The 113686-nt window shown below is 36.4% G+C and overlaps 4 protein-coding genes across 6 annotated transcripts; 1 reads left to right on the forward strand and 3 right to left on the reverse strand.

Annotated features, from left to right (window-relative positions):
• Positions 1 to 10480: 10480 nt before the first annotated feature.
• Positions 10481 to 21924, reverse strand: LOC138691888 (putative neugrin-like protein DDB_G0288135). The gene is made up of 4 exons (XM_069814476.1): positions 21596 to 21924; positions 19553 to 19745; positions 15229 to 15403; positions 10481 to 11045 (listed from the first exon to the last, which is right to left on the reverse strand). The coding sequence occupies exons 1-4, from the start codon at positions 21856 to 21858 to the stop codon at positions 10501 to 10503; spliced, it is 1176 nt and encodes a 391-aa protein (XP_069670577.1). The 5' UTR covers positions 21859 to 21924; the 3' UTR covers positions 10481 to 10500.
• A 4104-nt stretch (positions 21925 to 26028) lies between these two features.
• Positions 26029 to 52474, reverse strand: LOC138691897 (mitochondrial import inner membrane translocase subunit TIM50-C-like). Its single transcript, XM_069814488.1, has 9 exons — positions 52292 to 52474; positions 50714 to 50923; positions 48045 to 48157; positions 46863 to 46982; positions 45081 to 45188; positions 44865 to 44996; positions 41133 to 41256; positions 29794 to 29897; positions 26029 to 26375 (listed from the first exon to the last, which is right to left on the reverse strand). Exons 1-9 carry the CDS (start codon positions 52443 to 52445, stop codon positions 26280 to 26282), a joined length of 1161 nt encoding a protein of 386 aa, XP_069670589.1. The 5' UTR covers positions 52446 to 52474; the 3' UTR covers positions 26029 to 26279.
• A 109-nt stretch (positions 52475 to 52583) lies between these two features.
• Positions 52584 to 69093, forward strand: LOC138691903 (uncharacterized). Of its 3 annotated transcripts, none has more exons than XM_069814511.1 (5): positions 52584 to 52762; positions 53881 to 54066; positions 57465 to 57657; positions 62522 to 62722; positions 68877 to 69093. In XM_069814511.1, the coding sequence occupies exons 2-5, from the start codon at positions 53904 to 53906 to the stop codon at positions 69043 to 69045; spliced, it is 726 nt and encodes a 241-aa protein (XP_069670612.1). In that variant the 5' UTR covers positions 52584 to 52762; positions 53881 to 53903; the 3' UTR covers positions 69046 to 69093. The 3 variants fall into 3 exon arrangements, with proteins under 3 accessions (XP_069670612.1, XP_069670618.1, XP_069670602.1); XM_069814517.1 differs by lacking the exon at positions 52584 to 52762 and adding an exon at positions 52936 to 53008; XM_069814501.1 differs by lacking the exon at positions 52584 to 52762 and adding an exon at positions 53381 to 53460.
• An 8885-nt stretch (positions 69094 to 77978) lies between these two features.
• On the reverse strand, positions 77979 to 107698 carry LOC138691912 (histone H4 transcription factor-like). The gene is made up of 9 exons (XM_069814532.1): positions 107361 to 107698; positions 106666 to 107187; positions 99784 to 99923; positions 96244 to 96430; positions 92837 to 92989; positions 89432 to 89630; positions 87908 to 88037; positions 85909 to 86042; positions 77979 to 78821 (listed from the first exon to the last, which is right to left on the reverse strand). The coding sequence occupies exons 1-9, from the start codon at positions 107533 to 107535 to the stop codon at positions 78449 to 78451; spliced, it is 2013 nt and encodes a 670-aa protein (XP_069670633.1). The 5' UTR covers positions 107536 to 107698; the 3' UTR covers positions 77979 to 78448.
• Positions 107699 to 113686: the final 5988 nt, after the last annotated feature.

Genomic DNA, 113686 nt, shown 5'->3' on the forward strand with positions numbered 1-113686 from the left:
GCCTTTTCAAAATTCAATTTCTTCGCCCTCGCACACTTGAACTATTCGTAAACGAAATCATTCACATTACTAAACACAGATTCTCTCTTCTTTTTTGGCTACCATTCTGTTAATATTTCATATTAATTATACCGTGTATTTGTGTCCTTCCACATTTGAATATTTCTGCAATTTTTCTCGCAGATGTTCCCTTCTCACTTCCTTCAATCAATTTTCGTCTTACCTCTAAACTTAATACCACTCTAGATTTATTGTTAGACATGATTTCTCTCTCAAACTAACGTCACAGTTCCTCCGAATCAACTGAATAAAAAGAAGAAAAATTCGTAAAAGCTGGTCCAAATAGAAAAAGATGGAAAGAGGAAAAAATTGAAAAAAATTCGAATGGTTAACTACTGACCTAAAACATACTGTGACATTTTCGATAGAAAACGCCCGTGTTTCAATCCTTTAAAAACGAGTAAGAATTTATAGCTGTGCAGGGTCGGAGTGGAAAGTGACAAAAGAGTCATAAAACAGTAACCAACTAACCCCAAGATATGGAGGGTGTACTGTTGTACACTTAGCTATTGTCCTCGTGATATTGCTCTCTGTCCTCTAACCATCGAAAAAATAGGTCAGACAGTATCCGTGAAAAGATTTTTTGTTGGACAGTGACTGTTATAGTCAGGTTCCAATCCAAACATACCCCGGCCGCTGGCCGAAGCATGAGGTGGCCGCTAAATAAAGAGACAATTTGTATTGATCTTATGGCAAATCCAATTGGTTCCAGAGAAAATTGGCCTTTTGGCCAGGTGGCCGTTTAAATGAAGTGACCGCAAAGGCAGGTTTCACTGTACCCAATTGTACAGAGACCTCAACATCAGTTTATTTAGTGACTGCGTTCGAACATTACGGAAAAATTATCTGGAAAAGCTACATTGTCACATCAACCCTCTCATGTAAGAATTAACTCAGTGATCACCCTCCACTTGCTACACTCAGCTCACCTATCTCCATCACTGATGAAGATAAAAGGAAGATAAAACGTCAATGTAATATAAGCATATTTCTCTACACGACTGCGAAGGCAAGGGTCCATAAGAGACCTGGAACTTATTTAAATAGGCATATTAAGTGCCACCAATTAAAAAAAATAAATAAATAAAACACCTTCGAGCATTAAAGTAAATAGAGAGCGCGTTCAATACTACTCTACTGGATGAACGTGGCACCAAAATAACAGCTCTCTCAGATCAGCTGATCTCGGGCAAAACATTACTCCAACCATGGGGAAAAATGGCTCGGAAGGGCCACTGCAATCAAAGCCTCCTTATCTCACTCCACCGACCATCTCCTCCGCCTGATGCTTCGTACAGACACGCTTCATTCAGTGGCGGGTATGGCTTCGATCTCGGGACGTCAGTTTCAGAAAGAGTGACAGAAAGAATTTTTTGTTACTTACAAAAAAAAAGTCTGCTGCTTAATATGTGGGTTTAAAATTGCGCATATAAAACGCTTCAATATTAAACGCCACTTTGATCGGAAGCATAAAGCGGACTTCGATGAACTTACAAGTATTTATTTATTTATAATTTTAAAAGATATTTTCGTAATATTTGTGAAAAAATACAAAACAAGATATGTTTATGGTATTTTCGGGGTTTAATTACTTATTATTTTATTAAGTATCTGGAACTGAACTTGCTTATTTAAAACTTTGAGTGCATATTAGGCCTACTTAATGCGTCCTCCTTCAAAGAAAGATTTTCAGAAGTAACTGCAATGGACAAGGAGATGTGTCTGTTCAATAATTCATTTGTATTTCATGTTACTCAAGCATCATTGCCACTATAGAGCTGCAAACGAGCACGCCAGTAAAGTGTTTAGGAAAAAATGGATTGGATCTTTTTAAATACCTAAATTCCCCAATCTGCGCACATTTGCAATGCGTATTGTATATATGTTTGGCTCAACTTACTATTGTTTGCATTTTTTCCCCCAAAGTGAATATGACCAAAAGTATCTCCAGGTCTAGGATCACAGACATACATTTTAGTTTCAGCATTACTGTTGAGTTGTTCTACTTTATAGCCAAATATATCCTTTTTAGTTAATAACAAAAAAACTCCGAGAGCCATCAACAACAATAAAAATGAAATTTAGCAGTATAGGTATACAGTAGTATTTCGTTTCATTCATATCTCATATATTTTGTTTAATATGTTTTAAAGTTAAATGACAATGGAGCTTAGTTACTTTTTTATTGGTTTAAAAAACAATTTATTATATTGATCATTATATTTTTTAACATATTGTACAGTTAAATGACGATGGACCTTTGTTTTTTTCTGTATTATTTATTTAATATGTTTTCAAGTTAAATGACAATGGAGCTTAGTTACATTTTATTGGTTGGTTAAAAAAAATTATTATATTGATCATTATATTTTTTAATATATTGTACAGTTAAATGACGATGGACCTTTGTTTTTTTCTGTATTATTTATTTAATATGTTTTCAAGTTAAATGACAATGGAGCTTAGTTACATTTTATTGGTTGGTTAAAACAATTTATTATATTGATCATTATATTTTATAATACACTGTACAGTTAAATGACGATGGAGCTTTGTTTTTTTCTGTATTGTTTTTAAAAAGACACAATTTATTATGTCGATCACAAGGCAGTTCAAGAATTTTTCGTGCACATGTAAAGGAATGGTTATACAATTGAAGAATATATAATTTGCCTAATGACAGTAGGTGGCTATAATAATTATTGTATAGCACATGTACTTCATATAAACAAAAGACTATAAGGATTTTGAAACAAGAAATAACTGCGGAGAAATTATGCGCAAAGTGTGTCGAACCCACCACTGCACTTGACATAGCAAAACAACTGCCTTACCCCTCGCCTGCCAATCAAACGAATGTGGGGTGGGTAGGAAATGTTCCCTCCCTACTTTCCTTATAGTCCCCATAGCTGCATTACACAGTATGCTATACGTATATGCAGTTCATCACAATGATTGTGGATATGACAGCATATCCTAGAATGTATTAAGATAAAAAAATGTTTCGGTAGATCCTAATTGAATAAGTGTCTTGTTTTAATGGCTTGTTTTATAATAAAACATGAAATAACTTAAAGATAAGCCTGCTATAAATGTCTTATGAATATATAGGATACTTTTACTGTCGACGATTTAGTAAGGAAATTGAAGTTAGAAGTTACTGAAAATGTATTAAGTAAGATTGAAACGAAGGAGTTGACAAAAGAAAGGACACTATTGTTTTTAAAAAAATGTAATCATGGCAATTTCTTTACGTCACTTGACAGTACTTTGCATTTCTTAGTCTGACAAGTACCCTTCATTTGGGGGGAGTGAAAACATAGGTTATGTAACTTTTATTGATCTGAAAACTGTAATAGTGTGAGAAAGTTGTGTCTTACAGAAATATTAAATATATTAGCTTTGATTTTGTGATTAACATCTTGACGGCTCTACCGAGCCTTATACTCTAGAAATTATTCGTAATTTCGGCAAGTTTATTTACCAGTAAAACTGGAATTAGGCCTACCGTGTCTTTATATAATACTTTAATTCGCAGATTAATTAAAAATATAATTATTTAATCGCATGTAAAGGAATAGGTCACAAACTGGCAGCTACTTATACAAAGAGTAATGGAAAAGAACATGATTTTTCGCTCTTTAGCATAAAATGAATGTTTCAAAAAATGTAACGAAACATGTTAACCCATTATGTTTCAGAGTTTTAAAATTCCCTTGGTAATTATACGTAGGTAACAATGAAACTGGATGTCTTGTAAATTATAATTAAATCCTCACAATAGACCTTATAACTGAATATAAAATAATAATAATAATTAATAATAATAATAGTAATAATAATAATAATAATAATAATAATAATAATAATAATAATAATAATAGGCTAGGTAGTGTTAAAATGAAAGCTTACAAATGAAATCATGACGCAATAATTATTTATATAAAAACTAGAGGAAAATAATTTTTCTACGTTATGTCACATAAATTGGCTATTTATACTGGAATAAAAACAATTTAAATAACAGTGTAGGCCTAACATTTTTTTATTTTTATATAATAATATTCTGGTTTTGTATCAAACCTGTATAAAACTGCTCTTGAATAAATTCGATGCCATTTTCTTGACATAGTTTTGAAAATTGGTGGTGTTGTAATTCAATTTTCGGCTAAACTAGCACTGAGGTAGTTCCCTTTGTACTCAGTTTATGCACCTTGCATATTCATTTTTAAATCTCCCATGTGTAGCCCTTTTAATGTCCCCTTCATCTAGAAAAAGCTCATTTTTTCCCAGCTTTACATTTTAAAACATGAAAAATATTGCATGCATCACAATTTTACACCTATTTGTATGTGTATCCTTTGATTTGTTACCTTTAAGTGTAAGAATGAATTTTATGGCAGCTCCATTGGTTAACACAAAAAAAATATATATACAGCATATAAAACATTATTGTCAATATACGGAGTGTCCACCATGAACCTGACACATTTGAAATTGCTGTATAATTCATACTGCTAGGGGTAAAAAGAAAAGAATGCATGCAATATCAAGAGTAACTCACCAAGTTTTATTAAAAAATCAGTACACCTCAACATGAGATCCTCTCGTTGCACGAAGAACATCTAGCCTGAATTCCATTTCCTGCCAGGTCTTCTGAAGCATCTCGGGCATAACGGAATTGACGGCATCTCTTATGCGGCCACGTAGCTGTTGAAGATCACGAATTTTGTGGCCTGTATACATTTTGTTCTTGACATATCCCCACAAGAAAAAGTCTAGAGGGGTAATATCCGGTGATCGAGGTGGCCATCTTGTCGGTCCATCACGCCCAATCCAGCGACCGGGAAATTGTGTGTCGAGAAATTCTCGAACGATCAGGCTCCAATGTGGTGGACTTCGTTCATACGCCTGTCTCACTGCTGCTACACGCTCCTCTGATACGCGCACATTACCGCCACCATGCAATTTCACCACACTTCCCGTTGCCAAAAAGTGCTGTTTCCATGTCTTAATGGTGTTCCGTGATGGTGGGTCCTTCTGGAACACGCGCCGAAAGTTGTGTTGCACTTGAATCACTGAATTTGTTTCAGCATACCACCAGATCGCTTGTGCTCGCTCTTGCGCTGTCGCCATTTTGACTTAAACTACCGCAGCGCCACGTACATCCTCTCGCGCGGGTTTTTAAAAATAGCCAACGAAATTTCCACAGTTTCTCTACATATTGCAATGCATGTTACAAACTTATTTCCATTCATTGATTTTTGGCAGCCAAATGAAATGTATCAGGTACATGGTGGACACACTGTATATTTTGATTATAAACAAACAATTTCTCCATGCTTAATATATCAGCATGGAACAAATAACTTTTTTTCTCTCTAATGGTGAGTACTTGATTGTTCGTCATTCACCCATATGAAGACAGTTGTGTAGACAGGTGGTGTGCTGTACATAGAAGACAAGGGAAGCATTGCTTATCCTGTTCATAAAGTGAAAAAGAAGAAATTTATTGCAGAAATTATATTTTAATCGTGAGAGCTAAAAGTCACAATTTTTTTTCCCTGAATGCCTGTCCTGGTAGAGGCGGATTCGTTATTCATAATCTATAGAGAAGAAATTGCTCGAAACATTCATAGTAATGAGGACTTCTATGCCCAGATCATCGATGATTTTACTGCTACAAAAGGAGAATTATCGCTTTGGTCTTCTGAATATATTTACTGTAGGTGAGTTGGCTGCTATCAGTTTTGTACTATACATACAAAAATTTGTATTATTGCTTCCCTCACATAAAATTACACCATATGCCACTTAGACCAAAGACATTGCTCAAGGTGCGCCATAGGAGGCTGGTCCACGCTACACCCGCAATGAGATGAAATAATGGAGATTTGTTAGGGTGCCACAGGGGAACCAGAGCTCCGAGAGACAATCCCTATGTTACCTGGACCATGGGCTTGCCCAACACAAGTTATAAAATGGGGGTACACCAGGAATCAAATCCGGGTCCACAGGATTACAAGTCCAATGCTTCAGATCCCTTGTGGCATTCCAACAAATCATCTCATCTCATTGTGAGTGTAACGTACACCAGCCTCGTATGACGCACCCGGGATGACTCTGTTAGTAAATTGGTCTACACAACTGGCTTCATATGGGTGAAAGATGAAAACAGATATACCCAACATTAGTATAAACAAAAACTTTTATGCTCGACCATGCCAAAATGTAGTAATTATACACCTGGTAGCAGACCTTTAATGGACCCTATTAAAGTACACCTATTGATTAAAGTTCAATTCTTCAACCAATCAGAAAACGCCATTCTAGCATTATGAAAGTGCAAGTATCGATTATTCTCGGATATGCAATCGAAAGACAATTAGCGAAACGTCACGGAGGCTGGAAATCCAATACTGTCGCAGAAGGTTATGTTCTGTTACTATAATAATTAGCGTTAATTGTAAGTAATATTCAAAGAAATTCAATTTGTCATCTCGTTTTTCAATGTTTAAATCAATTTCAATGTTATATCAAGATTAATGTTCATTTTACTCTCTAGATTATATCAAGGTCAATGACATTTGTTCCTTGGAAAATATCAATACTTTCGCGTCTGCGCACATCTCACAATTTACGAGATTGCACAAGGTCAGTCACATAAGAATAACATGAATACTTATGAACAGGGAACGGATTTATATGGACTAAAAATATATGAAATATGTAAATATATATGTAGTTATTTTTACCAAAATATGGAATTAAATATGGATTTTTACCAAAATATGGAATTAAATATGGACTTAAAATTATAAAAAAATGACTATGTACGTTAAATATTGGTACATTTTAATCAAACTAAACAAAAAATATAATGGACGTACCTTATCTTCCAATGTAGTTTCAACAAAACACAATTTTTATTGTCTGTTACCATAACAATAGGTTACAAACATTTCTTTCAAGTGCTGAAAAGTGAATCTTCTTCTATTGTCTCTGAGGATAGATTTATACTGACTAAAAGAGCGTTCGACGTCACAAGAAGTAACTGGTACATAATTCAATTTCACAATGTCTGCTGGGGATAAGTCCAAGTTAATCTTCACTGTTGATTCACCACTCATCACAGCAACAACCTTTTGTAGTTCTTCATATCCAGGGTTTTTTGAAAGTACAGTGTCCACCTTAGCTCTTACTGCATCTGCAACTTTACCTCTACCACGATTCAGTTGTTCCACAGTACTATTTATAATTTCAAAACTTTCAGATAGTGAAAGGTGCCTATTTTGGAGACTTTTGAGCGTTTTTATGATGCATGAAAATGTATGCTGAATGTGAGCTAAGTCATTCTTCACACTTATGTCACAGGTAACTGTTTTCGCAGTATCAATTGAGACTGCATCTTCAGAGTCCAATGCAAGGAGAACATTGTTAATAGAGTCTATATGTTCGGCATAATATTCAACTGCTTCTAGCCATGTACCCCATCTAGTTAAAATTGGCTTTGGTGGCAATGGAATTTCAGGGTACATTTCTTTCAACACGTTAACTCTACTGGGAGCTTTGAGAAATACTTTTTTCACTGATGAAATCAACAAATCTACTTTAGGGAAATTGTCTCTGACCACTTCTACCACACGATGAAATGCATGCGCCACACAAGTAAAATGAGTCAATTTAGGATATACAACAGATAATGCTTGTCCAGCTTTGACCATATAAGGGGCAGCATCGCTAATAAAGAATAACACATTATCGTACATAATACCCTTTGGCCACAGGATACCCATAGCTTCGTTGAACAGTTTAACTATAGTTTTGTTATTGCACTTTTCTAGAACATCACAATGTAAAAGAATTCGTTCAGAATATTGTTCACTTAACAAACCGATAACTACATTACCAACAAGTCTACCTTCTTTGTCGGGAGTCTCATCAATGGAAACCCAAATTGAACTATCTTTAATTTCATCTCTTATCTTCTGTATTGTCTCATCGTAGATGGATGGAGCATACGTCTTCCTAAGTGTTGACTCATCCGGGATTGTATGTTGAGTATATTTTTCAAGGAATTCCCTGAAGACCTTATTCTTTAGTTTGTAGAGAGGAATATCAGCAGAGATGAGAGAACGGCACAGGTCGATGTTAAACTCAGATCTTACATTCGATGTTGTTGGTTGTGTTAAAAACAATTGTCTCTGCTTGGAATTTAGTTGTTTGTTGGCCTGATGTTTACTAGTTGTAATGTGTTGTTGCACCAGGAACTTTTGTGTAGATGATACTGCACACTGACACAAATTACAAAATAATATTTTATTGTCAGTTGATAAACCATCTTCTTTAAATTCTGAAATGTAACTTGTTAGTTTTGATTTTAAATTGACTGAATGACGTACTTTTGGCATATTTACCGTCTTTATAGTATGATTTACAAAACTGAACCTATGTGTACTCTGACTGGCATTTAACTGTTGAGCTGCACAACTGAAGTCTGTTAAAAATTTTAAATTAAATTAATACAGTTTTGTAACTTACTTTCCCATTGTTGATAGGACTGCTAATTTTCAAATAACTCTGATGTTAAAGGGATTACTGAACATGTGTTTAAATCTCTATTGTTGAAATGTATTTTTAAAAGTTAATGGAATTTTGTTTTGTTTTATTGTTAAACCTAATATAATATGGACTGTTTTATATGAAATATGGAAAATATATGGAAATTAACGAAAATATGTACTAAACTCTAAAATATGGAAAAATATGGAAAATAAAAGTAGGATTTTTCAACCCTACACATTGTGAAACATAAAGATAATGCAAAATATAAATTATATTAGCTTTATAAGTAAATATGTATTTACATATAAATCCTTTCCCTGCTTATGAATAATTTCAAGTTAGAAATATGGTCGAGCATAAAAAGTCGTATGAAACTTACCTATAATGGTAATTAAGACACTCGTATGAAAATTATGAAACTCGCTTGCGCTCGTTTCATAAACATACTCGCGTCTTAATTACTACCATTATAGTCTCGTTGAATAATGTACTATTAATGGTGTCTACTTGCTCATGAAATGAATGTAATAACTATATTTATTTCATTTTCTTTATGCATAATTCATTAAAGAACTAAGGAAGAGACTAGTGAAGTGCTTTGTGTGGCTCTGTTTGAGGCAGAAACATGGGCATTACAAGGAAGTGAAGAGAAGTGACTAGAAGCATTTGAAATGTGGATATGGAGAAGAATGGAACGTGTGAAATGGACAGATAGAATAAGAAACGAAGCTGTCTTCAAAAGAGTGGGTTAAGAAAGAATGATGCTGAAACTGATCAGGAAGAGGAAAATAAATTGGCTGGGTCACTGGCTGAGAAGAAACTGTCTACTGAAGGATGCACTGGAAGGAATGGTGAACGGGAAAAGAGTTCGGGGCAGAAGAAGATATTAGATGATAGATGACATTAACCCTTTCTTACCTATAGATACTATATGGCAATAATTAACTTTATAGCATTTATATACTTGTGTGTTACATATGAAGGTAAATTTTGCTGGATAACTTCTATTTCAATACATTTTCATCAATACAGTTTTGTTTCAAATGTTGCCACTCCCGTAACTTGGTCACTGAATTGGTCCTAATACAGTTATTTGTTTCAACATGGATTGCTTGTAAATTTAATTTGGGTTAGAAAGGGTTAAGATATATGGGTCATATGTGGAGACTAAGAGGAAGGCAGAAAATAGGAGACTGGAGAATGCTGGGTTTGCCCTGGGGCAGAACACATATGTATGTACGTATATATGCATGTATGTATGTATTATGCATGCATGCATGTGTACATGTACGCATAATTTGTTAAACTTTACATAACTTAAGAGAAATTTGTAAAAAAAATTGCTACCTTTACAAATAGGCCTAAAATTTACACATTTGTAAAATTATTTCTTTGTTGGAAGGGGAAGAAAAGAAAGAATCAAGGGAACAGTTATAAAATATGCAAAATATTGTTTGTAAAATTGAGCTTCACAAACTCAGATCATGGTAGAGAAGTTTACAATTTAAAACAAAATTTACAATTTACTGTAGGTAGAATTGAGGACCGTTTTTGCAAAACTTGGTAACTGCAAAATTTGCAAAATTGAGTTTTTGACAGATTTGTTAACATAAGGCAGGCCTCTACATGATGTTCAAAGCGTCTTAGTAAAATTGGGTTATTTCTCTTCATTCTAGTGTCAAAGTGAGATCGTTTTTTCAAAACTTGCTTTCTGCTATAAGTGAGAGATACAGCAAAACTTGCTTACAATACCTAGTGTTTTGTCTCTCCTGTAAAATTTAGTTTTTCCAGTTAGCAAGTTTTGCAAAAACGGTCCTCAATTGTAAACATTATGAAACAAGCGTCTGGTAGCATGTAACTAAACAAATTTAAAATTTATTTCATTCCTGGTACTCTGTACAAGAAAAATCCATCATCATCATAATAACAGTCTTCGACTTTGAAAGTTCCACCTCTCCGCCATTTGTTTTTTGGGATTACAATTCTTCCTGGTGGACCAAGTCTTTCACTCTTCACTTCAGTCACTGATTTGTCATGTTTATGGAGATTAAGATGGTGTGTTGTCATGTCGACAACCGACTCTTCATCATCTTCTTCATTCTTTTTCTGACTCTTCAACATCAGCTGGGTACCTACACTTGCGTTTTTACCCCTCTCCAGAGCACTTGCCACTCTTTCTCTGTACTTTTCAAGTGTGACACGACCACGTTGAACATACGATTCTTCGCTCTGCAGAACGTATGAGTCACCTTTTGGTACTGCTGCTCTATCAACAGTTGTCTGCAATATTTCTGATTTCTTTTCCGTGTCCTTAGGTTCATTTTTGTTCTTTACTGACTTGTAGCTTTCTATTATGTTGGCAAACTCTGATCGTTTTGGTTTCGGAATTCTGTTTGTATTGCTGAACAACTCTGCAATATCTAGAGGGGGGAAAAAAAAAATTTTATTAAAAGACACAATAAAACAATGATGTATGCACGTGAAATATGATCTTATCACAATCTGATATACCATGACTGAATATCTATAAAAAAAAAAATATATATATATATGGTCCTATACAGAGTTGGAACTTTACGCGTAAAAAAAAGGTTATTTACATTACAGTAAAATACGCGTAAATCATGCGTAATTAACATAATAAATGTAAAATACGTAAAAAAACCTCCAACATTTATTTTCAATCTCCCTTTGTTCAGTTTGTGATGAAAATTTACCGTTTGAACTGCCAACAAACCTAGCATGTAACTCGAGGATACCAATTGAGCCATTCAGAGCATAAGTGGTGTAAGTCAAAATTCGGTGATGAGGTTTAAAGTAAACATTCTGTAAAATACGGCGCAAAGTAGCAATTAATATTCATTTTATTTAAACTATTATTAGTCAGTGGATAGCACCAAGGACATATTAATTGCTACTTTGCACTGTATTTTACAGAATTTTTACTTTAAACGTCATCACCCAATTTTGACTTACACCACTTCTGCTCTGAACGGCTCAATTAATGTTAAAAAAAATGGTGACCTTAAGAAGATTTTGAAATTCATACAGGATGAAGTGAAAGGTTTCTACACAGAACTGTACACATGGCCTATGACCAACAAAGATAGTATTGACAGTGGAAGCGAAGATTGAAAAAATAAGTTTATTAATTATAAATGTTATGATATGCTTCCAAACTCTTTGATGATTAGTCATTTACTACATACAGTTCAGTGGCGGCTCCTGCATATTTCTTAAGAGGAGGAAAGAAGTAAACAGCTCAAAATGACACTTTCTTGAGAGAAACATGCTACAAATTAGCCTACATGCGTACATGTAAGACCAGGTAGTGTTAGGGTTGGCCTTCCCTTTTGTACAGCAACAATCTGTTTTTGTAAACTGAGTTTCCTAAATTGTCCAAAATATAATATGTTTTCACTTCCATTCATTGTTGAATAATTGCACAAATTAACAATTACAAGAAAATTCACAACTTCGCAGCATTTTTCATGCACACTACAGCATCAATGTGTTGGAAGAGACCAGCTACTAGCACGTAACCAGAACCGTTTTACGGAAATGGGAATGAGAAATAATCTGATAGGAAAGTGAGAACACTGCACCCACCCACGTGGTCTGTGTTGCCACATGTACATTTTACAAGTTCAGTACCGGTATCACATGCTTTTGAAGAATGTCAGTTCTTGTAAAGTCATACTACTATTATTGTTCAAAGCTGCCGGTGGCCGATTAATTTTTTTATGTTAAAATAATGTAGTTTGCAGTACTTTCAATTTCAAATATATTTGTAAAAAAACTGACAACTTGGCTGTTGTCCTGTCTAGTAGACAATGAATAGAAGTGAAATTCAGGAGCCAAAAAGATCTGCGATACTAACGTAGAACTACTTCCTCTTTGTTTTATATAAATCCAACTTCAACTTTCAGATATCCTCGAAAGTTTCAAACCATGAATAGTAGCTTATATAAAGTGCAATGAATAATATATTTTGATTTATAATTTTAAGAAAGTTCATATAGTGTCTTTCATAGCTTTGCGCTGAAACTGTTTTTATTGTGTCTCCTCCTAGATGTGTTATAGTCTGGTTGAATGCAGCATCGTTAGATGGCAGCGGTAGCGAGCTTGCTGCTAGACCAGTCGGTTTCTATTTCCCACCCATGCGCTGATTCAGAGGAGGATCTCCTCCCTATCCCTTCATTTACTTACTTTAAAACTCTGCTTCTTTCTCTGGCCTCTAGCGCGCTGTTTTCTATGTGTGTTAACTGCAGTAAAGGAGGAATGGATTGTCTTTCCTAAACACAGACAATCTCGCATCCTTCTCACAGTTTTCTAGTAGCACATGAGTGCGCGTCATTTAAAACTCGATCAACCGAGGTTTTCTTATAGCTGTGAACTTAAAAATTATCGAATCTTCCTCGAATTTCAAGGCATATATTTCATTTGGTATTTACTTTCAAAAGAAGAAAAATGTGAGAAGGACGTTCCTCCCTTCCCTCCCCCGAGGAACCGCCACTGACACAGTTTGAAAAATTATTACATTTAATGAGTTACTGTGTTCAAATCATAATGTTTACTTTAAACTGTTGTACTATAAAAAGGCCTTTATCACTAGAATAGTTTATTTTTAAAACACCACAAGTGAAAAAAAAACAAAACTTTCGGGAAATCAATAAAAACTGTTTAGTTTAATTAATTTTATTTTAATTGTCAAAATGTATTTAACAAGTGATATTAGTTGCTAAATGTTAGGTTTATTCATTATTGTTTATGTTTTATAATATAATATATAAATTTCCCCAAAAAAATTAATTAGTTAGGATGTTATGGGGTTTTTCCAGCAAATTGAAAGTAAGCAAAGCATTGCTATTTTTCTAAGTACAAGAGTGAATGAAAGTAAATATGAACAAATGTTATAATCTATGTAAAAACTACAGTATAAAATCACAAAAAAAAAATTCTGCTGCAACAGACATTTTTCTTATCAGGACTTAAAAGGAATGAAGTAATCGATGTTTAGATCGTCAAAATCAATAAATGTTAGTTTATTACTCCGTCTATAAAACAGTTTTCTAAATTACGTATTTTACATGTAAATTACACGTCAAATACGTACAGGTAATTTACTCGCCCAATCCTGGTCCTATACCAGAGACGAGCAAATCAGAGATTCAATTTGCCCATGACTGCTAGCCATAGTTTTTGGGTTAATGCAAAGCAATGCGCCACACTCAGTCTTAACGAAGAATATGCAGCTCACAAGAGCAATCCTCACATTGACCCAACGAAACTGTAACTCTGACATTGCTAGTCTGTTCGCTCTATAAAGAGGGCAGAGACGTGCCCCAACACTTCTAGGCCTCATGAATACCTCGATGAGATTCAGATTGTTCAGATATTAATGTAATACAATTTACGAAATTAGAATAATATTTGAACTCTTTTTATACAGGGTGTTTCCGAATTGGTGTTACAAACTTTCAGGGATGATGGCGAAGGACACATGTATCAATTCGAGATAAGGAACCATGGTCCGGAAATGACTGAGTCGAAAGTTATAAGCAAAAATAGTTGTGTGGAAATGGAATTGTAATTTGGCACCACGTGCCCTCCTCCCCTTAACTTTTGGAACAGTTGTGGAAAAATGGTATGGGCCGGATGTCTCCTACATGAGTACTTGTCCCGATACAATCTGTGAGCTTGTCTATTGTTCCCATTGGCTCATCCGTATTCGAAAATCAAGTCTGCTTATTCCGCTCTCATGTACTCCTGCATTGCACTAGGACTGAACGACTGTACAAGTTGCAGTGTCCAATCGATCAGTCCTAGTGAAATGGAGGAGTACACGATACAAATTGATACATGTACCCTTCGCCATCATCCCTGAAAGTTTGTAACACCAATTCGGAAACACCCTGTATAACAGCAACTAAGCTCCATTTTATAACTTTCTTTTATTTAAAGAAAAATAATAAAACTATGAGAATGACAAATCTATATGAACATAAAATTATGGAAATGCTTTTATTTAAACTTTTAAAAATTAATATTATATAAAATAGTTTTTTATCAGCATTTTTGAAAGGCATTTGGTTCAAGTTATTTACTCGAATCTAATGTGCCATCGGATTTAATGCGAACCTCAATTTTCAAGAACCTGAAATTTAAAAACATGTTTACAGCTGCAAAGCTGGTGAGAAATTTAATTTTACTTTACCCATCTACATATCTACACTTCTCTTGATGAGCTGTAGCCATCTCATTAGCTTTATTCTAATTGTGTCATTACGTCATTAGTCACAAGGAGCCCATTTTCTCCTCCATTCCTGTATGAATTTCAAAACCTCTACCTCAGGATGCCTTCCTGTGCCAGTGAACATCTTCCTCATCGCTTTTATGGGTTGGGCCATATATATATATATATATAAAAAGAAAACTCTGGTGACAGAAACGCAAAATTTTTGCCATAACGAATTATGAACATTGGTACAATCAGCAGAGATGAACTTCTTGACGACTTTAATAATGACTTAATGGAAGTGCAATGCCATCAATAATTTAAGAGATATGTACATTATTACTATATCAGTATTGGAAAATTACCACTTTTTTGAGAGACTGGCATAGTCCTATCTGTAAACTGTTCCAGATGTTCCTTCAGCTGTGGATCCACCTCCAATTTGCCACTTCTTAGTAATTCCCAATTCTTCCTGACTGCTTCATCATGCTTCAACACTCTCTCAGCATTCAACGGACGCCATTTGGATTTTAAGATTTTCTGAAATTACACACATTTCTATATGACAATCTTCATCATCATCTATATATATAATTTGAACTAGTAATGAAAATTACGGGAAAACGGCTGAACGGATTTTAATAAATGACTCCTCATTTTGAAGCTTGCAACCCAAAGTTTTTCAGAAAAATTGTAGTTTTCAGTGAAATGTCAATTTTCCTACATCATTTCCCTATTTTCCAAAATCCATATGTCGTCAGTTTTGAGAAATAATGGTTTTAGAATAAAACAAAACACACACTACAATAAACAATATTACATGAAGGCCATGACCTGCAGAATTGCTGACATATTTAGAGTTCAGATGGCGTATAAAAAATAATTTACAGGTCTGATTCTCTGGTCTGTAGTTTTCCGAGTACAGCTGTGTATTGGATATTAAGAACTACAAAACTTAAGAATGTTTGATGAGATTATTACCATTAAAAATGAAATATTATTATAGTTAATACAATTATGTGAGTATACCTACTTGCCACTAATTACACACATTAATGCTATATTGATGATATGAAAGTGAAACCTTTTGAGGTTTTATGTAGGCCTAAGTAGATGCAGAGAAAGAATATTTTTAATTAGATCTTCATTTCTATAATTTATTGAGTAACAGCTATATATAATGTTACTGAAAACTATAAAACTTACGTATGGTAACAATATTTTTATTAAAAATGAAATATTTTATAGTTATTAGTCAAGTGATGTGGGACTTTTTCATATACTGTACATAGTATTTAATGGCAGTGTGATGTACATATTTATATGTGTGATTCTCTAATTTTCCTAGGTAGTAATGTTTCCTATTTTAGCTGCGTCTTGAAACTAAATCAAAATTAATTTCATATTTCTTTGGTTTAATCGAACCTGAAATTTTCTTAACTCTCACCTATAATCCGCAATGGCCTGAAATAGCTATTGCATTACTCCCACATGAAAAATTCCCTGATCGTCCTAACATTGTTACTTGCGTTTTCGCATTGAAACTCAAGAACTGAAGATGGATAGGTTCCAGGAAAAGTATTTGGCATAAAAAGCATTCAGAGGGAGTATGTTTCACTATTATGGAAGCAAATAACTTCCAAAATGTCTGGTATTCTCATTGGAAATAAATTTGAAAAATTGTAATTTGAACTTGCAATGAACTCAGTTTGAGCATTCATTTATTTTCATTTATTTATGGAGCTACAACTAATGCTCGTATAGTAAAACCTGCCTAAAGCGGAACCTGAATAAACCAGAAACCTATCTTAAACATAATTTTTCTCTCGTCCCTAAAGCATTTTATACAATTTAAAATGGAAACCTTAAACTTTGAAATTTCAAATGGCACCCCTATATTTTTATACCTAAATATGAAAAAGCATTCAATTGCTTATGCACCTCATTCATTTATTTCACTTCTTTTGTTTTATATCATTGCCTGGCAACCTCGATTTTTGTTACTGTTGATTAGAGCTGAAGCTATAAATACATTGAACATTTCTTGTAATAGTTGTGTTCGTGTAGTAAATTATTGTAAAATGGTGTATACCCTCCAAGAGAGAACAGAAATCATATTTATTTATGGAGCTGAAAACCGTTGTGCTCGTAGAACTGCTAGAACTTTCAACGAGAGGCATTCTGAGAAAAACGTAAGACACCAATATGTTATAGATCTAATATGAAAATTTAAAGAAGCTGGTTCTGTGTGCAATAAAGCAAATGGCCAACCCAGAAAACTCGATGAAACTTCGCAGATTGAAATACTAGGTCATTTCATTAATGAACCAAACACCTCCGTTCCAAAAGTAGCTGCTGTAGCAAACATTTCGGTTGATTGCATACATAAAGTGCTGAAAATGAATAAACTTTTCCCCTACTTTTCATCCTGGGAAACGAGAATGCGGATGCTTTAGCAAAGGAGGGCAGCACTGCTACTTACAGACCTGTTACTAAATCTACGTATTACTCTGTGAAGAGATTTATTAAATCTACATACTTAGACTTCAACAAACAAAATTTGATAACACAAGCTCAAGGGAAAAAATGGAACTCTCTGCATCATAATCCACAGTTAATTCCCGATTTACCACGAAAATCTTCTGTAGCTGCATTTAGATTGGCAACAGGCCATGATTGTTTGGCCAAACACCTGCATAGAATTGGAATATATCAGTCCCCTAACTGCCCATTGTGCAACTCAAACCAAGAAATGGATTCGAAACACCTCAAAATCTGCGCTTCAGTGGCTGGCCACGATAATATCTTTGAAAAATATTGGAGTGCAAGAGGTCAAATGATTTTACTGTCAAACGCCTGGCATTAGAAAACAACAACAACTTTTCCCCTACAAAATACAAAATCACCAACAGCTCAGTGAAGACGATTTGATAGAAAAGTAGAATTTTGTGAACAGATGTCTCAGAGAATTGAAGATGATCCAAATTTGACACAAAATATTTGCTTTAGTGATGAAGCTACTTTTTCCTTTAATGGGTTTGTCAACAAACACAATTGTAAGTACTGGGACATTGAAAATCCTCATGTGTTTCGTGAAGATAATACCAGTTTCCTCAGAAGATCAATGTGTGGGATGAAATTTTTGGGGATGATATTGTTGGACCGATTTTCATTGAAGAAAACCTGACTGGAGAATTGTATCTGAACATATTAGAAAATGTAACTGATCCACTTATCACACGTCGCTAGAGAACCAAGTCAATGAAGAAAATCTGGTGTTGGACGAACAAAATTTGCATTTTCAACCAGACGGAACTCCCCCACACTATGCAGTACCTGTGCGACAATGGTTGGATAGAAGATTTCCTGGAAAATGGATTGGTAGGAGAGGTGCTGTAAAATGGCCGGCGAGATTTCCAGACCTGACGCCATTTGACTTCTTCCTATGGAGGTCATTTGTAATCAGTTGTTTATACTCCTCTGCCTGAGAATATTCAAGAACTGAAAAATAGAATAACCGAAGAATGTAATTGAATTAGTAAGGAAACACACCAAAACGTTTGCGAGGAGTTTCAAATTAGACTGTATTACTGTTTAACTAACAACGGAGCACATTTTGAACACTTGATTTAACTTAGTGCAAAATAAACTGTTTGTCAGGTTGCCAGACAAAAGATGTGAAATAAATGAATGAGGTGTATAAACAATTGAATGCTCTTTCATATTTAAGTATAAAAATATAATAATAATAATAATTACCCAGCCAGACTCTAATTATAATAGAATACAATTGGTTACATAGTTATTACATAAATATTTAGACCATAAAACAACATGAAAGTAAATAATGAAAATTGGATAAGTAATGTTAGTGTGACAATAATAAACATTGGTAAGAAATAGTGATAATAATAATAATAATAATAATAATAATAATAATAATAATAATGAGATAATTTAAATATTTATTCTGTGATATATATATATATATATATATATATATATATATATATATAAAACCATTAAACATTGAGAAACCTGAAAGAGATATTATTGTTAACAAGAATTGTCGGTGGAAGGGAATGGATAATATTGAGGAGTGTTGCAATCGTGTGTCTAGGTTATGATGGGTGGATGGGTGGATAGGGCTGCCATTTAAAATTTCAAAATGGGGGAGGCTGGGGGTGGGGGGTGAAATCTGAAATGCAATTGAGCCTGGTTTCAGACGTCCCCTTCAGTATCTAAATTGATGTGTTTTTTGTTTAAACTGAATTCAATTTAAATAATTAGTTATTTAGACTGGGAAGTTTTGCAATGAAAGCCCTGTATGTATGTATGTATGTATGTATGTATGTATGTATGTATGTATGTATGTATGTACAAGGGATAAGTAACCATTGCCTCAACATATCTTCTAACCTTGACATTGAACTTGGAACTACGTCAAGTCAAGTCAAGCTAAGCCAAGAAAATCTAATTGTCTGCACAAGGGATAAGATTTAACTGCTGTGTGTGCAACTGCAGTCAGTGCGTGCAATAACGATTCAAGTCATTAATCTACCCGAAATGGCACTCCCAGAGTGTGTTCACAGCTACAAACCAAGTCACATTTTTCTGATCTTTCCAATAATAGTATTTTTGGTGCGCCATATTAGAGACCATGCAGTTGGATAATTACCCTCAACATACCTGTACTGTGTTTTCTGAAGCTGGAAAACATTGTGCCAGTTTCTGCACTGTCCATTTTTCTTCATCACTCTCATGCAAATAATGGATCTGCTCTTTTTCTGACCACGTCAGTAAGCTCGGTTCCTTCTTTTCTTTGAAATACTTGTTCTCAACAATTTTTAGTTGCTGCATATGTTTCATTTCTAGTCCTTCACTGAAAAAGTACAATTATATAAAATCCAATCACTACCATAACAAGAACAATATATAAATGATATATTATAACTAGAGAGCGGAATTTAGGCAAAAACCTATTTTTTTCCTTGATACATACAGGCTTCAGATTTAATATTTACATTTTTCATGGGTATATAGTATAAATAAAGGGGTTTTATAGTGCCTAAAAATTCCTATTTCAACGTTAGTGCCTATTTTTAAGTTTTTTTTAATTTTTGCATAATTTTTCGTAACTATTTACTGTTTTTCTTAACATCCTGTAACGTTTACATTCCAAGATGGATAACAACAACTCTTTCTTAGCAGTGAACAGCACAATAGAGAAGTACCCCTTCTCATTCTTACAATCTTTCAATCCTAAAATTCCAACTTTCAGTTGGACTGGGTAGCGTAGTCGATATAGTGCTGGCCTTCTATGCTCGAGGTTGCGGGTTCGATCCCGATCCCAGCCGAGGTCAATGGCATTTAAGTGTGCTCAAATGCTACAGACTCATGTCAATAGATTTACTGGCATGTAAAAGAACTCCTGCGGGACAAATTATTATTATTATTATTATTATTATATCTTCCTCTGTCTGTTAGCAATTTAACACAAACTCGCTGGGTTGTACCCGAATAAGCATTCTCTTACATTCCAAGACAGATAACAATCCCTTCATTTTTTCTCACCATTTGTAAGTACAGCAGTGAGCGACACAATAGCCACAATAGGTGCTGATCATCTACTGCGAAGCAAACTATCGAAATGTGAATGAAAAACACTCATATTAGTGACATTCTTTAACAAAAAAAAATCTATCTTTTATTTTATAGAGCTTAAATAAAGGACTTTAAGAGCCTATTTTATGCGCCTAAAATGGCATTTTTAGGGCCTAAAATTCCGCTCTCTAATTATAACTTATATTTCAAAATTGTTTAAATTCATAATTACATTATAACTAGTAACAGAAAGAGCACTAATTAGGTACCTTTAATCTTTGCGTAATTGTCTAATTTACACATACAGCATATAATTCAATTTTTTTATAGGTAGGCCTACTTGCACAGAAAGATGTTGTTTCCTGTGGATGGCTGTCTGAAGTTTCTCATCAGTTTCTCATAGGCGATTACCATTCAGGTCTATAATCATGTATAAGCTACTGTATGTCGTAATAAGATCTCTGTGCACAGTGTTGTCCCTTCTTTTGGATAGAGTCCTGGCGAAATAATGCCTCGACCTTCATGTATTCGATTTAAGGGAAACATCCGTCATCGCAAAACAATACTGTGGGAAGAAAACTGGTGTACGAGTATACATAAACTAGACATTTACCATTCTTTGTATTTACGACTAAATTTTATTGAACTTCCCATCTCATTATGCACCACACACGAGGCTAACGTCTGATTTTCATTGTGTTATTTCATCATGAAATGAAAGAGATGATATCGACAGGCCAGTTCAAAAGGAAAACAACTCAAAATACAAATTTTTTAGATGTAAGTGCATTTTAAAGTTTCATGTTGCTGTGAAATATCCGGGATCATTAAAATCACTTCAAAGTCTGTTTATAATGTTTCTTACATACCGTACTATGAATTCCAATTAGTTATTATGTTAATTGGCTTTTTCCTTCAATCTTCCCGCGGAAATTATCTAAATTTTAGCTATGTAGCGAAGTTGAAAATATGAAAAATTGCATAGTAATGTTCAATAACCTCACAGTACGTCTGTCGTAATGTGCTAAGTACAGGTAATCTAAATAATTACCATTGTAGGTTACTAACCTCAAGAAACAATTAACTTAGTTGTGTTATTCGTTGTTAATAACTACAGACGTCACTTACCTGTCATGTAAATCATGCATCTTATTTACATCCATAAAATCATATTCATTGTCTTCAATTTCACCGACATCTTCAACATTTCGTTCGTCAATATTTAACAAACCTATTCTCTTTTCAATTCCGGGATTACTGTGTTTCGGTTTTCTGGTGTCCTTTCGCTTAATTCTTGATGACGTAACACGGTATCTTACCAATTCTATAACAGGTCTATAAATACCTTTCCGAGCAATCATAATCATCGATATTCCAAAATTTACAGACATAACTGATGATTTCACACACACATTGATCTACTCAAACATCCGTACAGCCGACATATTGTACAACAGTGTCGCCAACTCAGTGTTGTCAGACTTTCAACCTAGGTTCCCTCCGAAGTGCGAAATAAGTCCCATTCTGGCATAAAAAATTTCCCGCTCTTCTACTTTCTTAAATGTTGGCCAGACCAGCGTACAGGGAATTTGCTGGGCAGACTACATTTTAAATTGTATTGAATATTGTCAAATCTTTGAGAAATAATGCAACAATGAAACAAATAAAGAGATATTTATATTTTATTTTATTTTTCTCTTACATTACAATGAAAACAAAATAGGTGTGAAGAGAGAGCATCAATCTTCGGCAGGCTTCCCTTTTGCATACTTTTCGTTGTGAATCAAAGGTCAGCACAAACATTGTAACACCACCTTTAACGTATTATTTCGATTTCCGTCTCTCACAGTGAACTTATGGAATGTCTAATTGCTAATTCACAAAAATGTTCCTTCCTTGTAGAGCCAACCGTCTTTAAATGGGCGAACCTGTTTCCTGGCAGTCTTTGTATTATATTTTCTTAATTATGATTTTATTTTCTAGAAAAGCATTTATTGGTTCTATGAAAGAAATAAATGAAGCTGCTTGTAGTTAACAATTAGCCTTAAGGGGATACTCCACTAAAAATGACAACTTTTTTTCCTAATCAACTTTTTTTCAACAATTACAGAACAGCATGTAATGTAAAGGACTAACAAAATTCAGATTTTGAACTACCAAATATTTTTAGCTTTTGATTTTTTAATTCTTTTTATAAATATTTTCAAATACAAATTTTTAATAGATCTCAATTTTTAAGCTTAGTTTTTTTAGTTACATTCACAAGACATAAAGAAACATTTCTATGCATTCATTTCATTTATACACTTTCAAAAAATTTTTGAATATTAAAAATGTTATTTTTCCTATAATTCATAAAAAAAAAATAAATATTCTAGCAGCATTTCTCACAAATTTAAATTCAAACTTCAGTTACAGGTGATTCTAGAAATTCAAACAAATAATACTTCAAAATGGAAATATGCAATCCATCGCATCACCACATGAACCAGCAATAGCCATAAAAGCTCGAATTCTACCATCGATAACGATTCACGGTTTGAATATCTGAAGCTCGTAACAGCAAAAGTCAAAGATAATGAGAGAAGAATTAAATATAAGATGTTCCAGCAAGCAAACTACATCGACATCGTCCAACTCCATGTCGGTTGTTATCAATCTCATATGGTCTGTCAGAGTCTGGGTCCAACTTTTTCTTGGTCTACCCAGGTTTTGACGTTCTAGGCATGACATATTCAAAATATATTGAAATAAATTAATTAATTTATAAATCTTCTCACCATTCGTGAGCTGCCACAAGGGACAAAGAGTACTTAACCATATATTGAACCATTGATTTTGTTTTAACAATGAAACTCCTACAAGTACATAGCTGCAAATACATTTTGAGATTAGTGGAAATGTACCTAGTTTTAGAGAGTTAAGTGTTACAAAAAAGTAAAGAATGCTAATGAACTTATTTTGATTTCGAATATAGGTGATTCTTCAGGAGAGCAATTGATCCTTTCAATGCAGCTAAGGTTACAATCTGAATAATAGCTGTAGGTATTCCAAGCCTCTTAAACACATCTTTCATGAAGAGAGTAGCAGTACCTCTTGTTCCCACCAGAAGTCCGATTACTTCAAGCTCTTTTAGCTGGTACTTTTGGAGGTAATAGGGAATGGTAGGATTGTAGATATTCTTTTTTTCATTATCCACTTCTGCTGGCTGTTCCTCATCCATTAAAATTCTACGCTGTCTGTTCTTTACAGATACGTTGCTTATTCTGAATGAAACAAAACAAATTAATTTGTAGGATTGGGTATAATTTGTTTAAGAAAACGATGTTATAGGAACTACAAGAAAAAATGACTCGATAAAACATTATCCAAGACTGGAATAAATGCTGGAAAGGAGAAAGAAAATAAATAATTAACATAACAGATTAACAGCACATGTTTAATAAAAAAATTATCACACGAAGACTAAAATTTGAAGAGTCCACTGCAAGAATGATGGATGTCACTTTCTTGTCGAAAATGAACCAAGACTGTCAATGCATAGCTTAAGACATATAGAATATACACAGAGAGTTATATGGCATTAACACTGATAGTCATTGTCCAGTAATGATCGGAAAATCACAGTTAAGCTTTGAGCGCTAAGCATTTCAAACTTTCAATTGCTTCTCCTGCAAAATGCATTCCAAATGACATCCATCATTCTTGAGGTGGACTCTTCATTTGTAACATTCACGTGATGATGTTAGTGAGCGTTATACTCACAGCTTATTCTACCTACGAAACCATTAAATACCTCCCACATGTCTTGACTGTTATTTGGGCTGCCTAAGCAAAAATGAACTATTTAAGTCAGACACCCTGTACATGTCTGGCTAGCCTTAATTTCCTCTTCAAAATCAAAAGCTTTCAAAAATCGAATCCATCACACTAATAATTTATGGACTAAGGCTACTCCTTCAAGATTCATGGCATTACTCGTACCCCTACGTTATGTTTTCCTCATATTGCTTTACAAGGCAAATTTTGAAATTCGCTTTTCTTCCTGCACATATATTATGGCAGTTGTAATACGCAAGGTATATTAAATATGAGAGGTCTTGTTTTAGTTTTTTTATTGTTAAATACAATAGGTTATGTCATGGATAAATAAATACATATCGGTAATGCTTCATGGTCACGCTGAATTTGCATGTTCAGTCCAAACAAAAAGTTAAAATTTGTTGCTCAGTGTAATCTTTCCAATTTTTGAAAGCAGAATGAACTTTGTTTGCAACATTCTGATTAATATTCAGACTGAAATTTGATTAAGGTAATATTCAAGTTCAGAAATATACCATGTTTCATTTCACTGCTAATAGAAGAAGAGTTTTGGGCTTAATTTTATTCTGAATTCCCTATATCATGCCTTTTGCTTCGTGATCAACATTTGAAGAGTCCACTGCAAGAATGATGGATGTCACTTTTTTGTCGAAAATGAACCAAGACTGTCAATGCATAGCTTAAGACATATAGAATGTACATAGAGAATTATATGGCATTAACACTGATAGTCATTGTCCAGTAATGATCGGAAAATCACAGTCAAGCTTTGAGCGCTAAGCATTTCAAACTTTCAATTGCTTCTCCTGCAAAATGTATTCCAAATGACATCCATCATTCTTGCAGTGGACTCTTCATTTTCGTAATGCAGTATGTATGTGTGGATATCACTGGGAAATTGTTTCGATCTTATCCAGATGCCTCAAATCAATATTGCGAAGCAATGATATTTACTTTGTGTCGTCCTGCTAATCGTCCATGCATAAATCTTTCAACCAACGTGATACCGTGGAAACCAAAGGATGAAGCTGTAAAATATCTTGGAGTGCACTTAGATCGCCATCTGTCATGGAAACATCACATCAACAACAAACTTAAATTGGCCTACTCTAGACTCACTAAATTATATCCGCTCCTCAACTAGAAATCATCTCTGAAGCTACAAAATTGCATGCTACTTTACACATCTCTATTACGACCTCTACTGCTTTATGCCTGTCCTGTCTGGGGAGGAGCTGCAATAAGTGAAATTAAACACATCCAGTCATTTCAAAATAAAGTCCTACGAATTTCACTCAATTCTCCTTGGTTTGTCCGTAACAGCAACTACACAGAGAAACTGGTATTGACACAATCAAACAGTTTATTCATTCACAAGCTAAGAAGTTCTATGACAACCTAGAAAATGTTCCAGGCACCGTCCATTACTCTCTCTGAAAGAAGTCCACATTTGCCACCAGAATCAAGAGCCGACTTCCAATGGACCTCATATTATAATCAAAATTCATCATCACACCAACCTATGTAAACAATTACTTATTAACAATTATTTTTGTTCATTGAGGAGCCCAATCTAGGCTGCCCTCAATTCAGCATCATATATTGTATTTATAATTTTTAGAAATGATCAGTATAGCCCTAAATGCGCTGATTGATCAATAAATTGTTAAAAAAAAAAATCAATATTACGTGTGTGCCAGTAATACTCCAGGAAACTCTTACATTTGGTTAGCTGAGGATGGGCTCCAATTAGTTTCATTTTTATTTACAACAGTTATACAGTACAGAGGTTATAGTCTTGAGTTCAATGTGTGATTCTGGTAAATGAATTCATTCAAGCATACACACATACAAAGTTTGTATAAACCCATTCACAACTGAAAGCCTATTCGTTAAAGTTACCACATTCGATTAAAAGTTGGTAATTTCGTAAACAATCACCAGACTGTAGCACTCAAGATACAGTGATACACTAAACACGAGACCTCTTCTAGCGAGGTTTTAGAAAATTTGGTGTCCATCGATTTGCTAGCGATGCTCCAGGTGGGTTGTCCTTAAGCTGTTTCTCCTTTGCCTCCATTTGATCCTGCAAACAGAGCAAATTTGTGTTTGTACATACTGACAGCCAGGGGGATGTCTCAAGAAGCAGGGGCAGTAACAGAGACCTGTATTCCCCACAACACCCGAGCAGCACGTCAGGTGAGTTGTCTTCCTCTTTAATTGCTGTCTAACAGTCAGTTGCTATATTTTCTTATTACCGCTGGGGTTTGTAATTGTTAATTTATAGAGGATACATTCATTCAAAAGGGTATCTGTCGGATACAGGGGGGAGAGCCATTAATCCTTCCCATTGAAGGCTTTAAGGAACCAACCTGGACAAATACCCATTGTCCCATCCCTACCTTCCCGTGGTGCAGCTGTTTTTATTTTTCAGTAGGTTATTTTACGACGCTTTATCAACAGCTTAGGTTATTTAGCGTCTGAATGAGATGAAGATGATAATGCCGGTGAAATGAGTCCGGGGTCCAGCACCGAAAGTTACCCAGCATTGGCTCATATTGGGTTGAGGGAAAACCCCGGAAAAAACCTCAACCAGGTAACTTGCCCCGACCGGGAATCGAACCCGGGCCACCTGGTTTCGCGGCCAGACGTGCTAACCGTTACTCCACAGGTGTGGACTGCAGCTGTTAGTAAGCAGAATTTTACGAGCTGAACTAAAGGGAGGGGCTACTCATCAATTAGCACTGGTCAGCTTGATGAGTTAATGACTGAATTTGGTATAATTTTCCTCTAACCAATACCTAATTCCCTCTTTACCCTTTCTTATCCAGTCCTCTGACTGAACTCTTACTTTCTTCGACCCCGACGGCATTAGAGCATTCGAGGCCTAGGGGTTCATTTCACTTTCCTTCCTCCTCTTTCTACTTTTCTGTTCCTAGTGCTGACCTGCTATGCCACTAAAATCGTCCTCCAGTGGCTTTAGGAGGGAAAGCTGGTGATCAACAAGATCTCCCAACTAGGTCCAGTGGACCCGTCGACCAACAGCAGGTGTGGTCCTCCAGACATTCTGGGGGTTGTGTGTGAATGAAGTAGCCACCAAAACATTAAAAAATATGGTGTTCACTTAAATTGGCTACAACTTGCCATTTTCACTCCAATATGAATCCACAGTTAATTCCCGATTTACCACGAAAATCGTCTGTAGCTGCATTTAGATTGGCAACAGGCCATGATTGTTTGGCCAAACACCTGCATAGAATTGGAATATATCAGTCCCCTAACTGCCCACTGTGCAACTCAAACCAAGAAATGGATTCGGAACACCTCAAAATCTGTGCTTCAGTGGCTGGCCATGATAATATCTTTGAAAAATATTGGAGTGCAAGAGGTCAAATGACTTTATTGTCAAATGCCTGGCATTAGAAAACAACAACAACACATACTGACATATCAATAGTCTCTAAACACACACCTTCATCTCAAACAGCAGAAATAACTAAAATGCTCTCTCGATTAATATCACTCAATAAAAGAATTGTATTCCAATGGATACTATCCCATTGTGGAATCCTGGGAAACGAGAATGCGGATGCTTTAGCAAAGAAGGGCAGCACTGCTACTTACAGACCTGTTACTAAATCTACGTATTACTCTGTGAAAAGATTTATTAAATCTACATACTTAGACTTCAACAAACAAAATTTGATAACACAATCTCGAAGGAAAAAATGGAACTCTCTGCATCATAATTCACAGTTAATTCCCGATTTACCACGAAAATCGTCTGTAGCTGCATTTAGATTGGCAACAGGCCATGATTGTTTGGCCAAACACCTGCATAGAATTGGAATATATCAGTCCCCTAACTGTCCATTGTGCAACTCAAACCAAGAAATGGATTCGGAACACCTCAAAATCTGTGCTTCAGTGGCTGGCCATGATAATATCTTTGAAAAATATTGGAGTGCAAGAGGTCAAATGACTTTATTGTCAAACGCCTGGCATTAGAAAACAACAACAACATACTGACCACAGAAAAATAAATATAATACTATGTAATAATGCCAGCATTAATGTTTAGGCTATTGCAAGTATGAAGTATCATATTTACTAGCGTAAATTTTCTCCTCACACAGATCCTACCCATCCTGTCTTTATGGGTTTTCAGAGTTTTTTTACGTCTGTATTTATCCAACCATAAACTTTTTCTTTACCCTTAAATGATCATAGCCCATGTTCTTTTTCTTTAACTTAACACTAAGAAACAAGTGACTACCATCATTAACAAGACTTGTGGTCAGTAGTCACCTATCAGCCTGGGTCAGAGACTCAGAAAATTTTAGACTTGTAAACTTGTAAAAACCTATGTGAAAAAGTAAAGAAAATCTGTTGCTATAGTGTGAAAAGTTGGTTTTCAGACTTTTAACTGGTAAGTGAAGTATATATGTCCACAGAGTGTTCTAATAAAACGTATATAATGATGCACCTGAAGTAGAATTTCATGCTTCTGTTTGTATATATGAATTTTGCTGGGACCTCAGAAAAAAATTATTAAGTATGAAAAACTTGTAGGTGCAAAATGTATAATAGTAATATACGTTACAAGAGCGGTATGTTGACGTTTTCATGGTCGAGGAAAAGATTGAAAAAGCGAAACGTAGTTGAGCTTTTTTAATTTCCGAGAACATGAAAACAAACATGCCGCTCGTGTATCGTACATTATTTTGTGCGAAGATCGTTTATTACATACCTGAAAGACGAATTTCTAATTAGTTGCAATGAAATCTCCATCTTGGTTTCTGTTTAATGACGCCAACTTTTAAAAACTAAAATATCTATCTTCAACATTGTTGCTATAAAATGTTTTCTGTGTTTACTATATTCCAGCAGGCAGTGATATACGTCTGTCTTTTTTTCCCCCCAGTCTATAAATGCGAACTTAAAACAAAGGGTAAGGTTATGTAATGATTTATTTTTCATTTTAATATTTTAACAATGTTATTTATATAACATATTGCAGTAATAACATCGGCATCTGGAATCTTGTTGATTTTTTCTCGGCTTCCTTAATGTTACTTGCATTACAAATGCAGTAACTTTTGTGGTGTTGTAGAGTTTACTTAATTTTTGCAAATATTTAAAAACAATCATTAACAGTGCAATTTAGGTGAAATTGCAGTGATAAGTTTCCAATTTATAATTATTACTATGTTAAACGTCTCTAAAAATAATATGTTAAAAGCCTAAATCAGTAAAATGAATGTCGCGCTTAAGCGGTAAGAAGAGGGAAATTGTTATGTGTGTTACATTGGGAATACTGAATGTGGTATTTCACACTTACCGCGTATTGGTTCTGTGTGGAAAACAAGCAAATATGCACGATCTCGCACAAAAGAATTTTTACTGCAGTAAACAGTATAGAAAATAATACACTTTTACTAACTAAACATTTGTGCCACCCAACGTCATATTAAGCAATTTACAGAAATTTGAGCAATACTTACCAGTAGTTTTCTCTGGTTCTCGCGGAAAGCTTCAACTGGGTTATCAAACTGATGGTAGTAATCTAATACATTTCTCACATCATCCACCTTTTCTGACGCAATAGCTGGAAAATATAATCTTAGTCACAACATATTTCAAAATGAAGATAATATTAACATCAAAGCTAGGAACCGTGCCATTTAAATGGTTAATTTACAATGCATTTAAATAATACAGCTTAATAACAATAAATCAGAACCTCTGATGATCCCAGACTTTTAACTTTAAGTTTGCAACAAAGCAAACAATTCAGCCAATATTATAAGACAGGAAAGTTTTCTTTTCTCAGTCGTACTATCAGGGACTGGAATGCTTTACCTGCAGACTTACTAAAGGCTTTACCAACAACCAAAAATGTATTTAAAAATAGGCTTAAGGACTTTACTAATAGACGATAATTATACACAGTATTTAAATGATGTAACTGATATTTTGTTATTGAAGTGTTCTATCAGTGAAGAATTATATTGTGTCAGTGAAGTGTGTCGAGTAAGTGAAACGTGTTCCTGTCAGTGAAGCTTTATAGTTTATAGTGGCAGTGCAAAGTATTTGAACGGTGAAATGTTTTTGAAGTGTTAGTGAAATCAGGATAGAATCAGTGAAATGTGTCGTAGTTCCAGTGCAGTGAGTGAGTTGACAGCGAAATGAGTGTAGTGTTGAATGGTACTTGTGCAGATATGAACATATCATACTCGTGGGTTTTAGTTCGAACATAGGTTTAAGGTACAAATTAGATTTACTTTAAATGTTATTTTAACTGATTGTGCTTCATTTAATTTAGGATGTTCCCTGTTATTATTATTATTATTATTATTATTATTAATTATTAGTATTATTATTAATTTATTTTTTTATTGTGTTTATTATTGTCATTATTGAGTGTAATTAGTTACCACTGCCACCGGGTATATACCCATTGCATTATGAATAAATACACAGGACCATCGTGGTAACAGAAGTTATAGAATCAAATAGAAGCACAGACTAGGGACATGCATAAGCGTTGTAGTTAAGGAGTAATACTACAAGCTGGAAGGTCGCAGGTTCGATTCCCAATGGGGTCAGGGATTTTTCCATTGATCCAATCCTTCCAACCGCACTATGGCCCTGGGGTTTACTCAGTCTCTAACAGAAATGAGGGTAAAGGCGTCGGGCACATAGGACTGACATCCCTACTGCCATTAAATGCTGATTGTCTGTAAAGATGGAAGTCCAGTTGTAGAAACACTGATCAAATATGATTAACAATCAGGGAGGATTTGTTTGGATATCAGTTCTATTTCTGTTGCAGAAAGAACAATCAGCATTTGATCGGAGATTAGTCGTCCATCAGATTTGATCAACAGATTTTTGCTGGTTCCGGTTGCAGAAACACCGATCAAAATATGACTGGCGACCAAGGAGGGTTTGATTGGCCATCAGTTCTATTTCTGTTGCAGAAAGAACAATCAGCATTTGATCGGAGATCAGTCTTCCATCAGATTTGATAACAGATTTTTGCTGGTTCCGGTTGCAGAAACACCTATCAAAATATGATTGGCGACCAAGGAGGGTTTGAATGGCCATCAGTTCTATTTCTGTTGCAGAAAGGACAATCAGTATTTGATTGGAGATCAGTCTTCCATCAGATTTGATCAACAGATTTTTGCTGGTTCCGGTTGCAGAAACACCGATCAAAATATGATTGGCGACCAAGGAGGGTTTGATTGCCCATCAGTTCTATTTCTGTTGCAGAAAGGACAATCAGTATTTGATCGGAGATCAGTCTTCCATCAGATTTGATCAACAGATTTTTGCTGGTTCCGGTTGCAGAAACACCGATCAAAATATGATTGGCGACCAAGGAGGGTTTGATTGGCCATCAGTTCTATTTCTGTTTCAGAAAGGACAATCAGTATTTGATCGGAGATCAGTCTTCCATCAGATTTGATCAACAGATTTTTGCTGGTTCCGGTTGCAGAAACACCGATCAAAATATGATTGGCGACCAAGGAGGGTATGATTGGCCATCAGTTCTATTTCTGTTGCAGAAAGGACAATCAGTATTTGATCGGAGATCAGTCTTCCATCAGATTTGATCAACAGATTTTTGCTGGTTCCGGTTGCAGAAACACCGATCAAAATATGATTGGCGACCAAGGAGGGTTTGATTGGCCATCAGTTCTATTTCTGTTGCAGAAAGGACAATCAGTATTTGATCGGAGATCAGTCTTCCATCAGATTTGATCAACAGATTTTTGCTGGTTCCGGTTGCAGAAACACCGATCAAAATATGATTGGCGACCAAGGAGGGTATGATTGGCCATCAGTTCTATTTCTGTTGCAGAAAGGACAATCAGTATTTGATCAGAGATCAATCTTCCATCAGATTTGATCAACAGATTTTTGCTGGTTCCGGTTGCAGAAACACCGATCAAAATATGATTGGCGACCAAGGAGGGTTTGATTGGCCATCAGTTCTATTTCTGTTGCAGAAAGGACAATCAGTATTTGATCGGAGATCAGTCTTCCATCAGATTTGATCAACAGATTTTTGCTGGTTCCGGTTGCAGAAACACCGATCAAAATATGATTGGCGACCAAGAAGGGTATGATTGGCCATCAGTTCTATTTCTGTTGCAGAAAGAACAATCAGCATTTGATCGGAGATCAGTCTTCCATCAGATTTGATCAACAGATTTTTGCTGGTTCCGGTTGCAGAAACACCTATCAAAATATGATTGGCGACCAAGGAGGGTTTGAATGGCCATCAGTTCTATTTCTGTTGCAGAAAGGACAATCAGTATTTGATTGGAGATCAGTCTTCCATCAGATTTGATCAACAGATTTTTGCTGGTTCCGGTTGCAGAAACACCGATCAAAATATGATTGGCGACCAAGGAGGGTTTGATTGGCCATCAGTTCTATTTCTGTTGCAGAAAGGACAATCAGTATTTGATCGGAGATCAGTCTTCCATCAGATTTGATCAACAGATTTTTGCTGGTTCCGGTTGCAGAAACACCGATCAAAATATGATTGGCGACCAAGGAGGGTTTGATTGGCCATCAGTTCTATTTCTGTTGCAGAAAGGACAATCAGTATTTGATCGGAGATCAGTCTTCCATCAGATTTGATCAACAGATTTTTGCTGGTTCCGGTTGCAGAAACACCGATCAAAATATGATTGGCGACCAAGGAGGGTATGATTGGCCATCAGTTCTATTTCTGTTGCAGAAAGGACAATCAGTATTTGATCGGAGATCAGTCTTCCATCAGATTTGATCAACAGATTTTTGCTGGTTCCGGTTGCAGAAACACCGATCAAAATATGATTGGCGACCAAGGAGGGTTTGATTGGCCATCAGTTCTATTTCTGTTGCAGAAAGGACAATCAGTATTTGATCGGAGATCAGTCTTCCATCAGATTTGATCAACAGATTTTTGCTGGTTCCGGTTGCAGAAACACCGATCAAAATATGATTGGCGACCAAGAAGGGTATGATTGGCCATCAGTTCTATTTCTGTTGCAGAAAGAACAATCAGCATTTGATCGGAGATCAGTCTTCCATCAGATTTGATCAACAGATTTTTGCTGGTTCCGGTTGCAGAAACACCTATCAAAATATGATTGGCGACCAAGGAGGGTTTGAATGGCCATCAGTTCTATTTCTGTTGCAGAAAGGACAATCAGTATTTGATTGGAGATCAGTCTTCCATCAGATTTGATCAACAGATTTTTGCTGGTTCCGGTTGCAGAAACACCGATCAAAATATGATTGGCGACCAAGGAGGGTATGATTGGCCATCAGTTCTATTTCTGTTGCAGAAAGGACAATCAGTATTTGATCGGAGATCAGTCTTCCATCAGATTTGATCAACAGATTTTTGCTGGTTCCGGTTGCAGAAACACCGATCAAAATATGATTGGCGACCAAGGAGGGTTTGATTGGCCATCAGTTCTATTTCTGTTGCAGAAAGGACAATCAGTATTTGATCGGAGATCAGTCTTCCATCAGATTTGATCAACAGATTTTTGCTGGTTCCGGTTGCAGAAACACCGATCAAAATATGATTGGCGACCAAGGAGGGTATGATTGGCCATCAGTTCTATTTCTGTTGCAGAAAGGACAATCAGTATTTGATCGGAGATCAGTCTTCCATCAGATTTGATCAACAGATTTTTGCTGGTTCCGGTTGCAGAAACACCGATCAAAATATGATTGGCGACCAAGGAGGGTTTGATTGGCCATCAGTTCTATTTCTGTTGCAGAAAGGACAATCAGTATTTGATCGGAGATCAGTCTTCCATCAGATTTGATCAACAGATTTTTGCTGGTTAAGTGACTGATCATTGATCAAGTATTTATGTTATTCTCTTTATAGTGCAGTTACTGCAATTTATATAGTAAATAGTTATAGCGTTACAATATTGTTTTCGACAAAATGGATTTTTCTGATGAAGAAATTTTAGAATGGAAAAAAATATTATTAAGAAGAAGGCATTTCCGTCACAGACATGAATTGTTTTTATGTATAATGAAAGAGAATTTGACCAAAGATTTAGGTTAAGTTAGGATTCGTGTGTTTTGTTACTTTCAAAAATTGAAACAAATATATACAGATAGACAAATCGAAACCTTCCACTTTCTTCTATGAACCAAGTTCTAATAGCGGTGACATTTTATGCTGTTGGAATTTTTCGGGCAGTCTTGGGTTATCTTGTTGGGGTCCACAAATCAAATGTTTGCTGAGTAGTTAGGAATGTTACGTATGAAAATGCTTTGTTATCGCAGGATCTCGTAAAGTCCTCAAACTCAGACAGGAAACGATTTGAAATCCAGAGAGAATTTTCAGCCATGTCAGGATTTCCAAGAGTAATTGGTTCTATAGACTGCTCACATCCCCATCCAATCACTTGGTTGAAATGACGCCGAACTTATCGAAATAGAAAAGGTTTCTTTTCTGTGAATGTACAGGAAATATGTAGCCTACACCATCATTGGAAGTCTGGAATGTTGTAGCCCGTTGGCAGGGTTCTACATATGACAACACAATATTTTTAATGAGTAGGTTACGAGCTCCATTTGTTAAGAGAGAGATGGGAAATAGAATTATTTTGGGTTATGGAGGCTATGCATATTCAAATTTCTTGTCGACTCCCCTAGCAAATCCCACAACAGAAGCCCCCTCACGTTTTTTTTTTTTTTTTGTTTGTTTCATCCCCCCCCCCCCCCCAATATATTGTAGTCTATAAAAATAGAATCTGCCTGTTTCCTTTCTACAAAAAGCAACAAAACAGCAAAACATTCACTTGTTTTCCTAGTCACCGCCCACTTGATGCATTCGTTTCGCGACTTTTAAAGAGCATCAAATCAGCTGTGGTTGCTAAATAGCGCTGTTGTCAAATGCATTTCTTTCTCAAATCAGCAATTAATAAATCGGAACAAGTTGATGGGAGTTTCACGTTTGTGCAACACAATGAACAATCAAATAAATCAGACATCAACTGATTGGCGATCAGGGACTGATTTGATTTAAGTTTCTGCAACCAAGTGACTGATCACTGATCAAGTATTTATGTTGTTCTCTTTATAGTGAAGTACTGTAATTTATATAGTAAATAATTATAGCGTAATAATATTGTTTTCGACATGGGCCTAATGGATTCTTCTGATGAAGAAATTTTGGAATGAAGAAGCTATTTCCGTGATAGACATGAATTGTTTTTATGTATAATGACAGAGAATTTCAGCAAAGATTTAGGTTAAGTAAGGATGTGTATGTTTTGTTGCTTTCAAAAATTGAAATAAATATATGCAGTCACAATCTTTAATTGCTGAGGTGTTCTTGCTACCTCATATGTAGCTTCATTAAATTCTGAAGCAATTTTCTTCCAGGCCTCCTCTTTCCGCTTCTCCCAAACACTATTCGTCTTTTTATTTTCAATTATATGCATAAAGTTCTCTATGATGTTTAATAAGAGTGCTCTATCATTATCAGAAAAATTTGACCCCCTCACGTTTTTTGTTTGCTTCATTTCTTTTACTATATTGTAGTCTAGATACAAATCTGTGGCCGGGAGGAAAAAGGTCTTGAGATGAAAGAGTACGATGAAAGAGTAATGGAACGGAGAAAAATTCTCTCCGGCGCCGGGATTTGAACCCGGGTTTTCAGCTCTACGTGCTGATGCTTTATCCACTAAGCCACACTGGATACCACACCGGCGTCGGACAGAATTGTCTCTGATTAAGTTCCAACTCGTGGGTTCCCTCTAGTGGCCACCCTCTGCACTACGTCATAGATGTCTATGAACATAGGACCGAAGTCCACACATGTGCTGAGGTGCACTCGTTGTGAGTGACTAGTTGGCCGGGATCCGACGGAATATGTGCCGTCTTAAATCATGAAGTGATTTACGCATATCATATATATTACTTTAACATACCGAAGTACATATGATGTTTCCATGCAGATATTCTGCATCATCATACGATGAAAGAGTCTTAAGTAAAAATTATATACTTTTTAGGAGAGCAGTAAAAAGATTGAAATTGAGTCAATTAGATAGTTTTTTTAATTAAGAGGTTTTTCCTGGAGATTATTTGTTTATATTTCTTCTAAAATAGGTAATGTTGCTCATTTAACAATTTTCTTGATTATTTCCAAAAATAGCTGCACTTAAATCCTTTTAAGACTAGAACCCAAACTGAGTAGAAGGGACTATGCCAACATAAGACCTTTTTCATGTCAAATAAATGAGAAATGTAAATTATTAAGAATGCAAAATGGGTCTTAAACAATTATAGGACTGTTTACCCTGGTGCTTAAAGTTTCAAAAGGAAAGGGCATCAGTATGTGATAAAATGGCTAAAATACAAGTTAGACCTTTTTAATGGGGAAAGTAAACATGTGATGTTTGTAAGGAATAAAGTATTAAATATTCTTAAGTCCTTTATTCTGTGTGTGCTCGAGTCAAAAAGTACTTAGGACATTTGGTAATGCTCTATAAATCTAGTCAGGAGTCTTATTTGACTTTAATCGTTTTATCAGATTGTAGATAATTGTTTCCGCTTTCAGAATATATAAAAATCTCATTTTCACATAAAATTGACGTAAGACCTTTTTCCTCCTGGCCACAGAAATAGAATCTGCCTGTTTCCTTTCTACAAAAAACAGCAAAGCATTCACTTGTTTTCCTAATCACTGCCCACTTGATGCATTCATTTTGCGACTATTAAAGAGTATCAAATTGGCTGTGGTTGCTAAATAGCGCTGTTGTCAAATGTACTTCTTTCTCAAATCAGCAATTAGTAATTCACATTCGTGCAACGCAATAAACAATCAAATAAATCACACATCAAGTGACTGGCGATCAGGGACTGATTTGATTTGCGTTTCTGCAACCGGTTCAATCTCTCGCCATCCTCTGCACCGATTTGGCCTGTCATGGGGTTAACTTTTAGAAGCACAGGCTAATCCTACACATAACTTTACACTCTGTGCCTTACAGTGGAATAGTAGAACAATATGTCTAAACATCTCACTGTTCAAATAAAGTCATAATGTGTGAAAACTCCCTCTACATACTACATACACTTGCACAGACAGCCTACTGAGATATATTTTTAAAATGGAAAATTATTATGATACCGTCAACAAACAAGAGTGAAGAAATTCACACTGTAGTACAATCAGAGGATACACAAGGATGACGTAATTTTTATAACTTTTGACTGCGAAAAATAGTCTAGATGTTCTAGGCATTTGACTAATGGCGAAGTGTATCAACATCGGTTAAAAACGCAGTAATCGTAGATTATGAAACGACGGTTAAACAGTAACAGTGGTTAAAATGTAATTTGTGTGCACAATTCATAATCACAGATTACTTAAACATGGCTAGCTGACACCTCATTTAACCAGAGTAAAGTCTATGCTGGTGTACTGTTTCTACAAACTGACTAAAGGAAAGCATCCATACTGCTGTAAAGATAATAGTCAACGTCTAAAAATTACTGCGCTCACTCCATTCTACATCGAAATGAACGTGTCCTACATTTTCGCTTTGCATTTGTTTGCCTTTGGGCGCTGTTATATTTGCGAGTTGCATTTCTTTGCTTTTCAGTGCTGTTAGGTTAAAATCGTACAAAATAGAAAATTGAATGCAAAAATGATTATATCCCAATGTGTGGTTGAAGTGTCGCTAGACTTAATTACTAGAATTTAAATATATTATATAAAAAGATGGAATATCTATAAAGGAAAAGGATGCAGAAGATTAATAGGAATGTGTATACGATCAAGACCTCATTTACACGAGGGAACTGTTCATTATCCTAAGATCCATAAATAACCTCTCTTTGTTCAGCCAGTGACATAGAGAAAGAGATATTCGAGTAAGTTATTCCCTCTTAAAATACAGAAAATATCAGTTACATAGAATCGTAATACAAGCAGCCGAACCATAGGAGAAATATGACTTTTTGTGTTATTTCAAGTGATCCATTTGTAGATTTTGATAAACGAAATCCCTCCTGAAATTTTCTGTCACCTAATTCCTCGTAAGAATTCTCTCTTTCCACTATAGAAACTTCACGCTCACGACCCATTCAAGTAATTCAAGTACTGTATTATAATAATAATCGTCTTCGAAATAAACATCTGTGGCTCTGGCCGCCATTTTGTTTTACTTGCTCTACTAATCACTGGTTATCTCTTTTAACCGCTCGAATATGGCCAGTTAGAGATTACTGTGGTTAACCTCCTATTTAAGTCATAACCGAGGTCGATCCACTGTAAAAATGCTTAACCATAGGTTAGGTGACAATTTTAACCGGTGGTTACACTAACTGACGTTGATGCACGTGGGCATTAGAGTGCATTTCCACTAATTATTGTTAAATAAAATACACAGCCTTAAATAAAAGCGTCCTACATCAAATTTAAGGTTTACTTGGATCAAAATATGATGCCCCAACCTGTGCCTGTACACTTCCACAAAATTTTGCACAGTACGATAACTAAGAACTTCAACATGTGAAAAATTCTCTGAAAAGCTTGGTGCTTGTTGGGCAGGGTTTGTTAGTACAGTAAAACCTCGCTAAAACGTACCCTCTATAAAAAGGAAACCTGCACAAACGAAAAATAAATTTTGGAACAGAATGATTTCCTATGTAAAATAATACTTTAAAACGGAAAACTGCCTAACGCGAAAACGGAATCATTTTTGGGCACCATTTAGGTAAAAAAAAAAAAACTGACTAAAACGGATAATTTTAAGCGTAACTGTTGCTAAATTCTTTCAAACCATTTTTAATTTTGCGATAATACTGTACAAAGCATGACGTAATTTTTTTGTGTGACTGTACATGCAATGATCTGGAAGACTTTCGCTATTCTATGTCAAGCGTTGGGAGTAAAGCTTCTCTAACCATGTCACTATTCTATGCTTATTGTCAAGGACCCGGGCAGGTTACTGACCTCCTGTACTGTTACTTCTTCCAACCCTCTTGCATTTTCTTTCATTTATTCTCAGTTTTGTGCTGACAAGCCAATACAGTGATAAAGGACAGTGCGAGTACAATAAAACAGTGAATAAATGTAGTGTAGTGTCAATTTAGCTTAACACTGCCGTTTATTTATTCTGAGTTTTGTGTTAATATGCCAATACAGTGTTAAATAACAGTGCAAATAAAGTAAAATTGTGCGCTTTAATAAAAAAAAAGCCTAGATGACCAGTTCTATGGCTTCATAATTTTAATGGAGCAATGAAACGTCAAAATGCTACCTCCCATTCAAGGACTGATTTGTCCAACGTGCAGTTAATCTATTTTCCACCAAACACAACTTCAGTTACACAACCGACGGATCAGGGCACAATTTACACTCTGAATCAATGCAGGACGTGAAGGAAATCTTACAACGTTCCCTTCAAAAAAAAGTCACGGCAATGCACTTTAAAAGAAATGTGGGGTCCAAGAAACTAGGGCACAGAGAGAGAGAGAAAGAGAGAGGCTGCAATTACGTAAGTTTAATAATTATGAAAATAAAATTCACTTTGCATGTAGGCTACTGTAGTAACTTTTGTTTCAAATTATTTCTTCATTGTGTTCTTCCTACAGTGAGCATATTGCAGTAGTTTACTCTTAGTTTTGCCAAAACTCAATCCTTTGTAACATGAAAACCCGTGAAAATGGAAAAAAAAAAAATTTGGAACAATCGCGTTTCGTTTTAGGGAGGTTTTACTGTATATAAGAAACATGAACACTCACTTTTGTATAGTACAGTAGAATCTCTCATATCCGGCAACTATGGGACAAAGCCAGTGTTGGATAACAGATTTTCCCAGTTAATTGGAAAGGAATATTACAAGTTATTTAAAGACATTCGTACACACGTGCAGAGATTCTGTCATCTTGCAACACTTGTTCCCAAACCTATACTTCGTTCCATAATGTCTGACAGGAGACGTAAACATTGTCGGCAGAGAAGGAGAGAAGTATAATTGCTATTCAACCAATGGCAGAGATCTCATTCCACGCAGGACTTGAAGTAGGGTGGTCTGAATAGCAATTATACTTCTCTCCCCATCTGCCGGCAATGTTTACTTCTCTTGTCAGACATTATGGAATGAAGTATATAGATCACTAAAATGTGAAATGAATAGACAGAATAAGAAACGAAGCTGTGTTGGAAAGAGTGGGTAAAGAAAGAATGATGCTGAAACTGATCAGGAAGAGGAAAAGGAATTGATTGGGTCACTGGTTGAGAAGAAACTGCCTACTGAAGGATGCACTGAAGGGAATGGTGAATGGGAGAAGAGTTTGGAGCAGAAGAAGATATCAGATGATAGACAACATTAAGATATATGGATCATATACGGAGACTACGAGGAAGGCAGAAAATAAGAAAGATTACAGAATGCTGGGTTTGCAGTGAAAGACCTGCCCTGGAGCAGAACACTTGTGTATGTATGTATACTCATTTCATACATCAGGTCTATTATGCCTTATTTTCTTCTGTTTTTGCATTCTCAAAAATATATTATATAGTAATTCACAATCAGTATCAGAGATTCATGTCTAATGCTGCTGCCAGTTTATAATTTATTCTTTAGATAATTTAACAGTGACTGAAAACATGAAATAACTTATTCGGAAGATATCCTTTAGATAATGCACCATTTCAAGTTTGTACAACACATTTCTCGCTTTACCATGGAATTAATTTTAACAGGACTCTATTCCCTGTTCGTACAAGGGACACAGTAAGGTTTCGATATAAAGACTTGACAAACCTGGCAGCCACTAGATCACTTACTTCTCAGAAACACCGCCAAGTCCCACAAGGCCTGATCGTCGTCATTGCCCTTCCACCTGGGTAGTCGGAGCATGTTTCTAGGGTGGAACTTGAGTGACTCTGAATTCCAGTCTATTACAATAACCTGCAACACAATTAAGATAAATTAAGACAGACACATCATGACAGACTAACATCTTACGAAAAAGGAGCAGGAATAACAGATGTAGGACGAGTAAGGGGAGAAAGATGAGCAGAATGTTCAGAAGGAAGAGGAGGAAGTGAAAAAGAAGATAGAGGAGGAGGAAGACGAACACGAAACAGAAGTTTTTTTTTTCTTATTTCGTTATTTAACGATGCTGTATCAACTACGAGGTTATTTAGCATTGCTGAATGTTCAGAAGGAAGAGGAGGAAGTGAAAAAGAAGATAGAGGAGGAGGAAGACGAACACAAAACATAAGTTTTTTTCTTACTTCGTTATTTAACGATGCTGTATCAACTACGAGGTTATTTAGCATCACTTGTTTTGATTACCTGGTTGGGTTTTTTCGAGGTTTTCCCCTACTGTAAGGTAAATGTCAGGTAATCTATGGCGAATCAGACGAGAAAAGATGAGAGGAAAGTGAAGAGGAAGTTAAGACAAGTGAAGTGGAGGAGATGGTAAGGGCGGAGAGGAGAGGAGGGGAGAGGGGTAGTGTATAGAAGAGACGAGAGTGAGGAGAGAAGAAGAGAGAGATGAAGAAAAGAGAGAATAGAAGATGAGAGAATAGGGGAGAGGGAGAGGAGAGAGTAGAGGAGAGGGGAGAGAGGAGAGTAAAGGAGAGCAGAAGAGGGGAGAGGAAAGGAGAGAGGAGAGCAAAGGAGAGGAGAGAGATGAGGGAAGGGAAGGGGAGAGGATAGGAGGGGAGGGGAGAGGGATAGTGTATAGAAGAGACGAGAGTGAGGAGAGAAGGGAGAAGAAGAGACAGGTGAAGAAAAGAGAGAATGGAAGATAAGAGAATAGGGGAGAGGGAGAGGAGAGAGTAGAGGAGAGGGGAGAGAAAAGAGCAAAGGAGAGCAGAAGAGGGGGAGGAAAGGAGGAAAGAGAGCAAAGGAGAGGAAAGGAGAGCAAAGGAGAGGAGAGAGGGAGATGAGGGGAGGGAAGGGGAGAGAAAAGGAGGAGAGGGGTAGTGTATAGAAGAGACGAGAGTGAGGAGAGAAGAGAGAGGTGAAGAAAAGAGAGAATACAAGATAAGAGAATAGGGGAGAGGGAGAGGAGAGGGGAGAGAGGAGAGTAAAGGAGAGCAGAAGAGGGGAGAGGAAAGGAGAGAGGAGAGCAAAGGAGAGGAGAGAGATGAGGGGAGGGAAGGGGAGAGGATAGGAGGGGAGGGGAGAGGGATAGTGTATAGAAGAGACGAGAGTGAGGAGAGAAGGGAGAAGAAGAGACAGGTGAAGAAAAGAGAGAATGGAAGATAAGAGAATAGGGGAGAGGGAGAGGAGAGAGTAGAGGAGAGGGGAGAGAAAAGAGCAAAGGAGAGCAGAAGAGGGGGAGGAAAGGAGGAAAGAGAGCAAAGGAGAGGAAAGGAGAGCAAAGGAGTGGAGAGAGGGAGATGAGGGGGAGGGAAGGGGAGAGAAAAGGAGGAGAGGGGTAGTGTATAGAAGAGACGAGAGTGAGGAGAGAAGAAGGGAGAGGTGAAGAAAAGAGAGAATAGAAGATGAGAGAATAGGGGAGAGAGAGAGCAGAAGAGGGGAGAGGAAAGGAGGAGAGAGGAAATGAGGAGAGGGAAGGGGAGAGGAAAGGAGAGGAGAGAGGATATGAGGGGAGGAGAGGGGAGAGAGAAGGGGAGGTTCACTGCACTCATATTATATGATAATTACTATGTAATGCAATCAAAGTTATACACTGTACTATCTAGCTGTATGTTTTCACTTTCACTCTGTACAAAGTTCGAGTATAAAGTTAAAGTATTACAATGGTACAAAAATTAAATTTCAAGATTTTCACGAAAATACACACATTTTAAGTATCCCGAAAAGTAGTTTTAGGTATGACGTGCCTGTGTACAGCAAATTCTCCTGAAGTATTGGTGGTAGTTTCTTCACATTTAATATTTTACAAGTCAATTTGTGAGGGAATGATGCATGTGAAATATTTTCATGAAGGGGTTTCTATTTAAAAAATAAATATAAAAAAATACAATGACGATTTATTCCAAACTGCTGCAGATACTTTACATTGCCATTTTATGAAATGGTGTAGTTTGTATTGAGAGAAAAATTATTTTCAGAGAAGTAAGTTACCTAAAAAATTATTCTACTGTGAAGTTGTGATTTTCCACTAAGTCCGCACTTGCCTTTACTGACTCCAACACAGAAGAATCAACACAAAAACACACGATGTGCAGATGTAAGTGAACCAATGTTGCGAGCAGATGCCATTGATCTGAGGAGGCTGCAGAATAACATCAAAGGCAGGTGGAGAAACGGTCTCCAGTCAGAACTGGATGCTGTGGCTGAATTGATATGATGGCACCATACAGTGAATCATGTGCTTGAGGAGCAATACTAAAATGGACTTCAACAATCATTCCAACATAAGGAGGTTGCACAATAAGCCTAAGGCCCTCCTCCAGAGAAAAAAAAAAGTGAATCAGTGAAGGGGGCTTTATAATCCTCTTGAGGGAAAGAAGACAGAGGACGGACACTGGAAAGTTTTCTTTTCTCAATCGTACTATCAGGGACTGGAATGCTTTACCTGCAGACTTACTAAAGGCTTTAGCAATAACCAAAAATGTGTTTAAAAATAGGCTTAAGGACTTTACTAATAGACGGTAGTATATTATACACACTATTTAAAGGGTGTAATTGATATTTTGTTATTTGAAATGTTGTATCAGTGAAGAAGTGTGTTGTGTCAGTGTAGCGTGAAGTGTGTAGTGTCAGTGAAGTGTGTCGTGTAAGTGAAGTGTGTTGTGTAAGTGAAGTGTGAAGTGTCAGTGAAGTGTGTTGTGTAAGTGAAGTGTGTTGTATCAGTGAAGTGTGAAGTGTCAGTGAAGTGCGTTGTGTCAGTGAAGTGTGTTGTGTAAATGAAGTGTGTTCTGTCAGTGAAGTTTTATAGTTTATAGTGACAGTGTAAAGTATTTGATCAGTGAAATGTTTCTGAAATGTTAGTGAAATCAGGATAGTATCAGTGAAATGTGTCGTAGTTCCAGTGCAGTGAGTGAGTTGACAGCGAAATGAGTGTAGTGTTGAAAGGTACTTGTGCAGGTATGAACATATCATATCGTGGGTTTTAATTTGAACTTAGGGTTAAGATACAAATTAGATTTACTTTAAATGTTATTTTAAGTGATTGTGTTTCATTTAATTTAGGATGTTCCCTGTTATTATTATTATTATTATTATTATTATTATTATTATTATTAATTTGTCATTAATTGTATTTTTATTAAGTGTGTTTATTATTAATTGTCATTATTGAGTGTAATTAGTTACCACTGCCACTGCGTATATACCCATTTGCAGTGTGAATACCACTGCGTATATACCCATTTGCAGTGTGAATAAATACATACATACATACAATACATACAAAGCATCTTCTATGATTTCTGAGAATGACTGTATGTAACAGACGATTTCCACGTTACCCCCTCCCATACCTATTGCACAGTAAAACATAGTTCTAAACTTAAAAACATCTGAAACGTAATTATCTGAGACACCAATGTGAGAATCTCTCCTTGTAAGACAAGCATTTACTCTACACTCACCTTGCTGAGGTCTCGATTCAGGCACTCCAAGTCCTTAACATGGTGTCCATCGACGAAATGTGTGGCATCCCTCACCAGCCTGTACATAATATAGCCATTCGGGTCCAGGGCATCCAGAATTGGGAATACAGTCTGCACAACAATAAGCAACACTTACTTTTACTCTTAATGTTCATGACTGCATACAGTCAACGCGAACAAGCATCAAAGACTTACCATGCCCTGCTCTGCTGTGAACACAACCACTTCGAACAGTGGAGGTGCCACCTGCTCCAAGAAGTGGTCCACACCTGGACGCTTCTTGAACCTCCATCCAGTCTTGTACTGCAAGCACAAATCAATTTCTGGGTGAATGTGTGCGTAACAACAACAATAATAATAATTGGAGTAATTTGGGTATAAATCACAATTTATTGAATAAAACTTTACCTAATCTTCAAACACATGCCAATTTAATACATAACGTCTATTTCACAATTGCCTATCACAGAGTGTTAAAAATTTGTGTTGATCATACTAATACTGCCTTGTAAAAAAAATGATTTTTATTTGCAAGTCTATGAAGTGACGCATCACATTCAAAGCAATACTGTTAGGGAACCAGTTGTGATACAGTAACTAAATTTACGTATGTGTACATTACAGATGTTTAGATCATGTGTGTAGTAAATTCAGTAATATATCATTAATAGTTTGTTAGTAAATTACAATTTACAAATGTGAGGTAATTTGAGTATAATTACAGGTTAACTGGCAACTTTCGCTCCAGATCATGCCACATACACATATTATGAACTGGTGAAGACAAATATGTATCCGAATTGTTATCTGTCCCTGATTTCAATAGGAGATATTTTAAATTTACAAAATTAATTATTTATTCATTTTTCATTTATTCATTTATTTATTCTGGTGTAGTTAAGGCCATCAGGCCTTCTCTTCCACAACACCAGGAATACAAATACAATAATAGAAATAAACAGGAAAAAAAATACACTATATACAAAGTAAAGCTACACACGAAATAAAGAGAGAGAGAGAAAAAAACACTATAAACAAAGAAAAGCCACACAAAAATATACACAGGTTCCAGTCACACAAACTTTAAATGAGTGATTAAGTATCATAATTAATTGTATCCTAACTAATTAACTAACATAAACAAGAAACTTGCAATTTTAATCTAGAATAAAAAAGAAAAAAAAAACACAAATCAATACTTCTAGCAATACCTAAAAACATTAACTAAGACAAAATTTTCCAATTTAATTTTGAATTGTGATAAAGTCCGGCAGTCCCTGACGTCATTAGGTAACGAATTCCAGAGACGAGGTATTTCTACAGTATAGGAAGATGAGTATAAAGACGTTCTATGATGAGGGATAGAAAGAAGTGCTTGGTGTCGGTTTCAAAGAGCCTTATCAAGAACTTAAATACTTGCTGACTTTTTTTTATCTTGTTAGGCCTGATTAAAATTAAATGTCTACCTAACCTGTACATTCTGTTCTAGGATACATACACCAACCTATGGTTGGGATAATTTGATTTTATAAGGACTTAAAAGCAGTTTTAATTCAATAATAGGCCTACACATTATACTCAAATTTCCCTATCAATGGGATAAATTGAGTATAGTCAAACTTAAGGTAATTTTTATGATAAGAAAAGTTCAACATACTTGAAAATGCAATAGAATCATTCTAGAAGGTTACAGTGTTAACATATAAAAAACTGACTGGAAAAGTTCATCATGGCAACAGGTTATGGGTCTATAAACTTACATAAGGCTGTTTTTTTATACTCAAATTACCCCAACCCACCCTAATAGTAATAATAATAATAATAATAATAATAATAATAATAATAATAATAATAATAATAATAGTAATAATAATAATAATAATAATAATAATAATAATAATAATAATAATAATAATAACAACAGCTGCCCCACCTGAATAGGAATTCTGAGATTTCTTGTTCTCAGTACCAACTTACCGTCCAGTCTGGATGAACTAGCACATCTGTCATTTCAAGCACGAGGGTGTACGGAGGTTGAATGTATGGATATGTGAGTGGGTCAGGAAGCAGTTTTTCCCGAGATGGCTCTCGAATCATCTGGAAACAAACAAGATCCATCACAAACATCTTCATTACCAATATTTCAGGAACGAAATTTGAACAACATAAAATTTTACAAGGCCTACATCATCACCACATCCACTGTATGTCTAATTACCAAGGAAGTTGCGGGTGTGCTAGCAGGTTCATACTATGTTGAAGCCAACGAAATCTGACGTAGCTGGGGACCTCTCATAGCAAGTACCCTACATTATACATGGGACAACACCAATACCAAGACAGAGTCGGGTGTGTGATATGAATTAAAGAAACTTAAGTCTAGAAAATCTAGTATAACTTTTTGTATTGATAAGACAAAAAGATGTCAGAACATCAACACCTAACAACTTAACGTTTGCGAAGTAAAAATCTGATCAACACTGATGAAATGGGTTCAAAGGCTGTGATTTGGTAACTACTAAATTAACCATGTGGAGTTCATTAGTTTTGCACAGACTAGTATTGAGAATACTATACAGGTAAAATTAATATTTGAAGAGAAAAATTCGTTCCAGCGCTGGGGATCGAACCCGGGTCCTTGGTTCTACGTACCAAGCACTCTGACCACTGAGCTATGCCGAATTCAATCCACAGCACCGGATCGAACTCTCCTCCTACAGTGTTATTTTCCTACATGTTATTATTTTGGTCCAACAGAATAATATCTGTTATAGTGCATAGATTTCTGTGCACTTTACTGCGGAATCCCGGCCATTAGTCACTCAACTGAGTGCGGTCCTTGTACAATGGCAGTTGACTTGAAATATAAACGTCAACGTATATGCCCAACTTGGAGTCAGGCCACAAAAGGAAAAATAACACTGTAGGAGGAGAGTTCGATCCGGTGCTGTGGTTTGAATTCAGCATAGCTCAGTGGTCAGAGCCCATGGTACGTAGAACCAAGGGTTCGATCCCCGGCATCGGAACGAATTTTTCTCCTCAAATATTGTCAATATAACAGATATTATTCCTTTGGACCAAAATAATAACATCTTTACTAAATTATACAGATAAAATAAAAGAGCATTAAGTGACAAAAACAAATCAAAAACACTGTACCCTCTTGTAGTAATCCATCTCCTTCCACATTCGGCTGAAGAACTGTTGAACCATTGGCATCTGACTGAATTCATCCTCCACAATGTGACCATTCTCATCTCTCTTGGGTTTACCTAACGACAAGAAATTTATTTCTTCTAATTCAACTCAACACCAACATGTACATTTAATTTGCCTGTGTATGTTTTCAACACTAGGTTCAATTGTGTATCAAAATGAAATTTTTAGTGCACAAATAGATTGATGGGGGTACAAATCTCACACTTATACAAGTGAATAAAAGAGTTGAGTCGAGGTAAGTGGATTAGAGTAGCATAACAACATAGAGTAGAATAAAAGCACAAGAGTAGGAGTAGGGTAGAGAAGGAGGATGGGAGGGGAAGGGAAGGAGAGAGAGAGGAGGAGAGTAGATGAGGGGAGGGCAGAGGAAAGGAGAGGAGAAGATAGGAGAGCAGAGCAGAACAGGAGAAGAGAGGACAGAGAAGGGAAGGTGAGGAGAGGATGGGAGAGGACAGGACAGAAGCGGAGAGGAGAGAGGAAGGGACGAGAAAGGAGAGGGAACAGAGGGAGAAGACGAGACAAGGAGAGGGGAGTGACAGGGAAGTGAGGAGAGAAGAAGGATCTCCTGTATTTGCCCCTAATTTTCAACAGTCTCCTGGCTCCTGTATTTTTCTTCTCTTCCGAGCTTTTTTTCCCCCTTATTTTTACAATGTAAAAATCATTATTCGAAATATTTGATTTTGCAGTGAATGATGATTGCTTATATGATGAATTTTGTTGTTCAAGAGATGCACTGAATGTGCAGTTTTCTTAGAAAGTCCCTAACGCTTCCCAGAAATGGGAAAATCAAACAGTATTAATATTATAAATTTAGAAAAACTAGCTAGTTTTGTGTAAGCATAGGAAGTAGTAATGCTCGTACAAAGAGGATATTTTATCTTATGGACAATAATTGGGCAGATGTTCGAAACAGAAGCACAACACATGTAATCAAATCAGAATTGCAAACTGCAGTCAACTTCAACTATTACGGGAGACAAAATCTGTCTAAAATATTCTTAATTTAAGCCTAGCTGGCGAAGTGTAGAATAAAGTTGTTTTTTTTTTTAGTAACTGAACGGAATAATTTTTCAATTTTATATGTGAAATTTTATCAATTCCTTAATCTCTCATATTTTCTTAAAAAAAAAGTTGGCAATCCTAGTAGAGGAGGGGAGAGAGGATGAGAGAGGAGGGTAGGGGTGGAGACAGCAGAGGAAAGGAGGGGTGGAGATAAAAGAGGAGAGGAGAAGGGATTGGAGGGGAGAGTAGAAAGGAGAGGAGAGAAGAAAAGAGAGAATGAAAGGGGTGAAGAGGGGAGGGTACAGGGGTCAGAAAGGAGAGGTGAGCAGAAGAGAAGAATGAATAGCGGAGAGAAGAGAAGTACAGACAAAACGACAGCAAAAACGAAAAAAAGAAAGAGCAGCATATAAGAAGAAGAGGAAAGAGAAGGAAAAAGAGACGAGGAAAGAAGAAAGGATAATGGAATGAGGAGGAAAGAGGGAATACAGGTGCACAAAAGAAGAGAAGGGGATGAGAGACGAGAAGAGGTAAGGGGAGGGGGAAAAAAGTGGAGAAGAGGGGAGACAGAACTACTGTGGATATGAAAGTCCTCACAGGGAAAGGATTTGTTTCCCAATCACTTTTAATCCATACAGTTATACTGGTGACAGACTACAGTCACTAACCGCGATTATCAACCTAATCGCAATCGGGTTTGTAGTGTGTCACCGTTCCGATCGTGATCAGGAGCTAAATCCTGTTTCCACAACAAGATAATCACGCTGACGAAAGTAAGATTTTAGTAATCTTTGGTTTCGAATCACCTTGATTTATATTATTAAGAAAGTCGTGATAGCTTCTGCTGTGAAATTTTGTTACCCCTTCCATTGTATTCTATGAAACAGAAACTAAAATGAATGGCTAGAAAATGAATTTGGCTACTATTAGATGTAGTGGAGAAACTTAATGCAGATGTGATAAAAGTAAAAAGAAAGAAATATATTAACAAATGACAGACGTATTATTCATATTTCATATATATAGAGAGCAATAGAAGGCTGCTGAAAGATGTTTCATTTCAATAAATAATGGATTACAAACTGGAACTGGTTTCTTTTTCAGATTTTCAATTTCAGTCTCCATTACGACGTTATCATTGAGGTTAAGGTTGATTTTAAAAACATGTTTTATTACAAAATAATATAAATTTTTGGCACGATATAAATTTTATAGGTTATAAAATCTCTTTTCAAAATAATATAAATAGTAATGATATAAATTGTATCAGTTTACATTGTAAAGTATATAACAATTTTAACAAATAAATTCCCATATCAAGCTGCAAGAAACAAAAAAAAAAAAAGAAAAAAGAAAAAGGGAAAAAACAATGAACAAACATCAAAAGAAAGTATGAACTTTAGATGTTGTCCAGGAGGGAAACAAACATATACGTATGTACATAGAGAAAATTGTTTCCTCTATGGTAATTCAACTGTTGACCAGACGGGACCTAGTGTGTCACCACATTTTCGGTAATCGCGATCGGGCCTGATCGCGATAAGTGCTAATCGTGATTAGTACTGTAGTCTGTCACCAGTATTACAATGTAACTAGTTCGGTGCACATACCTAATTCGTAAATCATGTAGGAACCAACAATTCCAAAAGTAGCTCCGAAAGCAATCATGCTGTATTTCATTGCTTTCCATGAAGCATCCCGCCTCTTCTGCTCCTCTCGATCCTCATCTTCCCCAGACAGAGGTGATCCTAGAGGGCTACCAGTCTTCTTCAAGCCTTCTATGGAGTCCGCTACATCTTTCGCACTAGTTGACTGTGGAACTGGGACACACAATCACAACTCTACAAAGTTACATATATGTACATTGCTGTCTTCCCCTGGTCTAGGCTCTAGGCAGTAATCCTGAGTCAGCATAAAAATTTTGGAGTGCATGAGGTCAAATGATTTTATTCTCAAACGCCTGGCATTAGAAAACAACAACAACATTTAATATTTGGATGACTCTTTATGTTATATTCAAGAAAAGATCTTATATCGTAATTAACGAAGAAATTAATAAAAAAAATACCACACAAAAAACATAGTTTAGTCAATATTCTTTAGAATTAAAAAGAAATCACGTAATGCAATCAAATGATGAATAAAAAATGTTATTTCATATTATGTAACATTGTTTTATACTTCTGTTATATTCTCTTTCAGAACATAAATACAGATAAAATTTCATAACCTCTCAATACAACAGTAACTTAAGTTTGGCATAACTATACAATTTTCCTAGTCCCTAGAAAATTGTTCTATCGAGGTTCGACTTTATTAGCTACCGTGACAATATTAATTCCAGATATAATTTCATTCACACAGTAACCATCTCAGTTGATTCCGGCAGCTACCATAAGCAGTTATCAGTTTGGCGAACAATACGGAAATCTGCAAGATTTTTCTAGTATCAGAAGTGTTACATGTTGTAGTGATTATTCAAAACTTAACATCTTATTGAAGTACAATGGCGAGTCATAAGCAATAACATGAGCTGCAGCCAGGAAGTCAAAAGGAGGATAGCAATGGCAAAGGAAGCTCTGGAAAAAGAACTAAGGAAATGTTACATGTTGTAGTGATTATTCAAAACTTAACATCTTATTGAAGTACAATGGCGAGTCATAAGCAATAACATGAGCTGCAGCCAGGAAGTCAAAAGGAGGATAGCAATGGCAAAGGAAGCTCTGGAAAAAGAACTAAGGAAGAGACTACTGAAGTGCTTTGTGTGAAGTGTGGTATTGTATGGGGGCAGAAACATATGCATTACGACGAAATGAAGACACACGAACAGAAGCATTTGAAATGTGAGGAAAATTTCAGTATACGGATTCCTTATTGACAATTATATCTGAAATTACTAAAAAGAGCATTTTTGTCTGCGTTTGTCGAATGCGCAGCATCTTGCTTACGAAAAGGCACTCTTCAGTGCCAATAATTTATTTTGTGTGCACAAGGTTGGAATTTTGAAGTAAGAGAGAAAGGTAGGAATCCGTGTTCTGAAATTTATCCCCAATATTGACCTCCCACATGAGAAAGAACCAAACTTTCTAATATTTCCATTATTATACAGTACAGCTAAATATCTATAACGAAGTGAGGTTATGTTAATTTCTGATTCAATGAATATACAGTAATATATTATGTAATACCATTTAAACTGGAATATTTCCTATTTTGTGAAAAAATAGGTCCGTTAAGTTCACTGTGACAATAAGAACTGCACTTTCTTGCAACTGGTGTGGCTCGAAATTTCGTAATATTAACACCAGCTATTCGCAAACAACTCCATGTAACATTCGCCATTGCTTTTCACGGCAACGAGCAACATTGCGGGAAATTTGACGAGTTCGTGAACGAAGTGGAACGAATACAAAGAAGTACACAAGTACCACGTTCCTCATATAGTAGCACATGCAAAACGCGGGAAATGAATCATATGAGTTGAAGGACTTCAAGTTTTATGCTGTATTTCTGACTTTTACTTAAATTTCATTGGTACTCTATAAAACGCCTTGTTCACTGAAAATAACACATTGTATGTAGACGACAGTACAGCTGTGATTTATGATATATTTAATATAAATTACAATTATATATCTTGAGGACACAGGTTTTCCCACGTAGGTAAGAAATAAATCGAAGGCTAAGAGCACAAAGGTTGCATGTGCAAAAAAAATTGGAAAAATGGGTTATGTTTCAATCTGTGAAGAAGGAGGGAGAGAGAGAGAGAGAGAGTGTGTGTGTGTGTGTGTGTGTGTGTGTGTGTGTGTGTGTGCATTTTTGGTAATTTCCTACAGGATTCTGATGTTCACGAGAAAAGAGAGCCGTTAGTAGCGGATATTGATGAGGAAGTAATTACGCCATAGGTGACGTCATGAATCATGACAGTAGAACTCCAATAAAATTATCCGGGCCCCAATCAACCGGATCCCCAATTATCCGAATCGATTTGGGCAAAATACAAAAATTAATACTGTACAGTACAATCGTGACTTCAAAACAACGTATATTATTCTAAATGTTCCAAGTAAAATAGAGTACAGTGACTATACAGAATTATGTACTGTACTGAAATTAATTTGTATTATAATACTTTATCTTAATTTTTAGTTTTTATTTACTTTAACGTACAATTTTAATAGTACAGATTAGGTACTGGTACATGAAAATACATAAATGATTAGAATTACAGAGATCTGTGACGATGAAATTTCAGTATGGCGTGAAGCCTCCATGCGCTGCAGTCAGAGCCTCTAAGCGTCGTGGCAAGGAAACAAAGAGGGCTTGGATATGTTTCTGGGGAATCTCCCTCCACGCAGTTTGTAATCAGTCTTAATTTTTACATTATAAAAAGACTGACTTTTGTATGGAATTCAGAAAACGAAAATTCATCTTTCTACTTCTATCCTTATTAAATTATTTGGTAGGCTACCTTTGTATTTTGAATAACATAATTCAAGAAAATGGTAATTTCGTTCTCAACATTGTTAAGTATTTATGTCTACATACAATACAAGATAAATACATATTACTTATGTAGCGCACACCCATTTGAGCAAGCTCGTGTTTGTACAGTACTAAATGAAACAACAAAGTTTCAATAAAATTACAAAACCAATACAATTATTACAAAACAGAGATAATTATGAACCTGTTAAAGGAACTGAATTGTTGCGAAATTCGTAAAAGGTATTAAGAGAAAATGTGTGTGTTAACTTTTTGTATTTGTGTGTTCAAGGATTCTGGTATCATACCATTACAATGGATGATGTAGAGGAGCATCAAGAAGAAAGTGGAAGTTCAGAACTTCATGAAATAGTTGCAACTACTGAGCCATCCATCGAAGATGAGATCAAAGACTTGGTTAACATGATCACCCTAACCGAAGCCAGACTGCTATTCCAAAAGACAAAGGATGCTCATTGTTAGTACAATACTATTAGTCATCACTCTGTAATAAGAATGAAGATTCGAAATAGTTAGTATCCAAAGCTTGGTTTCTGGTAAAGTCATTTGCTGTCTCAGATTCTGTTACTATCAGGTCGTTTTAAATTAAACCCACCATTCACTAATAGAAAGAAAAAAATTAAACTTGTTGCTTAATCTCACCACGGATGTTGTTGTTGTTGTTGTTTTCTAATGCCAGGCATTTGGCAATGAAGTCATTTGACCTCTTGCACTCCAATATTTTTCAAACATATTATCATGACCAGCCACTGAAGCACAGATTTTGAGATGTTTCGAATCCATTTCTTGGTTTGAGTTGCACAATGGACAGTTAGGGGACTGATATATTCCAATTCTATGCAGGTGTTTGGCCAAACAATCATGGCCTGTTGCCAATCTAAATGCAGCTATAGACGATTTTCGTGGTAAATCGGGAATTAACTGTGGATTTTGATGCAGAGAGTTCCATTTTTTCCCTTGGGATTGTATTATTAAATTTTGTTTGTTGAAGTCTAAGTATGTAGATTTAATAAATCTTTTCACAGAGTAATACGTAGATTTAGTAACAGGTCTGTAAGTAGCAGTGCTGCCCTTCTTTGCTAAAGCATCAGCATTCTCGTTTCCCAGGATTCCACAATGGGATGGTATCCATTGCAATACAATTATTTTATTGAGTGATATTAATTGAGAGAGCATTTTAGTTATTTCTGCTGTTTGAGATGAAGGTGTGTGTTTAGAGACTATTGATAGAATAGCTGCTTTGGAGTCTGACAATATAACTGCATTCCTAAATTTATTGATGTGGCATAGAAGATTCCTGAGACTTTCCTTTATTGCTATGATTTCACCATCAAAACTTGTTGTTCCATATCCAAGAGATCTATAAAGTGAGAAGAGACAGCACGTAACACCTGCACCGGCACCTTGTTCTCTGGGGATCAAGGATCCGTCGGTGTATAAATGAAGCCAGTTTTGTGGAGGGTACCTAATATTAATTGTCTCTAAAGACAATTGTTTCATTATTTCAGTGTTTACTTCTGATTTCAGTATTTCTTCTGTTAAATTTAGATTATATTCTATATTTAATAGAGTTAAAGGGTTTGGTTTAATTTGTAAGTTTTCTTTTAAATTCGGGATATTGATTTTCTGTTTAAATTCTTGAACAATGGATATGAAACTTGTTTGAGTTTTCAATCTACAGAGAGAACTGTATGAATGCCAATTGTTTCCTGGTAATCTGATAAGTTTTTCATATTGAATCAGTTAACACAATTCTCCCAGCAAGTGATGGATACCAATTTCATAGAATCTTTGTGGCCGGAATTGAACCATTGTTTAACAGCATTTTGTACTGCTCCATCTGAGAGAAATATTGCTCTCTTCAGGCATTTCTTCAAATCTTCAGAAATATTGAAATTGCGTGAAATAATTCGTATTCATATTGTTTATGAGATACAAAAAATTTTGTTATCCCAACAATCTAAAATTATTTTAGAACTAGGAATAGCTTTCAAAATTGTCATATAATATCTAAAAAAAATTACACCATCTGGATCCTCCAAATCATATGAAAAAGGAAATCCTCATGTACAATGATGCAAGACACGTCTTGTAGAGTACATTTGGCAGCAGTGCATGGTGCCTGTATTGGCTGCTTGTGAAATGCCTTTAGCTGTCGCATGGAATACACTGTAGCAGTGATTTCTACCTTAACCTTTTGATTCCTAACGTCAACTTTAGTTGAAAAACCAAAAGTCGATTTTATTAGAGGTAGATTATTTCCGTAACATCCCTGGGTTTTATTGTGAGGCAAGCGAACGATCCTAGACAGGGAGGTGTGATGCACAGTATTCAGTTCATCAGCTTATGTCATGCAAAGAAGCCTATCTGCAATCCATTCTGTACCAGTTAGTGTTACTTACTTACAAATGTCTTTTAAGGAACCCACAGATTCATTGCCTCCCTCACATAAGTCTGCCATCGGTCCCTATCCTGTGCAAGATTAATCCAGTCTCTATCATCATATCCTACCTCCCTCAAATCCATTTTAATATTATCCTCCCATCTACGTCTCGGCCTCCCCAAAGGTCTTTTTCTCTCCAGTCTCCCAGCTAACACTACATGCATTTCTGGATTTGCCCATGCATGCTATATGCCCTGACCATCTCAAATGTGTACTACTTAGTGTAGAAAATAATAATAATAAACGCGACTTGAACTATACTACCAGCATCCGTCTGTGTGTAAAGAATCTTACTAGAATTTAAATTATGTTTTATTTAATAATGTTTGAACTGCCAGGGTTATATCAACATCACCGGTGTGCTGGAATTTTGTTCTGTAGGAGTTCTTTTACATGCCAGTAAATCTACTGACATGAGCCTTTCGCATATAAACACACTTAAATGCCATTGATCTGGGTCAGGATCGAACCTGCAACTTCGGGCACAGAAGGCCAGTACTACTGACTGCTTCATTTATTAAAACTAGCTTACTTACTTACAAATGGCTTTTAAGGAACCCGCAGGTTCATTGCCGGCCTCACATAAGCCCGCCATTGGTCCCTATCCTGTGCAAGATTAATCCAGTCTCTATCATCATATCCCACCTCCCTCAAATCCATTTTAATATTATCCTCCCAACTACGTCTCGGCATCCTCAAAAGTCTTTTTCCCTCCGGTCTCCCAATTAACACTCTATATGCTTTTTCTGGATTCGCCCATATGTGCTACATGTCCTGCCCATCTGAAACGTCTGGATTTAATGTTCCTAATTATGACAGGTAAAGAATACAATGTGTGCAGTTCTGCGTTGTGTAACTTTCTCCATTCTCCTGTAACTTCATCCCTCTTAGCCCCAAATATTTTCCTAAGAACCTTATTCTCAAATAGCCTTAATCTCTGTTCCTCTCCTAAAGTGAGAGTCCAAGTTTCATAACCATACAGAACAACCGGTAATTAGCTTAGTTAACATATATTTCTATTTTACTATTAGTATATCAGCATTTCATGATGATGATGATAATAATAATATTAATAAAGTTTATTACTAGAAAGCAAATTGTAAATATATAAACATTCTAAATATACAAAAATTCGTGTTTTAATAAAATCTTATTTCTTTACGAACAAATTGGTGTTTTTATTTTTGTGGAATCTAAAAATTTGACAAACTTTTTACCATTTCAAAATGGGAACTTAGTTTTGAATAACCTTATATATAGTGCAGTAAAATTGAAATGTGTTGTGACTGTGATAAAAGTTTTGAAAATGGGTTTACAGTATAGTGCCAAATTGGCAGTGATAAAAGTGTGCAGTATTCGTTCAGCAGTGTCTGTCTTGAATTAACTCTAATGCTAACAAGTGAATGTTACAGGTAAACTTCCAAAGGACACAGAACCACTAAATATTGAAGAGTCATCTTCCATAATATCTACTTATGAGGAGAGAATGTCAAAAACTATTTTACGCAAGAAGATGTGGGCGATTTGTGCAGAATCTTCAGCTGTGATGAAACTCGTCTCCCAGGCTGCCAAAGATAAAGCTGAAGGAAATGGAGATGATTCTAAGTAAGTTACGCAATATTTCATTTCTCTGTAACTAATTAATATTGTAGTTGTTCTTGGTGGCTGAATGCTGACCCTCCTTGTTATTAAATCTCACATCATCATTATCATCATATGCACTACAGCCCTGTTCAGGCCACGGTCTCCTTAAGGATTTTCCTCCATGACTCCCTATTCCTTGTCACCATCCACCAGTTCTTGACTCCAAGCTTCCTCCATCTTCAATTATTCCATCCATCCAACATAATTTGGGTCTCCCAACACTTCTTCTTCCTTCCGGTTTATACTCCATCAGTGGCGTAGCGTCAATGTAAGCTAAAAAGCTTAGCTTCCCCAGTTAATAATAATTTCATAATAAACCTGCAGTTTATGAACAAAATTATTTATTAATTTTAATAGAATTTATATTTACGTGTTAAATATTGTGATGCGGCAGCTCAGGATGATTTGTGATGCAGCAGTAAACAAGAAGCCTGCACTTACCAGCTTCCAAGCAGACTGGTTTCTTCTGTGTAATCCACCCTGCAGATTTTCCATCCCTTTCTAACTAAACTACCCTAGTCGCAAGGCTCGCAAGAAGCTAGCTTTAACATTTAAAGTAAATAGTTTCCGAGTTATCCCTTTTCGTCAGTTGTGTTCAGTTGAAGTGTTAGTGTGCATTGTGGTTGATATAATAAATAATGAGCGAAATAACAGTTCCTGACACTAATTTACTTGAATTTTTTTAGGACAATTGTATTATCAAGACTCATTTACGAACAAAAGTGTGATTTAAAAAACAAATGACCGACTCCCTTGCTGTCAATGAAGGACACAACCAAAAGACAGACGCATACAGATGTAATGATACTAATATTGTGATTTCTCTAAGTATGACAGGGAGTGAGCTAATGTTATACGTATACGTATCTATTTGTTAGAGATATGTGTAAACCGTGAAATCATATTTTCCTACGTATCATTTGAGGTCATGCCTTATTGGTGTTACTTACGATGTTCCAACCAATCTTCGACTGCTGACTTGAAATTGACTACTATTTATTTTAAAACTGTATTTTTGTAATACGTTTTCTCATATTGCATGAAAGACAACTTGAGTTAGCTTCCCCTGTTCAAAATTTCATGCTACGCCTCTGTACTCCATGACTCACTTAGGGATTTCTCTATTATCTATTCTGTATACATGTCCAGCCCAACGCAATCTTGCGACTTTTATGGCTGTAACAATGTCTGAATACCCATAAAGTTGGTACAACTCATGATTGTACCTATGTCTCCATTCTCCCCCTTCACTTATGGGTCCGTATATTTTGCGCAATATCTTTCTTTCAAACAAGCCCAATTTATTGATATCAGATTGAGACAGGGTCCAAGTTTCACATTCATACATTAACACTGGCCTTACCAATGTTTTGTACAGAGCGTTCGCCTACAGGTGGAACCAGGAAAGCGGCATGTACTGATACGCCGCTTTGTGCGCGCAGTTGTTGAGACACGCTCGACAATCAAGGACATCAAGGTCGACAAGTTATCAGTTGTGAGCCAGATGTTGCAGTATTTAACACGTACAGTGCAGTTTCTTGACACAGTTGCTTAAATATTCAGCGTTGTGTAAAATTTGTTAACAATGCAAAACGCAAAATTCACGCTTGAACAGAGAGTTTTTATGTATGCTGCATATGTGAAAACAGAGTCATGTAGAGAGGTGCGTAGGCAATTTGAAGTGAAATATCCGGGTGCTCCAATTCAGAGTAGAGAAACTGTTAGACGTCTTGTTAACAAATGAAGGCCAACAGGGTCGAGAAATGCTACAATTCCTAAGCGAAAACAAAGAGTATTGACGGAAGAAAAAAATTGATGAGATCAGTGCATCATTTAAACGCTCTCCTAATAAATCTCTAAGAAGTGTTTCACAGGAAGTTAGTGTTTCAAAAACATCAGTCTTTACTGCTGCTAAACTTTTAAAATTAAAACCCTATAGAGTATAGTATAGAAAGCGGAAGCTTACGGATAGACGATTCCCGCAAGCGACACCGCAGGCAGGCCACTTTCCTGGCCCCACCCGTAGGCGAACGCTCTGTATATTTTACATTTAGATTTAAAGGTAAATAATTTGGATTTAAAATGTCTTAACAATCCATAGTAGCATTTATTCGCGATCAGTATTCTTCTATTTATCTCCTCCTTGATGTCATTGGTTTCATTAACAAGGGAACCAAGATACACAAAACTTCGAACTCTTTCGAATTTAAATTCATCAACCAAAATATGTGTTACAGTGTCATTGGATTTTTTACTGTTCACAACCATATATTTTTTTTTATCCTCATTGATTCTTAGGACCTGCAGCAACTTTCACTGCTATAAAAGCCCTTTTTAAATCTCCTTCTGTTCTACCAATGATATCTATATCGTCCGCAAATGCTAGTATCTGATTTGATCTGTAGAATATCATTCCTCTCGTTTGTATCTTCGTAACCCTTATTACTTTCTCTAATACTATGTTAAATAGAAGACATGACAGTGAATTCCCCTGTCTCAGCCTATTCTTGATCTCCAGTATCTCTGATAAATCACACTGTATTTTGATCTGACGCTGACTATTTCCCATAGTTGCTCTTGCCAATCGGTTTAGCTTATTATGAAACCCAAATTCTTTCATTGCATTATATGATCCATCTCTGATGACACTATCATAAGCTGTGATGACTTTCAGTATTTTATTCTGAGATTTTTTCAAGTATCTGCCTCAAAATATATATATATATATATATATATATATCTGATCAGTGGTTGATTTACCACGACAGAAACCAGTCTGATAATTCCCAATAACTTTTTAAGCATATGGAAGGAGACGATAATATATAGTTTTAGAAAATATTTTATGCTCGACCATGTCGAAATGTAGTAATTATACATCTGGTAGTAGCCCTTTAATGGACCTCATTAAAGTACACCTATTCATTAAAGTTCAGGTGTTCCACCAATCAGAAAACACCATTGTAGCAATATGAAAGCACAAGTATTGATTATTCTCGGATATGCAATTGAAAGACAACTAGTTCTGTTACTATAATAATTAGCGTTAATTGTAAATAATATTCAAATAAATTCAATTTGTCATCTCGTTTTTCAATGTCTAATTCAATTTCAAGGTTATATCAAGATTAATGTTTATTTTACTCTCTAGATTATATCAAGGTCAATGTCGACATTTGAAGGGTACACGGGATAAACGATCAAGGTCCATCAAAAATCGAAATTGAGTTAATAATGCCATCTTATAGTGGAAAGGAAGTACTATCATGTGGTGTAGCTAGTAATAAGAAATAATCGTTCTTGACATTCCACTACGTCAATTTCTATTAAATACACACATAACAAAGTATTAAGTGGTTAAACTTTAAAATTCGTTTTTCTCGGAACTTTCTAAAATGGACCTTGATCGTTATTCCCGTATACCCTTCATTTGTTTCTCGGAAAAAATCAATACTTTCGCGTCTGCGTACATCTCACAATTTACGAGGTATTGCACAAGGTCAGTTCTGCTCCCCAGTCAGATAAGAATAACATGAATACTTATGAATAATTTCAAGTTAGAAATATGGTCGAGCATAAAAAGTCGTATGAAACTTGCCTATAATGGTAATTAAGACGCTCGTATGAAAATTATGAAACGAGCGCATGAATAACATGAATACTTATGAATAATTTCAAGTTAGAAATATGGTCGAGCATAAAAAGTCGTATGAAACTTGCCTATAATGGTAATTAAGACGCTCGTATGAAAATTATGAAACGAGCGCAAGCACGTTTCATAAACATACTCGCGTCTTAATTACTACCATTATAGGCTCGTTGCATAATGTACTATTATAAATCGTATTCTACTGGGTGTTCATTTCAAAATGTGTCATGATGTCACTGTTGTGAGTCAGCGATTTGAAGTGAGTTTCAGCTTTTATGTCCGAGAAGTTGCCTATTAATCAAGGCGTTCAATCTGAACTTGAGAACGTGTATGGTATAACTTGAACGTCGTAGCGACAGATGGCGGTCTGTAAAGTCTGTGTGCTACCATAACCTCTTTCGAACTGTGTTTTGTGCGGGCAAGTCATACGCAGGGTATTTGTTATCATCCGTTGCATACCGCAACATTCTACAACCCAAATCAAATGCTCCGTGTCCATGTTGACCGTCGAAGTTAATGTCAACAAATACGTAAGTAATCGTCTTAACCCTCTTGCCATATCCCGACAGTAAGAAAAAACTCACCTCAGTACATGTTTCCAAACAGTTCACATTCCTGTCACTACCGGCGTTACTGCACGTATCGGTACGTACTTCCAGAGTCCGTGGGTATCAACGGACTTCTGCGTACTTCAGAATGAACGCCGTACTTGCTAGGCAACTTCTCTCGCATTTAGGTAATACGCCTCTGCGGGAGTGTAGGAAGATTGAATTCTCTAGGCTCACTGGCTAGCCACATGACAATATACAGCGAGCCACGACACACTTTGAACTGAACACGCAGTATTAAATCTCACAGTGTATTTAAATCTGGCAAAACTTCTTTCGGGATGGAAGAAAAGAGTCGGGCACAACATCATAGATTTGCAACATGTGAAAAAACCTGTCTCTTAATGAGAGGATTCCTTATAAAATTTACAAGCCCATGTCAAATTTCAACTGTCTGCACAGGACTCCATTTCTCATAGAATAACTAGACATTCATTCATTGTACCAACGAGGTTCTAGAGGAGAGTGTACGCAATATATCACTACTTTCTAGTGTCAGGACTGCCATTTATTCACGAGTTATGAAGGTTCATTCAACCTAACATAAAGTTTGATTATATTTACACAGTGAATTCATGGATATCCTTCATGAAACAATGAAGCTGCAAGGAGAGTTGGAGCAGATATTCAAGATGCAAGAGGAAATAGCACTGCAAATAGTAGCCAGAAAAGAAGAGCTGCAACAGAAACTGCATGACTACAACCAGCTGCTGAAGGCTCAAAAAGAAGAACAGCAGAGGAGAGCTGCTGCAGAACAGGAGGATGTGCAGTAAGTTCCATCATCTCCACAGATTAGGGTGACCAACTTCTGATCACAAAAATACCGGAGACTTGGTCACGACAAATTTTTGTACAATTTTTTTGGGAAGTGAAATCTGAATCAAGAGTGCTAGATATTATAGCCCTCTTGGTCTGGATCCCATGGTGCAATGGTTTACATTTGCAATATAAAACTAATAATTTAACTGCAATATTTAACTTATTGATATTTAACTTATTTTATATTTTTGTTTTCATATTTTCCGATAATGGTATACCTCTAATGTGATAAGTTCAGCTATATATAATCATAATTTTCCTTACTGTGTGTACCGGTACTTAAAAATATGTTGTTGTTGTTTTCTAATGCCAGGCGTTTGACAATAAAGTCATTTGACCTCTTGCACTCCAATATTTTTCAAAGATATTATCATGACCAGCCACTGAAGCACAGATTTTGAGGTGTTCTGAATCCATTTCTTAGTTTGAGTTGCACAATGGGCAGTTAGGGGACTGATATATTCCAATTCTATGCAGGTGTTTGGCCAAACAATCATGGCCTGTTGCCAATCTAAATGCAGCTACAGACGATTTTCGTGGTAAATCGGGAATTAACTGTGGATTTTGATGCAGAGAGTTCCATTTTTTCCCTTGGGATTGTGTTATTACATTTTGTTTGTTGAAGTCTAAGTATGTAGATTTAATAAATCTTTTCACAGATTAATACGTAGATTTAGTAACAGGTCTGTAAGTAGCAGTGCTGACCTTCTTTGCTAAAGCATCCGCATTCTCATTTCCCAGGATTCCACAATGGGATGGTATCCATTGGAATACAATTCTTTTATTGAGTGATAATAATTGAGAGAGCATTTTAGTTATTTCTGCTGTTTGAGATGAAGGTGTGTGTTTAGAGACGATTGATAGAATAGCTGCTTTGGAGTCTGACAATATAACTGCATTCCTAAATTTATTGATGTGGCATAGAAGATTCCTGAGACTTTCCCTTATTGCAATGATTTCACCATCAAAACTTGTTGTTCCATATCCAAGAGATCCATAAAGTGAGAAGAGACAGCACGTAACACCTGCACCGGCACCTTGTTCTCTGGAGATCAAGGATCCGTCGGTGTATAAATGAAGCCAGTTTTGTGGAGGGTACCTAATATTAATTGTCTCTAAAGACAATTGTTTCAGTATTTCAGTGTTTACTTCTGATGTCAGTATTTCTTCTGTTAAATTTAGATTATATTCTATATTTAATAGGGTTAAAGGGTTTGGTTTAATTTGTAAGTTTTCTTTTAAATTTGGGATATTGATTTTCTGTTTTAATTCTTGAACAATGGATATGAAACTTGTTTGAGTTTTCAATCTACAGAGAGGACTGTATGAATGCCAATTGTTTCCTGGTAATCTGATAAGTTTTTCATATTGAATCAGTGCTTTTTCTTCTATTGTCATTTTGATGCTGATGCTGTTTGTTTCAAAAGTACGGGGCATAATTTCAGGTATGTATTTCCCACATGTAGACAATCAAAATATTTCATTACAATATGTGTCCGGAAATGCTTTATTTCCGAGTTATGGCCTTCACAACATTGAAATTCAGCAGAACGTTTTTCTTTCCGCAGGTCGTTGCCGTCAAAGGAGACATTAAGAGGGCACTCTGACAGATCATTCCGAGGCGAAGGTTACATTCAGTGTTGTGTAGGCGTTAGACTGTGCGAAATGTATTCAAATCAAACAGACTTACGGGGCAGGCGTACACAAACTTCCTGGAAAACACCATACTTCATGTTTTAGAAGACACTCCACTGATCAATCATCAACACATTCACTTCTTGCATGATGGCGCTCCTGCACACTCCAGTCGTACGGCTCGCCGGTATTTGGATGGAAGGTTTCCTGATCGATGGATAGGTAGAGGTGGCCCAATTGCTTGGCCTCCACGCTCACCTGATCTGAACCCGGATTTCCAGACACATGTTGTAATGAACTATTTTGATTGTCTACATGTGGGAAATACATACCTGAAATTATGCCCCGTATTTTTGAAACACCCTATATATAATCATAATTTTCCTTACTGTGTGTACCGGTACTTAAAAATATTGTATTCATTGTATGCTTTGTACTGCACTATTTTATTACTACTATTAGTATTATTATTACTATTATTATTATTATTATTATTATTATCATCAATAATTGTCTTATTTTTTTATACTTTGTATGCCTCATTTATTTTGACCTGCTGTTCACATTTTATTATGCTTTTTTCTTTCTTTCTGTATGTTATATATTATGTCTGATTTCTTCTTACTTGTCGTTTACATTTTATTATTATTATCTTATTCAGTTTTGTGTGTAAAATTGTAGTGTACTTTGTAAATTTGTAGTGTTTTTTGTAACGCAGTTTTTACTCCTGGTTGAGTGTTAGAGAAGGCCGTATGGCCTTAACTCTGCCAGGTTAAATAAATCATTATTATTATTATTATTATTATTATTATTATTATTACAATACAAATATTATTTAGATTGCAATACTGAGTACAATAATCTTTGTTTCCCAGTTCTAACATATTTATATTTGTCAAAATTATGCTGCAGAACATTTAATTTTTTATCCTGCTAGGTATGCAAATTAAAAACTAAAACTCTTTGTAGTCATGTGCATAGAGTGCATGGCGCGTCCTCAGGTTGCGGATAGAGGAGATGGTCTCCAGATATGGAGGGTAGCTGTGAATATATTGAATAAGCAGTCGTGGAGATCCGATAAGGGGTGGTCCTCCAGCTTGGGAGTTGGGTGGAGGGCTAACAACCCATCACCGTAAAAAACAGCTTGTTTCGAATCCATACAATAAGCTTCGGAATAAGATCGGCACGGCATGTAACACATATGGGCGAATCCAGAAATGCATATAGAGTATCAGTTGGGAGACCAGAGGGAAAAAGACCTTTGGGGATGCCGAGATGTAGATGGGAGGATAATATTAAAGTGGATTTGAGGACGGTGGGTTAGATGATAGAGACTGGATTAATCTTGCACAGGATAGGGACTGATGGTGGGCTTATGTGAATCTTGGAATTGCCATTATTATATTAAAATTTGATACTACATATTTTTACGTATTTACTCCACATTACATATTATGGCTTGGTATTACATAAATCTACATATTTAGGGGTTTTATTCATTTTCACTTCTCTAAAAGGAAAAAAAAAAAAAAAAAAACTTCTGCTGGGGAAGTTTACAATTTGAAACACACAGATTTAAAAAGCCTTTTTACCTACCCAAGAAAGGATATATTTCGGGACGAAACATAACATTCTTAGTTCCACGAAGTAATAGAGGCACTCACCCCATACCACTCACTGTAAATATGAGTGAACAAAAGGCAACCTTTCTCATACAACTACCTTATATTGTAAATATCACTCAGAAAGTAGCGTTGCCTTCGTGTGTTGGAGTGGGACGAGGACGATATGATTTGTCTCGAACTATAATTGTTCTGTACACGTCTAAACAAGCCATTCCCATGCAATTTGCAACCTTACCCACCCTCTTCTTAATCCTTCCAGGGAAAACCCGTGTCAGTCTGACATGAGCTGCAATAAAGTAGCAGACTTTTGAAAAGAAGCTGGAGTAAAGGAACAAACTAGAAAGATGTTGAAAGATTAAAATAAATAGCTTTTCAGGTTATTGCTTGACCTCTTTACTTTAAATTTAGTAGATCTATACGGAAATTGAATTTTCCGAGCAATTCGAAAGTATGGTTCTCGGCTGGAATAATCCTACCCTTCTGAATGAGACAGGAATGTCACTTTTCAAACAACAGTTTGTAAATGCCTATAGTTTGAGATTTTAGTAGGTACTTTGTTTCTTACAGGAAGCAGCTAAAATGCATGTGTCCCACATCTCCTCTTATTTTCTCCTAATCCAGTAAAGCGAAACAATGCTTACAGTACTGTTGTGTCATTCATTTCACTCAGTTCTCTAGTTTTAGTACTTACAGTATGAAGTGCAAGTAAGTTTATCTACTGCTTTTAACTAACTAGAGTCGACGGCAATTCGGAAGGCGGTAGTCTGCTAGCATTTGCGTCGAGAAAGACAGATAGAGACAGCAAGGCAGCGTACAACATTGCCACATCGTACTTCACGCGCACATGCAATACAAATAGCGCAGGAGAGAATTTAAATTATCAAAAGACAATAATGATCTTAGCCGTTGATTACTGTAAGCATGACACCAAACAAACCCTCTTTCCTTCACTAACAATATTCTTTGCATGGTTCTCAATCCCACACCACGTGCTTTTGCAGTTGTTTCTTGCATGTTGGCAACATTGCTGCCAGCATCAAGATGGCCGGAAGCGTTCTGCTTGTTAACGTTGTTAAAATAATTATACACCTTAAACACTATTTTCCGCACCTGCTTTTGTAATACTTGTCTTTTTACAGTCTCTTCTTGCATTTATTTACCTTACACACACACAGTAAATGTTACTTTTACTTATTCAATGTATTGAAACACTCGCACGTGAACAAACGAACTCGGGAAGTGCTTGTTATAGACTGATTCTGATTGGTTCTACTGTACAAGCTTGTGACGTCACATACCAGAAATGCTACGGCGCATATAGAAGCTAACCACCTTCCGAAATGCCATCTAGTCTAAAATGGCCCCTGTATCTCCAACCCTAACGACAAAAATAAAATCATGGATTGTGATGGACGAAGCTTTCACTACAGATTGAAAAATAGTAATGTGTCAAGTGTGCGGTAAAAAAGTCGGGTGCTCTATGAAATCACAATCAGAGTCTTACCTACCCTATACCTGCCAGATATATATATATATATATATATATATATATATATATTTTTTTTTTTAATGACAGGTACATAGATAACTTATCTTTTACCTAAACACAACCTCAAGATTAAAACAATTAATTTAATACTTACTTACTGGCTTTTAAGGAACCCGGAGGTTCATTGCCGCCATCACATAAGCCCGCCATTGGTCCCTATCCTGAGCAAGATTAATTCAGTCTCTGTCATCATATCCCACCTCCCTCAAATCCATTTTAATATTATCTTCCCATCTACGTCTCGATCTCCCCAAAGGTCTTTTCCCCTCTGGCCTCCCAACTAACACTCTATATGCATTTCTGGTTTCGCCCATACGTGCTACATGCCCTGCCCATCTCAAACGTCTGCATTTAATGTTCCTAATTATGTCAGGTGAAGGATACAATACGTGCAGCTCTGCATTGTGTAACTTTCTCCATTCTCCTGTAACTTCATCCCTCTTAGCCCCAAATATTTTCCTAAGCACCTTATTCTCAAACATCCTTAACCTATGTTCCTCTCTCAGAGTGAGTTCAGGTTTCACATCCATACAGAACAACCGGTAATGTAACTGTTTTATAAATTCTAACTTTCAGATTTTTTGACAGCAGACTAGATGACAAAAGCTTCTCAACCGAATAATAACAGGCATTTCCCATATTTATTCTGTGTTTAATTTCCTCCCGAGTGTCATTTATATTTGTTACTGTTGCTCCAAGATATTTGAATTTTTCCACCTCTTTGAAGGATAAATCTCCAACTTTTATAGTTCCATTTCGTACAATATTCTGATCACGAGACATAATCATATACTTAGTCTTTTCGGGATTTACTTCCAACCTTATCTCTTTACTTGCTTCAAGTAGAATTTCCGCGTTTTCCCTAATCGTTTGAGGATTTTCTCCTAACATATTCACGTCATCCGATAGACAAGAAGCTGATGTATCCCGTTCAATTCCAAACCCTCTGTATTATCCTGAACTTTCCTAATGGCATATTCTAGAGCGAAGTTAAAAAGTAAAGGTGATAGTGCATCTCCCTGCTTTAGCCCGCAGTGAATTAACTTAATACAACTTAAAATTAAATCTAATGAAGGAACTAAACAAAATCCGACCTGCGAGATATTGATATTAAATATTTTCATGATTTTACATATTTTGGTACATATTCAGCTTATTTTTCTTACATAAATATGTACATATTTCACACCTTGATATTACATAAAAATCCGGTCCCTATTATCAAATTCAACTGTATTTTTAAGTTCTTGTGATATATGAATTCTCTTTCATGTGATGGTGATTTTTGTTTGCAGGCTTGAGGAGAAACTGACTAAAAAACTGGAGAAGCTCAATGTCATGCGTATGCTTATGATAAACCTTATTGCATTCAGTAATGTGAACTACATCAAACATCCTGAATGGACTGATATACTTCTCAACAAACAAACAATTGTTACAGATGAGTCGCTAGCTGACATGTGAACTGAACTATGTTTAAAATTACAAAATAAAGACATGATTTAAGATCAATACAGCATTACATAATTTTCTATATTACATGTGCACCTTATGCTCCTCCTTTCTATCATCTGTGTTAATTAGAGTCCGATGCTTCCAGATGTGTAGGTCACTACATACCATAAGGGAAAGTAGCTCATGTTTAACATACTGTATGGCTGAGAACAGCAGTAACACTAGTGTTGTGCAATGTTCGAACATGAGAATAAAGCAGTGGCAGTTCCTCGGGGGAGGGAAGGGAGGAACGTCCTCCTCACATTTTTCTCCTTTTTAAAGTAAATACCAAATAAAATATATGCCTTGAAATTCGAGGAAGATTCGATAATTTTTAAGTTCACAGCTATAAGAAAACCTCAGTTGATCTAGTTTTAAACCATGCGCACTCATGTCTGCTAGAAAACTGTGAGAAAGATGCGAGATTGTTTGTGTGGAGGAAAGTCAATCCATTCCTTCTTTACTGCAGTTAACACACATAGACAACAGCGCACTAGCGGCCAGAGAAAGAAGCAGAGTTTTGGAGCGAGTAAATGAACGGATAGAGTTGCAAAACGGTATTTGTCGAATACAGGGGGGAGAGCCATTAATCCTTCCCATTGAAGGCTTTAAGGAACCAACCTGGACAAATACCCAATGTCCCATCCCTACCTTCCCGTGGTGCAGCTGTTGTTATTAAGCATAATTTTACAAGCTGAACTAAAGGGAGGGGCTACTCATCCATTAGCACTGGTCAGCTTGATGAGTTAATGACCGAATTTGGTATAATTTTCCTCTATTCAATACCTAATTCTCTCTTTACCCTTTCCTATCCAGTGCTCTGACTGAACTCTTACTTTCTTCGACCCCGACAGTATTAGAGCATTCGAGGCCTAAGGGTTCATTTCCCTTTCCTTCCTCCTCTTTCTACTTTTCTGTTCCTAGTGCTGACCTGCTATGGCACTAAAATCGTCCTCCAGTGGCTTAAGGAGGGAAAGCTGGTGATCAACAAGATCTCCCAGCTAGGTCCAATGGACCCGTCGACCAACAGCAGGTGTGGTCCTCCAGACATTCTGGGGGTTGTGTGTAAATGAAGTAGCCACCAAAACGTTAAAATATGGTGTTCACTTAAATCGGCTACAACTTGCCATTTAAGCACTCGAATCAGTCTCCTAACTGTCCATTGTGCAACTCAAATCAAGAAATGGATTCAGAACATCTCAAAATCTGTGCGTCAGTGGCTAACCATGACAATATCTTTGAAAAATATTGGAGTGCAAGAGGTCAAATGACTTTATTGTCAAATGCCTGGCATTAGAAAACAACAACAACATGAATGGATAGGGAGGAGATCCTCCTCTGAATCAGCGCATGGGCTGGAAATAGAAACCGACTGGTAGTGCAGCAAGCTCGCTACTGCTGCCATCTAACGATGCTGCATTCAACCAGACTATAACACATCTAGGAGGAGACACAATAAAACCAGTTTTAACGCAAAGCTATGAAAGACACCATATAAACTTTTTTTTTTAATTATAACTCAAAATATATTATTCATTGCACTTTATATAAGCTACTATTCATGGTTTGAAACTTTCGAGAATATCTGAAAGTTGAAGTTGGATTTATATAAAACAAAGAGGAAGTAGTTCTAAGTATCGCAGATCTTTTTGGCCTCTGAAATTCACTTCCATTCATTGTCTACTAGACAGAACAACAGCCAAGTTGTCAGTTTTGTACAAATATATTTGAAATTGAAAGTACTCCAAACTACATTATTTTAACATAAAAAAATTATTCGGCCACCAGCAGCTTTGAACAATAACGGTAGTATGACTTTACAAGAACTGATATTTTTCAAAAGCATGTGATACTGAACTTGTAAAATGTACATGTGGCAACACAGACCACGTGGGTGGTGCAGTGTTCTCGCTTTCCTAACAGATTATTTCTCATTCCCATTTCCGCAAAACGGTTCGGTTATGTGTTAGTAGCTGGTCTCTTCCAACACATGTGATGCTGTTTGAAAAATGCTTCGAGGTTGTGAATTTCCTTGTAATTGTTAATTTGTGCAATTATTCAACAATGAATGGAAGTGAAAACATAATATATTTTGGACAATTTAGGAAACTCAGTTTACAAAGCAGATTGTTGCTATACAAAAGGGAAGGCCAACCCTAACACTGCCTGGTCTTACATGTATGCATGTAGGCTAATTTATAGCTTGTTTCTCTCAAGAAGGTGTCATTTTGCGCTGTTAACTTCTTTCCTCCTCTTAAGAAATATGCAGGAGCCGCCACTGGAATAAAGATATTACAGTAGAACTCCAATTATCCGGACTAATTGGGATCGCGCCAATCAGGATATGCAGAAATCTGACTAATTGGATATAGCTCAGGAATAATTAAGAAGAAACTAGACTGTGGTGTCATCACAATGGTTTAATGTCTGTCTCGAAACTTTTCCACTGAGCCAACAGTCAACCAAGACTTTCTTGTTGAAGTTCTGCTAGTCTAACAAAATACATTACTCTCAAAAATAGACTATGATAACACAAACATTTTTATGTTATTGCTATCTTTAGATAATGAAAGAGAACATTGGAATTAGTCAACATAATAAGTGAATCTTCGGGACTTGAACAATGAGGCCCATTTTTCCAAATTTGCTTTCTGGAAAAACTAAAATTTTCAGGAGAGACAAAAATCTAATTACCAAGAAGGAGTAAAGAGCCACATTTGTTGTTTTTTTTGGGGGGGGGGGGGGGGTTCAACGTACATTTTAGACGCAAATAAATCAAATTTGAAAGTAAAATTTTTACCTAAGAATTCAACCAGTCAGGAATGTTTAAAATATGATCACTTTTATGGAAGTGAAACCTGGACTTTACCTGAAAGGGCAATAAAGATCTTAAATGCCTGGGAAAGGAAAGTATTACAGAAAATCTTTGGGCCTACTTATGAGCAAGGGTTTTGGCGAAACAAAACAAATGCTGAGTTATATGAATTATATAAAGATATTAACATTGTTGTTGACATAAAACTCAGAAGGTTCGAGTGGCTGGGACACGTAGCCAGGATGGAGAACAATCGCACACCCAAAGCTCTACTAGATGCATTGCCAGTAGGAAGAAGGAAAGTTGGACGACCTAAATTGAGATGGCTGGATGATGTTCAGGCTGACCTAACAAAAGCTGGAATTAGAAGATGGAGAACACGAGCATTAGACAGGAGTGATTGGTCTGATGTTCTGAGGGAGGCTAAGGCTAAACTACAAGGGCCGTAATGCCGATGATGATGATGATGATGATGATCACTTTTGCTAAATTCGCTTTCTAAATTCTCTAATTATTTTGTAGATCTTAGGAAATGTTAAGGATGTCAGGTAAATGGATTTTAAATATAAAAATTTAATGTTTTTATATCCTTTTAAACATATACCATCTTTTAGAAAAAAAATTTTCCTGTATCCCTGATTTATTACAGTGGAAACATTTAAGGCTTTTTAAAAATTACATTTTGTACGTTAGATTTCATGTATTTAATATAATAAAATATTTTATGATTTAGCACATACATAGACCAAGTTGCCATCGTCTTTCATCAGTAAATATCTTATGGAGATTTCCTTCAGACTTTTTGCCTCTTCAGGATCCACAGTAGCTTTTTTAGGAGTACTAAATTCCATATGTTTCAGCAAGAAAGCATCCTGATCAGTTTTTGAGGTATTGAGGTACAAGTCGTTCTGAAATTCTGTAAAAATTGAAAACAATGTTTTTGTAGATTACTAAAAAAAAATAAGCCTACAAGTGAAATGCTGACTGCATATTAGTTTCTTTAATCAGCTACTGACAGATCTCAATATTACTTGCAATAAAAACAAGAAAAACCAATAATAATAATAATAATAATAATAATAATAATAATAATAATAATAATAATAATAATAATATCGACTTACCATCCATATCACGTAAGTTACATCAGAAACACAACATCCGTATCGTCCCCGTTTAGCTAATTTTCATCTATATGTGGGCAGGAAATAATCAAGAGGTCCAGCATTATCCTCCAAATATTTTGAACTTTTTTTTTTTTGGTTACACTTTCACGTTGCCTTTTTCTTTCCCTATCCACTGTAGTGACGAAGGCAGAATATTCGCCATCCATAGTGAAATATAAAGACAAACTATTCTTACTGAACTCTTAACAAGCTATCTCTAAGCTTACTTTAGCTACATTACTGAATATCTGGCAAAGTTAGTTTCAATGAGTGAGCACAGCTGTTGTATATAAATTACTGCACATTGTTACAAACGTATAAAATCAAATGATAAGTTTATCGCATTATACTGGCTGCTTTGATAGTTAGGTATTAACTTCTGAAACAGAAAGTGAGTTTTGCTATAATACTTGAGTAATAGTGAGCGAGTTTTGCAGAAATGACTGAATTTTGCCACTTAATCACACTGGAACGAAAAGACTTCTGGAAAAACTTGTTGCATAGGATGAAGGAGGGTTATTTCAAATATGTGATGCAGTGTATATATATAACTCATTTTGTCAAATTTTTAAGAAAGCGAGTTTTGGAAAAAGTCCTCATATGGAACATGTTAGTGATTTCAAAACATTGGATATATTAAGTCTCATCACAAGACTGAAAATTCAATATTCTTCTTCTGTTCAAGAAAGACCTAGTGAGAGAGGAATTATTACTACCACACTACTGGGTGTTCAGTTCAAAGTGTGTCATGGCTCGCTGTATGCCGTCATGTGGCAAGTCGATGAGCCTAGAGAATTCAATCTTCCTACACTTCCGCAGAAGTGTATTACCTAGCTGCCAGAGAAGTTGCCTAGCAAGTACGGCATTCATTCTGAAAAGGACTTAACGATATGTACGGTGACGCCGGTAGTGGCAGGAGTGTGAACTATTTCGAAACATGTACTGACGTGAGTACTTTTCTTACTGTCGAGATATGGGAGAGGGTTAAGACGATTACTTACGTATTTGTTGACATTAATTTCGAAGGTCAACATGGACACGGAGCATTTTATTTGTGTTGTGGAATGTTGCCGTACACAAATGATGATAACAAATACCTGCATACGATTTGGCCTCCCAAAACACAGTTCGAAAGAGGTTATGGTAGCACACAGACCGTACAGACCGCCATCTGTTGCTACGACGTTCAAGTTATACTACAGACGTGGACAAATTATTAGCCTAAAACGTTTTTCTTGGAAACATAATATAATTCGTCATATCAACTATCAGTAAAATTAACAGAGTCTCTATTGTTGTAAATATGATTGTTTACATCTTCTGGTATATTTTTCCAATGGTTAAGTATATTTTCTTCTAGCTATGTTGGTACTACTGGTGTTTTAATTACATACTGCAGAAGATATTCTCCCATGGCCTGCAAGAAGACCCGACATGAACGAAATTGAAAATCTGTGATCTATACTGAAGAAGAAGGTGAACAAAAAGAGGCTTACAACAAAACATGGACTAATTTAATCACTTTCTGATATCTGGCTAAATGATGCTGATATTCAAAGAAAGTATCAAACTTTGGTTTGCAGCATCCCTGACAAAATCAACGTGTTATAAAGAATAAGGGAATGTTCATAAAATATCATTAACCTCAAGACTCAATTTTCTGTTCATTATATCTGTGCAAAATACTTTTTTGTTCATTATTTCTACCGATAAATACAGCTTCGTTGCACATATAATTAATTTATGTCTAATAATTTGTCCACGTCTGTATACACGTTCTCAAGTTCAGATTGAACGCCTTGATTAATAGGCAACTTCTCTGACATAAAAGCTGAAACTCGCTTCAAATCGCTGACTCATCAACAGTGATGTCATGACACACTTTGAAATGAACACCCAGTATAAAATAAATACACTGTGTTAGAGGAACATGTGCAAATATTTGTTTGATTAATAAGCAACAATCAAAGGAACAAAACCAATCTCAGATGAATTTCGAAACATTTAATGTTTTCATGCACTGCAAAAATCAAGACTTTTTAACTTAAATATTAACCAGTGGCGAAGGTAAGGTGGATACTGGGTAGGCTGAAAAAATCTGCTTGCCTTATATTTTTTTTTTATACAGCAGATGTTTATCGGCTATTCTATCAACTTTTTTGTGACACAGACCCTACAAGAAAATGATCACTCATTTCTACCTCCAAACAGACTACAGGTATAACAATATAACTTATTTGTCTCAGAGCACCCTGTTAGCCAAGGATATTTCTTATACCATGACAATTTAAAATTTCTATTTTGTCTTCCTGCACCCACTATTTTAATATGTAAATGTGGTGTCGCTTGGAGCAACAGTAACAAATATAAATGACACTCGGGAGGAAATTAAACACAGAATAAATATGGGAAATGCCTGTTATTATTCCGTTGAGAAGCTTTTATCATCCAGTCTGCTGTCAAAAAATCTGAAAGTTAGAATTTATAAAACAGTTATATTACCGGTTGTTCTTTATGGTTGTGAAACTTGGACTCTCACTTTGAGAGAGGAACATAGGTTAAGGGTGTTTGAGAATAAGGTTCTCAGGAAAATATTTGGGGCTAAGAGGGATGAAGTTACAGGAGAATGGAGAAAGTTACACAACACAAAACTGCACGCATTGTATTCTTCACCTGACATAATTAGGAACATTAAATCCAGACGTTTGAGATGGGCAGGGCATGTAGCACGTATGGGCGAATCCAGAAATGCATATAGAGTGTTAGTTGGGAGGCCGGAGGGAAAAAGACCTTTGGGGAGGCCGAGACATAGATGGGAGGATAATATTAAAATGGATTTGAGGGAGATGGGATATAATGATAGAGACTGGATTAATCTCGCACAGGATAGGGACCGATGGCAGGCTTATGTGAGGGCAGCAATGAACCTCCGGGTTCCTTAAACGCCAGTAAGTAAGTAAATGGCGGGTACTTGACTTTTTCATCACTCACTCATATGAAGCCAGTTGTGTAGACCAATTTACCGACAGAGTCATTGCCCAAGGTGCACCAGAGAAAGCTAGTCTCTGCTACACCTGCAATGAGATCAGATGATGGAGATTTGTTGGAATGCCACAGGAGAACTGGAGCTCCCAGAGAAAACCCCTGTGCTACCTAGATCATGGGTTTGCCCAACACAAGTTATAAATCAGGGGTATGCCGAGGATCGAACTTGGGTCCACAGGATTGTAAGTCCAGCGCTCAATTCATTAGACCACTGTGGCAGCTGTGAACTTAATATATGGAAGGATCGAAGTGTGCAACTAAGTATTACGATATTTTGTTATTACAAGCTTATAGGCCTACTGTTACTATAATCTTTTCGCTGTAAGAAAAATCCTAATATAATCAATAGCACGTGACTGAAGTGAGGCTTCATTGGCCGCTGTTTGGCGCCATAGATTCTCAGTACGTGTTCCCGCCTACTGTTGTACATTCTGTTTCATGTTAAACATTTCCCATTACTCGTCAAGTAGGCCTAACCTCACTACTATGCATTCATTTGCTTAGGAAACATTCACTTTATAATTACTGTAATTAAACCTCACTTAAGTTATTATATACATTTAAGACTATTTGTTTTTCTCCGCTTTTGAGAGGGTTTCTACTCCTATGTTTAATAACCACACACACCGAGGATGCAGAAGCCATACTTCAGTACCACGTGCTTATGTGAACAACTATGAGCTCAAGTGACGCCAGCTTGTTACAAGAACAGACTACCTCGGTATTACTGTTGGTATTCATCCGCGTTCATAATACATAACAAAATATAAAAGTAGCTTTTCTTTTACACATCGTTTTACATATGAGTGAAGTTATATGTTTCATTGTATTTAACAATTAAAATTCAATTTTTTATTTTCAAATAATACAAGATGATAGTTTCCAAATACCGAACTATATTCTCCTGCGTCGTGTGAGTGTTTCGACTGGGAGCCAATCACGGGTGTGACAGCCACGTGCTTGTGTTTACATTAGGATTTTTCTTACAGCGAAAACAGTATAGGAATAATAACACAAATCTTTTTGGGTAGGCTAAGTAACAAAAGCCTCTGTACTTAGTAACATACTTATTTTGCAAAAGAGCCGGAATGTATCAATGGCAAATGACTTATGCCTTTACGATCTTAACTCTGTTAGCTAAATATTATTATTATTATTATTATTATTATTATTATTATTATTATGCTGACCTTCAAGATAAACGAGCTAATTCATTGAAAGTATTCAGAAGGCAAAAAACACTTGCAGGCATTTAATATTGTATTATTATAGATTATTAATTTGTCATACAGAATAATATCTGTAATATTGACAATTTATATATGCCTAACTTGGAGTCAGGTCATAAAGGGAAACATTGAAGGAGGAGAATTCGATCCGGTGCTGTGGATTGAATTCGGCGTACCTCAGTGGTCAGAGTGCTTGGTACGTAGAACCAAGGACCCGGTTTCGATCCCTGGTGCCGGAACGAATTTTTCTCCTCAAATATTAATTGTCAATATTACAGATATTATTCTGTATGACAAATTAATAATCTATAATATTCTCATAGCTAGCAGTGCATATGTCTGTACAGATTACTGTGCACTTAACTGTGGAATCCCGGCCACTCAGCTGAGTGCACTCCTAGTATAATGGCAGTTGATATTGGACATATGCGTCAACATATATGCCTAACTTGGAGTCAGGCCACAAAGGGAAATATTGAAGGAGGAGAATTCGATCCGGTGCTGTGGATTGAATTCGGCGTAGCTCAGTGGTCAGAGCACTTGGTACGTGGAATCAAGGACCCAGGTTCGATCCCTGGCGCCAGAGCGAATTTTTCTCCTCAAATATTAATTCAATATTGTATTCGTTTGAAAAACATACTTGCTTGGTATACCGCTATTTACTGGAGAAACTGTTACAATAAGATAAATGTTTAATTTATACCGATTTTATCTATTATTTACCAAAATATTTGCATATATTTCCCTAACATCCCATATAAAAACATATACCAATGGAAGGTAAAGGAAACTACATTTTTTTTCGTAACAATGATTATTGTAAAAATTTGTACACCATAAATTTAATTAATTCTTACACATTCTGACCAAACTTCAATAAATGCATAAAATGCTGTATAAAAACATACACCAAAGGAAGGTAAAAAAACTACATTTCTTGTAACAATGATTACTGCACAAATTTGTACACCACAAATTTAATTCATTCATACACACTCTGACCTAGCTTCCATAAATACATGTGAGTATCTAACTTTCAATCAGATTCACTATTTCAATTCTTTACTAACACAAATAATTATAACATCGCTATTACGTATACGACATGACTAGTTTACTTAATTTGGTATAATCTCCTCTGCAACTTCACCACCATCATGGATGACAGTAACTGTCCCAGGGGGCAAAGAAGGTACTTCAACAGCCTCCATCAGTTTGGTGTTCACAACATTACCACAGCCGTCCAATTCTTCGACTGAGATCAGGATTCTGCCACCTGAACTTTCTTGCACTTTTGGATCATCTTCGTCTTCATCTTCTGAGAAGATGAACTCATTCCCATTGTTCATACGACGAAGGTTGTAGCTTTTGTCGGTATACACCTGTTCAGTATTGTCACCTGACTCTGACTGCATCATTTCCTGCGTTACCTCCAAGCTCTCATATCGCACTGTCTGCAGCCTGAAGTAACCGTCTTCATCATGTTTGTACCTGTAATTGTTGCAGTGTAACTAACAGTCATACATTATACCTAGGCTTTCAGCAAACTGAGTACAATATTCGCGCAATACGGTTTTTTAGCTGATAAAAACAAAAATTTTATATGTTTCAAGCCCTATCGAGTCAAAACATCAAAAGTTTTAAACTCGCGAAATTTTTGTTTTTAGCACGAATTAAATTGGGAATTAGTGGTTTCCAAGATATATATATATATATATATATATATATATATATATATATAATTTGAACTGGTAATGGAAATTATGGGAAAACGGCTGGACGGATTTTAATAAATGACCCCTCATTTTGAAGCTCAGAACTCAAAGTTTTTCGGAAAAATAGTAGTTTTCAGTGAAATGTCAATTTTTAAACATAATTTTCCTATTTTCCAAAATTCATCTGTCGTCAGTTTTGAGAACTAGCTAATAGCATTCACGGCCGACTTGATATTCCCTTCGCTTTTTTTGTAAAGGAGAAGCGAAGTCGGCTGTGTTGCATTTCAGAATAAAACAAAACTCATACTACAGTAAACAATATTACACGAAGGCCATGATCTGCAAGAATGCTAACATATTTATAGCTCAAATTAAATTGGTTATTAAAAACTTAACTTACTAAAAATAATTTACAGGTTCGATTCTGTGGTGTGTAATTTTCTGGGTACAGCTGTGTATTGGATATTAAAAACTACAAAACTTGAGGTGGTTTGATGACATTATTACCATTAGAAATAAAATATTATTGTAGTTAAAGCCATGATGTGACTATTTTTCATTAATTATACATATTAATCCTACATTGATGATATGAAAGTGAAACGTTTTGGGGTTATATAAGTAGATGTAGAGAATAACTTAAATTAGATTTTGATTTCTATATTTTACTGAGTGGCGGCTATATAGTACATGTTACTCAAAGCTATAAAACTTAAGTAAGATAATATTATTAAAAATCAAATATTTTTTAATCAAGTGGGGTTGGGTCTTTTTCATGTATTTAATGGCGGTGTGGTGTAGATATTTATATGCGTGGTTCTCTTCAGTATTGGCTCGAGAGAGAGTATCTTTCATTGTTATGGATGCAAATAACTTTCCGAATGTCTGGTATACTTCATTGAAAATAAATCTGAAAAATGTTTATTTGAACGTCTAATGAACTTAGTTTGCAGCATTTGCTGCACAAGCCACACTGTGTGTGTGTGTGTGTGTGTGTGTGTGTGCGTGTGTGTGCGTGTGTGACTTATGCAAAAGGGACCTAAAGTCGTGAAAGGAAATTTTACAGGAGAACAAAATAACGAATTTGCGGTGTAAAAACTGCATTACAATGTTTTGACATCTTGCACTACCTGTAGGCTTTTTTTACATAATAAACTAGGACGTAGTTTTACACGTGCTTCTTAAATACACTGCCGAGCAAAAAAAACGCAACACTTGAATAAATTTGAAATATCGAACTATAATACAAATTATAACTTACGGACCTGTTTGTCTTAGGCAAGTATAATTCATGTTTTGGAAAGGAAAGTATACTCATTGGGTGGTTTATGACACCCTCTTTGCCACTTCCAGTCCCTTACTCTATATTTATTACTGTGCCATTAAAATTTACAACCCTACACACAAGCAGCCAAAACAAAGCTGCAACACTATAGTTTTCTTTTTATGTTTATAATGGAATTCTGTGATAATGAACTCAGTTTTAAACAATATTTACGAGAGTTAAGATGCCGTTAAGCCCCGAGAACGCCACTAGAGCAGTCCTGTTGGTAGAGGATGACCACAGCTTACGTTATGTGACTCAGGAGTTGCATACATGGCCCCGTAGCTCTTGAAGAGTATCTGAAGCATGGTGACGGACATCCCTTCCTAAAATATCCCACAGATGATCAATTGGGTTAAGATCCGGACTACGTGATGGTCATTGCATGAGTTGGATCCCTACTTCATTGAGGTACTGGAGGACATATCGCGCCACGAGAGGACATGTATTGTCTTCCAGGAGCACGAAATTGTCACCAATAAATGATGCAAAAGAAAGAACATGTTCCCCAAGGATTTCTTTCATGTAGCGATGGCCAGTAAGTAACTCATCCTCGACAAAGACAAGGTCCATTCGTAGAGTAAAACTGATGCCTGCCCACACATCACTGAACGGCTATGAAATGCTGTCCTTTATGAACATTTGCATGGAGAATACCTTTCTCCAATCCTCTTCAACACTCTTTCTCTTCCATCTGGAGATCTGAGGCAGAATTGGGTCTCATCTGAGAACAAAACTGTTCTCCACTGTTCCTCGCCCCATGCCTGATCTTTCTTTGCAAACTGTAAGCGAGTTTGACGATGTTGTCTTGTAAGTTCTGAGCCAGGAGCAGATCTTCTGGAGATCAGGCCAGCATCATGTAACCTCCTCCTCACAGTCCACTCACTGACATTCACACCTCGCACTTTTTCCACTCGATTTCTGGCTTAGATGCAGTGGTGCGGCAGTTACGCAGCAGTTCAAGGCGCAAGAACTGGTCATCTATTGCAAGAAGTTAATCTTTTCTTACATATCCCAATCTTCGAGAATATAAACGAAGTTCCCTGTACATCTGCACTGTACGTGAAACCATCGACGGAGTTGTATGCAACACCTGAGCCACATAACGTAAACTGCAGTCATCTTCTACCAACGCCACTGCTCTAGCAGCTTTCATGGGTTTTAACGGCATCTCAACTCTCTTAAACATTGTTTAAAACTGAGTTCAATATCACAGAATTCCATTATAAGCAAAAAAAGAAAACAAAAATGTTGTAAATTTGTTTTAGCTGCTTGTGTTTAGGATTGTAAATTTTAATGTCACAGCAATATAGACTAAGGGACAGAAAGTGGCAAAGATGGTGTCACAAACCACCCAATGGGTAAACTTTTCTTTCAAAAACATGAATTAACACTTGCCTAACACAAAGAGGTCCACAGAAGCACACAGTAATGTTATAATTTGTATTAGCCTATGGTTTAATATTTCAAATTTATTCAAGTGTTGCGTTTTTTTTTTTTTTTTTTTTTTTTTTTTTTTTTTTTTTTTTTTTTTTTTTTTTTGCTCGGCAGTGTACCTAAATCTTTCTTATAGTTGCTAAGAAAACAAGTGGAAACTTTAACTACATTTTTCTCGAAAAGTACATAATGTAATAACATTCAATAAGTAATATATTAAAAACTATAGCACCTAGAACCATGATTCTTTTTTTTTTTAATGCTCAGTATTTCATCCTCTTTTTGAAACCACAAAAAAATATAAAAAAAAAGTGAAAAATTCGACTTCAGGTCCAATTTCCTGCACTTAGTCACATATTTTTTTTCTATGAAATTTTAATTTAAAGTGTCCAAAAGATATATGCATTGGAAGCTCACATAAACATGTGCATGAATTGCTACAATAAGCTTTGGTGAAGCTAGAGTTAGCTGGAATTATGCTTTTGTTTTAATTAAGTAGCGGAGTTTTCTTTCAAATTGTGAATAAAATGTGATGTTTTGCATCGATGTTTATGTACAACATCTTGAATTTAATATTCAAAGCCTATTTTAATACCTACACAATTTTCAATCAAAATTCAGGTCGTATCCTCTGATTGAGGTTCTGGCTGATATGTACAGTAGTGGCAAAAAAAACCAGACCGACCCTTGTAGCTGATTTCAGACCCTTGTTCACTCCAGAGCACGATAGACTGGTAACTAAGACTTTCGTGGTTCGAATCCTGCCTGGGAAGGAAACTTTTTTTTTTGTTCCTTATTCAAATTTATTCCCAATACTTTTCGGTTGCAGCGATATTTTATTACTTCATTAACTTATTATTCCCAGAACAAGAATTTTATCAGCTTATTTTCTAATGGCTTTCGAAACGGGCTACGTCAGCAGTCGATTTTATTAGGTTATTTTACGACGCTGTATCAACATCTGGGTTATTTAGCGTCTGAATGAAATTAAGGTGATAATGCCGGTGAAATAAGTCCGGGGTCCAGCACCGAAAGTTACCCAGCATTTGCTCGTATTGGGTTGAGGGAAAACCCCGGAAAAAACCTCAACCAGGTAACTTGCCCCGACCGGGATTCGAACCCGGGCCACCTGGTTTCACGGCCAGACGCGCTGACCGTTACTCCACAGGTGTGGACCTCAGCAGTCGAAACTACAACAATTTCAATAGATTACTCGCTATCTTGTGAATGCGGGCGTGGCATACACAGTGGCTCATTTCGGGGACTTTGATTATTCTGTTGGTCTGTTTTTTTTTTGCCACTACTGTACATCTATTATCAGGCAATACATCTCACTTGGTGATATGTGTCAGAGGAAGAACAATTATTTGTATACATCTGAAGCCTGATTACCATAATATGTAGCTAATCAGCGACGCATGCAATGGAGGGGGAAAGGAACTGGCCACCCTTTTAAATGAATGAGTTCTGTAAAGCAATATTATGGTATAATATAATATTGTTTTATTTGATGAAGCCCACTACGCTGAGCTGCTACAGAGAACGAGGCTCGCACAACAGGACACAAGAAGAAATCACACTGAAACTGAAGCATACTCACGCATAACAGAAGCAGAAGTGTGGTCTGTTGTCCAAAGAAGCAAACCCCGCAAAGCAGCAGGACCAGACAACATAACGAATGAACTCATGAAGGAATCCCTTCCGTACAGTGAGGATCTGGACAGCTATATATAACAAGTGCATGGAACTCAGCACTATCCCAACCTCTTGGAGGAGGTCACTGACAAAAGGTGCTTTACAAAGGCAAAGGATCCCAGGACTCTCCTGATTCATACAGGGGGATTGCGCTAGAATGCGCCGCTTTTAAAATGTTGTCCAGCGTCATTCGAAATAGGATACTTGACCGACTAATGGAAGTAATACCAACAGAGCAATATGGCTTCGTACCTGGCAAGTCAACGGTACAGGCAGTGCAACGTGTACTCGAATATATTAAAGACTCGATAAATAAACCAAAAGGCCATGTTTTCGCTGCCTTCGATTACAAGAAAGCCTTCGATGGTATAAACAGAAACACCCTAATGCAGAAACTTGAGGCAGTACTAGGCCCAGAAGATCAGTTCTTCAGCCTCATAAAGAACATCATGGAAACAAATATAATAAACATCAGCGACGGTCTTCTTGAATCACCAGACATCATACAAACGAATGGTGTACTGCAAGGGGATCCTCTGAGTCCCATAATGTTCAATCTGGTTACGCACGATGTGGTTCAGAAGGTAGCAACCCAAGACGTGAAAATGTATCTGTATGTAAGTAACAACAGGACCTCACTCCAAGAGGCAATCAACAACCTAGTCGTATGGTCCCAGGACAACGACATGCAGATAAACCAAAACAAGACGAAAATAATGAAGTTTCGAAAAGGAGGAAAATTATCCTCAAAGGACAAGTTTATCTGCGAAACTCAAACCCTCGAAATAGTAAAATATTTCAAATATCTAGGGGTGACTCTGCAAGTAACCGGATTCACGTTCACCAGGCATATTGAGGATAGAACAGTCGCGGCAATCAAGGCCACAATGGCGATACGAAACCTCAAGTCCCTGTCACTCAGAACCTCAATTGCATTGTTCAAACTCAAAGTCGCACCAGTAGCATCATATGCCATTGAGATAATATGGACGTACCTGAGCTACCAAAACCTGAAAACTTTGGACAGGGCTAAGTCCAGATATATAAAAAGAACACTCTGCATCTCCAAGTTCGCTCCAACCTGACTCGTGTACCAGCTGGCAGGAACAACGTCCTTCATAGAAGATTTAATGGCCACCTACAACCTGACACCAACCCCAGCCAGTACGAAGTTTTTTGACGAAAGACGACAGAAAGCCGCAGAAATTGACCCTGCATTTTTCCGCACCCCAGCGATGAACAACGAGGAATGGAAAGCAGCCAACTTCGAGCTACGTCACCATTACACAAGGGGAGCAATCCATGGTTTTCACTACCGCATCTGTACTAGAAAAGGTTTTCACCAGGTGACCAGTGATTGTGCGTGTATAATCTGTGGACTGCATTGCCCGCTATATCACCTCTTTGAGTGCTCACTAAGAACATTGCCGCTGTCATATTACGCAAAAGATGAATGACAAAGAACTGTGTACGACATACTCACAATGCTCGATATACACAATGTGTTTATTAAATCTATTATTAAAATTTGATGTTCAGTCTAATTGACATATCACAATTTAAAAAGTTATGACATTTACATATGTAAATGATCGTTGGTATTATGAAACTTAAGCAAACGTTTTCGCCCTTTGGGCATTATCAGGCATTTTTTTTTTATACAATATCTTGTACATTTTATGTCTTGTTGTGGAATCTGTACAAACTAATTAAAACACAACCTATAATGTAATGTTGAACCAACTATTTGAGATAAACTTGTGGTGATTAGTGATCTAAAATATAAAATACAGGTATAAAATTTAATATATATAAATAAAATTGTAGCTGATCTGTCTGTCTTATATTTAAATTATGAGATATGAAATTGCAAACATGATAAAACTGTTTGGTTCCTCTTTAAACTTCATAATAGCTTCCATTAGTTGAATATTTGTTGCGAGTCTTGGTCTCTGGTACATCACTCGTTTTTTAGTGAAGTATTATTTAAGAACGCGTGTGCAACACTGGGTTATCATGACGACAATTTCACTGAATCAATTTTGTGGGATTGGGTTTTATGTTAAATTATGGCTGACCTAGTTGCGATGCGTCCTGTTGACATTTGCTTAAGTTTCATAATACCAATGATCATTTACATATGTAAATGTCATTCACTTTTTAAAATTGTGATATGTCAATTAGACTGAACATCAAATAAAACAATATTATATTATATCATATTGTATTGACTATCTGAATATCTTTCATCATGCTTTCTAAGATAAGCAATATTATTCCGGATTTTTTTTTGTAAATTATTTACTCTTTGTATTTTTGTTGTATTCAGTTGAAAAAAAAGCCTCAGTACTAAAAAGAATCTATTTAATAATTATTATTATGCTTATAGGAAGGAATTAGGACCAACCTGAACCTGCAGTGGCCTGAAGGCCAGCGAAAACTGTGATCATTGAAAAGGTGACGTGTGAGTAAGGCTCCACGCTGGAAACGTCTATCACACATATGGCAGCAGTACAATGGTTCATCATCTCCACGATGAATCTGCACAACAGAAAGAAGAATATGTATATTCAGTTGTTTCGTCACATATCCACTACACTATTCATTATTCTTCCAGATAACAATGACACTAGCAGGGTTATTAATATAGAGAAGGGATATCTGTACAATTAACATGAAACAAAATTCATGACAAAAACCTCTGATTTTATACTTTTAAACCATCAGGGGAAAGAGAAAATTTTAAACAAACTAAAATCTGAAAAAGTTAAGACCAGCTGGAAGCCAACCAACATTTATATTCGGAATATGTATAGTAAGACTTTCTTGTGTTAAATTTCAACGTACCTCGTTTACATGTTTCGACCTATTTATGGGTTATCTTCAGAACTGGTCGTTGTTGGTCTTGGTGCCACTTGTTCTGTTTCCTGTGAGGGTGTGTTCCTGTGGTATAGTGTAGAGTCAAAGAGTGTGTGTTTTGAAGTTGAGTTGTGTGTTGAGAATTTCGTTGGGGTGTGTTTTTGTGTGTCTGTATATTTCATATTGTTCTAGTGTGTTTAGTTTCTGGCTTTTTGGTTGGATGTGTAGTATTTCCATGTCTGTGTTGATGTCTCTGTGGGTGTGGTTAGCATTTGTGATGTGTTCTGCATATGTGGAGGTGTTTTGTAATTTTGTTATGGCTGTAATGTGTTCTCTGTAACGTATTTGAAACTCTACACTATACCACAGGAACACACCCTCACAGGAAACAGAACAAGTGATGCCAAGACCAACAACGACCAGTTCTGAAGATGACCCATAAATAGGTCGAAACATGTAAACGAGGTACGTTGAAATTTAACACAGGAAAGTCTTACCATACATATTTCGAAGTGATACAGTGTTAAAAGTTGTGTAATCAAGATGTACAACATTTATAGTTGGGTTGTTGGTTTCCAGTCTTATGCAGTATCGTCTCGGTTGCTAGAGCTAATGTTTCACCATCCTGCTGTGGTCGTCCTCCAAGCTGTGAGCTTATCCAAAGCTCTGAGGACGACCACAGCAGGATAGTCGAAATGTTGTTGTTGTTTTCTAATGCCAGGCGTTTGACAATAAAGTCATTTGACCTCTTGCACTCCAATATTTTTCAAAGATATTATCATGACCAGCCACTGAAGCACAGATTTTGAGGTGTTCCGAATCCATTTCTTGGTTTGAGTTGCACAATGGGCAATTAGGGGACTGATATATTCCAATTCTATGCAGGTGTTTGCCAAACAATCATGGCCTGTTGCCAATCTAAATGCAGCTACAGACGATTTTCGTGGTAAATCGGGAATTAACTGTGGATTTTGATGCAGAGAGTTACATTTTTCCCCTTGGGATTGAGTTATCAAATTTTGTTTGTTGAAGTCTAAGTATGTAGATTTAATAAATCTCTTCACAGAGTAATACGTAGATTTAGTAACAGGTCTGTAAGTAGCAGTGCTGCCCTTCTTTGCTAAAGCATCCGCATTCTCGTTTCCCAGGATTCCACAATGGGATGGTATCCATTGGAATATAATTCTTTTATTGAGTGATATTAATTGAGAGAGCATTTTAGTTATTTCTGCTGTTTGAGATGAAGGTCTGTGTTTAGAGACGATTGATAGAATAGCTGCTTTGGAGTCTGACAATATAACTGCATTCCTAAATTTATTGATGTGGCATAGAAGATTCCTGAGGCATTCACTTATTGCAATGATTTCACCATCAAAACTGTTGTTCCATATCCAAGAGATCTATAAAGTGAGAAGAGACAACACGTAACACCTGCACCGGCACCTGTTAGCTCCAGCAATCGAGATGATGTGGCAGAAGTCCGAAAACCCACAACCCATGAACACTGGCAGCAGAAGTCTATGCCAACATATAACATTTATACTTACCCTTCGGTAATGTCTTTCCAGACCATATGCACTGCGACATGAATAATTACATCCCTCCTCATCGCACTGGTACAATGGATCTGAACAATGTGTGTTCAAGTGATGTCTCAGATCATAATGTGTCTTGCCTCTGAAGCATTACAAAAATTCCGCACATTATTCATTATGAAATCTTCACAAATGAAATTTTGCATACTTTACAAGCATTTGTTTCACAACGAAGGAGAGATTTTACAAATTTGTAAATCTTACTGGTAAAACTAAAAATTTCTTATAATTATACTTATGTTTATGAAGTTTCAAAGCACAACAAATTATACATTAAGGTAATAAATCATCGTTGATTTTATGAAACTCCTATGGTGCAGTACAGAAAATAATTTTTCAGGAGGAAGAAAAAATTAATTAAATATCAATAGACCTAAACTGGTCCTCGATGATGTCATTTATGTTCATCATATTCACCAACGTTTTCTTCTTCTATGTATGCCAATTTAATTTTAATTTAATTTTTCTTCCTCATGGAAAATTATGTTGTGTACTGCCACATAGGAGGTTTCATAAAATCAACGATGAAATACAAATTTATTTAATTAATTTCGTGTAATTTGACATCACTAACTAAAGCAATTGTAATGGTATTTAGCATTCTACTGACTGAGATGAAGATACTAAATTTAATCGAAGATTACATACAAATTTTCCAGCCAAGAATAATAACACATTCATATCACTATATGAATATAATGAAAGATTCAAAATGAGTCCCGATGCAATAAAAGCATCTCATTGGATGTCATATCCAACATTCAACAGAGAAAGTGGATTGTATGCAGAGACTAGGAGGAAGGTGGAAAATAGGGAAGATTGGAGAAAGCTGGGTTTGCAGTGAAAGATCTGCCCTTCGTCAGAAAACTATGAATGAATGAACGAACGAATTCCAAAACAGAGCTCCAGTGGCCACTGATGCCTTATCTCAAAACATTGAGATACCTCCTCCGAACATCCACTTGAAGTTTGTCAATAGAATTCAAAAACATCCTGTATACACGAAATTTAATTTGATTTATTTTGTCAACAGAATTCAGAAACATTCTGTATATACGAAATTTAATTTGATTTATTTTGTCAAAGATAATGGATTCTTAATGTTAACATTTCCCTTTTATTCTGTTTCTGATAACGAGGCAAAATTTTCCCTCAACATCAATAATAATTATAGGAACCATTTCTAAGCATTTGAAGAGTCCACTGCAAGAATGATGGATTTCATTTGGAATAGATTTTGCAGGAGAAGCAATTGAAAGTTTGAAATGCTTAGCGCTCAAAGCTTAACTGTGATTTTCCGATCATTACTGGATAATGACTATCAGTGTTAATGCCATATAACTCTGTATGTACATTCTATGTCTTAAGCTATGCATTGACAGTCTTGGTTCATTTTCGACAAGAAAGTGACATCCATCATTCTTGCAGTGGACTCTTCATTTATCATATCTTAAAAATAATCATTGTAGTACTTACGTGTATTCACAAAAATTACACTTGAACGGCTTGCTATCTATATGCCTGTAGCGGATATGTGAAGCAAGAGATGATGGTGTTGGGCAAGTCATATCACAAAAGGTACACTTGTAATGGTTTACATGATGGCGCATGTGGTCTCGTAACAACCTCTCCGATGGATAGTACTTCGAACAATGTGAGCACTGGTATCCCAGCACTGTAATTAATTACAAACAAAACATTTTAAAATGCCAATTAAAAAATGAGACTCGTGGAAGTAATAAATCAGAAAGTGATATTTTTATTTAGAACCCACATGTAATATGAAATATAGAACTCACTGCATTACGACATTTTACTTTCAGTTTGCTTTCATTTGAAATAAAAGTCCTTTTTCTTCTAACTTATTTACATTCTGATATGGATTATGTAAAGTACAGATAATTTCAGTGGTGGAGACACATGATACAGATGGCAGATGAAAGGTTGCCAAAGCAAATACTTGAATGGATTCCATATGGAAGAAGAGGAAGATATACTTACTTACTGGCTTTTAAGGAACCTGGAGGTTCATTGCCGCCCTCACATAAGCCCACCATTGGTCCCTATCCTGAGCAAGATTAATCCAGTCTCTACCATCATATCCCACCTCCCTCAAATCCATTTTAATATTATCTTCCCATCTACGTCTCGGCCTCCCCAAAGGTCTTTTTCCCTCTGGCCTCCCAACTAACACTCTATATGCATTTCTGGATTCGCCCATACGTGCTACATGCCCTGCCCATCTCAAACGTCTGGATTTAATGTTCCTAATTATGTCAGGTGAAGAATGCAATGCGTGCAGTTCTGTGTTGTGTAACTTTCTTCATTCTCCTGTAACTTCATCCCTCTTAGCCCCAAATAGAGGAAGATATACATCTCGAAATACATGGATGCGTGAAAAAGGGTTACAAGACAGGAAATGTGAAGAGAAGAGACTGGAGGAAGAAGATAAGAGTGTAAATTTTGGGCACAGGAAGATGCCGCTAATGCAGTGCAAATCTGTTTAATAATAATAATAATAATAATAATAATTATTATTATTATTATTATTATTATTATTATTATAATAACAACAATAATATAATTTTTCAAATAATAATATAATTTTTTCTGTGTAATTGATACAGTTTGTGTTGTATACTGTAACAGCATGTTTGATGCTCCACTGTTTTCTTTTACAAAAAAAACATTTGAGGAATCATGCACACAAAAACTCCAAACCAGATAGCCTATATGGGCAGATAATTGGAAGTTAGCTGCACTCTCCTTTGACAAATACACGACATAATGAAAAATTCTTCCTCTTTAATAAAAAACACTAAAAAAAAAGAAAGAAAGTGACAGAGGATTCATCGAATATCTGTAATTGCGTGAAACATTTAAGCTGTATGTGATTGTTGCAGTAAACATGGTTGGGATTGTAAGGATGTAAAATTTTGATATTTCTTTTCATTTCTGTTTTACACTCCCCACATTTCAATTTAACAAGTGAAGTCTTCTCGTTAACTACTTCATAAATGTTTTCTTATTCCATCAGGACTAGTTTCGAGACAACAATGCAATTTATAGTCAAAATGATAATATGACGCTAATGATTTGTTTGAAATTTTAATGTAATGAATAATAATATGTAATTAGTTCATTACATAGAACTGGATTCATTTAAAAATTAATATCACGTTTAAGTCCTACTTTAGAATTACATGTGTTTAACTACTAACTTCTTCTTTATAACCTCCACTTTTATTAGTGAATCCCATTTGTTTACGAATAATGGCGAAATCATTATGAATATTAAGATGTCACATCCATTTCTTTCCCCTTCATGTTTTATCATGGCTAACTGTATTCAAAACTACTACTACACATAATTTCAGTTATCCAAGGCCTACTGTAATTAATGACGTCAATATATTAACAGAAAGTATAACCAGATTTCTCGAATGTCAAGAATAAATGTTTCACATTAGAAATTTAAAATCCTTAAAATGCGCCAAATTATCATAGGAAATCTTTAAAACAAATTGAAAATCTAAGTAACACTAATTTTGACAAAAAAAAAAAATACAAAATTAAAATTTCAATCCTTTCTATAAACTATGAGTTTTCGAATGTACTCCACAAATTCTATAACATGGTACTTGTTTCATTAGAACATCAGGTTTCTGGACCATAATCTCCATTTGTAGGGTTGCCATATTTTGATAAGTAAAAAAGAGGACACTTTATCGACACCTACTTCCGAACAGATCGCTATCACAGATCATGTACAATACTGATATAAAGTATGTGTAGTATGTAGACTACTGAAGCTGAGAAATATTGCTAGTAGTAATTTTCTTAACCTTAAATAAAAAAATAATAATACAAACAAGTGAATTGGTTATAATTTAATCTTTATAACCATGAGTCTTATTTTTCCATGATAAAACTTCTTCGCAATATCCGAATCTCAGAACATCATCTTCAGTAGGCCAGATGTGCAAGTCATCACGTTGTAACTTTTGTGTTCTTTAACAGTGTGGAAAGCGAAATTTCCTTCTGCTGCGGTTACCTCATCTTCCAATTTGATGCCAAGTTTTACAAAAAAAAAGTCGGTTAATTTTGTAGAAGAACGAACTGTTTTTTTGTGTTTTTTCGGCTTTACATACCATGTATTCACCTTCGAAATCATCTCTACCTCTTCGGAAACAAGGATACTATTCTTCTATAACTCGGCAGAAAATTTACACTTTCTTTCTGGCATTTCTTCCCGTACAAACTACAACCATGCACAGCACAACATAAAACTGTTATGAAAGTCGGCAGCCGATAAGCAATAGTAACCGGAAGACGACATATAGCATTGCCACCTAGTGACAACCGTTTTAAACACAAGACTCAAGCTTCGAAACATTACAAAAATAAAACATCGATAATATCGCGGTCAAAGAGTACAGAAAGGGAAGTTCATGGGAGCTTTAAAGTGGGGTGGACTAAAGCGTTACTTAACTGTAACGATTAGAAGGTTTCCAGTTTCAATAAAGTAACTGTTATAAATATTTGAGGCATTTTCCTTCACTAGTAACGTCGTATTTTAAACTTAACCTAAAAACCTGGACAATTAGCCAAAATCTAAAAACCCACCCACACGAAAAATTTAACCCTAAAAAAGAGGACATGTACGGGAAAACCTGGATGTACGGCAACCCTATCCATTTGTGTCTTAAATCGAAGAGAAATCAGTAACCATATTTTTAAACAAAATTTTACTCCACATCCCTCTTTAAAACAGCTGCTACACCTTTACTTATGTCACAAGTGCTAGCATATCTCATATAAAAATAAACCCCATTGTCAGTACTGTATACAAGCACTGAATAGTTTCTGCTAACTACTTACATTCCAAGGGAACTTGTCGTTTGCAGTGGTCAAAAAACTTAGTTTTCGAGGCAAAAAGTCCACCACACGTCGGACAGCCCACTAGTTTTTCTTGTGTGTGACTTCTGACATGATCAGCCAGTTTGTACACTGAACGAAACACGGACCTGCAACCTAAAACAAAACATTACTTTCAACAAGACGTAAAACAATAAAACATTGACAAAGTCAAATACTGGTGCCTAGAGAATCGTGTAAGACCAACATGCTCGTTGTGCATCAGTAAGAAATGCAAGAAATTTTTAATAACATCCATGATCCCATAATGCAAACTGACAAATAATCAGGAAAACTGCATAAGAAATTAACTTCTCTTTCAGTACAGTGTATAATATTTTGATTAAAGAATTAGCATTGAAAAATTTAAAACATGATGGTAAAAGGCAAAGTCAACCCCATGACAGGCCAAATTGGCCCAGAAGGTGATGGGAGGAGAAGAGGTCTCATCTTCACAAACAATCGGCATTACTGGCAGTAGGAATGTCAGTTCTATGCACTCACCACCTTTATCCCAAAGCAAATGCCCCTGGTACTCACATCTATAGAAGCTGAGTAAACTCCAGGGCCATAGTACGACCAGAAGGATTAGATCTATGGAAAAAATCCATGACCCTATCGGGAATTGAACCCGTGACCTTCCGGCTTTGCAGCGTTACGTCTTAACCGTGATGCTACCACATGTCCCCAAACAGCAAGATGGATGCTGTGAACATTAACTTTCACTCAAAAGTGATCTTAAGTTGTGATAAATCAGCATCTGTGTACAGCAGAAACAAACAAAATTTCAGTGAAGGTTTATAATCATGGTTGAAACCTGGGTTCGCTATTATGATCTGGACATCAAACTGGAAAGTACAGAGTAGAACAGTGATGCATTCAGGAGTTGGCCCCAGGGGAAGCTCTTTCCCAGATTTCAGGATGTCTCCCCTGGAGATTTCAGTTTCTTTTAACTAAAAAATATAGTTTATACAATATTATATTTCAATTTGATATGTGTTATCAATAACTAAAATAAATTCTGTTATGGAGATTTTCAGGTACAGTGAAACTTCTCCTTATGGACACCCCCAAGATACGGACACTCCTCATATACGGACAGATTTTTATATCCCAACTGAAATAATATAAAAAATAATGATAAATTCAACTCTCGTTTACTGACACTCTCAGACATGGACATGGACAGCTGTCTGACAGTCCTAAAGCTTGCTTTACCTCTTGACTACGGACAGAACTTGGATTTCAAGATATAATGTGTTACAAAAATGGAAAATATACTTTTGAGGACTGTACAGAAATTCCTTAACATGAAAGAAGACAATATCGATAGTTGGAAGCTGGTGAAATTCCTTAACATGAAAGAAGACACTATCGTTAGTTGGAAGCGGGTGAAATTCCTTAACATGAAAGAAGACAATATCGTTAGTTGGAAGCGGGTGAAATTCCTTAACATGAAAGAAGACAATATCGTTAGTTGGAAGCGGGTGAAATTCCTTAACATGAAAGAAGACAATATCATTAGTTGGAAGTGGGTGAAATTCCTTAACATGAAAGAAGACAATATCGTTAGTTGGAAGCGGGTGAAATTCCTTAACATGAAAGAAGTCAATATCGTTAGTTGGAAGCGGGTGAAATTCCTTAACATGAAAGAAGACAATATCGTTAGTTGGAAGCGGGTGAAATTCCTTAACATGAAAGAAGACAATATCGTTAGTTGGAAGCGGGTGAAATTCCTTAACATGAAAGAAGACAATATCGTTAGTTGGAAGCGGGTGAAATTCCTTAACATGAAAGAAGACAATATCATTAATTGGAAGCGGGTGAAATTCCTTAACATGAAAGAAGAAAATATCGTTAGTTGGAAGCGGGTAAAATTCCTTAACATGAAAGAAGACAATATCGTTAGTTGGAAGCGGGTGAAATTCCTTAACATGAAAGAAGACAATATCGTTAGTTGGAAGCGGGTGAAATTCCTTAACATGAAAGAAGACAATATCGTTAGTTGGAAGCAGGTGAAATTCCTTAACATGAAAGAAGTCAATATCGTTAGTTGGAAGCGGGTGAAATTCCTTAACATGAAAGAAGACAATATCGTTAGTTGGAAGCGGGTGAAATTCCTTAACATGAAAGAAGACAATATCGTTAGTTGGAAGCGGGTGAAATTCCTTAACATGAAAGAAGACAATATCGTTAGTTGGAAGCGGGTGAAATTCCTTAACATGAAAGAAGTCAATATCGTTAGTTGGAAGCGGGTGAAATTCCTTAACATGAAAGAAGACAATATCGTTAGTTGGAAGCGGGTGAAATTCCTTAACATGAAAGAAGACAATATCGTTAGTTGGAAGCGGGTGAAATTCCTTAACATGAAAGAAGTCAATATCGTTAGTTGGAAGCGGGTGAAATTCCTTAACATGAAAGAAGACAATATCGTTAGTTGGAAGCGGGTGAAATTCCTTAACATGAAAGAAGAAAATATCGTTAGTTGGAAGCGGGTGAAATTCCTTAACATGAAAGAAGACAATATCGTTAGTTGGAAGCGGGTGAAATTCCTTAACATGAAAAAAGACAATATCGTTAGTTGGAAGCGGGTGAAATTCCTTAACATGAAAAAAGACAAGGGTCTCACAGGCTACTGCTAGCCCAGCTGGCTACTCCTTGTTAGCTGGAAGCGGATGGATAAACAAAGTCATAAAATTTCATTAAAGCCTGAAGGGATATATTCATTCATTTATAGTGTTCTGCCCAAGGGCGGGTCTTTCACTGCAAACCCAGTATTCTCCAGTCTTTCCTATTTTCTGCCTTCCTCTTTGTCTTCGCATATGAAGGGATATATAATGCATTTTATAAATTGCTGTTAGATTGGGAAGCCTCCCTCCGAATTATTAAGGACACTTCCCAGATGCAGACAGATTGTTACGTTCCTTCGATGTCTGTAAATGAGAGGCTTCACTGTAGTTGTTTTCCTTGCTTTTTCTGGAAAACTGATCAGACTTTAGTTTTCCACTGCAGAATATTCTTTTTAAAGCATACACGAGATACTGCTAGTTCCATTCTTTCTCTGACACTGTCTCACTACCACAACACGCACTTCCAGATAATGAACATCTGTCGAATTTAAATGTATTTCTTACATTTCAAAGATGGATGTATCCCCAAAAAACTTGTCTGAGAGACACTTTTGAGTGAAAAAACTAGTTGGAAAGACCTCACAGTTGGTGTGAAGAGATGGTTCAGAAAGATGCTACCAACCTGCTCTTTACACAAAAGTGAACACAGTTGCATGAAATAGAGAAGTGCAGAGGAAAAAAACTTGGGAAGGCCATACCCCAAAAACAGACTGAGATGATAAGTGTGTCTACTATACTCACTCCGCCATAAGCATGAGATGCCTCCTTCTACATTTTTGCCACGGGGGTTGTTCTGCACATGCGCATCAACATGGTAAAAGTACATCTGTGAGTTGTTGAAGACTCGTTCACAGTCTGCCCAACAACATGCAAACATATCTGGCAGTTCTGGCGCCAAGTTCCTACCATCAGGATCGAATGTGCATGCCTGCAACACATAGCAATTATAATATTTCTTAATTTGTAATCATATTATTTAGGTATTATTCTGAACCCTAGTGGTCACCATAAATGGCAAGCAGATTGTTTTAATAATACAGAATGTACAGACTGTCGGCAGTAGAGGCCGCTGACCGAAATATTCAGTGAGGCCTGATGTATAGTGAAGATCACGAAAGTGTAGTGCCTAAAAATCTAATTTGGACGCCTCTTCAGTGCTGCCAACTAATACCAGATATCACCAAAGAGTGTAATCACACTGCTATGTACTGTAATAATAATAATAATAATAATAATAATAATAATAATACAGTATTAAAAATGACAATGTCTTGCTTATTTACCACATCTCATCTTATGTCGTGAGGTGTTTCCTAAATGGTTCAATAATTTAGTCTACGATACAGTGTATTTTCCTCCTGAACTTCTCGCATATTATGTTGGTAATTAGGATTAGTATGATCTAATATTAAAATCTATTTTGTCTGGCAACATGAAATTCATTGCTTTGACTAAATGGTTTATGATTCATGATATCTAACCTAAAAATATATTTACTTGCTTGCGTTTTCATCAGTTTCCTTTACTGCAAACCGAAATTGTTGCTGCCAACATAACAGTTACAAAATAACTGCCAGTTGTAGTATTTGTCAGTACCCGAAATTCGAAACGAAGTTGGTAAAAGAAAATTCAACCTTGGAGCTAGAAAATCACTATAATCCACTAGCATATGTAGTAATAGGGGAAGAATGGTTAGGTTTCACCCTTAGGGTATTAAGTAAGGTGATCCGGACTATAACTAGTTTAAGTAGGCTACCTCTCATACAAAATATTAATTACTGATATTCATTCATTCATTTCATTTCATTTAGTGTTCTTCCCAGGTCTTTCACTGCAAACCCAGTTTTCTTCAATCTTTCCTATTTTCTGCCTTCCTCTTTGTTTCCTCATATGATCCATATATCTTAATGAAATCTTTGGCCTCCTCTTGATTTGATCTCGAATATGTCCCATCAGTACATATCATTATAGTGATGATACATGCATTCATTATCATGTACACAAATCCAGTTAAGGATCACACTGGCAGTGCAAGAGATGTCCACGCATGTGCAGTTAATCATCTCACAGTCTCAATGATCCTGTTGTCTTTCGTGTCATAACCTTGCACCTGACAGCTCTGCATAATGTTGGTAGTGAGAGATGCATCGTTGCCACAATGTGACCATTACACAACAGCTGACTTGACTTATGCTGAGTTTGCTATTCTGCTTCATTAATTCAAATGATAATAATTATTATGTAACTTCGTTCTTTGTTACTGCACTCTTAGAAGAGTCTAATGTTTTTTATGCTCGACCATGCCGAAATGTAGTAATTATACACCTGGTAGCAGCCCTTTAATGGACTTCATTAAAGTACACCTATTCATTAAAGTTCAGGTGTTCCACCAATCAGAAAATACTATTGTAGCATTATGAAAGCGCAAGTATCAATTATTCTCGGATATGCAATCGAAAGACAACAATAAATCAATAAATCACCTATATTTGAAATAAAGTCAGTTCTGTTACTATAATAATTAGCGTTAATTGTAAATAATATTCAAATAAATTCAATTTGTCATCTCGTTTTTCAATGTCAAGGTCAATGTCGACATCTGTTTCTCAGAAAAAATCAATACTTTCGCGTCTGAGCACATCTCACAATTTACGAGGTATTGCACAAGGTCAGTTCCGCTCCTCAGATAAGAATAACATGAATACTTATGAATAATTTCAAGTTAGAAATACGGTCGAGCATAAAAAGTCATATGAAACTTGACCATAATGGTAATTAAGACGCTCGTATGAAAATTATGAAACTCGCTTGCGCTCGTTTTATAAACATACTCGCGTCTTAATTACTACCATTATAAGCTCATTGCATAATGTACTATTATGTCTGCTGTAATTACATTATCTGCAGGAATTGAAGGACGCCCATATATACGGACAAATTCCTTATCCGGCTCGAAAAATTGAAGAGTCATTCGCACTAATTCTAACACCTAACTATTTAAGCAATGGATTCTGACAAAGCGAATTATCATTTTCTGAATGACGTCTTTTTTACAACATTTCACAACAGCACTATAAATTATTTGTAACACCATGTAACAAACCTACAACACAGCAGCGCCCTATGTAGCAGTGGGAACAGCTGATAGAAAATGCTATGTTCTGACTGGTTCACAAGGCTTCCGCTCAGCATTCTTCAACTTTTTCATAGAAAGAGTTGCCAACTCATATGACAACTGTAAAGTGCAAGGTTACAATGGCCTGGGTATACACTCTTTTCGTTGGATTTCCCTGTACAATAGAATGTAATATCTCATTAATACAGTGGATTCTTGGCAACAATCTTCTAGTAAAAACGAGACAAATTTTTCTGTCAATTATTATACACCTCCCCATACTTACTTACTTACTGGCTTTTAAGGAACCCGGAGGTTCATTGCCGCCCTCACATAAGCCCGCCATTGGTCCCTATCCTGAGCAAGATTAATCCAGTCTCTATCATCATATCCCACCTCCCTCAAATCCATTTTAATATTATCTCCCCATCTACGTCTCGGCCTCCCTAAAGTTCTTTTTCCCTCTGGCCTCCCAATTAACACTCTATATGCATTTCTGGATTTGCCCATACGTGCCACATGCCCTGCCCATCTCAAACGTCTGGATTTAATGTTCCTAATTATGTCAGGTGAAGAGTATAATGCGTGCAGTTCTGTGTTGTGTAACTTTCTCCATTCTCCTGTAACTTCATCCGTCTTAGCCCCAAATATTTTCCTAAGAACCTTATTCTCAAACACCCTTAACCTATGTTCCTCTCTCAAAGTGAGAGTCCAAGTTTCACAACCATACAGAACAATCGGTAATATAACTGTTTTATAAATTCTAACTTTCAGATTTTTTGACAGCAGACTGGATGATAAAAGCTTCTCAACCGAATAATAACAGGCATTTCCCATATTTATTCTGTGTTTAATTTCCTCCTGAGTATAATTTATATTTGTTACTGTTGCTCCACGATATTTGAACTTCTCCACCTCTTCAAAAGATAAATTTTTATATTTCCATTTCGTACAATATTCTCGTCACGAGACATAATCATATACTTCGTCTTGTCAGGATTTACTACTCATTCACCTCTCCATACTGTGAAAAAAATCTCCTTGGAATTTATGAACTTCTTGTATACATTTCAACCTTTCTGTATTAACTGATTGCTCATATTCTCCAAAAATCTGCATGCAGGCCAATTTCAGTTGCATTAAATTTTTAATTAAATCAAACTTACCGGAATCTTTGATCGGGCCAACATATTCGATCCAATACACTTTATCTTGGTGTGATATGAGTGGAAATTCACATGTCTCACAATCTCCTTAGTATCTGCTGACTCAAACCCACAATATTGCCACAAGCAAACAAGCACATCTGCAACATTCATTATGTTACCTGTTAATATATAATTATTATTGGAAACCTTTGACAAATATACACAGCAAATCACAATTTGCAATCAAATGCGACAAAGTACAGGGCAAGGCATATTTTAGCATCCTTTATGAAGGATTCATTTGAAGGTTACAATTTCATATGTTGTTTTTTTTTTTTTTTGTCGAAAGGGCAGCCAGTATTTATAGAGATTTACCAATTTAATTTTTTTTTAATGGCACCCTATATTAAAATTTACGTATTCCGAATCTCCATTAAATTTTACATATGAATGTGCAGAAATTTTACCCATTCACACATTTCATGTCTTTTAACCTTTCAGTACTTGCGTATTTTTTCGTAATGTATTCAGTCACATGGGGGACAGCTGTCACCAAGTTATATTCATCCTTTAGAGAATTAATTTGGACATTCTCTTCAATATGAATGGTTACATAAATGTGTTACTATGGACTATATAGTTTATTTATAAATAAATATAAAAACAGAATTGAAACTGAATTAATTAATTTATTTATAAGATAATTATTTATGTATAAATTTCAAATACTTTCTACATTTACCTACGAAATTAACACCAGAAACGCGTTTAAAATCCTTACTTTGTTGTGAAAATCTTTCTATACAATTATACCTGAGTAGCTTTTGTCCTACTGTCCTCTTTTCCTTGAATTATCCATCAAAAGTCTTCATTCCTGAATGCTTTCTGCAGACATGTCTTTACAATACCTAGTTATTTACAAGCAATTTACACAGATATTCCTCAAATGGTCGGCACATGTCCGTTTTGAACATTTCACACACCATTTCTAGTCGTTTTATCTCAAGACCTACCAAATTGGTAACAACAGCCCCTGGACCCATTCTTTTGTCCTGGGGCTGGCAGATTCTTGAATTCCCAGTAATACTTGAGAACTCTTTCTAATCTCTGAAGAAATCCACAATTCTTCGAAGTTCAATAGAAAAAATTATTCCTAAAGATTTAGTATATATATATAACTCACAAGAGTGAAAATGAATACTTACCGAAACTTTGCAGAAACCATAATGTAAAAAGTCGCGTGGTTTACAGAAATAAAACCATCATCATCATCATCATCATCATCATCATCATCATCATCATCAATGGCATGACAGCCCTTCATGGGCCCTGGCCTTCTTCAGAAGTTTCTGCCATTCCTCCCTATCCAATGCCAAATTTCTCCAATTTCTAACACCCAAAGTCTTGATGTCATCCATCACACAGTCTTCCCATCTCAATCTCGGTCTCCCAACCTTCCTTCTTTCCATCAGAATAAATTTAAAAACTCTCTTCGCAACCCTATCATCTTGCATTCTCACAACATGCCCGGCCCAATCCAATCTTCTTATTTTTATAAATTTAACAATGTCCGGCTCATTATATAATCTGTACAGTTCGAAATTATATCTTCTTCTCCATGTTCCATTTTCTCTAACTGGTCCAAAGATTTGCCTAAGAATCTTTCTTTAAAATGTACATAATAATGTCGCATCTGACTTCGACAATGGCCAAGTCTCAGATGTGTAAGATAGTACAGACCTTATAAGAGTTTTATACATTATAATTTTTGTACTCCTAAATATAATTTGAGATTTCATATGTCTTCTAAGACCATAAAAGCATCTATTGGCAGATAATATTCGTTTTTTTATTTCAGAACTAACATTATTTTTGTTGTTAATTTCAGAGCCAAGATAGATAAAACTATGGACAGCTTCAAATTTAAAAGAGCCTATTTCCAGGTAAAGGGGTCCATTTATATTAGTTCTCGTGACTGGCATATACTTTGTTTTTTCTTCATTAATTTGTAAATGCATCCTTCTTGCTACCTTTTCCAGCTTAATAAAGGCCTCTTTCATTGCTGCCTGACTTCTTCCTATCATATCTAAGTCATCAGCGTAAGCCAGTACCTGAATCGACTTATAGAAAATAGTTCCCCTAGTATTAATACGTGAATCCCTCATGACTTTCTCCAGTGCTATATTAAAAAGGAGACAAGCTAGTGAATCTCCTTGTCGGACGCCACACCTAGTAAAAACAGGGTTAAACATCATGTTTTGAATTTTAACTATGCACTTGGTATTTGTCATCGTAGCTTTCACCAGAAAGATCAATTTTTTAGGGATCCTCAATTCCTCTATTGCAGCATAGAGTCTTTCTCTATTTATGGTGTCATAGGCTGCTCGAAAGTCAACAAAAAGATGATGGGTGAAATAAAACCTTAGCTACACAAGTTATACGAGCAACTTCAAGACTGAAACTAAAGAATGTTATTATGTGAGCTTGGCTTTGAAGGTACCTAAAGCCTCAATACTGGTAAACCCTTTCTAGGAAATACAACAATGAAAAGAAACATGCTGGTTGACAGGTATTCCCCACGCAAGTACTGAAGGGTTAACTATTTAATAAACTTGTTTCATGGACTTCAAACTTGAGACAAATAGGATGCGTATTTTCCGGGCTAGAGGGCTGTTGTCTGTCGATGTTACAACCAAACATTTTGTCCACTACTCCGGTGCACATCTTCAGTGGCGTGGTACATGTGTGTGTGTGTGTGGAGAGATTTGCTGTGTGTATCAGGAACTGGCATTGAGACTGGTAGCACGTCGATATTTAAGGTGTGGGGCTGTTGTTGCTTGTCGTTGTCGCCGCGGTCCGCACCAGTGGCTTCGGTGTTCTGATTGTTTGTCGTAGTGTCTAATTGTTGGAGAAAGGGTTTGATGTGTGTGCTTCTGAGGGCCAGATACCAAGCTTTGTTGACCTTGAGTCCTTCCTCCTTACGGTTAAAGTTGTTTTTGTGTTTATGAATTTCAATAGCTTCCCGATGTAACCTGGCATACCACTGAAGATGTCCACCGGAGTAGTGGACGAAATGTTTGGTTGTAACACCGACAGACCACGGCCCTCTAGCCCGGAAAATACGCATCCCATCAACGCCGGCCGTGAAAGCCTACATTCCAAGATTGAGACAAATAACTAACTTATGTGAAATCATGTTGAGTAGGACATAAAACTAAACAAAACATTATTACTAAACAAACTTGACAACAGATGCTCAAAATGAGAACCATTCACAGCCACACAATGTCCCAGTCTATCACGGAAACTATCCATTGTCTCTCTCAAGTTACATGACTGATCTCATATCTACAATATCTATAGTCCACACCTGTGGAGTAACGGTCAGCGCGTCTGGCCGCGAAACCAGGTGGCCCGGGTTCGAATCCCGGTCGGGGCAAGTTACGTGGTTGAGGTTTTTTCTGGGGTTTTCCCTCAACCCAATATGAGCAAATGCTGGGTAACTTTCGGTGCTGGGCCCCAGACTCATTTCACCAGCATTATCACCTTCATTTCATTCAGACGCTAAACAACCTAGATGTTGATACAGCGTCGTAAAATAACCCAATAAAATAAAAAAAAATAAAACAATATCTATATATAAATGACCTGATAACCAAAATCTCCCAGCAACTTAAAGCTAAATGTCTCCTCTATGCAGATGGCCTCGTCCTGTGTACATCCATATCCAAAAGAAATGTCAAGCAAAATAAAGAAAACATCTGAATAGAGCATCAGAAATCATCAGCCGATGGATATTCGAAAATGCTATGACTTTAAACCTGTCCAAATCAACATGCAAAACATTCCCATTGTGCCATACGCAATTAGAAGCACTCATCACATACAACAACACAGCCCTGAATGATACGGACAAATTTAATCAAGTCTGACCTCGATTTCTCGAATCGCAATGGGACCAAAACCATAGTTTGACTTATTGAAATTTCGAGTTATTGAAATTTCATTGGAAAATTACAAAATAACGTACTGTGTGTCCTTAAAAGATTATCTGTACATGCAGGATTATGTTTACAAGAAAAGTATCGTACTAATTACTGCAAATAGGCAGTTTGTCATTTTCTTCTGTTTCTTGTTTCTCATCTTGGTTTCTTTCAAGTAATTTTCCAACACATTAACAACACTGAAAAGATTATCATTTACATATGACTATTTCTGGATGTAAGATCGAATTGTTGCTAGAGCACCTATTTCACAGATAGTGTTGGATAACAGTCGACCTGTCCAAACTCGACTAACCCACCTTCTTCTGATTTCCCCGGATTCATTGTTGCACTCTGATCCATTCTTGCACTAAGTACTCTTGCATCCATTGGATTCTCGGCCACAATAACCTGAGAGTCCACATTAACGAAGGTATCATAGTCAGTGCCATAATTGATAATCTGTTGGTACTGTAACTATCAAAGTGAATATCTGTTCATCTCAGGCACTATAGAATTCTAGATACAGAGTATTTTCTGTCTCTTGCTATCAAAATTTTACTTCTAGATCGAAAATTCGAAATATCGAATGTCCACTTATCAATGATTATTAACACATAAAGTAAAGGTAAAGGTAGCCCCGTTACATGCCATGAAGGCACATGGGGTGTATGGAGGTAGAGTCCCATGCTTCCTTGACCGCAGCACTAGGAGTCAGTATGGTCGGTACCATGCTCTGACTGCCTTTTACCCTGGTGAAAGACCCGGTACTCAATTTTATAGGAGTAACACATAAAGTACCTACACATATATGGTCAAGACCTAGAAAATTCTTCGAGAAATAGAATATTCGAGTTATAGCGGTTCGAGAAATCGAGGTCAGATTGTATTAGGTATATCTAGGCCTATATTAGATTCCTCCAACATATCGCACTCCAGTAAAATAGTGTCGTAAGACTAACTCGAAAATTGTGATTTGCAAAGATATGCTATTTCCTAGTGAAATATTTTATACAAATATTTTAATAAATATGTACCAAAACCTTTGATAATTTACTATTTCAGGTCAATGTAGAGTATCCACCGCCCACTGAACGAATATTGGTTAAAAGAGCGTTGAGCGACTTCCGCCGATTAGACATCGACGCACTTAGGTTAGGTTAGTTTAGGCTTTTATTATCCCGTAAAGATGAAGGTGAAAGCAATTGAGTGTGATTTTTTGTTTTCTATGTTGGCTGTTCAAGTGCATCGGTGTCTATTCCAAAATCGGCGGAAGTCGCTCAACGCTCGTTTCACCCGAATATTTCACACTTTTATCACTGCCAATGTTGCGCTATAAACCAATTTTCGCAAATCTAATGTAAAAGACTGCCTACACAAGCAACAAGTTATACTATGGGTGCTATTCATAAACATTTCGCTAGTCCGGGCTACAAGCGTGCTAAACAGGATTCATATCATATCATATGGCTGACACTGGTTTATGAATACGAAAAACCTTAGTTCGCTGATCATCCACCGAAAGCCCGCGCTAAGAATGTCTATGAATACGGCCCTAAATATTTAGGATTAGTGTAAAACTGGCCTATGTCTCCTATAGTGGGCAGGACATAAATAACATTCACCCTATTTTATTATTAGAATTTGATACCTCCAACCAGTAAAACAGCGTTGAAATAATAATTAACGAAAGTAATATATGATTTTCGGTTTACGACAGTATTTTACTGGGTGTGTGATATGTACAATACAAAGCTCTAGATTCTGAATTCTTAACGCCGAAAATTACATAGCACTTCTGCTACAATTGATTGAGAGAGAAAACATCGGAAAAAACCCCACACACGTAACTTGTCCCAACCAAGATCTCAACACGAGTTCACTCGTTTTAGAATCAGACATGCTCTTACTCCATAGAAGTGTTTTAAAATAAAATCATATCTTCTACACATTTTAAACAAAAACTCTCATTATGATGCGTCATTTACAGAATTTACAGAACAATTCAAAATACTTTCTCTCAAAACTTAAAATTTCTAGCTATTTTTATGTGGAATCTTGAACTCGAAGTAGGGTTAATGTTTAGGCCTCTTACCCTACATGACTTTAATCATTTTCATTTACGTTACAGCAGATACTGTTTAAATTAATTTTTGGGTAATTAGCAAGGGGCCGCTGGTCTTCTACAAGGTATGTGACAAGGTTAGAGGGTTAGTTGAGCGGATAAGTGACGTGAGGTGAAGGAATATGTGAAATATGTCTATGATTTAAGATCCTCGGTCTCAAGTAACTTATATATTCTCTCAACTAACTCACATACCTTGTAAAAGACATGCTATTGCTAATTACCAATTCTTGCATACTACAGAAGAGTTTATATGATCAGACAGAAAGATAATAGGCCTCACGTTCAATTGTTCTACTTTACTGGGAAAAATAATTGCATTTCCCTCTCTATCTCTCCCTCCACCTCATCCTTAATGACACGTAGTCCCACTGACAATGAGAAAGTTAGGTAGGATTCGATGAGAAAATAAATTATTGACAAACAGTGATAAAATTAGGTAGGATTTGATAAGAAGATAGATTAATGACAAGAAGTGATAGGGTTAGGTAGGGTTTCATGAGAAGATAGGTTAGTGACAATAAGTAGAGATAAGGTTAGGTAGGGTTTGATGAGAAGATAGTTTAGTGGCAAGTACCCAACTGTCAATGATAGAGTAGTGACAACTGCTTCGCGCAAAAATGACACAATGAATGTCAACTCAATCTCTCTGTCCCCTTCCCATTCAGGTCTATTCCACAGAACTGCATTAAATAAAACACATAAAAATAGATAAATAGGCCTATATCAAACGACTAGTTTAAGTATTATCATCAATAATAAAATGAAACTTATTCTTATGCAACTAAATACCTTCACTGTCCTCAGTTTGTTTAACCTCAAGCTCTGGGATATGAAGGCTGACGTGCCGGACAAACGTGTCAAGGTTAGGAGTGCTGTAGTCACAATCACGCCATTCACAACGCAGATCCAAACGTTCTTCTTTAAATTTTATCGTCTTCTCTTTTTTCTTGTTGCCACCAGATGTTAAACAAACATTGTTTGTGTGATCTTCATCACAGTCCCCTTCTCCTTTCTTCTTTCGGACCGATTTTTTCCTCTTTCGTCCTCGCTTCTTGCCAGTTGATGCTGAACAAACACTGTCAGGGTAATCTTCATCCCAGTCCTTTTTTCGTCTCCGCTTCTTTCGCTTCGGTTCAGAATCTTCACTTTTACCTTGTAAATGACTAGAGTACTTATTCATCCAATTACTGCATTTTTTCAACGCATCAACAGTTGTAAAAGTCTGGTGCATTGAGAATGGTATGTTCTCTTCATTTGGTGGCATAGGCCTAGGCCTAGTTGAAAGGTTATTCTCTTGCTCAAAATTCAAATCTGCAAAACGACAGTACAACACAATGAAAGTAAAATTTTACCATTTTCAAAGCAAGGTATTAGGTTACTAAGAATTGTTTAAATTAATATAAGCTACATACAAGTAACAGTTTATACTCAGTTTGCATAATCCACAATCCTTATATCGGACTCGAAAATATTTGCATAATTACCTATTGGATTTAGCGAGATTCCTGGATCCAATAAACCTGTTGGCATATCTAAATCCATTTCTTTCTCCTCTGGATGAAATATATTTCGAAATTGAGAATCCATTGGACTTAATGGGTCATCCGCATTTGTAATGTTTCCGAATGCTTCCCTTTCTTTTCGACGTCTATTGGACATAGTATTTTCTAAATTATGTAAAGAACTTTTCCATAGGACACATTTAACATTAACAATTAGTCTAACAAACACAATTATTCAACACTATAACAATAACAAAAATTATTATTAGTACTCGAACACTAATAAATTACTGCCACCATTTGCCGCTCCCGCATACTTACCAACACAAAAAATTTCCCGTGGTCACCTTATAATCCCCACTGACAGAGACAGAGCCAGATGGCTTTGCCATTGACCAATCATCACAACCTGTCACAACCTATATGTTGTACTCCTGAATTCTTTAGTGAACGCTGTATTAAGATCTCAGGTTATTTAGCGTCTGAATGAAGTGAAGATGATACTGCCAGTGAAATGAATCTGGTGTCCAGCACGATAATTACCCAGCATTTGTGCTCATATTTGAGGGAAAACCCTGGAAAAGACCTCAACCAGATAACTTTCCCCAACCGGGATTCGAACCCGGGCAACCTGGTTTCGCGACCAGACGCGCTAGCCGTTACTCCACAGTGTGGACTACTCCCGAGTTGTAATCATAAACTGAGATAGAGCGAATTCTCTGCGGGGGGGGGGGGGAGAACAATAGGATTACAAGCTAATAAATATATCAGACTCAGAAACAAAAGATAAACATTCATATTGCCCTCTGAAACCTATACGTACCTTGCTGAGCTAAGTACAGCAAAATGTCAATTAACCAGTATATCAAATATTATCGATTTTTGTTAACAGGATCATAAGATCCTTGTGTGAATTAGAGAGCTGTGCCATCATCACTGATGTAGGATGCTTCTTTCTTGTCCAATTCGCCATTTATCAGTTATCACTTGTATGGTTACTACAAGTCATATTGGTACTGTGGTTGTAGATTCAATGTAATCATCCATGATAATAGCAGATGCACAAACACACTATTATCCATAGTATTAGCAGGTTCTTCATTATTGTTATTATTAATACATTTACTTCCACTTTGTTTTCAGTAGCGAAGTTAAAGTTTAAATACTGGGTAGACTGAAAAAAATGTGCTTACCTTATCTTTTCATAATTCGAGTTAGTAGCATGTCTGCCTCCAGCCTAGCTGGACCAGGTTCGATCTCAGCGAAGTCAGAAATGTTCATTTAAAATTTCTACCTCAGGACTAAGAGAGATGGAGGTGCACAACTTCAAATCACTAGATTGTGCACCAAATGCCTGGATTAAATCCCAAATCTCTCCGCGGTGCATATGAAGAGAAAACATATCACTGTTGACAGTGATTCGTCTCTTGGATGGGAATGTTAAGTCTGGTGGCCCTTTTGGTGTTATTCAACAGAAGTAGGCTACGTGCCGGCACCAGGTTATCTCTTCATCATCACTCATTCCATACACTACACTTACACAGTCACTCTGGTACACGACATAAATCTCCACAGATACACATCATGTAGTGTGGCCTGCTGAAGTGGTGTGTAACTAGAAAATGAATCACAGTTCTGCCATCTTCTGCAATATGCGGAACCTGAATCATGTAAAGTAAACTGAGTAGGCATTGGATACATATACAGTATATCTTATACCTTTTTATAAAGCAGATGTTTCTCGGCTTTTCTATCAAAATTTTTTGTGATACAGACCTCACAAGATGACCACTCATTTTCACCCCAAAGAGAATATCGGTATAACAATATAACTTATTTGTCTCAGAGCACTCTATTAGCCAAGAATATTTCTTGTTGTTGTTGTTGGTCAACTGTCCGAAGACAGGTCTGAATCTCACAAGTGATACTAACATGACACCACATATGAGACAACTAGGCCAGGAGATGATGAAGTAGGGTGGCCAGTTCTTTTCCCCCTCCATTGCATATACCGGTATAGCTGACTACCTATATACATATTACATTAACATTACTCAGACTTCAGAAACATACAAACAATTGTTTTTCCTCAGACGCATATCAAGTGAAATGTACTGCCTATAATAGATGTACATATCAACCAGAAACTCAATCAGAGGTAGGATATTTCTAATGACACGAAAATTGAAATTTTCTATTTTGTCTTCCACCATCTGCTATTTTAATATGTAAATATAGTGTCTATCTCCTACATATTTTTGCAAGATCATTTTGTTTTCTATGCCCAATCATGCAGAATTTTAATCCGGAAAAAATGTAACATTTTAAAATTCCTTTTGCAGAATGAAAAGTTATATGTGTTCGGATCAAATTTCTGCAAATTTAAAGGCCAAAACTAAAATTATTTCAATCATTTATTATCATAATACACTGCTCTCTTAAATTGACTGATCATATTGGGAATTAAATCAATGGCTTTTCCAAAACACGCTATGAAATGTTTCCTATAAAACAATTCTTATCTTTAAAAGGAAGTGAAATTGAATTGGTTGTTCAAGAAACCACACATGTCCTTTGCTTTAGCTATGGACGTGTGGTTTCTCAAACAACCGATTTAATTGTACCTATTAAACATTTTTATTTGCAATATCTCAAAAAATAACCCCCTGAAATTAAGGACATTACTTACGGTTCACTCTGTATATTTTTTTATATGTCCAAATCATCTCAATCTTTTCTCTTATATTACTAATAAAATATTCTTTTCTGCTTCCATAAATTATCTTATAACATTCTGGACTTTACCTCTTCCAGATTTCCTTGTCAATTTTTTCCAAGGATCCATTTCTGTCGTGAATTATTTTTTAAATAATAATAATAATAATAATAATAATAATAATAATAATAATAATAATAATAATGAGACACACACCTTCTCCATTAGACCGTTTATGCATATCAAAACAATTCAAATCATTATCGTGGTGAGAACATTACAGCACTATTTGTAGTTTAACTTCTTTAACTATTATTCAAAAATTATATTGGACTATAGTGGACTTTATGTTGTCAGCAAATGCTGGATACATTAAGAAGATTGGTTGAACCCTAGATCATATATGATCTAGGGTTGAACTATTATTCAAAAGGCATAACGAATTCAAATCATTTAACATGTACCAAAATAAGATAAACTTGAATTCTTTGAATTACACACAAAAGGTACTGTCTATTAACCCCAAAATTAAGACATTTAACTTAGTTTATAAATTGTATGAATTAATTTTCATAAATAGTAATATAATAGCTATATTGCAACAATTTCTAATATTATCTTCCTATTTACAAAAATCTATATTTAAAAATGGCATTGTAAAACTATATTTATTAAGACTTCACTTTTCAGGTCGTTAAAAAAAAAGTAAATCCCTGGTGCTACAGCCCTGAAGGGCCAAGTCCGACCAGCCGGCTGCTGGTCTCACGCCCACATGCTGAAGCAGAGGTGGACGATCATCCAACCAGAATGGAGGTATCGTGTGGTTAGCACGATGATGCCCCCAGCTGTTATAGCTGGTTTGCTGAACCAGATTTTCGCTACCTATCATAGCTCCCCAAGTGCATCAAGATGCTGGGTGGGCACCGGTCCCATACATTGGCCGAAATTTCATGAGAAAATTTCTTCCCCCATTGCACTGATGTCGTATTGCTAGGCCTGAGATAGGAGATTATGTCACATGAGTCATTCCAAGCAGTGTCTTCACTGCCACCAATAATTATTCATCAGACAAGTAACATGCACCAGTATTATATTTTGTATAATTTTTTACTTATATTGGAGTGTAGGCTTTCACGGCTGGCGTCAATAGTAGAAAAGTTTTCCGGGCTATGAGGCCGTGGTCTGTTGGTTGTGAGACCAAACGTTTCGTTCACTGCTGCGGTGAACATCTTCAGTGGTGTCTATTGCTGGTGTGGCTGGTTCTACTGCGTGTGCCGATTACAGTCTGCGCTGGCTGCATCGTTGTATATATAGTGCGGGAGGGGGGGCTTGCTGTTGTCGCCTCGGTCTGCGCTCGAATGTGCTTCGCGGGCGGGTTTGCTGTTTTTCACGCGCTCCGCGTCCGGGGTTGTGTTGTTTAATTGTGCTACGCGGGCGGGTTTGATGTTAGTTTTCCTTAATGCCGGATACCAGGCCTTGTTAACCTTGAGGCCTTCTTCTTTTCGATTGAAATTGTTCTTATGTTTATATATTTCAATCGCCTCTCGGTGTAGCCTCGCGTAGAAATGTGGTGTGTCACTGAGTGTATCGGTGTCTTCGAACCTAATTTTATGTTCGCCTTCCAGATAAGCATGTTCAGCTACAGCCGACTTATCTACGTAGCCAAGGCGGCAGTTTCTTCTATGTTCGGAGATCCGAGTCTTGAAGCTCCGCTGCGTCGTCCCTATGTAAACTGCTCCACATGAACACGGGATCCTGTAGACGCCCGTAGAAGACAATCTGTCGCGTTTGTCCTTGGCTGAGCGTAGGCTGTTGCGTATCTGCTTGGTGGGCAGGAAGATAGTGTCCACCTTGTGCCGGTTGAGGATCTTGCTTATCCGGTCCGTAACTTGCTTGTAATAGGGCAAGAACACCGTGCCTCTCTTCGGATGGTCTTGGCCTGACTCCGGTGTCGTCTTCTTCCTTGGTTTCAAGGCCCTTTTTAACTCTGTCCTGGCGTAGCCATTAGCGGTTAGGGCTGATTGTAGGTGGTCGATTTCTTGGTCTATATGTTGGGGGTCAGAAACCCGTATGGCTCGGTCGAAGAGGGTTTTAATCATTGCACGCTTCTGCCGGGGATGATGATTGGAATCTTTGTGTAGATATCTATCCGTGTGTGTGGGTTTCCTGTACACCTTGTGGCCGAGGGCGCCATTATCTTGTCTGTAAACCAGTACGTCTAAGAAGGGTAACTGGCCATCCTTCTCTGTTTCCATAGTGAATTGTATTTGTTCATGTTGACTATTGAGATGTAATAAGAAGTCTTCGAGTGTCCGTCTTCCATGTTTCCAGATCACGAAGGTGTCGTCCACGTATCTGTACCAGCAGCTAGGCTTCAATGTTGCCGTTTCCAGGGTTGCCTCCTCAAAAGCTTCCATGTAGAAGTTAGCTATCACAGGACTTAGTGGACTCCCCATGGCCACTCCGTCGGTTTGTTCGTAAAACTTTTGTTGCCACTGAAAATATGTGGTGGTTAGGACGTGTTGGAAAAGCGTCACAATATCTTCGGAAAAGATGTTCCTGAGTAGAACCATGGTATTGCTGATTGGTACCTCGGTAAATAAAGAGACCACGTCGAAACTCACGAGGATATCTTGCGGATCGGCTACCAGTGTCTTCAATCTCTCAATGAAATGTGTGGAGTCTCTTATGTAGGAGTTGGTCTTGCCTACATGCGGTCCGAGTAAACTGGTAAGAAATTTGGACAGGGCATAGGTCGGGGAGCCGATACTGTTGACGATGGGGCAGAGCGGGACTCCCGGTTTATGAATCTTCGGTAGTCCATATATTCTCGGTGGCAGTGCCTCGGATTTTTTGATGGATCGCTTCTGATCGGCCGGTATGGATGACTGCATGATAAGAGTGTTTTTCTGAGAATCGCCGCCGTTGGGTCCCTGGAGCACACTTTGTATGTGCTTGGGTCTAGAAGCTCCTCGACCTTCTGGTTGTAGTCCTTGGTGTTTAGGATCACTGTGGCGTTGCCTTTGTCTGCTGCCAACACGATGAGGTTTTTGTTGTTGTTAAGGGATCTTAAGGCCTGCCTTTCCTTGCCGGTCAGATTGGTCTTGGTTGGTTTGGCGTGCTGTAGTATCCTGGCCGTCTCTCGTCTGATTTCCTCAGTTTCGTCATTAGGTAGTCCTCTTATCCCCGCTTCTATGTTGGAGATAATGTCTTCAATTGGCGGATGATGTGGTGTGATCGCGTAATTTCCTCCCTTGGCAAGGACTGCAATTTCCTCTGGAGACAGTTGAACTTCCGACAGGTTAACAACCGTCCTATTTGTGTCCAACTTCTGCGTAGACTTCTTCTTTGCGGGTAGGTTTAAGAACTTCTTCTTGTGTCTGTTGGTACTCTTCAGAAATTGAGATTGCATGGCGTCATACGTGATCTTGTCAATGTTATCCCAGTCTTTGTCGTGGACCGTGCTGCTAAGTTGTAGATGTAAATCGTATAATATGTTGTGATTCTTGGCTAGTTCCCGCCTGGTTTGATGTATCCATTCTCTCACAAGGGCTTGTTCTGTGCGGTTGTAGATACGATGTGCCTGCGCTGT

The sequence above is a fragment of the Periplaneta americana genome, chromosome 2 (assembly GCF_040183065.1).
Source record: "Periplaneta americana isolate PAMFEO1 chromosome 2, P.americana_PAMFEO1_priV1, whole genome shotgun sequence".
Taxonomy (NCBI): Eukaryota; Metazoa; Arthropoda; class Insecta; order Blattodea; family Blattidae; genus Periplaneta; species Periplaneta americana.

What these genes read in the sequence shown, in the direction of transcription:
- LOC138691888 (XM_069814476.1), bottom strand. Translation starts at nt 21,858, where the DNA reads ATGTCTGTAAATTTTGGAATATCGATGATTATGATTGCTCGGAAAGGT. An exon ending in ATGCATGATTTACATGACAG is followed by an intron (nt 19,746 to 21,595) that starts GTAAGTGACGTC and finishes GTACTTTTTCAG; the next exon opens with TGAAGGACTAGAAATGAAAC. An exon ending in GCCAGTCTCTCAAAAAAGTG is followed by an intron (nt 11,046 to 15,228) that starts GTAATTTTCCAA and finishes TCCCCCCTCTAG; the next exon opens with ATATTGCAGAGTTGTTCAGC.
- LOC138691897 (XM_069814488.1), bottom strand. Translation starts at nt 52,445, where the DNA reads ATGGCGAATGTTACATGGAGTTGTTTGCGAATAGCTGGTGTTAATATT. An exon ending in GAAATATTCCAGTTTAAATG is followed by an intron (nt 50,924 to 52,291) that starts GTATTACATAAT and finishes TGTGTGTCCCAG; the next exon opens with TTCCACAGTCAACTAGTGCG. An exon ending in TAGTTCATCCAGACTGGACG is followed by an intron (nt 45,189 to 46,862) that starts GTAAGTTGGTAC and finishes TTGTGCTTGCAG; the next exon opens with TACAAGACTGGATGGAGGTT.
- LOC138691903 (XM_069814501.1), top strand. Translation starts at nt 53,433, where the DNA reads ATGTTTCTGGGGAATCTCCCTCCACGCA. An exon ending in GGGGAATCTCCCTCCACGCA is followed by an intron (nt 53,461 to 53,880) that starts GTTTGTAATCAG and finishes TGTGTGTTCAAG; the next exon opens with GATTCTGGTATCATACCATT. An exon ending in AAAGACAAAGGATGCTCATT is followed by an intron (nt 54,067 to 57,464) that starts GTTAGTACAATA and finishes TGAATGTTACAG; the next exon opens with GTAAACTTCCAAAGGACACA.
- LOC138691912 (XM_069814532.1), bottom strand. Translation starts at nt 107,535, where the DNA reads ATGTCCAATAGACGTCGAAAAGAAAGGGAAGCATTCGGAAACATTACA. An exon ending in AATCTCGCTAAATCCAATAG is followed by an intron (nt 107,188 to 107,360) that starts GTAATTATGCAA and finishes GTCGTTTTGCAG; the next exon opens with ATTTGAATTTTGAGCAAGAG. An exon ending in TCAGGCCACTGCAGGTTCAG is followed by an intron (nt 78,822 to 85,908) that starts GTTGGTCCTAAT and finishes CAACAATTACAG; the next exon opens with GTACAAACATGATGAAGACG.